This window comes from Barbatula barbatula (genome assembly GCF_947034865.1).
Source record: "Barbatula barbatula genome assembly, chromosome: 19".
Lineage (NCBI taxonomy): Eukaryota > Metazoa > Chordata > Actinopteri > Cypriniformes > Nemacheilidae > Barbatula > Barbatula barbatula.
This window is the reverse complement of record NC_136782.1, coordinates 8,696,823-8,826,290: the sequence shown is the minus strand read 5'-3', so window position 1 is coordinate 8,826,290 and position 129,468 is coordinate 8,696,823. Positions and strand designations below refer to the sequence as shown.

Here is a 129,468-nt window from a genome sequence, read left to right as displayed (position 1 = left end):
CCTAATGAATTGAATACAGTATGTTAAAGGCACAATTTGAGTTTTACTTGAATTTTTTGGACGATCTATTGAAAGACATGCAATATAATTGACATAACTATGTCCTCAGTGGTGTATAAAGACCTTACACAATGAAGGTTATGTTTTTAAATTAGCTTATTTCTATCTACATGCAATGCGGGTCCACTTCACCATGTTGTTTCAACAGTGGCCTTAAATTGACAAACTGCACCATGGAGCTTGTTTCCTAAATGCGTTATCTTCTTCGTCAAAGAAGCGAAAACTTGACGACATCTTAGTTCTGTGTCAGCCACCGTAGTGCTTCAGAAGGGAGGGGTGGTGCAATTTGCAACCCGCTAAAATCTCCACATTGCTCCTTTGAGATATCCACAAACCACAATCCTAAATATTTCCAACAATGCCAATCTATTGTTGTTTCTAGCCAGATACTCTGCTGGCTTACTCGATAACATAACAGCATAACAACTTTATTTCATTTCATTATCCATAGACATAATTTGTAAGTCCCGTCGGATTGATTTCCACCAGCAGTGAAGGTGAAGACAGCAAGTCAAAAGAGCCCATGTGCATGATTTTGTGATATTCTGGTCAGTTGATTTGCCATCATTCTTTTATATCAGCTACGACACAAAAACAACGTAAGATTTATAGAAAAAGTAAAAGCACACCTCACGACAACAGGAAGCACGATTTGAGATATGGATGACTTATGCATTTAACTGTGATACTAGGTGTTTGTTTAAATACCTAACCCTGAGTAAAAGCAATAGTAAGTGATGCTCGCTTGCTAGCAAACACCACTAATCTATGCCACGAGAACGGGCACATCAGAAAAAACAACAATCTGTCAGAAAAGCCGTTAAACACTCTCTCACTTCTCTTTATCCTCTCCTGCTCTCCCTCTCTCTCTCGCTCTGCACACGCACATCAATCACAGGGCCTCAGCATCATCAGAATGAGTACATCTGAAACCATGATGGATGACAACTTCCTACAGATTTCCCCCTCCTGTGCCAAAGCCATTAAACTAAAGGCATCAAAATGCTTGGGCGAATAAGAATCTCCTCACTCTCACGCTCATCCCAGACGCACTTTCGCCGGGCGACTGCGTGTGTTCTCTCTCTGAATCATAATAGCAAAGATCACCCTCAGACTCAAACACACAAGCAGGGCACAACGGAAGCATAGACACGCAAACGGACGGAGGAATTCGGTGAGAATGAATCGCAGCCGCTGATTGCATGGTTTACTGGGTGTGCACGTGCTGTCTGCGTTGTGCAGACACCCAATTCACTAAAGGAATTATGCAAATCATGTACCAGCTGAACAGAATCTGTGCTAAACGCAATTTGCACGACGCAAGTCCTGATCTTGCGGGTCAGTACCAAACCGACAATTTTCTTATTATTTGCTCACCATCACGCCATGCCAGATGACTTCCTTTCTTCATTTGAACTAAATTTTCCATTTAGAAATCTGTCACTATATATACTGTACACCCAAAATGTTGAACCTCCAAAAAAGCACGTAGGCCTACATTCCAAGGTCATTTTAGCTTTCTTAAATTAAAACTTTGAGAAAGTTTCTGTTCATTGAAATCAAATCAAATATTGGCCTAAAGATTATTGGAAAAACTTAAACTAACAAAAAATGTAAATGTTACCTCAGAAATAAACTAAAATAAGTAGTAATAGTAGGACCTATAATTATATTAATAAACAAAAATAAAATGTATTAATCTTATATAGCAACATGAAAAAATAAGCAAATAAATAATAAAATGACAAAAGCATAAACAAAAAAAAAATTAAACTCTACACACATAATAAAATGTATCCAGATGATGCAAAAAATAAGTGTATATGAGAAAACAATAAGTGTTTCAAAATGATGAGACCATTTCAAAATTAATTTCAGTTTTTCTGAATTTACTATTTATGGGTTTGCGTTTAGGTAAAATCATCATTTTATATTCATTCTGTGAGCATTCTAGAAATATGTCTCCCTCATTTGAAATTACAATCTTGAAAACTGGAGAAACAGGTCATAACAGAAAAGATGCTCTGTATTTGGAATGGTCTCTTTCCTGTATTTTGCAAAGCTGAAACCAGATATGGCTAGATATTGATAACTTCAAACAACATTGTTTCTTGTGTGTCTCGTGACAAAATATCAAATGACAAGAAATTAAAAGGCACTTTAGAACCAATGAAATCTGAATTTATCAATGTGCTCCAAATTCTAATTCAACGATTGTTTCGGTTAAAATGATGTTGAGTTAACATCATAAGCGAACACCACTGACTTTGTGAATACAGTGCCATCTATAATAACCGGCCTAGACGTGTTTGTGATAAAAAAGAATGGCAATGCCATAATTTGTCATTCTGCAATGTTATTTCGACGCATTTTGCATTGCATTAAACTATTAAATTTAAAGCAGGTAAATTTACGCATTTAGCAGATGCGAAATCCAAAGCCACTTACAGTACACTGCATTCAATCTATACAACACATGTGATCAGTATGTGTGTTCTGATGTCTTGGTCTTTGTATGGCATATCGCTTATTGCGCCCCGAACTCTTTGTAAGTTGGATAAAAGTGTCTGCTTAATGTTCTCTGTCAAATCCTAAAGCTTTAGCCAACACAATGAATGCTCTACCAGCCGAGCTACACAAAAATGTTTCACATGCTTCACTTAAAGCATACTTCATCTTTCCAGGCTCCTACATTCTTCCTTGAAAACATAGTTTGCACACTATCAGTGCAGACAGCATGGGACATAGGAGCGACTTCCAGTCATTATTAGCACTTACTATTGTGTGGGGAATGGAGCTGTGATTGCCGGTTATGTGTAATATGCTGTGAATTTACATTGACATGGCTGACTGCTCAGCAATATACAAGGCAATTAACTTGATTGTCCTATCTCAGACGAACACTGCCGGCCCGTGCGGGAAAATGAAGACACAAAGAAATACAGCATTAGGCCGTCTGCCGGTTGCTAAAGCTGAAAAGAACAGTTAGCGACAGGCGATACATATGGCTACAGTAAAGCAATGTATGTTGCTTTGTTTAGAATTGTCTACCAAACGCATTCAAAATGGCATCGAAATGCGTATATAGACCATTAAAAGTGAAGTGTTGTTGTTTTAGCATGTTGCTTTGTAATTGTTAGGGTTTTCTGGGGTGGTTGCTTGCCTGTTTGATTGAAATTTGTCCCGGGCTCATGCCATTGGTCGAACCCAAAGTTGACATGTATACTCTCGTAAGGAAAGAATTTTTTGGCTATGCTTTCTCAACGTTAAACCCAGAACAGAGTAATGGTAACAAAGATTGCACTTCAACAAAATTACACCTTAAAATGACACCGCGTAGAGCGTGTTTAGGAAGATGACTGAAATTCATCAGCTCTGCGGTTGCAAGCAAATAAGACATGACCCACCGTTGTTTTGTTGAATGAACGACCGAGAAAATATGCCACTGCGGGAACCGGAAATTACATGCAAAACACATTGCTAGTTAGCGATGGGAAGGGGCCGACAAACAAACGGTGAACAAACAGGAGACGAGAGCACACAAAACATGCGAATCCTCAGGGATGAAACCTGCCTCCTGCTCTCTGACTCATTCATGAAGCCGGTCGAGCTAGACAACATGCCATGAATGAAAAAACAAGGAAGGTATGGAAAAATTCATTTGAAATCTGCCTTTGGAAAATTTGTAAAAATGTTTAGTCAAATAAACAATGAAAAATGAATGCGATTCGCTTAAAAGTGCTGGTTTGATAATACCCACAGGGTTGACAGCTGTTTTTGTGGATGACAGTTTGCTATGTATAAAATAAGAAAATATTTCTTTAAACACTTTTCTTTACATATTTATGGCAATAGCCAACAATACATTGTATGGGTCAATCTTTCTTCATGCCAAAAACATCATTATAGCGGTAAGCCAATAGAGCGCTAAAACAAACCTGTTTCTTCTTAGCAATGCCTCTGATGGACAACTTTAAAGGCTGTTTTCTCAATATTTCGCCCTCAGATTCCAAAGTTTTGAATAGTTGTATCTCGGCCAAATATTGTCATATCCTGATAAACCATACATCAAGCTTATTTATTAGATGTATAAATATCAGGCCCCATTTTGAGTAGATCCCAAATCTTTATGTTCATTTATTCTTACCCACAATGCACGTGAGCATCACTTGTCAATCTTTGAATGGCAGAAGTCAAGCGTTTTCAAATCAGGGATGTCGAGCACATAACATTCAAGGTGGATTGGGGGGTTGGCAGCGCTTGTTGGCGCGTTGGAATGCGTTGTTGTATCTCTTCAGATTTTAATGGACTTAAAAACCAGGTTACAATTATAAAATACCTCCGTTCCTCATGTGCCGAATAAAGGGTGAGAAACTGTTGAAAACCGCCCATGCATTCAACTGTCGCTGTGTTGCTTATAATGAAGAGCAATGAGGAGATAAAATAGCATGGTTAGACTATAGTAAGTATAGAGTTTATTTCAAGTTTATTTTCCGTTTGTTTTTATTATCAGTAATTACATTTTGATATTAAAATGTAACAAGGAACATTATGTTTATTGGTAATAAATTGTTCAGTTTTTGTAGTCAAATAAGACAAATGCCAGTTTCTTACTTTTACTGATTTTCGAAGAGATACTCTGTAGGAAAAAGAGAAAATCATAATATGGTGCATGATACAGTATACTTTATCTATATTTACCTTCACACAATAGTTTAATAAATAGTTTTAAACACTTTTGTACTTCCATACTTGTCATCAGTACTTTCTATCAGTGCAGTCTTCTTTGTCAATAATCAGTTCATTCTATCTCACTTATCCTGTGTGTGTGTTTGTAGGTCTACAGTATGTGTGTATCAGGTTGTAATGTCACTGGTCTCTGGTGGATCTCCGTGGCGACATTGATGGTGTTGTTTGCCCCCGGTTTGCCCTCACAGTGATCAGTCTCTAATCCTCGCTGATGGGGGTCTGCCTGGATCTGCTCTGGGATTAGGGGGGCACAGGACCAAGTCTCTGGGGCGACCGGGCGGCCCCCACAGAGAGAGCAAGCTTACAAATATATGCTGAGATGGGAACTCTGAAGTTGACTGAAAGGACTTATACACACAATAGTGGCGGTAGCTAAGCCAAAAAATGTGTCAATCTGTGTTTTATTTGGCATGTTTTGGCTGCGCTTGATAATATAATAATCAATAATTGAATAATATTTCAATATACGTATAAACATTTCTCTTTGTGTATCATTTATTCTCCACAAACCTTGTAAATACACATAGCATATAATTAGTATTTTCCCCACTGTGCTTGCATCTGCGTGTTTATTACGCGTCGACTGTCAAAACGAAAAGAAACAGGCCGCACAATCAGACCGAACAACCCAACGCGGCTCCTAACACAGAGATTTTAAACGCCCTCCACACCCCCTTTCATGAATTAAAAGAACAGTCTGCAGGGAGCGGCATAGTTAATTCTGATCAGATCTCTCTCCTCCTCCACTTCCCCCGGCGTCTCTCGCGGCCTGACAGACATAGATGGGATCTGACAGTAAACAGCCGAGCGGATGCCTTGCGCGTGATTGACATGCTGGCAGGTCGCCGCGCGTCCGCCCAGCACCTAATCCTGCCCTGTCAGGTCTAATTGGAGAGGTGGAGCTCCGTGTCACCGGGGCAACTGATTGGCAGGACCCCGGCTTTGCATAGATATGAGCAGAAGATGAGGGGTGCGGTACTCCAATGCTTATAGAGATATGAAGGGTGATATAAACACAAGCAAGAACAAACACGTGCGATTTCTACACGCTCCCCTCTTGAGCATTTAATCGTCACACCGTGAGAATTTGAGAAATTGAAGAGCACAAATGTCAATATTAATATCCCAGATGGGACAATTATGTCATTTTTTGTTCCACGTGTCGTTCAAAACCTGTGTATAAGTCATTGCTCTGTCACAGAAAATAGGTTTTTAGAAATGTCTCATAAGAAAGAAAGTCATACAGGTTTAGAATGACATCAGGGTGAGTAAAAGATGGCCGAATTTTCATTATGGGGAGGACCATCTCTTTAAAGAAAGGATATTTTGGATGTTTACTCCATGATGATGTCACGCCTGCGCAAGATTGTGGTACAAGCTAAATATTTTTTAGTACACCAGGAATTTTTTGAAATAACTTAAAACGTATGTACTTGATAAGTCGTATTGACAAGACAACATATGCATTATGTTTCAATTTCAACTTGTTTTTATAAGTTACAGCAACTTATCACTAGACAAAGTGTAAAACAGTAATATTTTACGCACTAAACTAATTAAATGTGACCATTTCACGATGAGTTTGTACGAACTCTATGAGTTAGATTTAGGGGCGGGGCAGACGCTTTTATCCAAATTTACATTTGTTTCCAAGTATGTGCAATCCGTGGGATCGAACCCATGAACCAATCAAAATAAAGATGTCAATGATGTTATGTTATCACTTGAAGTTAAAACAAGTAGTTATATTGTTAAAATGTCTCGGTTTGCCTGAGCATTCGAAACAGCTTCCCACAACAACAGTGGCTTCACCAATGGTGTAAGTTGGCGTGGGACTCTCTGTTTCTTAGGGGGAGTCTGGGAAAATGATCAACCTCTTCTTTAACAAACTTTCGTGTGGTGCCGAAAGCGATTCACTTCACCATAAAGTGTTTATCGTTAACAGTATCTTGTTTGAATCAGATTTTTTTTTATTCACCATGGTGTGTTTCTATCATTCTAATGCAGTTATGTTTCCCCTCCAGAGTTGAAATCGAAGCGTATTTGTTGCGTGACCCCGGCGTTGCTTGTGTGTCGGCTCCGGAATGATTGACAGCTGCCACTGACCTGTAGCAGTCAGAAAGCCATGCTAAAGGTCACAGGGTCAGACTGAGCAGCGTTGCTCCAGAGACGACCTGAGCCCCTCATCTGCATACAAGCCTTCATTAGCAGCACCACGCAGCCTGAATAACAGCACCATAAATTAATAAGGCGGCTATTGGAAAGTTTGCAATACAGATCGCATTTAATTAGGAACAGTTGCATGGCTGCCATACACAAGCGGATAATAAACACTGTAGATCATTTCTGTTACAATTCATTTATACATTTGTTTATTATTCAGCATACAAGAGTATTGACAATGTGTTTTGTGTACCTGGATGCGGCTGTTTGGATAGAAGCCTGTTGTGATGGACTCAGACTGTCATATGATCACCTTTAATGTAAGTATGATTACAGAAAACATACACAAAAACAAGCCAGTTTATGTCAATTCAAACAATACGCGTTGTTGATGTAAGGCAACGTGAAATAGTCCATTCGGCTTTCATAATGTTATATATTTCCAAGTACAAAGTGGAGATATGGAGAACATAATGTGTTATTGTGGTTTATAATGTATTGAAGCATAACAACCTCTTATATTTTAGGAGGCTTTTTGACTAGGACTGTGAGATGAAGGTCAAGGTCACCCTTGGTAATGTTTTGTCTTATGTCATCTTTTGCTATTGTTTCAATAACCTTTAAGTTAATGGTAACTAGCATTTCGGGGGCTGTTCACCCTATAATGACAATTCGTCGTCATTTATTCATCCTCATGTCATTTCACACCTGTATGACTTTCTTTCTTCTGCCAAACACAACAGAAGATATTTTGAAGAATGTTGGTAACCAAACAACACTGGAGCCCATTGACTTCCATTGTATGGAAACAAAACAACTGAGACATTTCTCAAAATATCTTCTTTCGTGTTCCACAGAAGAAAGAGTGGCATGCAGGTTTTGAGTCGAGACCATCTGAGTGGGAAATGAAACTGACTGGGGCACAGCAGGGCTGGAGCGATGGGTTGCCCGCTGTGCTACTGGAGGAAGTTCTCAGGGCAATCGATGGTAGGGATTATAGTTGGGTTTTGGGCTCAAAGACCTGGATCTCGGTGTTATCCTCTAGGGGAACGCTGGGTGCGCGAGTGGAGAGGATCTAACCTGGAACTGTCAAGTGCGCATGAAGGGCTTCTGAGAGCCAGGCAGGAAGATTCGCTGGGCCCGCTTCAATGCACGGGGCTGCTCGCGTCTATTCACAATGCCACGGCAAACTCATTGGATATTCCGTGGAAGACGGAGCTACTCAAAGTTAGAGCTTGAAAAAAAGCAGCTTTTGAGAAGAGCTCACATCTTCCTACTCTGTGTAGAATCATGCCAGGCATCCATATTGATTCTGAATGGTCAATGCAATCATCTTCACTCCGAGCTCCCGGGGGTGAAACCCAACTCGACGCCTGAATTCACGACTCATTTCAAAATGAGAGTGAAAAAAACACACGAGCACAAGAAGGCCGTGGGGAAATTACAGGAGAGCAATGGTGAATCTCAGAATTAAACAGCATAATTAATCATAGTGAAAAAAGACGGGGAGAATGGGAAAAAAACAAACGTAGTGCTAATAAACTTAATAATAATTGCATTTCTTTTCCACATCAGAAAATACAATCAGTTCAACCATGAACTGACTAAGTAATCTGCATCAGCCGTCTGCCTGGCCTTCTGCGCCAAAAACCAGTGACCTGCTAGACATGAGCAACTACCGTGTGTGGGAAAGCTGATTTTGTGAATCTAGCTTAGGCAAAAGTAACTCCATAATTCAGAGAAAGTTAAGAAGATTTTTATTTATTTACTACATTTTACGATTCCCACAACAAGTATTTTGACACTTCAGACAGTCAACTATTTATCAGGAATTTTATGGAATTTTACAGCGTTTTCAAGTATTGTTAAAACACAGTATCAAATGTAGGATTTGGCCAATAGAATGCAAATTTGCAAGCCGGGCGTAAATTAACATTAAAAACGTAAACAAAATGTATATCACAAAATGTTATTTTACTGTTTTTTCTAGCGCTCTAGATGTCATAAAATAACCGTTTTGTGGGATTTCAAAACGCACAGGGAATGCTGGTCATTTTTTTCTCCGAATATTGGTAACAGAAAACCGTTGGTCGGCATTGAAATGCATTGATGTTGTGTGCATATAGTAGAAGTCAAAAACGTTTTTTGACAACCAACAAATATTTTCTTTTGTGTTCTGCAGAAGAAAGAAAATCAAACAGGTTTAAAATGACAAACAGTGTGAGTAAATGATGACAGAATTTCCATTGTGAAGGTGTTCTATCCCGTTTAGATTTTTAAAAAAGATGCATAAAAAGAGACGTGGAAAGAGAAATAAGAAGTCAATTAAAAGGACAAATTCTCACACTAAAGCAAATGATGTGGGTGTTGGCAGCTGCATTTGACTGTTTTTGGCTGATAGGAGTAGCGCCATTTACAGCAGCATTCATCAATTTGACCATAAGACGATCAATAACAGCATCCGTACTCCCGGCCACGCCATCAATCGAGGTATCCGAATCGAAGCACCCACAGTGACCCAGACAATCAATGTCCAGTCTAAGGACAAACATGGACCTCTTGCTTACATATTGTAGGGAAGACTGCTTGTTGTCTCACTTCTAAGGGTGGGGTTATTTGTGAACGTCACTTTTGGTCCAACCTAGCTGCTAAAGCTGTAAAATATCCCCATCATTATTGGTTAAAAACACACAGTCCTTTAAATCCCCAATGGGATTTTCACAAGACATATATATGGAAAATGTGTGTTTAAAAAAGGTGATATCTTGTTTTACATAAATTGAAACACAACCACGCAATACGACACAACTCATCCAACAACAAATAGCCATTTTAAAAGGCTACATTCAAAACATACTTATTTTAGATAAAAAAAATCGAATCTAGCAACATCAAAAATACGGAGGACAACTTATCCCATCTTCTTCCCAAACGCCCTCATCCTGAGTTCAACCTTTCAGCGAAAATCTACATTATAATGTTTGTTCACAGGTTTCAGACAGGGTGAAATAAAACATGTTTAACATGAATTGAAACTGCTTTTGAGCTAGGAATTGAAACAAACACATATACAACTATAACTGAGAAAAACACAGTTCCTGGCTCTGTGACAACTAGCCCCGGTACCCCCGGCGATAGGTTATGTTTGAGTATGTAGTAGGGGTAGTGTTAGGATTAATAGTGAAGCAGTTTTAGGGTGTGGGTGCATTGGCATTGATAAGAGCAGCTCCACCTGTGGCGGTGTGTGTAGTTTGAGTCTGCTGCATCTAAATTCAAAGCTCGGAAAGACACGGATGAGCAGAGATACGTGCCTCGGCTGATCATAAGAGATGCCGGACGAGCAGAATTACCTCCAGACTCTGAAACTTTCAGAAAGTTTCAGGCGAAACTACTGAGTTATCGCCCCAGAAGATTCATGAACGCGCCCATACAAATGAGCTCAAACGAGCGTCGCGCCAGGACGAGGTTCATTAGTACTGGCGTTATAGAATTTAGCGTCGCTTAATTGCTTTTTGTTCATGGCATTCTTAAAACGCAAAATGAATGGCAGCGATGACTTACGCTCGTGTTTTTATAATTCAAGTAACGTTGATTTAGCAACGTTGACAGGCGCGAGTCACGTCTGAATGATTCAACCAGAAAGAGCGAATGTCATATTGTCATTAGGTTCAACACTGAAAGTTCAACAAGCGCGACACCTCGCGGACGGTGTTTGTCATTACATTTGATAGTCCAAGCACACACAAGCAGACTGATAAAAAAGTAGCAAATATACATCGGATGATACAGAAATGTATCAAGCTACAACAGACTGTGTAATCTTTATAATCATTATAACACGGCATAAACACATCTTGGCATAAAACGCTCTTATTCTGCCTCTTAGGAAAGTAACATTTTTATTACCTGTTATTATTAACTAGTAGAATAAATAACAGTTCAAAGAGATTTTTGAGTTGCTGTTTTAGGAGCTTCTATTTAAAGACTGCATTCAATATTTAACTTTCGAAAACTATTAAACTTTTTCTAACTTTCCAAAATGAAGCAGGGAAAATCCTTCAGTGCAGAAGGGGGTTTCTCTGGATGTCTGGAACATGCTAACATCATCTGGCACCAGTTGCAAATGGCAAAAAAGGAGAAGCAAGACCTGCATGTGGTTTTTCTAGATCTTGCCAATGCCTTTGGATCAGTGCCACATGAGCTGCTGTGGACAGCCTTTAACTTCTTCCACGTTTCAGAGCAGATAACAAAGCTGATTAAGGCATATTTTCAGGACCTCTAATTCTGTATTACCACACAGGATAGTAACACCACGTGGCAACAGCTGGCGGTTGACATAAGAGCAGGTTGCACAATTTCACCGCTGGCTTTCACAATGGCAATGGAAATAATAATCCAGGCATCGTGTTGGGTGGTTGGAGGAGAGCGTTTGAAAAATGGGTTGCGCCTACCTCCAATCAGGGCATACATGGATGACAACCATCACAACAACCAAAGCATGTACAAAGTGGCTGCTGGATAAGCTCCAAGAGAACATTAGTGAATGAAGGTCAAATCCAGCAAATCCTGCAGCAATTCAATTGTCAAGGGCCGGCTTACCAACGACAGGTTCTTTATAAAGGGTGAGCCTATACCAAAGGTCACGAAAAAGCCCATCAAAAGCCTTGGACGGTGATACACCGCATTCCTTAAAGACACCGAACAGGTGGACTAACTCAGGCAAGAGAAAATCAATAAGACCTCTCTTCCTGGGAAGCTGAAACTCTGGTGCTTCCAATTTGGCTTGTTGCCAGGCCTGATGTGGCCAATTTCCATGTATGAGCTCACGGTTTCTCACGCCAAGAATCTGCAGAGTTTGGTGAGTACACAAGTGAGGAAATGGCTTGGGCTACCCAGATGCCTTGACTCTCTCTCTCTTCCCACTTCAAGTCTTGTGGAGGAATATAAATGCACAAAAACAAGGTTAGAGATGCCGCTCAAAGAATCCTGTGATCCCTGTGTGAGAGATGCTGCTCCAACAGTGGCGACCAACAACAGTGGTAGGAGATGCAAAGGCAGCCCTCACACATAGGGACAACGTGGGGCAAGTTTAACTTGGCAGAGGGGACGTGGTTTGGCATTAACCACATCCACGTGGCAAAAAGTGACACCAAAGGAACAGCATCACCTGGTAGTGGAGGAGGTTCGGCGTCAAGAGGAAGCAAGTAGATGCGCCAGAGCGGTCTCTCAAGCCCAGCAAGGACATTGGAAGGCATTGACCGGCGAAGAATCGCTTGCAGTGAGCTGTGGAGTATGGAAACAAACAGGCTAAGTTTTATCATAAGAGCTACATATGACGTGCTACCCTCACCAACACATTCCGACACAAACAAGTGCTTAGCTGCAGCAGTAGAGACCAAGAGAGTGGCAAAAATTAATGCTGTCCCCCAAAACGCAGAGGCTAACTCGCTAAAAAGGCAACCCTTTATTTGGGAGGGGCAGAAATCACAGGCCAAGCCCCTATCCCCAGATTCAGGCCTGTTGAGTGTAGCTAGGGATTGAGAAATGCGAGTTGATTTAAACCACAGACTTACTTTCCTCTTGGAAATCGCAGCGACCAGCCTGTGACCGGACAGTGATCCAGCTCCAGAAGGACAGTGCTCATAGTTGAATTGACTTTCCCTTGGGAAGTGGCTATTAATGAAGCATTTGAAAGAAAGAATCTCCGGTATGCCAACTTGGCAGCGGAGGCTGAAGTTCGGGGATGGAACAGAAGTGTTCCTGGTGAAAGTGGGCTGCAGGTGCTTTGTTTCCAATTCCACTACAAGACTGCTTAAGGAAGTGGGAATCAGAGGACAGGCACAACGGAAGGTCATTTAGGTAGGTAGTCAAAGAACTTGTCACTGGCTGTGAAACGGAAGGACATATTATGGGCTGCCAAATGACCACGTAATAAAATGGTGTTGCGTGTTGGAATGTTACGCCATACGGAACCGGGGGCACTGAGCATGTATAAACGGTGCCAGTGGGGCTAGAATAGCCGAAGCCAACAGGGTTGGCCTGAATTGTTGAGTTGATTTTGGAAATGTGTTGTAATGTTATGCCATACGGGAAAGGGAGCACTGAACATGCATAAACGTAGCAAGTGGGGCTATAATGGCCTTATGGTTAGAGAGTTGGACTCATGACCAGAAGGTTGCCCGTTTGATTCTCGGGGCCGGCGGGTACTTATCCCCACCTTACCTGCCCACTGCTCCAGGTGTATGTGTGTTGAGGCGGATGGACACAGCATGGGCTGCCTTGTAACAATGCAATACACACCCAGGTCTGATCCACCTGCGAGGGGTCTCCCTTGGCTGAGGATGTCTCGTGATAAAGGGCCAAAACACCCAATGAGGCTGAGGTGCACAACTGACGATGTGTGGCATTGATGGGAATCATACCACAGGCGTTATGAACAGCACCTCTCCAAAAAGCATCTTTCAACCGGGATAACGGATGTGATGAAAGTGGGATCGGACACACAACCCAGATGTTTTTCTGATAAGTGCCATTAAAGGTAAGTATGTATTTCTATAATCATTTATCCCCCAAGCATTCAACGGTGATTATAACACCTAGTCCTATTAAGACTGCATTCAAATATTTAACTGTATATCATATCTAACCAATTTTTATTTCAGGCAATGACAAACATAGTTTCTATTTTTTTTTAATTATTTAGTTTCAGACCAACACTAAAACCTTTCTGCAAAAGTATTGAGCCGTATACAGAAAACTCAAGCTTTTGTAGATTAATGTATTCTAGGAATCCACTTTAGTTTTGTAATGTACATTATGCAGCTGTGAAATTAAATAAAGACAAAAACACAGATCTTACAAGATTGATTTATTAACTATAATACAGGTCACAGAAGGCCTTGAACTGTTTTTACACCATTCCCAATTAGACTAATAAACAAAGTCTTGACAGTCAATGACATGACATTTTTTGTTGATGCAACTTCATTTATTTTCCACTCAATTTTTTTCTTAGTTTATTTTTTCCTTTTATTAATACTGAGAGTTGCAGACCGCTCTCCCGGACCTGGTCTTGAATCATGCACTACATTGTGGCCTTTACACCATTCACAAAAGAACTGTTAAAAAATGTGTCTTATTTTTTTAATTATTCAAATAAAACATAAAAAAGAAAACTTTTTTTCTATCACCATTGACTATAGGGCAAAGTGTAAGACCCCCTAACATACAAATAAACAACCATTTTGAATATAGTTTTGCTCATTTCTCCTTTAACTTAACAAACTGTCACCGTTGTTGCCAAACGAAAATGGAACAAAACAAAAAGAATAAAGTGATGTAGCCAAAAAGGATTGCCGAACCAATGTCACATTATTTTTAATACGTTTGTGTTGCTGTTCAGTTTCTCCCATCCCCTTTTTTATTTATGTCACTCAGCGCTGAAACAATACACTTGAAAATACACAGAGATTGCAGCATTCATACCAAGTACCAGGCGAATATAGACCACACAGCTCCAGAGTTCCCAAAATATACCATTAAACCTGCTCTCTGAAGAACTAACAGCAAAAGACTATGTATAAGCAAGGATTGATATGATGGGTGAACAGTTGTGGCTCATCAGACAGCCAATCAGAAGTGAGGGTTGATTGACGGGTTCGATTGGGCAGGGCAGTTGCGGTTTAATCCAAATGTTTTAGATGAGAGATATGCACAAATGAAGTCGCTCGGTTCAGCTACTGCAGAAAAAACATTCATAAACTTGAATTAGTGTGATTGTTTCACAGTTGGAACGTCTGCTCTACTCCGAAATCCTGGCTCTCGACAAACTTTATCTCTGTAACAGACTCCTCCGAACAAAATGCTGATGAATTCACAGAAAATGAAATATTCTCTTTCCTGGGTAAAGATAAAGTATAAGTGCTGTGGCACAAAAAGCTCCTTAAAATGTTGCATGGCAATCGAGTTAGTCGTTCTCGCTTTTGTTACACTGTGAATTGATATGATGTTAAGTGCATCCAGCCTTTTCTCATTTTTGAGCATCATTTGCAATGTGCTATACCATCAAAGTCCACTAGGTGGTAGCGTTGAGCTCTCAAAAAACATTTTATTACGACATCTGCGCCACATGCTGAACTCTTCTTTTAACATATTAAAGGTCTAATTTACCTCAGCTTCCAGCAAAGCCATCAAAGCTTTTGGACCACCGATTCAATGCCATGCGAACTGGTACAAACTTTCTTTACCTTCAAACTCTCCATTTAGCGATCACCTCTCCTCATCTAAATGCACGTTGACTGCAACCCAGCCCATCTCTCATCCAATCACCACGCACTATGTTCGTCTGTGCAAAGACTAAGTTAATCTACAAAACCGAACAAGGGGTTACAATAAGACCTTTCTACGGAAGTATAACAGTTCAGAATTGACACCCTTGTAGTGTCTATGTGTGAGAACAAGGGATGTGTGGTAGTGAGGACATTTTGCTAGAAAAGAAGCATTGGTCTTCCAGCATGTTCTGGAGGCTCATGAAGACAACAGAAGCGAGCAATCAGGGAAAAGACTTCAAATCCCATGATGCTGTGCAAAAGCATACCACGTACATACTCCCAAAACCAGATCCAGTTTGTCAAGTTCTAGTTCTGTGTTTTTTTTGTCCATCTTTGAACAGTTGTCACGAGCGACACAGGATAAATAAGGAGGAATGTGGTCGTGTTGCTGCACTTGAAAATAAGCAGATGGCATTTTTTTATCGATTATAACGGTGGTCAAAAGCTATAAAAATTTGATACATATAGGCCAGCCGAGGTCATGTAGGGCGGTCAACTCGGTCATGAGACCCCACCCATTGGTCAAATCCTTGGCCAATCGACGAAGAGAAGGCGTGGCCTGTGGAACCAGCAAACGTGGACCTATAATATAATAGGGGGGTCCCAAAAATGAGTTTGAGGGATGAGTTACCAAACGTAACGTGTTAAAGTCATCTATATGTGATTGAGGGCGGAGAACGTCAAGGTTCTGCAATTCATCGAGTAGTCGATCGAACTTGAAAATGGCGTCTTGACCATCCCAACACCCTCTAATCGTCTCTTCTACGTCTTTTGCTTCTAGTAAGTCAAGGCCGGCCGTGCAATCTTCTTTAAAATCCCTGAAATCTCATCCATTAATCTCTTCCAGTGCTCCCGAACAGGTTCACAGCGTGTGTTGTTCCGTGGGGGCGTGGTGCGGGTGTATCTGAGGCAGCAGGCTCTGGATTGGGGATTGCGGGGTAGGGGGTGGAGACTGAGGTGGGGACTGTTGGATGGGGCTAAAAGGGATTACGGGTTGCGCTGGGCTGTAGGCCGAGTAGGCAGAGACCGTCACGTGGGAAGCGGAAGATAAGGTGGCGGTAGGGGAAGTCGGCTGTCCGGGCAGGCCGCTGGGCGTGTCGGCTGAGGGTTGATTGTAGAAGAAGAAAGCACACTGGTGTATGAAGCTCTCGATGATTGTCTGGTAGGTCCGGGTGGCCGTCAGCGCATCCATGGTGGTGAAATCGGGCCTCATCAAGGTGGGCCAGAAACAGATGGACAGGTTCTCGCTGGTCATCAGGTTCAGGCGGCTGTTTTGACTCACCCTGTGAGAAAGAGGGAGACGTGAAAAACAAGTTAGCAAGTTTGAAAGTATTTGCAGTACATGTTCTAAGAGACTGGTCTGGTTTTCACCTGTTTAGGTGAGAGATGACATATTTGAAGAGATCGTAGTTTTCTCGAGGGAACTTGCGGAGCACGTCCTTCATAGTGTGGAGACGCTGCTCTCGATCATTGATTTCTGCAGGAGTGATGGGAGAAAATAAATTGAGATGCAACTTCAAGCTTCACGTATGTTCACTTGTGCCACAATACACAAAATTGTTAAAGGAACAGTTCACCCAAAAATGCTAAATCTGTCATCATTTACTTGCCCTCGACTTGTTCTAAATCTGTATAAACATCTTTGTTCTTATGAACACAGAGAAAGATATTTGGAAGAATGCTTGTACCAAACAGTTCTTGGACCCAATTGACTACCATAAATAGCTTTATACATTTCTTTGTTCTGTTGAACACAAATGAAAATATTTCAAAGAATGTAGTAAAGCAAACAATTCTGGGGCACTTTTGACAACAATTGTAAATATTTCTACTATGGTAGTCAATGGTGGACAAGAACCGTTTGGTTACAAGCATTCTTTCTCTGTGTTCATCAGAACGAAGACATTTATGGAAATCTGAAACAACCCGAGGGCGTGTAAATGATGACACATTTTTAATTTTTTAAACAACATTTGAAATATTTCTAGCCACGTCTTGTACTGATTCTGTGGAAAGTACCAAACACTCATTGTGACTGTTCGGATTGCTGAACGAACGTTTGCATTTGCATGTGTGTGTGCAGAAACTGGATCACCCCAGATCCACCTAGTTTTTTTCTTAAGACACATCATTTGGCGCGGAGACCTCAGATTGTTTGGAAGCGACGCTTGAGAAAGTAATTTAGAAATAATGAGTTCTGATATGCACAAAGGAAGCAGCACACTCCACCTAAATCAATAAACAGCAGGGGCTAGGGTGAAAAGTGTGTGTAATAGTCTCTTTCGGCATAACAGCATGATTGTTCAATAGGGCACAGATTCATGCATCTACAAAACTGATGGTGTGGTGCGCTCTCTCTCGCAGACACACACACCCAGGGTGTTTGTGGTGAGTCACAATAGCTAACACCAGTCTCAAACGCTGCGAGATGTTAGAACGTGTGACCGCTGCAGCAGATGTGTTCCTCCCTAGCGGTACATACACTGACTTCAGCATTATACATTGTGGCCCCAGATGCTCATCAGCACAATAACCGCAGAAACTTGACTTTGAGATAATCTGAGGAGTGATGCTTGACCCCGCAGGATGCTGTGGTTTGTTGCTATGTGGTTTCTAACATGTTCTGGGGGCTGTCAGCACATTAGTGCACAAGGGTGGTCTCTTATTGGCCCAATAGAACCCACATGACGACAATTTTTAAAATGAAAGTCTATGGGGTTTTAAAATAACCCATCCAGGTGAAAATTGTAGGTTTGATTGGTTAGACAAATAAAAGAACACCTCTCCTCTATAAGTCGCATGATATGTAACATCATCCACGTACGGTGGCACAAACAGTACAGGGCGAACTACTTTCCAAAATCAAACAATTCCCATCTTGAAGTATCTTGTATCTTGTATCTTGTAACACCAGGAGGCAATGCGGTTCCCCACCTGTAGACTTTGTTGATTGAGATTGAATGTGCAATGGCGTCTAATCAATCAGAATAAACAACTGCTGTCTGTACCACTCAGAAAGTGCATTAATCTAAATATGCGATTTGAGACGACAGGCCAAGAAAGCGGAGAATATTAGGAAGGTGCTAAATTGGTGCAGGTGCTTTCTGTGTTTTCAGGGGCTGAAACAAAACAAGCTTGCTGGCATGTGAAGCGAAGCCCCGCCCACCACCTGTGGAGACTGACAATGCAGTCAGGCGACCTGGCGTCTGTCCTTTCTGTAATCTCTCAATGTCATGCGTCTGAAATGTTCTTGCAACAGATAGAACATTCTTAGGTTTATTGGGTATTAAGGAACAGGAAATTGGGTATTAAGGAACAGGAGACTAAAGTTTAAAGTCACCATGAAATCAAAATTTATGATTGTTGTTTTTTTGTAGAATATAGCAGTGCTTATTATCAATGATTTATTTGTGAGGGTCATTATTGTATGTATATTACATGAGACCTCATAATCTTTCATCTAAAGATGAAAATGTACTTCTGCCCTCTAGTGGCGATCCTTGTGATGATGGTTTTTGCAGAACATCGCAGTGGAAAACACAAGGTACACACCTTTGTTGCTCTTATTTGATATTTCGTTTCAAATGGATATTTGTCTGAATACTTAAGATTATCACCACTTTAAGTTCACTGATACTTTAAACACCCAGAACTATAACTATGACGTCAACTATAAAAACTACATTTTCGTCTACATTGATGTATGATAAAATTATGTTAAATCTTAAACCTCTAGACTTATGATTTTGATTGGCTGTTTGTTTTATCGTTCATCCGATGGGTAAAAATGCTCTAATAGTGAACCCAACCATACTGTTTCTATGTATCAACATTGTTATATTTGTAGTGTGGATGCCGCTATTTAGAATTTAGAACGATATTTAAAACTTTATTATTTGGTGTGAATAGGGGCATAGTTCACTCACAATTAAAAAAAATTACACTCACGTCTTCTCAAAAAATCTTTTTGTCATATACAGGTTTTAGAAGTGATTTTGTGTCTATGCAGAGGTAGTCAATGGGTGTCACTGTTGTTTGGTTACCAACATGGCTGTCAAACGATTCATCGAGATTAATCGCATACAGAATACAAATTTGTGTTTATATCGGGCTGGAACGATATATTGTTATTTCTTATGCTCGTTCTCTCAATGACGCATCCGAAAGCCAGAAGGCGCTCTCATGCAGAAACTCTGAATATGGGACAGAGAAGAACGATTTACAAAAGTAGTTCAAGCAAATGCCATTGGTCATATTCTATCCCTGTTCTTATAACCTTTTCAGGGATAATAAAGTATATTTAAAATGATGATGTTTGACAAGTGTTGCTTTTTCAAATGCACGTTATAAACGATTCAAGTTCATAGTGATTTTAGAAAAAGTGGTACTAGATATTAGATGCTGATAAAAGAGCCATATTTCACAGAAGGGCTGCGCATTAAACGCAGAATAGGTATAATTAGTGTGAATCGATATATCGTCACAGCCCTGTGTCTATATAATATATGTCTGTGTACATATATTATGTTTGTGTTTACGTAATGTGTCTGTGCACAGAAATATTATGTAAATACAAACTTTTATTCTGAATGTGATTAATCGCGATTAATAGGTTGACACCCCTAGTTACCAACATTCTTCAAGATATCTACTTTTGTGTTCTGCAGAAGAAAGAAAACATTTAAACACGTAACAACGTGCTTAAAGTCAAACCCTTAGCATTGTTGTAGCAAGTTAATTATCCCTGCATTTAAAGCCTACGAAGGCTGAAATTTCACAGCCCGTTGTCCCCAATTACGTCAGTATTTATTGACTGAATTCACACAAATTCCAACAAGCGATGTGCTGGTTACTCATTAATGCGTTTAACAGCCATGTGTGGTCCGCACTGCGAATGAACGTTTATGGCACATAAAGTTTGAGCACTTTCCATTTCAATGACACGAAACATCGACTGAATCATATTGAATAATTGGACCAATCAAAGCCGCTCTTTTGTGATTGGCTACGGCGCAGGTTTAATAGAGGCGTGCTTCCTTTCTGCTGAATCAGACCTGCTGTTTGTGAAGCTATTTAAAGCATCCCAGTGCCTGACAGGAGCTGTTTATCGGAAAACAGTCTGGAGTGTGCGACTAACACCAATCTTAGGCTTAGACTCATCGACTGTGCTTTGCAAGTTTGGAGCGATGCCCGGATCAGACAATTCTAAACTTCACAGTGAGACAGCGCGAGTGTTTGTTAAAGTACAAGAAAGGAGTCTATAATTCCACAGCAGAAAAACAGCAGAAATCCAATCCATTTCTGCCAGCATGTTTCTAGAAGAGGATCATTTCAGACTCAGTGGCATATGTCTTGTTTTTCGTTCTCTCATTCCTTCTCTATCCACAGGAGGTCCACCAAACCAGATCTCACAGGAACCTCTGCGAACTCTACTCAACTTTCCGCATTAGCCTCTCTCCACAAACCCCACAGTCGACCGTACTGCTATAAACATCTGCCCATCTCTTGCATCTCTGTTATTGATTGTGAAAGTCCATGTATCTCCTCGTAAACTTACTGAAGGCGTCGACCAGCTCCACCTGCATGCTGTAGGGTACCAGAGGATCCGGCAGCTCTGAGAAGAAACTCTTCATGGCTCCAGCCACTGTGTTTACAGACATATCTTTCTCGATCAGGTCAATGTTTGGATCTACAACAAAGTGAAAGAGAGAGTTCAGTTACAGTTTCTAGTAGAAACATTCCAAGAAATAAACCCCAACAAAGGATCGAAAAGATCTTAGTATACTTTTGTGTTCCACAGAAAAAAAGTGTATCTAATTGAAGAATGTGCACAATGGAGATGGTTTGAGGTTACGAGACGAACACACAAGCGCTGATAAAAACCATCAAACCATTTCATTCTCAGTTTCCGCCTATCTGATCTCAAAACAGAGATAAACCTATAAAACATATCCTTTTCATTATCCTATTAAAGTTATCGATATCAGACAAGCATTCCACAAGCCAAGATTAAATATTGGCATTTTATTTTGCTGACCCCAGATGAGTTACTATAATCGTCCTAATTCCAGGTTATCAATACTGGATACGCAGAGAACGGCATATTCTGAATTTCTCATCTGCGCACTGTGTCATTGAGCACATACCTGCGCTGTGATTTCCACGGTAATTGTATTGTCACCTGACCGGGTGGGGTTCTGATCGATCTGACACAGGCTTTCACATTCTATTAGCTCATGGCGATCTGGACCGGACCTGACCGGATCGGTGGAGCGCGCGCTCTCGTGGTTCATTACCCAAAGCAATCTGCTGGTAATTAACTGACCTTCTCTTCCTGCGCAAACAAACCCGCACACGGATCAGCCAGCAGATGCAACCACTCACACGCATCCACTGCACAATCCTTCCTTTAAACAAGTTCCTGGATGATAAGCGAGCAACAACACATTGCTGTGCCTCTAGATTACGGTGCAGACTGTATACCAGGGGCGTTTTCTCTCAAGTGGCAATGGAGGCAATAATTGAGGGTAGTGAAGCGAAACTATACAAATAATATGCAAGTTCAAAGATTGTACAACACCAACGTGTGGATAAAGTCTGAGGTCAACAGGGTAATTGTAGAACGTAGGCAAAAAGTCATTTGACATATTAAATCACACTGCTGTGATAGAATGAACACCACTGCTGTGTCCGAAATCGCATACTATGACAGTACATACTGATGTAAATCAAGTACCAATTCATCGACCGTTAAAAAAATACATTCTATACAGCATATGTGGGGGTAGTATGAATACATTTCTGACATACTCCATCCGTGACATTTATTGTCATGTGACCCGTATGCTCTTTGACCTGGCGTATTAATTAACGTAGAAATGAATTTATTGGTACTTACGTTTGAAAAACTACTTTATTTGATAATTTTTTTTTAAATGTGACCATTCCTCAGCTCCCGTGGCATTATGGGATAGAGAAGTGTCCATCTGATGCACACTCACAAACATTGGCCGAAGCAGTAGACCATCTGGGTATTTCTTGGCCAACTGTTTTGAAGTTTCATAGTAGGGAACAATGCGATTTCGGATGCACGGCTTGTCATTGCAGTACTACCAGCCAATCAATTCACAAAAATTCCCAAATTTGCTAAATGAACAACTCGCAGACTTATGTATTAATATATATATAACTGACTTGCGTAGAAATATAATACAAAACTAATATAAACTTAATCTGTTGTAAAAGTTGTAATTGTAACATTTCGCCTCTCTATCGCCATCTCTGATTGAAACATAGAACTGCAGGTTACTCGTCTTTACACTTAGAGTTGTAAAACAAGTGAACATTTTCCACAAAATCCAAACTGACAGCTGAATTATAAATCATCATTGGAGACTTTAGGCATTTAGTTTTTCAAAATGAAGGCAAATATTAGTGGTATTAATAACTGCATTTGTTTCTAATAATAATAATTATATTATTATTATTTTCATTAATTGCAGTAAATTATAACAAATTATAGAAAAAGAGACCACCATTAGTAGTAACAAATGCATTTGCAATAAATAAAAGATTTGTAGCTATTGCATACCATTTTCACAAAACGACTTGATAAGACTTGAAGTGACTTGGTTTTTAGTAAACATCACATTGATATAAAAGTATAAAAAATCATAGTATCTAACAGAGTGAGGCGTTATTTTTATCCAAGAAACTTGGTAGACAGCAAAGAGAACAAATGACTTTACGCTGGACTAAAAGTGAGACGATCATCCTCAAGTCCACCACCTCTTAAAGCTGCATTCGCTCTGATATTATGCTTCATAGCAGCTCTCTGTGGGCAAGATCGATAGGCATGGATCAGCTCAGGTTAATTGAGCTTATCTGCTCTACAATGTGCTCATTGACGGAAATGTGATTCATACTCTGAAGAATAGGAGCCATTTCTGCGAAGACAGTGAGTGAGGCAGTAGTACCCAACTGACCTCAAACTCCCCACGGCATAAATGAATAACATGTTGTATATGTGCTGCTGTCTTTACATTATACTGCTACAACAGCAGGGTCATTTGAGAAGGTGTCAACTCATGGGGGGCAGGCAAGTGAAGTGAGAGAGGGAAAATAGGGTGGATGCATAAGAATGTTCTCTTGTTATGGTTGGCAACTGTTCCTCATTTTGATGTTTTAGACAGTTTTGGTAACTTTGTTAGTGTACGATGGATAGTCACAACCCAAGACGGACATGATGGAAAACCAACGCTAAATGCAATCAATAATGAATGTAAATAGATTTTTGTGGAATGTGCAGTGACAACCGTGACAGGAAAAAAATGTAAATGACGGACAGAAAAGTGACTCACCCTGGTCAAACTGTCGCTGCATGCTCTCCATCTCCGCCTTATTTCCACTCACCCTGTAGATTCCCTCTGTGCTCAACCCTGTGAGAGAGAGAGAGAGAGAGAGAGAGTAGACATTAATTAATGCGTTTTGCACACTGTTCGTTTTGAGACCGTCTGATAAGAGCAATCCCATGCTGTTATCTCCAGCTCGGTATGTATTTAATTTAAATCAGTTTGCTAAACGTACGACCACATTAAAACTGTCAGATCAATTCGGTTTGACTTATCAGTTGAAGAATGAATGGAGCTACAGGCTGACAGCGAAATGTGTCTCTCAAACCCTGAAGATGTAGACGGGAGCAAAGCAAGAGAATGGCCCAAATACTCGATAAAGACAAAGACAGCTGAAAAAGGCACAGAGACACTCTCGAAAATGAGTCGGCGTGTTGCCGAGGCAGACCGCATTGATTGCCTCACCTCGCCTGATCAATTATCCATAAAAGCTTTTCTGTATGGCTGCAATAAGGGAGAAGTGTTGGGAGGAAGGGTGTGTTTATGGCCATGTATTTTGGGTTTACGATAAAAAGAGAATGAGACACTCGCCTTTATGCAGAACATTTTGAGAAACTGAACTGAATCTAGAAGATTTTAGCATGACAATTAATGTACTGATAATTAATACAAAAGATATTAATAAAAATAATATGTTGATGCATATTACAATTATGAGTATTATTACCACTGCTACTAAATGTAACAATATCAAAATCTCACTTTAAGATAATTCCTCGGAATAAAGTCCACGGTCTGACATATTGCAATACTTAAAATGACAAATGAGGACTTGGAAACGTGCCATAAGCATCCTATTTTCTTTATCCTCTAATCATAACTGTTGCTTATGTAGGTATGAGTTATAGTATGAGATGGGTCAAATGACCTAAAAATACTTTTTATGGAATAAAATAATTGCATCAGATGCACATCTATTATTTTTTCAAACATTCTCTATGTTAGACCCGGAAGAACTATCGGTTAATACAGTCATGTGACCACGATAACATTGAGACAAATTTGTGATATCGATAATATTGTCACATCCCTCATTATAATAAAAATAAACTAATGTTCAAGAAAATGATTTGATTTAAATGATTTGTTTGACAATTAGTGGTTGGGAAACAAGTATTGTAATTATAATTATAATACATTAAATGCATTGTCCTATATTTGGCTCCATCCATCTTCCCATTAATTTTAACCATCTTCCCTGTCCCTGCTGAAGAAAAGCAGGCCCAAACCATGATGCTGCCACCACCATGTTTGACAGTGGGGATGGTGTGTTCAGGGTGATGAGCTGTGTTGCTTTTAAGCCAAACATAACGTTTTGCATTGTTGCCAAAAAGTTTGATTTTGGTTTCATCTGACCAGAGCACCTTCTTCCACATGTTTGGTGTGTCTCCTAGGTGGCTTGTGGCAAACTTTAAACGACACTTTTTATGGATATCTTTAAGAAATGGATTTTAACTTTATTAGTGCTTTTCTTCCATAAAGGCCAGGTTTGTGCAGTATTCGACTGATTGTTGTCCTATGGACAGAGTCTCCCACCTCATCCAGGGTGATCATGGGCCTCTTGGCTGCATCTCTGATCAGTCTTCTCCTTGTATGAGCTGAAAGTTTAGAGGGACGGCCGGGTCTTCGTAGATTTGCAGTGGTCTGATATTCCTTGCATTTCAATATTATCGCTAGTGCTCCTTTGGATGTTTAAAGCTTGGGAAATCTTTTTGTATCCAAATCCGGCTTTAAAGTTCTCCACAACAGTTTCTCGGACCTGCCTGGTGTGTTCCTTGTTCTTCATGATGCTCTCTGTGCTTTAAACGGACATCTAAGACTATCACAGAGCAGGTGCATTTATACGGAGACTTGATTACACACAGGGGGATTCTATTTATCATCATTAGTCATTGAGGTCAACATTGGATCATTCAGAGATCCTCACTGAACTTCTGGAGAGAGTTTGCTGCACTGAAAGTAAAGGGGCTGAATAATTTTGCACGCCCAATTTTTCAGTTTTTTATTTGTTAAAAAAGTTTGAAATATCCAATGAATTTCGTTCCACTTCATAATTGTGACCCACTTGTTGTTTATTCTTCACAAAATTACAGTTTTATATCTTTATGTTTGAAGGCTGAAATGTGGCAAAAGGTCGAAAAGTTAAAGGGGGCCGAATACTTTCACAAAGCACTGTATGTTTTGTAGATAAGTAGATAGGACTGGGTTATGTACAGCAAGACTGGAATATTTGCATAGAGTAGTTGCAAATATAGTAAAAAAGACTGATAGATTAATAGAGTGTATGCTAAGATAGCAGGATAATTGACAAATGCTCACCATAAAAATAGCTAAATAAAACAAACAGAAAGAACCATCATTTTAATTTGACCGCTATGGCGATATACTATAGATTAAGTGTTCCAATAGGGACAAATAATGTAACAAAAAAGGTGTGATACAATCACTTCGGGGGTCCTAACAGGGTTCCCAGCAGTTCTCGACACCAGTTCACAGTCTGTTGTGCAAACCCTTGAGTACTAAAGATCGTCACAGCTTCAACCATATAGTGAGACATCCTGTCAGGAGACAGTCAAGGACAATACAAGGAAGCCCTCTCTCTCTTTTCCCCCAGTGTCCATCAGTTCATTCTATAATTTTCTTATGATATCTTTCTGTGTCCATTATTGTGTGTCTTTTTGGCCTTCAAACTGATCCTTCAGTCCATTAGCGACGTCAAGACAACATGCGGTCATGTCATTTTCGAGAGAGAGTGAGAGCACTGTTTGCCTCACGGGCATCTTTAACCGAAACTCACCATGACCATCTAATGACTGTTCTAATACACAACCTCTCCTGCAACATGTCCGAACAAATCCCTGACATTTCCGGCACTCATCTGAAGAGTATCCTCCAGGGCCGGCTACTTCCAACCCAGCACTTCTCCCTTTTCCAATTACTCGCACGTCACTTTTTTCCTTGTCTTTATTATCGATTTCAGATGTTTAAGAAAAGCTAAGCATCATGCAGATGAGCTACCGTTACATGGGGGTTTCCATCACAGGTGCTGTCCAAACCCATTATATGACATCTTTGGCAAGCACTTTACCATTGTATTTCCTATCACCATGTTGGGAGTTTAGCAAGTTTGTAAAACCGGTCTCGTCACCGATCAGGTGAATGCCATCATGAACAATGGAGAGTGCCATGTGGGGACACAGCAGCTGCCTCGGCCGTTTAACGCCCAGAACTCATTTATCATAGTGTCACAGAAAGAGACACACTGAGAGATACAGTACAAACCGGTTAGTAGATATAAAAAGGGAACTTCATTGTCAGAATAAAAATGAGAGATGGTTTTACAGAGAACTGACAGGAAGTAAGAGGAACAATAGGAGAACAGGAGAGTTTTTGGCACAGACTGCATAACGGAAAGGGAAGGATATGGATCCCTATATAAACTGGAAAAATATAAACTTTCTCCAATGTTCTTAGGGTTAATACTAAACTTTAACTTTTGTGATTCAACCCGAATAAATATGAGAAGAGCTTGTATAAATATGAATACACACAAGTGCCGTTGAAGTGTCAAAAATCAGCTCTGGATTTCAGCGTGGCAATAACTCAACATATAAATATGAAGAACCCTTTATTGCTCAAATGATCAGACTATCACAGACATTAAAGTTATATGATAACTGCTTGAGTGGCTGCAAACTAAAACTTTTGAATATAAGGCCTTTCGCACCAGAGGACTGTTTAACTATAGTACCAGAACTATCAGGTGGAAAAAAGCAACTATAGGGATGTAACAATATCAAAGTCTCCCTGTACGATAATACCTCAGTGTATAGTCCACGGTACAATATTTATTACAGTTTAAAATGTAAAAAGGTTTATTGGAAATGTAATGTCTAATGTTTTCTTATCCTCCAATCATGAGTTACAGTACGAGCCAAAGGTAGCATCTGTTATTTTTTCCAACATTTTATATTTTAAACGCACATATAAGAAACCAATGTTGCCATCGTCATGACAACACCTCTGAAGTTACAGCGTTCTGTCTGCACCAGCATCAAATCTTCTAGAACTGTTAACGTAAATCAATTCCATTTAAAATCCTAATTTATTTCTATAGCACTTTTCACAATTTTGCATTGTACCTCTACAGTAAATAAAAATCAGTAGAGGCAGTTAAAACATACTGTAATTCCAGAAATATCGAAAAAAATCATAAGAGATCAAGAAAATGATTAAATCTGTTATCATTTAGTTTTAAAAACTAGTTTGAAATAAATTAAGTTTATAATAAAGACAATTTAAACATTGTTACTAGAGGACTAGTTCGAAGCTATCCTGACCCAACCCTAATTCAGACAGTTAGCAGTAAAAGCAACATAATATTGCTATATATTAAAAACTGTGAGAAATTTAGGAAGCATGACACGGCACATCTTGAACTAGCTCGACATGTCAAGCTGACATTTTTCTGCAAGAGCCCTTGTAAAAGCAATTCTGTGTAATAGTGATAAGGTTGTAAGGTTGTATTGTTTTTGATGGGTTGAAGTGTGTATTCTCTAGTGTTCGTGCTGCAAGCTCTATCAGCCGATCACGTTGTAGGGCTGTTGTAAGCAGCCTGTTCCACCCAGAGAAGATGGAAAAAAAAAGAGCTAAGCATCAAAGATTGCTCACCATTTCTGCTTTGTGATATCGATCTCAATAAGGGAGTTATCAGGCAGAAAATTACCGCAAGGGGCTTGGCATCCCACAGCTTACACACGCACACATGCACTCGGGAACATGAAAAGGGTGGATGAGGGGTGGGGAAGTAATCGACATCCAAAGGAAGTGGAAACAAGAACAGAATTATGAATTTATTGAGACCGCCTCCAATCTGCCCCCTGGTGAATTACACGCATGATCCAAATGGTGGGTTTGATCTGATACTTGCAGGCTCTAAAAATGTGTTTGCCGTGCCATTTCACCTTGGAAAGTTTCTACTCTTGAGTTTGGGTAATTACGATGTGATGTGATTATGCTCGGAACACATTGGAGACTTCATACTTCTTTCAGAGCCATGAAACTTCTGCAATTCCACGAAATGTTTCCTCAATATGGCTACTCGTTTCTGGCTCTATTCTTCTCTGACACTTCACAAAACACATACAAACTAAATAAAAGACAATTTATACAAACACACCAATTAATGTTTGTTGTAACTGACACGGCCCCAAATCAAGTAGGCTAAAAGAAAGTCCCATTGGTACTGCCAACACATGGTGTCACACAGATTCGATAAAAAAAGAACGTACAAAAAATTCAATTTTATCTTGATTTCATAATCTCAGATATCATGCAAGAACATGTCAACATTATACAGTAGGTTGCACAGTGTTGAACCGCATGCCAGAGGGAACACTGATGCATTCTACAGCATAAACACTTGCTCTCAGCTGATGAACTAAATCCACAAAAAATAAAAGCGTTAAAGCTACTGACCCGAATAAGAGATTAATATCTGTGCACACATGCATACAACAGGGCTTTTCTATACTCTTGTATGAATACAGTAGAGATGCTCCGATCAGGATTTTTGCAGCAGATACCAAGTTTCGACTTCCTGTCATCGTGATCGCAGATACGGATCCCGATCCCAATGCTTCAAGCTATATATAACTGATATGTAATATATATTATGTTGCCTTTGTTTATATATACATTTTTTTAAACCTGAACCAAATACGTAAGTGCCGAATCGTCGTATTAAATTCTTTGGACATTGCTGTGAGATTTCTTTGGAACGCACAGGGCAAATAGTGTAATTTTCACTGTTTCTTGAAACATCATAGTGCTTCCACACTGGCAATGACATGGCTGGGGCGCTGTATCCACGGTTTGTGAGATCGGCCAAGTTTAGTCAGTACCGATTGAGTCATAAAATGTGATAATCCGCCGAAACTGATCAGTGGCCGATCGATCTGTGCATCCCTAGAACCTTACAGCATGAGAGGCTCAATGTCATTTATACAATGAGCTCAAAGGGATGGTGAACGTACAAAAAAATTATATTTTGGTTTTATCATGGAAATTCTGTGTATAATACCATTTAAGGTAAAGGTTTCGATTTAACTTGGAAAGACTATTAATCAATAAAAATGTGTTACAAAAGTCTCTGGAATAATCTGATTCTCAATCACATAATACTGATTCGGTTTAGTTTGCGATAATAATAGACTGAGTGTAGATTATTCTCAACTAAATGTTATTAATTTAACGTGGTTTCCCAGAACCTGTGCAAAAAAGAAAAATAATGTGTAAGCTCAATTCTTGTCAATTCAACAAGTTACCCTAGAAACTTGGCATTGAGGTGAGCCAACTCAAGATAAATTTTTTGTGTTCCTCATCATTCGTAACTTCGCATAATGCATAATATATTGTGTGCATGTGAACACAGTGGACGGAGATAGATGTTTGTATCAGAGCTCATTACTGGCCTCATTGGGACTCTCTTAACAATATAAAGCTCTGTTTTCCTTTCACCCCACACGTATTGGCTTTGTCAATGTGTTGTGCAATGAGATGCTTCCAAGTTGAAAAATAGTGGTAACTTACCGCACTTCTGTATACGCTTTAATTTCTATTAATGTAAAATAAAAACCAGAAAGCACACCAAAGAACGTACACAAACGTCTTACTTTTCACAAAGTGGCTTACGAAATTAAACTAAGTGTTTAGTATATTTGTGCGCTTACCTGTAGCCTCAATGTAACGGATGCACTTTTCAATGAAGAATGGAATAGGCCGTTCGAGTGTGACCACATTGGCCAAGGGAACTCCAAAGTAGCTGCTCTCATGTTTGGATATTGAAGACTGGCGAGCCTTTGGCCGCGTTTTCTGCTAAATGAGAGAAAATCAGGTTATTTGTTGGTGAAATGACAACCTTACAGCTAGGCTAGAGGATACACAAACACACGTAGTTGGGCCATAACCTCAATCACGTTTTCATTAAAAATAAACTAGTCTTAGAGTTAAATATTGAAAGAGATTAAGTGCAATGTTGGCGTCACAGCAGGTTTGTCTTAAGTGAATGGGAAATAAAGGGGATCAATGTAAAAATTGTTAAGTCTTGCCGTGCAAAAGCAGTTTTAATAATATTGACAAAGACAATTGCTTTGCAATGTATTTCTTGCACTTCTACTTCCTTGAAAAGCTGCAATGTCCAATGTTGAGTCAACTGAGAATACCCAACGGCTTCATGCAATTGAATTAATTTTTTATTTATTTAACACAAAAAAATGAAAGAATGTTTTTAATAAATTTTTGCAAAGAACCGAGACTGTTGGACCTTCTTCCTAAAGAAAATACTTTCTGGAATTTTTACCTGCAACTTTTTATTGCTCTATCACTTCTTATCTTCCTTCATAAATCAGAACGCTCTGAACTCAAATGTTTAAAATCACCTCATTTGCATAACATTTTTAAACCGCAGAACACTAAGCCAAACTTTTACATTTGGAGATCTGCAAACTCAACACTAAGACCTTTTCTCATGATGCTGTGCGGCAGTCAGCACATCACCGCTGGTTGGTCAGAGTGTCCGCAAAACTGTCAGACAGCGAAAGAGTTGTGATGCTTATTAGGCCAGGTTCTGTCTGCTCTATATTCAAAAGGCATCTCGGCTTCCCGCAAACCTTGCAGGTCACACCAGTCCAGCCACATTTGCCTCTTTTTCACTCCTTTTTCCAACTCATTCATTTCACCTAAATCTCCACTGGCTCCTCTTGATAGACCTTTACATAATCACCTCTTTCTCTCTAAGCTCTCCGTAAAGAATCTGTGCTCCAATTACAGTTTACAGGGAGTGTTACTGGCATGGCAATCTTACACAAAAGTAATGCATTTACCTCGAAAAGCAGGTCACACGGTCGGGGGAGATCAGATCAGAACGCTGGAAGCAATACGCTTAGATTGAGGGAAACAATAAAACCAGCAACATCTATCTGTGGCTCCACCCGACACCATGGCTTTGCAAAGTCAGGCATGAGTTTGTGTAACTTGGCTGGTAAAATGTAATGTTTGCAATGGCAAAGTCATGGGTTTGATTACCACAAACTGATATGTGAATTGCAAGTCCATTTGTGGGGCGCCAAAATTTTACCAGGATAAGTGAAAATCTCCAGCTATTCTTTCTATAACTAAACAACTTTATAGAGCTGCACAGATGGGATGTACGGAAACAGGAAAGGCTTGTTCCAGAAATGGTCAGTCTTTGTTGAATAGAGCCAATACAATACAGACCCCTGGGCCGCTATGTTTATTTATGGGTCTCTTAACAGATACTTCCCATGAGGCAATTGATGCAAGAAAGGTGATTTAACCCAATGGCCTCATTTTAACCTCACTGATGTAATAAAGATGCTGTTGTATGATGAGCAGGACTGGTGGCGGGGGTGGCCTCTCATATACCCTTCGGCTGTCACATGCTCTGTCAGAGCAGAAGTCACTTCAATTGCTGCATGTGTGAATTCAGCGCATTAATAAAGTGACTGACATAATAGGAAAAAGCAATAACTGGACTTCTGGCATTGAGGAACAAAATGCAATGTACCACCATTAATAGAGTTTGGAAGTTGAGCTACAATCTTGTCTCAGATATTTCTCTTAAATCAAAAATCGACACAAATGCAACATTTTTTGTATATAGAAGGAATTCATATCGATAAAATGAATGTAGAAAAACATGCATTTGTGTTTTGCCAAAGATCAAGTGTTGTTGAGATCTCTTCTGAAACTGTGGAGACCAACATTCTTCCAAATATCTTCTTTTATGTTATTTTCAAAGCAAATCATACAGGTTTGAAATTACATAAGTATCTTAATATTGCTTAAATCTTGCAAAGGCATTTTAACCGTAAAGCGGCATTTCCTTTTCTATATTTGTATATTCAATTTTATATTCACACTTATGCATTTGAAATTCACTACTTCTTCAAAGCCACATAGATTGCATTTAAGCTTACATTCATAAAAACAAATCTAAGATAGATAAAAACACAAACACAATTCAGAGCTGAAAACAGTTCATTATGCATTGCTAGATAATGCTTGAAAGAAAAGGTTGTGTAAACCTTTTTTGAAGTTATGAACTCAACGCATGAATGCACACAGCTCTAGATCTGCTATTGTTAAATACATACAGTCTCTTTAACAGAGCGCTTTTCAAATACAGCGAATACAGCAAAGCTTTAACTTGTCTTCAATAGACAAAAAGTACGAGTTCCTTTCTTCTGCTGAATATTTTCAAGAATACATTCTCAAAAAGAACGTAGCTCAGTGGTAAGAGCATTGCGTTAACAACGCAAGTTTGTGGGTTCGCGTCCAGGGGATTGCAGATACCTATGTAACATGTATAGGATAATGCTATGTAAGTCGCTTTGGATAAAAGCGTCTGCTAAATGCCTAAATGTAAATGATTAAGATATTTAAAATCTAGTGATCTAATTAACCTCACCTTAAAATAAGAAATACATCTTGCATAAATGTGCACGTATATATATATATATATATATGATGTTACAAATCTTAAAAAGTATGAGTATTATTGTTAATAATAATTGTTGTATTATTTAAAATGTTGTAAAAGCTACCTTGGTCGTTCTGCGCAGGCTTTTCAGAATATTTCTCCGTTTTGGATCTTCACCTTCCTCATTTAAAGAACTGTCCCCTTTCTGTGCTGTAATATCGTCCTCTTTTGTCTTGGGGAGGCCACCAAGTTCATCATCGCTGCCGATGAAGCTTGTGCGAAAGCTGCTAAACTTTCCAAGACGCTTTGAGCGATCACGATACAGCCGAGGTTTAACTCCAAGAGCGGACAGTTTTCGTCGACGCTCCAATGAACTGCTATCAGCTTCACTGTCTGACCCATTGCCTGCACCATTAGGATGACTCTTGTTTGCATTGCGAATAGTGATGATCTTGCCTTGTGTGCTATCATGTGGTACAGAATATATGTTTTCCTCCTCTGTGGGACGAGGTTTTACAACGGCATCCATTGGCTCAGCATAGTCAGAAGGATCATAACCACCTTCGCTGGCTGGTGGCCAGGTGACTGATGGTAATGAGCGCCTGTTAACCCCAAGGTCCATGAATGTACTGAAGTTTGAGGTTTTAGGGATGTCAAAGGTGACATTGGGCTTTAGCCGCACCTGAAGTGGGACTTTGTTGTTAAGCTTGTTTTCAAAGGTGGTGATGTCAGAAATAAGTGAAAAGGTATCAGCGTCTTGATCAGGGTGTTTGAAACCACCATGAGTCAAGGTGCCATCATCCCTAAGGGTAGGATAAGGTGGGGAGGCCTCAATGTCGTCTTCCGAGTCCAACAAAGTGGTGCTTGGAGAGCCACATCGAGGTGAGGAAACATTCTCATTGATGACATTCTCAGCAACATTGTCATACATGTGAGTTGCCTCTACAATGGTTCTTTTTTCCACTGCCTCTTTGAGGAATGGCTGGAAGTGGTCTATCCGATGCAAGCCTCCCACCACCCCACCCGGTCCACAGATCACGGAACTGAAACGAGCATCAATTTCACGTGCCAAATCCTCACCTTGGGAAAGCTGCTCCCGGACTGCCTCTGACTCCGCAAGTTCTGACTGAGTCTCTGCAACAGCGAGCAGCTGCACTGGAATAATGTCCTGGACCTCACAAAGGAAGGCACAAAGAGTTTCCATGGAAGCCTTTCGTTTGGCTGAGTATACTGCTATGTAACCATGCACTAATCTGCTTTTACGCAATGAGAACGATGAATGATATGACAGTATAGCAAGATCAATGCTTTGCCTTTGGCCACCAACAGATAACTCCAACAACACTGATGTTCCACTGGATAGATTGGTGGACGGCCTGCAGTGCTGGGGCAGCAGGAATGGTGACAGAAGCTGGTCAACATCATAAGTGTCTCCACACATAAGACACATTACAATTCGTAAGTCAGCCTCTAAGCTCTGCTGAGATTCTCTGAAGCTTCCAAGTAAAGGCAATACGGGCAGAGAGCTACTGAAAAGACTAAGTGAGGGCTTCCGCGTGTCTAAGAGACCTTTTAAAATCTGGTTTAAATGCTTTTCAGTTACATTACGACCATATCCCACACCTGGAGAAGCAGGTTCCAAATAACTGCACTGAAATTTGCCAGCCACTTGTTGACCTTGTTGAATCAGGCTTTGGGCAGTTTCACCCCCAATGTCGGCAATTGAACCAACACCTCTTTTTGTGACCAGTAGAAGAGACAAGGGAAGCTGTAGTAGGTTACTGTCCCTTCGACCTAGAGTTGATTCCCTTAATTTCTCAAAGCAGTCAATGACATAGGATAAGGATTCCTTGGAGTTGTAGAGGCATAGGCAACCATGTGGGGCAAAAGTAGGGGTTTGGAAAGAGTTCACCGGAAGGCGCACATTGCCCTCTATTGGCCGAAGAACCAGTTCATAAGTCCTTCCGTCGAGCATGTACCGGTCGTCATTGGTGCAGAGTGCTCTGATCTCATTAGCTAGCTCTCTTGCAAGTCCATCTTTGCCAATAATTACAAGATTCATTCTTTCTACTTTTCCCTCGCCAAATTGGGATTTTGAGTTGCCGTCAAATGAATATCGAGTGGGAAATCGAAGGGCTAAGAGATGCTCAATTTTGCCATCCACACAATGAGGACTGCTCGGACAAGTTTCCTTCGTGGGGTGATAGATAAAATGGATATGCTTAAGTACCAGGGCATCTCTCTCAGCCTGAAGCTTTTGGAGGGCTTTAAACCGCTGTTCCTCTCCCAGAACCTCTTGTATGGCGCCCATTTTTTCTTTGCTTGGCTTAGCATCAACTTCAAGTTCATAGAACAACTCCGAGTATTCCAGTAAAAGTTCTTGGAAGTCTTCTTTGGCTTGCTCAATAATGACCTTCTGGTGTTTGCTGTAGATGTCAATGTACTCTGTTTCATCTAACCACTGATAAAACTCTTCATTCATGATGAAACTACGGGCTTCTTCCCAGGGTTTTCCAGGTGTAATGAATGGTGAGGAAGCAAGTTTCTCTTTAAACTCCCATCGCATCTCTGCCCGCTTTCGCTTGTTACGCAGATGCTCTAAGTGACTTTCATAGATGACTTCTGCTGCTGGGGTTTCCAAAAGATCCTGAGGAATGCGTTCATCCTCCATGTTATCAATGTGTGGGGTAGTTTCCCAAGGTGTGTCATCCAATATGACGAACCAATTGGAGAATTCACGCTTAGTCTCAAGAACTTTCTGTACTCCTGACCAGCTCAGGTGGTCAACCTCATCCAGCTCTGGGACCAAGGAGTTAAGAGCCTGTGGAAGTGTGCTGAGATAGATTCTACGCCGCTTTTCTATGTGCTCCTGCTTGAGTCTATGTACATGTTGCTGAAAAAGCTTCTTGGCTTTGGAAGTACCCTCAAGGAAGACGTAGTCTTTGTACTCGGGGGAAGTCTGCATTCTGCGATTGGTGTTGGGCCACGTTTCATTGTGGTTCTTTACAATGCGGCTGACCAGCCATTCATAGCGGTCCTTGGCGGACGCGATCTGCTGACTCTGCTGCTTGAGGGCTTCAAAGTACGGAATTATCTTGGGCCTCCCTCGACTCTTGTCTATCAACTGCACCAAGGTATGGAAGGCAAGGTCCACATTAACATTAGAGCGTGCTGAGCTTTCAATAACCTGCAAGTTCTTCTTCGTCAAGGCAAAGCTGTGAGAGTCTTTAATGTACCGCTCAACCCCTTCATCGCACTTGGTCAGAACAAGAACCACTGGCTTCTTGGTTTTAGCTAACTGGTTATACAGATTGGAGATAAACTTCATCTGGTCATCAAAGTTACGGTTCATACCCCTGCTCACATCCACACAGAGTAAAAATCCATCCACTAAAAGCTTGCCTTCGGGCATTTGCTTCTGCTCAAAGTCTTGTTCTAACCCAAGCTGATCTGTACAGAAATACATCAGCTTCTCAGCAGAGGCCAGTTTGGTAGAAGCTGCCCGCTTGATATAGGGCTGTAAGGCAGTACTTCGATGTGGCTGGAACGTCTGGTCATCAATGAACTCCGTTTGCTCAACAACGTGCATTCGACACTCAGCCCCCTCGTCCAACATTCGTACCGCCTCACCCCAAAAGAGGAAGTGGTCATTGTTTACCACTCTTCCACCAAAGTCACTTGTGCTTAAAACAGATGTGTGGTCCAAATAAAAGTCATCAGCACTGGGGCGGACGAAGCGATTACAAAGGCAAGACTTGCCCACCCCGCACTGCCCCTTCTCCTTCTCAGTCCCGGACAAACCTACCACAACAAGATTGTAGGTTGGTGCCCGGGCATCTTGTTTTTTTGCCATTATCAGCGTATGACAGAGCTCATCTTGCCATTCCCAGAAGCTCTAGTTTGAAAGCTGCTGGGCTGATTTTCCATCCGAGTGCTTACAGGCCTGGCAAAAATTGAATTTCTAAAGATCCAGAAAGTTGCTCTTAAGTTTTCTTCATGCAGGGCCAATACATACAATGTCCTCAATGTACAAATTTTAAATCCAGAGACATTGGTCCATCCATGAGTTTGGCAGAGATTTAGAAGTGGAATAAGGGAATGAGGTTTGAGGGTAGGGGAAATGAGGCACTGTAGATTTAGGCAGGTGTGCTGCAGGTGGTAACATTCCAGCCCATCTCCTCTCTTCAGGGGCTCTTTACCGCATTAATACTGTAGGTTTCAGGATTTCCCAGCCTGGAACTGTCCCTGAAAGACCGAGGGAAAAACAATGCATATTAGTATTAAAACAATTACTCAAATGTATATTTTAACAAAAATAACATAATTTGGTTATATAATGATATAATGTGATAAAAATATGGTGTTCATATTATGTTATTAATCCTTATCAAACAACAGAAAACATTGCTCCTGTCTGAATAAAATGAGCAACTAACATTAAAAACACAGAACACTGAATTATAATTACAGGTCTGATTCTTGGTGAAAAGTTGTTTTATTTTTCAGGTATTAATTACTGACAGTTTATTACTAAAATAGACTTTAATGGCTGAGGTCCATTCATTCAATGTGTTAAATCTATTTAAAAACATTTTTAAGCATTATATTCAACAGCACATTCAAATTTGCTTTCCAAAGGCCGTGAATATCTTCAAGAATTGTGATATCTCACTGGTATTGGTTTCCACCACTGAATTGTTATCAGTGACAAGACTACAAATTAGTTTCTGCATCACAGATGAATGTTTGCGTTTGATGTAACAGACCCTTAAGGTTTGTGTGCAAATTGCATAAAAACAATCTTAGATACATATTAATAAGCAACATCAAGTCTGGTGGATGTTTATATGCCACAACCACTCCTACAAGACATCACATTTGAATCCCTAAACACAAACCTGCACACATGAAAGCTGTAATAAGCATTTCAGAGCTACAGTTGTTATTAGGCAACAATGGTAACACGAATGGCCCTTAATACGCAGCACTGCACATTGGCTGATTTCCACATTCTCAAATTTGGTATCAAAACAAAAATGAACAACACGATAGTGTGATGCATTGAATACAATTAGAAAAGTCATTTGAGGACTAAAATGTATAAACTGTGTATACCAGAACTGAGAGTAAAGCATGTGGTTATCTAGAAAAGGAACAGATGACAAGTACACAAAGGAGCCAATGTCCCTGAGCAGTTGTTAAATGTATTTGTGTTGTATAAACTTAACATTTTAATTAAAAAATTAAAACATTTAAATGTTGTTTAAATTTAATCGAACATTTCATATTACAAATATTATAAATATTTTTTACATGTATTGACTTTAATCAAATATGATCTATTTAATATATTAATAAATAGCGTTTGTATTTGATAGCGATGCACCGAATGTTCGGCCATCAAAAATATTCAGCTGAAAATTGATTTAAAAGCATGTTCGGTCACGTGTGATACGATTAACCAACGTATTATTAAATTGACTAGACTAGAAATATATCTATCTATATATCTATCTGTCTCTCTCTCAGCGATGGTTCATGGTTCTACAGATGGTTCCTGTAGCTTAACTGGTAGGGCATGGCACCAGTATCACCAATGTCATGGGATAGATTCTTAGAAAACACATCAATGCGTAATGTATAGTGTGTAAACCCTTAATTATAAGTGATAATAGGTCTCTTTAGATGATTTGTGTTGAATCCAGGTGGCCACATTGGGAATCATCCAAGGAAAGAGAATGGCTTGGATCTTTTGCAAAGACATGAAACAAGCACGCCAGAGATCTTCATCTCCCATATCAACAACAACACCTGTGAGGCAAGACCAGGTAATGTGCTGACAGTGACTCTCCAAGCACCACATCTTGCAATCACAAGTGACACATGATGGCAGCCGCAGATGTCAGTGTCATGGTCTGTGCCAAATGTAATGACACCACTGAGACGAATTTGCTCTGGCAGAATAGCTTCCGTGCACAGGAGTAGCATTCTCGAAATCACTAACTATACCTGAGTTTCAACACTGCACTTCAAACCATAGAGGAAAGAAAACCCTAACATTTGGCCCGTGGCTTGTAGGTCACTGCCAGATTGGCGATAAGACCAGCATTAATGCTTTATTAAAACCACTCTCTCAAAAACCTTTTAAGCACACTTCTGCTGCTCTGTGATTAGCCAGAAATCAATAGGCACTTGCCATTAAGAAAACAAAAAGTTGGCTAAGCTGGCTTACCCAGAAGGGTAAAAGAAGCCTGAAAAGATAATTAAAAAAACAATCAAAACAAGGTGGATTCGCAGCTCGCGTATGTATGGAGAAGACATGAGTTACTTCATACCACACAGCTCAAGCATGTATAGAGACAACAGCAGTGACTTCAGAACTGTGTGCTCTACCCAATGTCATCATCCATCGCAATGTTTCACTGTACAAATCGGCCAACCCTAATTTACATATTTAAGACATATTTTTGGGTTCTTTGCAATGTGTAAACACCATTTAATGTTCAAAACTCTTCCTCTGTGAAACGTGCAGATTTTTACAAAACTCATCGCTCTGAAAAGAGAGGTGTGCTATGATTGGACAGTTCACCAGTGCTTGGTGATTGGTGGAATATTGCAAGCGTGTGACGGAAATGTAACGCTTCTTATCATATTTGGAACATCAGGTTCCAAAGCAATTGCAACGACAGGTACGCACACCAACTTGAATTTCCATTTGGGCGGACTTAGTCAGATGATAGCACGAACTGACGTAGATTTGTGGGGGTGTGGTTACACGAGGCGTTTCAGGCAGGTCTGGGTGAGCATTCACTTTTAGATAGAATGTATCTTTTGTTCTGACACTTTAACTTTTGCAATTTTACTGGTCAAATACATGCATGGGCAACTTATAATACACGGAAGACACAGAAAAACACAAATTCACTCCATATGAACCTTTAAACAAAGCAGATGTTTTCCCGATCTCCAGATCTTTAGCAGACACCTTAGAGACATACATGCGCTAGCTTGGAAGTCTTAAGCAAGACTTGCCTAGTTTATTTGTTGAGTAGCATATCAAAAAAATGTAAAGATGGACATTCTGTGAATAGTGGTCACAAAATGGGAACACTAGTTGGTGAGCTATGAGGAAGTGATCATATCATTCACAGTGGCAGAGGGCAAAAGATTATGTAACTATGCTAAAGAACAGATGGCTGTGGATGCCACCTGTCGTACCGTTTCCACAAAAAATACTCAAGATGTTACAACCAAGAGGACAAGATCTAACTATGTTATGTGGCTTGAATACACACTGCATTGTAGAAACACTTAGCTGCCTGCCCATAAAATGGCAGTGAACCCAATGTCTCTAACAGACATGCACAGCCAGCTGGGATAAAATCAACACTGGGTCACTAAATTGTGCCCTGTTAGCTGGTTTATGACCAAACAGTCATTGGCCCAATGAAGATCCTTGGTGTGAAGGAGCTTTAACCATTGTAACACGTCAGTATAAAAGCATTTCTTCAAAATCTAAACTTGTGGCCTAATGGTTAGAGCGTTGGGCTTGTGATCAGAAGGTCGCTGGTTCTAATCTTAGTGCCAGCAGGTCATGACTGAAGGGCCCTTGAGCAAGGCACCTTACCCCTGATTGCTCTGCAGTAATGCGCCGCTGTATAAAACTACCTGTAAGTCGCTTTGGATAAAAGCGTCTGCCAAATGAATAAATGTAAATGTAAATATAAGTGCATCCCTAATAATAAAGTTTTACATTACAAACATTTCTATCAGTATCCAAGAACCAGGCATGCGTTACAGCCATTTTTCAGTTCGAAATGCTTTTTTTAATTGGTGCAAAAAGATGAATCACTAGCTTTAGATTTGAGCCATGTTCATTAAATGGACAATTTAAGAGCAATTTTTTCATCCATTAATTTGTATGAATGTGATACAAGAACCCATTAATCTTTATCATATTTAGTCATTCATTTTACTATTTCTTATTGAAGTTAAACTATTGGAACTCAGATACAATCATATACATGACCATGTTTGGACAAGGCAACAATTTGTTCCATCAAGCCAAATCCTGCTTTGTATGAAGCTTGATGGATTGAAGACTTCATTTTAACACTGTCCCTGCTGGTTCATGCTCCACTAGATGAGGATATGCCCAGACTTGTCCTCATTTGCAGCCAGCATAACTTGTTAAAAAGTGGACGGGGGTGTCGAGGAACGAACGGAGAGAGAGAACCAGAGTTGCACGTGTGCAACGCATTAACAGCATATGGTGGCCAACAGGGCGTGAGGCTAGTCCATGCTGTTAAATAAAAATAGTAATTGACTCTCGCCAGACCTGTTTGACTTTCTTCTGCAGAACACAAAAGAAGATATTTTGATTAATATTGTCTCCCACTGACTTGAATTGTATGAACACAAAACCACTGCAACATTTTTCAAAATTCTTCTTTTGTGTTTCATCAAAAAAAAAAGAGTCATATACAGGTATTGAGCAACATAAGGGTGAATCAAATTCACTAGACCTATCGTTTTAAATGTGGGTATCGGGACTACCTGCCGGCAAGAGGGGACAACAAGGAGGCATTTGCATCTCACAGCCTCATTTAAGGGCAGTTTATTCTTTAAGAGACTGTCAAGGTTTAAACTCCTACAGTTTCTGAACTTCTGGCAACTGTTAAAAATAGGTCACGTTTCACTGGTTCTCAGTCCCGATGCACATAAGCTATGAGTACTCTTAAGATCACACAGAGGCTGTATGAATGGGAGAAGGAACCTAAGTTGACTTTAGTCCATAAGGTACTACGTTAGGCTTCACAGGAACTAACAGTTTCTTTCTTGATTTTAAAGCGGAGGTATCATGCTATGGCATGCATTCTGACTTCCTTACAATGTTGAACGTGCTGGCTTCTCATGCTTAACATGGTCATCTTGTTAAAAAACGAGTAGGACATAGTATCTCTGTGCTTGATACACTCCACCAGCACTCTAACTTGTTTCGGAAAGTTTTTTTATAAGTCTGTATCCCTGTTACGAAACAATTCCTTTTATTGGACAAATCTCCCTGAAGAGCAAGGCAAGGGGAAAGAAAGAACCTGTCCACTCGCCAACCGATGAGCATTAGGAAGACCCGCCTACCATCAAGATTGTATGGTGAACGCAATGGGCCTGCAGCTTACTCTTGCGATAGGGAGAGAAGTTCGAGGTGATTTTGTTTGTTCACGGCATTTCAGTGATGGGTGTTGTATATAACGGTGGATATAACGCTGGATTTGGAGATCGTTTGAAACTGATAGATGGCACGGTCCAAGGGCTTAAAGATGCCGTAAATGAACTGCACACAGTAAGCAAGAACCAAGCCAAATGAATGAAAATAAGCCAGACATCATGCTGAAAATACTTGCTGATATCAGCATTCTGTAGCTGTGGTATTCATAAGCAAAAATTAGCAGGAGTGGGTGGTCAAACTAGCATATGTACGTTGCTGGACTACAGTAACATTTCAGAGACATGGAAACAAGTTATTTTGGCAGGCCCCTTAAACGTGGTATTTGTAATCAAATATAAAATGCCAACTAAAATGTCAAGTGTTATCGGCGAAATGCCTATTGTTTGCTGAGTGTTTAAGTCGACAGTCGACACAATCAAACAAGAGAACAACAATACAACCTCCTTGAATGGGACAATAAAATGTTGCAGACAAAAGTGATTTCTAGGACTATAATTAATACCAACAAACATGAAAACTGCTATTTGTGTCCTGTCAAGCTACTTTGAAGACACCTGTCCAAATAGACACTCACACACATAATAATCAGGCCGAGAAGCTGCAAACAAGCACTTACACAGATATCGATGGCTCTTTTATATTCCCTTCAAAAGAAGCAAAGATAGAAAACACTGCTGAACAGCTTTAAAACAGTGAGGTGAATTTGGGTATTGTCATTACTGAAGATAGTATTACCATGCAGCTATAATAATGTGTTGTTATTATAGGAAGTGTACTTTAATTCCTAAGCATTTGTGTGTTGAAATTGGTAGAAACATTAGCCCATCCACTGATTTTATATGAAGAAACATTCCAATCCTCTATTGCGTTATCTTTACTGCCACGCGGCATTGAAAACGAGAGGCCATTTATACAGCGTCCCACAGGCCGTCTTTCGAGGCCCGTTCCATTTCCGTCACGTCTTCGCCAATGCTACGTTTTGTAAAAGAATTACAGCCCACCGAGCTGGCCATTATGACAACGCAAGGAGGAGGTCGAGCAAACACGGTTTAGTTTAAATGATGCCCCTTGAAACCCCATTTCTCCAACCGAATCAGCACTAATATGGTCGTAAGAGCAGATAGTCTACCCATCCATTTTCCCCCACCCCTTATTCCTCTCTTGAGACCTGGACTCCATTAGAGCACTGCCTGGGGCACAGAGGAACAGGGTCTTAGCACAGACAACATTTCCTGCTTGGGGAGAGTGTAATACTGCAGTAGAGAGAGCAAGAGAGAAGCGTACAGACATGGGAGGATGAGCAAGGATGTATAAAATATTCATCTGGAACGGCCAGGGAGGGGGAGAGACCGTATTCTCGTTATACAGAACATACAGAGTGAAACATAAATGTGTTTTCTTCTCCCATAAAAAGGCTCTACAATACTGATTCAATAGGCATAATGCATACACAGTCCAGAATGTCAGAAAAGCTTTGTAGTCATACGATACATACACTCTCATGTCTTATAGGGATGCACAGATCGACTGGCCACTGATGGTTTTTCGACCATTATTCATCTTAAACGTGTTAAAATTCAGGGCAGAGATATTCTAACAATGGCTACGCTCACAAACACTCGAGCTATCAAATCAATCTAATCACGGTGGATTTGTTGAACATTGGAAATGAAAATGGGTAATCCAGATGTTCATGTCAGTTTACACCATTGCTATTAAATATGTATTAATTGTACCATGTTCATTTTCAAGAGTAATTATTGTAATTCTGCTGAACTGCTGTACAGAAAGAAAGGGGGAAACTATAAACTCATATGAGAAAAGGAATTCAACAAGGATGCAAATACAAATGCGAGTGTGCTTGTTTGAGAGTTATTGCAGTCCATCAGGTGCGAAGCAGCATAAGATACAGTTTAAGTGCGAGCGAGTCTGTGATAAACCCGACTTAAGAGCTCACCAGAGATGTATGATTGTGATGACAACAGCAATAACAGTTTATCCTGTAATAACGACTATAAAGCTGCTACATCCTTCATAAGCCACAACAGCTTTCATATGCGAGACATTTCAATTACATTGGCCTACACTATATACTGTATGTGCGATAAATTGTAGGGTGAAATTTCTTCTTCGACAATTTATTTCACCATTTTTAGATGAGCACATCATTTCACAAAATTAAAACGTTAGACAAATATTATCACTTATATAAAAATAACAACCTTTTTATAGTTCTGAAATAAAATACAGATATTAGCAATGCTATTGAAAAAACATTATATGACCAGTACTACGGTACACCAGTCACAAATGGCGGTATTGCTGTGAAGAACTTTTTGCAGTACCTGTTTTTACAAGCTTGTACATACAAAAACAGCAGTCAGATTGTAATTTCACAAGGTTTTGAATGCACTGGTCTACTTGTGGATTAATAATGCACTTTCTACATCTTTGTATTTCCAGGATGGCTGGCTTTTCAGGCGTGATGAAATCCAGTTAACCACACACACACACACACTCACAAAAAGCGACCATAAAACCTCATGACCTAGATCCTAGAACTGCTTGGTTTCTGTGTCCAATCCACTGACTCAGAGGATCGTCATCATTCTCACCATGTTCAAATTTAAAATAAATTACCTTTTAGTTTCAGGGGTTATGTTCTTTTTGCTTACTTTGAGAGGAAGGGTGAATAGGGGATTTCTCATAGAAGCAACACTGTAATCCAGTGACCAACCTGAGAAAAGCTTTTTTGTAGCTCAGCTGGTGCTGGCTACAAAACGTCATAGATTTGATTCTTAAAAAGCGCCCAAAACAGACAGAAAAAAACGCTTTGACTAACATCACCTGTCAAATGCACAAAAAGGATGATTGTTACCTTCTTTTAGCCCCGTTAAGATAAGGACTAAACATTTGTCATCGAGGGGCTCTGAATGATGACAGCTATTAATTCCTCACACCACCAGGAATGGTGGTGAATTTGACAGCGATAGGGGCTCTCTCTTAAAGCCACACACCAGCACGGCGGCCCTCGCCAAACTCCACAACCCACACAACCTGCTGTGCAGAACTTGAACACAGAGTTTCTTTTAACTTTAGCTCTTTAAATACCTCAACATTGAAACGCTGACAACAGTCCAAATAAACCCAGGGGGAGGACTGCAGCTGGTGCTTAAGCCAAATCGTGATCTTTGGGGACTGGCTGGCGTTTGTGATGTTTCTCTCACCTGAGTGCCCAAACAAGAATGTGAAACTTTTGTCCAAATCTGCTGACTAAGGACAAATCAGAAAACTGTGATGGAACGTTTGTGAGATCCATTTGGAAGTGATTTACCAGAGAGGGAGAATCAGGCAATTGTGAAATCAAGCGGCGAAAGGGATTCCGTGTCTTTCGCCTTTATCTTTAGTGTAACATTGGCCAAGACAGCAAGATAACCATTAGGAACTTCACATATACATTTTGAGAGTAGCACATTTTGTTATTTTATCTGTGTATCAAAGTATATTCGAGTTACAGTTTTATAATGGATATTGTCTTAAAGTGCACACTGTCAGATTTATTTAGAGTGTATTCACATCCAGATTAGCTGAAGGCTTTAGGAATTACAGCTCTTTAATATAAAGCACCCCCCTTTTTCAAGGGACCAAAAGTAATTGGACAGTTGAATCAAAACCTGTTTTATTCACAGGCATGGGCTTTTTCTTGAATAATTTCTTGATATATGAAGCGTGTAGTTGATTCTACGTGTGGTGTTTGCATTTGGAAGCTGCTGCTGCAAACCCATATCATGGAGATCTCCATGCAAGTGAAACAGACCAGAAAGATGCCAGGAACATTAAGAGCGTTCTAAGGAGAAACAACACACCGCAGAGCTCAGCAACAAAAAACTCTTGGGCGTCCATATGAGATAAAAGTGGTGGCTGATGACATTATACACCTAAAATAACAATAAATGTGCGTCTGTCCAAATATCTATGGACCTAACTGTATATGTAGTCACACACTCAAATGCGGACAGGCACACCCTCATCTCGTGCATAAACAGGCAACAAAGACGGCAACACAAAGACGCTTTTATAATTTCACAAAGCCTTAACCCTTCAGGGCCGAACACTCCCAAGCTGCCAATCTATCGCACCACTAACGGCACAGATTTACAGGTTAATTGGCTGGTAAATTATGTAGGGGCACAGGTGTTTGGAGTACACAGAAAATCCAACCAAGACTAGTCATTAGGTCACACTTAAACCCTAAACCAGACACTTTTGCTTGGGCAACATCAGCCAAATGTTGGCAGATTGTAATGAATTCAACAAAGTTGCTAAAGTGCTGTATTAATGTTTCGTCAGCCTAGTTTATGGGTAATGGTACACATAATGTGCGTTATACAAATATACGTAATACACTATAACCTATGAGACACCAGCAAAGAAGGGTTTTGCTTTCAAACAGATGGTTCTTACACTTATGTAGCCGTACCATATGTTCTTACAATGATATACAATGTCTTTCACACACTTATCCAGTTTGTTTTACTGATTAAATCAATCCAATAATAGTTTTTTTAAAACCAAGCATCTCAGAGAATATTAAGCCCTGTACAGTATAAAGTATATATTTTAGGTTTCAGCAGTGATTATGTCAAAATTATCAGTGACTATCATTGCAAAAGCTTCACCCATTCAAAGCATCGCCGCTTCAGCAACATACGTTCATACGGGCATCACTGGCCGCTGGGTCGTGACCTGCGCTGTTTATTTTAATGTTCTACGTCATGAGCATTTCATTCGAAGTTAAAAATAGTGCAAAGCAATTTGTTTTTCATTTTGTTGAGCTCCATCTAGCAGTTTTTATACACAAGAATGCATCAATTGTGGATGGCACTGAAGAAACACATCCTACTGGGGTCAGGTCAACCTGAAACCCACTAACAAGCAACTAACATTTTTCCAAATTCTTAAATAATATAACTATGGATATGCTAAGACTAATGTGAACAAGCAAAACAGAACATCAAGAAAGCCAAACAGATGCTCAACTGGTATAGTATAGCACTAGCAACGTAATGGGTCAAATCCCCTTTTTATAAACCATACAGCTTGAAAGTGGTCTCTTTGGATAAAACCACGTGCAAATGCATATTTGTAAATGAGAAAGAAACAAAAAAACAGAAAAGAAAGCTAGACAGAACGACAATATCGTGATTTTTAAAGGAAGTCAACAGGGCTTGGTAGCAGCTGCAATGGGGCATGTTCACTCGACGAGTGTCATAAAGTCTCCAGTATGTCCAGACATGCCGCTATCTGTTGAAGCAGGAGATGACAGTGCACTTTCTCATACTGGGTTAATCATACTGTGGAAAACATGGGGCGGAAGTTCTCAATGAGAAAAACACAGAGAAGAAACCATTCAAACTCACCAAACTAACAGATTAAGGCAGGGAATGAAACCTGAAAGTGGGAGGGAGAGAGAAGGAAACAAAATCTCTCAAGCTAAGCGAACCCCAGACATCTGATTCAATCTCTAGAGAGCGAAAGCAAACTATGAAAACACCTGAACCTGGCATGGTGTCAATTAGAGATAATGACTTTTTACCTGTTGCCACAGTAACTCACTCTTGAGGCGCTGACAGATGGCTGTGGACACTTTCGTCTGCTTGTGTTCTTCAGAGAGGGCAACCATAGCTAAATCTTTAATATTGCATCTATTCCAGGGGTCTCCAACTTTTTTCGGGGCAAGGACCCCTTAGATGAGAGATGCATGGAGCAGGGACCCCCTTATACTAAATGTGTAAACAGAGCTAATTAAATGGAAACAACCCTTATTGTCACAGCAATATTATGTTAAGACATTACATTAGCACTATTATGCATGTGATTGTTGAATGAGTTATTTCTGAGAACATGATGATGGCAAATTTTCCACTTAATATGACACAGTAGAACTTTTTTTTATTCTGTGGTCTTCATTTTAAATCACTCATGTCACTCACATCAGCGAGTGTCACTATTCCAGTTAAACCATGTATTATGTCGCAATTCCGTGTACTTGCCAAAGCCATCTGTCACATGGTGAGCATTCATTTCACATCCTATGTAAAGTTTATTTTAAGTGGAAAACATCAAAACAAGACCAGGCCTTTGAGCCTACAAAACACAATAATAATACAAAAAACTTACAAAAAGTACAAGCCGCCAGACTTATTTAATCTCAAATGTTAAATAATGTTCAATATTTCCACCTCTTTTTCAAAAATCCTCATTCTAGTGAATTTTCCACACATTTGATCTAGGGCTGGGCGATATGGCTTAAAAAAAAAATCTCTGATTTTTTCACAACAAACCCGATTTTCGATTTTAATCGATTTATTTTTTCTATTTAAAAACAAACTACAACTGACAAAGAACTTGCTCAAAACAAATGTACTCTTTATTTTGTTCTGATTTTCCTTCATGCAGTTTAATCTAAATTTCCCATTGGGGCATAAGTGTAACAGGAAACAAGCCTTAAAACATGCTTATAAACGAGATGGCAGGCCCTGCCATTGTAAACAGTGAAAATGTAGCTTATCAGTTTTCTAATAACCTCAAACTTACAGTGACACAATGCACCTTCAAAATAACTTAAAATATGAAAAAATAATTTAATTGTGTCCCTTTTTGGTCAAATAAATGTGGCAAAATGACTAAATTAGATTGTACAAAAATACATACAGCAGTGGTATTCATAAAGTGCAAACAAAACTTTAAACGGTTTTCCTGAATCCCTGAAATTGTAAACAAAATGAAACATCTACATCCATTACTTTAGTTTCAACATTCTTCATTTACACATTTTTAGCCAGGAAGACAAGCCTGTCTACTACCCCTGGCTTGAGGCATGCCCGGTTACATGTAACAATGCCCTCTCCCACACTGAAAAGCCTATCTGATGGGGCACTTGTAGCAGGGACAGACAAGTGTTTTTTGGCCGGATTACTGAGCCTTGGGAAGTTTGGTTCGTGACGCTTCCACCACTGCAGTGGATCAGTGTCTGGGTGTGCCGCTACCCTCTTAACAAAATCCATGTCGCAATTAGACGAGAGCCGCTTGCCAGAAGCCCCTCCCATGATGCGTATTTCACTCACGAATGGCGCGAATTACACGCGCAAATGGCGCGAATTACACGCGTGAATGAAGCGAGTAAAATCAAAATGTTCAAGCGTCCAACTACTCGCGAATAGCGCGTTTTATTCGCGCAACTCGCGTTTGGTGTGAACACTCGAGAGCGTCGGTCGTAGAAGTTAAAGAGAAAACCGATTTTCATTAAAAAAAATCGCCCTAAACGTCAAATTCGAGTTAATCGATAAAATCGATTTATCGCCCAGCCCTAATTTGATCCCAAAATCTCAATTCTAACATTAAACTCGATGGACAAATCAAGAATGTTCCAAAATCGTGTAGTGTTTTTCAAAACCAGATAGAAAAGGAAACACTCAATTTGCTAAGACGAGCGGTGGAGATCGAACGCACAAACAAGAGGGAGTATGTGTGTGTTTTTCTTGCTCGGTCAGACTCGCCTCTAGCTTTGGCAGTTGCGAAAACCGCCCTGAGGCGGCCAGAGGTTGGAGGGTTTTGTGCTTGCTCGTTCATTTTAAATGGGCAGTCAGACGGGGAATGCCATTAGTCCCATCCTGCCTGTACTGACTCAACCATGGGCGGCAGTAACCTCGGCCTCCTTCCAGCAGTCATCCACCCCTGCTCTTAATGCATATGACTCTCAGTTACACCTGAAGACCTTCATTCTATTAAACCGACACTTTTAAAGGTCTGGTGTGTAATTTCTCTGCCATTAGCGGCAGATGGAGATAAACTACATACGCTCAGGATGGGACTAGTTCTTTGTTCAAACAAAGGGGGATGGGTTAAGTGTTTGACGCCCATTTCAAAACTTTTTAGTAATTTTGGAACATTTTTGTATTTAACCCTCCAACCTCTGGCCGCCTCAGGGCGGTTTTCAGCCGCTTTTAGATTATTAATGATAATTTTAAATCTAACTTTTGTTATTTTGCCTTGTTGTGTTGTTACTGTCGAGCTTGTGCAGAGGCAGCAGTTTTTGCCAGAGGTTCCATAACCTTTTATGTTTTACTTAGTCAATGTTTTCTTGTACAGCTGCTTTGTAATGAAAATAATAAAAAGCGCTATATAAATAAAGCTGACTTGACTTGACTTTATTTTAAAACGTTTTTACGTATTTAAAAAATGAAAAATATTAGTTGTATAATATTGTATATTAAATAAAATATTATACTTGATCATTTTTTCTTTTAATAAACAATAAGAATAAAATGAAAAAGACAAACGTTATTTATAAAATCAAAAGATTTGTAAATTATTGAAATGATCATTAAAAATATATATATTTTAAATATTAACACATAATATTTGTTTAAATACTGTGCTAAAATTCGTTTTCATTTAAGATTTGTTTTTAAATAAATAAATCAGACAATATTAAAGGACATGTATATATTGCATAAGTATCAATATTTTCAGCTGCTTTTGAATGTAGGAATAAATCCCATAGATTGCAAAAATGTATTATCTTTAGTAAAGGTAGCATTTTTATGTGCATTTGACACTGAAGTTTTATAATTTTGTATTTCTTCTCTAAAAATCTTTACACAAAAACAAATTCTAGGCATCAAAAAGAAAACTGTATTTAAGATGCAGTGCATACAGATATACATGTATCAAACTTCCTTTATGGTTCAATTCGAGATGCTTTACAGAAACTAAAGCACCCTGTGATTCATTTTACACCAACAGAAAGATAACCGCTATCATCAACCGTCTCGCTGCAGGTGTCAGAGACACTGCCACATGTCTCCAACGTTCTGTTCCAACCTCATACAACTGAGAGCAGTTGGAGAAATCAAGCTCTGCGGACGGCAGCCTCACACGTTCATGGTGCAGCGTCACCCTCTGCCAACAGTGCGGCCAAGCAGAAGAGCAAGCAGCAGTTTGAAGGACCATAGAGGCTAAAAGCGTTAGCGCGGATTACGCTGGCCAGATTGTGGAGTGACCCCAGACACTTTTTCTACAAAAAAGATTTTTACACCGCAGACAGAAAGGTCACAACGCTTTTCCAGTGACTTTATGGACGCATATGTCTGTGTAGTGGGGTACCGCAAGTCTTGGCAGAGTACCCCTATGAATAAGCCATGGCGCCGCCCACAAGAGATGATGCAAGCGTATCAGTGATGGAGACTGTGATGCTATATTGGTCAATGTGGCATTTACAGAGGAAACCCAAGCCAAATGTTCAAATATGATCATTTATTTATATAGGGGTGTACGGCATGTCGCCTGTGTTATAGAAATAGGTGAATGAAAACATTTAGCCTGTGCTAACCCGATAGGTCTTTGTGTGAATTTCTTTGCTCAGCTTCTACGTGACCCCGTTTCTCCTCCACATTCAGTGCATTTTCACAACCTCGAATGGCACAGCCTCTCCCTGCCGTCACTTTTCCCAGGCCCTCTCGGTTACACCTCCTACAAGGCACTGCATCTTTTCCGCTCCCGGCATTGTGAAACTCTTCTGCAGTCTCTAGTTTGCAGCAGTGCAGTACAGACGGCCATTAGTGATGGTCTCTTCAAAGCATCCTGAAAGATTTAGGCTAGGAATTTTCTAGAAGTAAAATTATTTTGGTACCAAATCAATACCAAATATGCTGTGATAATATGAATAAAATTAACATGAAATATTTGCTTTAAATTTGTGTAAAAATGGGCAAACAGGCAGTTTTGCCCCAAACTCAAACCCCATTGGCTAAAGCGGTGTTGCTGTAAAGGACTTGTCAGAATGTCAAACTAACAAAGCGATGTTTTGAAAACACCACAGAGCCACAGAATGTTATGTTTTGCAGTCTGAAAAGAACAAAACATAACAGAAATTTTTGAAGTTATTTTATTGTATTAATTTTTTATTATTCATGTAAGTAGTTGTCTTATTTAATTTTGTTTATTTCCATGATTTAATTATTTATTTGTATTTATTGTAAATAAATTATTATTTCTATGTAAACACGTGCATAAAAGTACTAGTAGTGCAAAAGCATATAGAGAAATCAACCACAGCTCTTCTCTAAAAGTAACCAATTAAGAAAAGAAGCATAAATGTCGTGCGATTACTGCATTTTGCAGTGTTTACATATTGTTTATTCCTGCATAATATAATTCCTTAAAATAGAAGTTTAATGCGTTTACAAGTAAAAGTTGATTGTATAATGCCAACATTTTTTGTATTTTGTGTTACGGTGAGCGATTTTCCCCTTTATAATTCATCATTGAGGATTTCATAAAAAAAATGAAATCTTGTCTCGTCTCATTCTCGTGAACCCAGTCTTGTCTCGTCTAGTAAGATAAGTGTCTCCCTAGTATTTATTAATTTGATGCGTTTTATTAAATTGTATTTATTCAAGTAGTTTTTATTGTATTAAATCTATTTATTTTTATCATTTTTTATTATGCTGAAAAGTTAATAATGCTGTCGAGTGCTGATTACTTCATTTTTTTTCTGTTCTAATAACTGAATGGTACTAATAACTTTTAAATTAATAAATAAAATGTTTACATTATGAAGAAAGGCATAAAGGCTACATTTATAATTCTGTTATATCACACAGTACCTCATCGACTACTGAAATTTTGGTATTGTAATAACCAATCATAATACACCGTAATACATCACCTCCTCAGCAACCCATAGAACATCCTTCACTTCTCAACTCCACCAATCAATCTTCATTTGTTAACTGGAGCTGCCCTCTCTAAGCCCACCTTACAGCCATCGATTGATCTGTTGACCGATTCTGCTGATGTTTTTGTCATCGCGCAGATATGTGTGTGTTATATAAGTATTCAACACCAGCTTTGACAACAGAGGCAATCTGGGGATGGGTGTGTGTTTGCAAGGAACTTGACGGGTTCTAGATTTTCCTGCGAGATAACTGAAATGACACACAAGCTCTCTTAAAACTCAGGCAGGCGTGCTGACCAAATGACCTTCAGCGGGGTTAATTCACAGTGCTGGCACACAGGGGAGGAATGGAGTGCGATAAAAATCTACTCTGAGACAAACCAAAGAATAAAGGCAGGGGAGAAAGTAATAAACGTATAAGGCCAGATAAACCAATGCTTTGACCGTACTTTGTGAGCAAACGCTACGGCACAGAGGGTTGGACGACACTAAGTGCACTTCTAGCCCTTACAGCATCCGGATGGTTAAATAAGGAACATTGTAGAAACGGCACAATAATAATGTGAAGGTTAAAGAAAATAGAAAAATATTATAAGTGCCCACAAAGAAGTACTAGAACACAATCCTTCAAAACATACAGTATAAAGGCCTTAATAACATTCAAGGTGGAAACGAGTCTGAACGGTTCTGTCGTTGAGTTTAAAGTGCTTGTTCAGCCTCAAACATAAAAATGATTAACCTTATCTTCAGTAAAACAACACTTTCAGTGATCAAGTTCAATGTTAAATAGGACTTTCATAGAGACCCGCATCAGCAAGCTAAGAATGAATGTAAGAACAATAGAAAAAGACACGCTGAACAGAATGAATCGCCAGAAACGTAAGAAGCGCATGTAATAAGGGCTCAACTTAACAACCATCAATAAGAAAGAGAGATTTATGTACTCCGTTGTGCTTAATAACAGAAAGATAGCTAAAAAATGTTAATCCTATTATCATTAAATAGATTTCAAGTAGGTCGGAGATCAAGGGCACTTCTTTTCTTAACCTGTTAATTCTTCTAGATCATAAAAATGATAATGAACGTACATTCTCACGAGAAGGGTTAGGTCACCTAAAAAAATAAAAAAAAGAATTATTCATTCACCATCCCGTCATTAAAACCTGTATATGACTCTTCTGTTTAAAAAGGAACTAGCTCTGTATACTGTGGTAGGCTTTATGAGACCAGTTTTATTGCACTTAATGCTTTTTGCTATTTACTAATTACTTCCATTGTTTACCTCATTTGTCCCTTTGGATAAAAGCGTCTGCTAAATTACTAAATGTAAATATTGAGAAATGTCTCAAGTGGTTTTGTGTCCATACAATGGAAGTCAAATGGGGTCGGTGTTCTTTGGTTCCCAACATTTTTCTAAATATATTTTTGCGTTTTGCAAAGGAAAAATAGGTTTGAGAATGACAGGGCAAGTAACAGCGATTTATTTTTGGGTGAACTATCCCTTTAAGAGCAATCTTTATGTATCTGTGCTATACACAAACATTATATGAATAGGTGGTCCTCCTCATAGCTTTTACTGTTTGTATTTTAACACAACTGAAATCCTGTAGAGATCCATCAGTATTCTATTTTATAAATTGTAACAATTTTCTTTTCCAATTTGTGGACTTCCATTTTAATTCAGTAATAAGTTGGACAAACAATACATTTTAAATGAGTCGCTCTGGATATCTGAAAAAAATGCTAATGTTCCTTATGAGCTTGTTCAGTTTATCTAGTGAAATGCTCCAAGAATATTAATCAAATTAAGACTTTATATCAACTCATTTATTATAATTATTATCGTATGTGGACGCTGTTCATTGGTGGTCTGCAGGGGCTTTTCAGTTTGTAGTTCTAAGATCATTTTTGCACCATGATTCATTTCTGAATTTCTATTTATAAGAACATTGAGAAGAAACGTTTACCTTTTGGTCTGTAACATATGACAAACTTTACAAGAAATGGCTTAGAAATTAACCTCTGAAAGATGTTACCACAGTGCAAGGAAAAGAGCACACAAACTGTTGAACAATGGTTCAACTGGTCCAGCACTGTATGTCTTCCGCTGACTCAGGTGACCAGCTCTCGCCCTCAGAACACGCCCCATTACTCATCTAATTGTCTGAGACAGACAACAGCATCTTCAGATAGGATCTCTTAAAAATCTGCCAATCATTTACAAATGTTCTGCCGCGTCTGGGGTTCACTGAAGCTAAACTAAAGCTCTCTGTATGTGCAACTAAAGCACAAGTGTAAATCTGTTTCTGGACGGGTAAAGAATACCTCAGGGGCCTCTGCGAATCGTACAGCCGATCCTGTTCCACCGCTCCAACTCAGATGTGCGTGTACATACATGCTCTTATTTCATCATCATGGCAGTTATTGGCACTTATCAATCCTAAACTTCACATGCAAACGACTCTGCCCGATATGGATTTTGGATACAATATCAATGGCAGTATATTTAGGAGTAAACCAATACATCTACCTATTTACATTTATTTAAATAGCATGTGTTTTTTAAATTATGCGTCTATTTAATATTCTAAAACGCAGTTTGTTTTTAAAGAGTAATTTTGATGAAAGTAGTAGCACAAAATGTATTTATTTGATTAGATTGGATTTATTGCCAGCAAGGGCATGTGGAGAAGGGCTGTCACGACATCACACTTTCACTGCAAGTGGACAAATGTGGACATGATAACAATATTATTAGCATTAATTATTAGTGTAATTATACACTTATGTCACATTCGATACAATATACTGCGACATTTACATTTGACAAAGGACAATAACACGAATAATATTAATACTACTACTGCTACTACTACTACTACTACTAATAATAATAATAATAATATATTAGTAATATTAATTATTACTACTGCTATTTTTGTTGATTATTAATTATAAATTAATTAATAATATTGATATTATTAGTATTAGCAGTAGTAGTCGGCCTAGTAGTAGTAAGTAATAATATTATTCCCGATATTGTGACTATACATTTGAAAAATGGTTTCAGAAAAATGCCTTCCCAGCTAATAAAACCCAGCATGCCTTCCTCAAGTACTTGTACACATAAATCTCGCACATCGACCAGACACAGACTAATTACGGACTCACAGCCCTGTTCGGGCGAACAGTATATGGGTCACGCCTTATAAACACACGAGCTCACGCATCTCAGTGTTGTGTGAAGTACTGAAAGAGAGCGTCGCGAAGGAAGGAAAGAATTTCACAGGCAAATGAACATTACTTCTTATCTGATGGAGTGGATACGGCAACAGGCACTAGAGGTGGGAGCGAGTGCTCTATCTAAACTCTCTTGCCCAGGCACAAACAAACAAAGACATGCCCAGGAAAACACACACCCACATGGAATTCTGGGCGTTTGATGGCTGCATTGTGTGAGGTACGGGCGCTACAAGCAGGGCACAAAAGAACTCAAACCTGACGCTATGACAACACAGCCGCGGCATTTATCAGCCCCGGCATGTCTCCTAGACAGCGCCTCCCTCCTCGTGTGTGTGAGAGAGGAAATGAGCGGACACTGAATATTTATTCATTTGCATGCAACCGCATGAACCGAGCATCTCTGGTGAGACAGATAAGGCCTTCTTTCTTTCAACCATGTATGTGTGAGTGACAGAAAGAGAGAGAGAACAAATTAGAAAAGAGGACCGGCAAAGGACGGGCAACTGTAGGCAGTCCTGGGACGGACGCAAACGTGTGTCGAGATGCACAAAGCGACCGTGATGGATGCTTACAAAAGCAAAGACGTAGTTATTATCAGAGCTGTGCTTCAACGGTAACTGACAAAAGCTGACATTACCTATAAAGCATCAGAACAGGTGTTTCTATTGGCCATGTAAAACTGCTTGTACAAGGAGATTTTCTCCCTTTATTGTCATATTGTATTGACATTCACATCATATACATACGCAAGATAAATATAAATTATAATTATCACATTTTATGCTTGTGCAGCACTTAAACTTACGGTGTTTGCATTAACACTGCAGTAAATTAGCATTTTAGCATTGGAAAGCAGCTTTTTAAAGAGTTCAAACAAAAATGAAAATTCATTTATGAAGTCATGAAATTCATGTAAAATCCAAACAACCGAGGTACGCATTGACTTGCATTGGTTTTGTGTCCGTACAATAGAAGTTAATGGGTACCAACATTGTTTGGATACCAATATTCTTTCTTCCTTCAAGTCATAGAGGTTTGAACTGACAAGAGCGTGAGCAAATGATGAGCGAACTATCCCTTTATTAACAATTTCTCTAGTGAACTATTATTCTGAATAGCTTCATCTACAACATCCTACGTTTTCTCAATAAGCTGTGCTTTCGCTCAAGTTACTTATTAATAACTTTTATTGTCTCTAATCAAAATAGAGTCCAATAACAAACTCTGCCACCTGTTCCAATAGTTAAATGCCAGTCGCAGGGACAAACAGCAATTCATTGCAACGTTCTTAAAAAAGTTACATTTGCGTGCATGCGAAAATAGAGAATAGAGGGCACGAAACAAGAATGCAAGCTGATATTGGCACGATTCAGCATATGTTCTGCGGGGCAAAAACTATTTAGACACTGTAAATACACCTTGGTGAGATTTGTAGCGGCCTTTAAGTGAGTCTGGGTGCAGCACAGTAATCCAGGGGATGATGGGATACGTTAAGGGAGGATTGCCGGAGAAGGCGGCGGTTCTTCTGGCTGAGGGAAACTTAGAAAGTCTTTCTCCGGTGTCTGTGTGCGTACATTTCAATTCTAGGCCTAGAAATCCATTCTTCATCTGTTGAATTTTGAGGTCGTTATTCGATTTTGATGATCGAACATTTTCAGTTTAGTTCATTGTTATTTTTGTGTGAACTATCCCTTTAAGCCCAAGTTTCCATTTGCTCTCCATTTCAATTTGATGTCTAGAAGAAACAACTGAAAGATGAGATTTTTCATCTGTGATTTTTCTTTCTTATGGAAACCCACGATCAAGTATGCTAGTTGAGATGAAAGTACACTACCAAGGGAGCGCTGCAGTGTTGCACAAAGTTTGCTCTGAGAATTAGATCATATGGGTCAAGGCTTCACACACACAAAAGTTGGCAGATGTTTGGAAATCCAGCTAATACATATTAACCGGCGAAGGGGCTCGCGAATTGCGAGTAAACATTTATGTTGTAATGCTGTTTGAACAGGGTGGCCAGGGTCACAGCAAAGAGAACAACTCAAAAGTAAGGGATGGATATCAATAATGCAGCAACAGCATGCTTCATCATATACTGCAAATATGGATGCTCATATTGACCGTTTAACAGTTAACCGATAGTACATAGTACTATAGTATATCAGTTAAACGGTTTAAAAGCTAAAAGGAGAGCCACTGTAAGGGAATTTCGGTGCTAGCAATACATTTATTTACATAAACATATCTCATGATACTTAGCATTGGCAGCCTCCTGTGCGATTTGGAAAGGAGGAGAAACCCGTGGTTTCCTGGATTTCTTTTAGATGTAACTTAAAAATACGAATGTGAAATATGACTAAGTAATAAATAATGTTCGGATTTTGTGCGGGTATAGCAGATTTATATCTGTTTAGCTTAGACACATTTATGTGGCAAAGTGCCCTCTTTCTTCACATTAACCGTTACTTTATTAAAGGGGTGGTTCAACAGTGTGTCATGCATTCTGACTTCGTTACAATGTAAAACATGTTGTCTTCTCATGCTTAACATGGTCAACTTGTCAAAAACGAGTTGAACGTTTTACTTAGTATTTCTGAGCTCGATACACTCCCCCAGTCTTCGTACAGGTTTCTGAAAGTTTTTTTCAAATATGAAAAATCGTTACGTCATAACTTTTCTCAGTCCCTTATTGGACAATCAATCATGGAGAGCATGAGAAGGAGCGTCATGGCCGCTTTAAAAAAAAACTTCAAGCTTTGGATTGGGGTGGGCCTGCTATTTTATTTGAAAACTTTCTGAGGGAAATAAACTTTGCCGGTTCTTCTGTTTTCGTTTTGTCATAATTTGTAAATGATTTAAGTTATTTACTTGCCTCTTTATTTTATGCTTTGGATTTATATTATTATAAAATATAAGTTTTTCTCCATTGTCCAGAATGCTGCAGGTTTGTGAAAATGTGATCATATGTGAATGCAGGTGCTGTTGTTTATCTATTCGTTATGCTGATATTTGCATGTTAAAATAAATCTTTGTATTTTTACCATGTCACACACGTCAACGGTAGCCCATTTAGAAGTCTGCGTCCTCCGGATGCCGCACGCGAAGGCGTATGCAGCCAACAAACGCGACCTCCGGAGGACGCAGCCTTCGAAATAAGACGCAGCATGAATTAAATCTTAACAGTTAATGTTCGGATAAGGAGCATCGCTTCTCGGTTAGGGAAATTAACAGAAATGAGCATCCCTGATTGCAAGACTTGTTTGTTGCATTCTTAATGAGAAAACTCAACGCAAAGTAATGCACAGCTCCATGCATGTCCCTGTTTTAAAGCTTGATTAAACATCAACATTTACAAAAACAATCTTGCTATGAGGCAGTTTCTTACAACTACATTTGGCACACACACCTAAGCTACACGGTTATCCGCAGCTCTTTTTTCTCTCAAGACTACAGGTGTTCTGTTTCTGAAAGATACGGAAATGCGTCTCCTTCCTCTGGCTATGCAAGGGGAGAGGTCATTTTCTCTCGGCTCTCTTTGAACCGCGACTATTCCCAAGACCGCAGCCCATTGACGGGCCAAAGAAAACAGCCCTGAGCACTCTGGAGCTTCATCAACAACTTCCACACAGCCATCATACTCCCAGACTCGCTGCAGTTGACACCAAAAACTTTGAGCAGGGAAACTGGCAGACAGGTTGGCAATCAACAGCTTCAGGTGAGAGAGAGACAAAAGGCGAGCAGATGGTCAAAAAGAATGCAGGACGGCAATATGAGGTTTCGGAAAATGAGCATTAAAGAAGCCATTAACATTAAAAGCTCCTTATACTTCAGCGAGACCACGAGGTATCAAGCCAATGATAGAGCTGCACGATTAATCACAAGAAACCGCATGTGATTTGGTGGTTGGCTGCTACGTTTTATGCGCAGCTTGTCAGTGAAGTATGGTTAAATGCAGTTGCATCCGAAAGGCAGAGGGCAATCTCTTGCAGAAACTCCAATGCTCCATACAAGCAGTACTTCTTCACGATTTGAATGAGAATTGCGATTTATCGTGCAGCCCTAGACAATGGACATCTGCTATTAACCAAAGCCACTTGTGTTGTTAATGAAGCCATCGTGTCAACTACAGCAGATGAAAAAGCAGTACAAGACCTACTTCATTAAGATACCAAGGGTTGCAATAACAGGAACTGTTCAGCCTGTGAACCTTATCAGAGATGAACTTGACAATGGCGTTGCAAGATAATTAGACAATGCCATTTGGCGTTAAATTGTGCCACATGTTATTATTTACTACTAATACAAGCGTAGTGAGACAAAGCAGCGTGTAATGAAGTGGTATATGAACTGACAGAACATTCATTGTGGCTCAGTTTTTCAGCTTACATTGATTGGAAGCATTACAGAATAAGACACTTTAAGAAAACAATTGCACCAGGACATCAACAGTATCTACAATTTTTACATTTTCTCCAATGTGATATGTACAACTTTTATTATATTTAATTTATTCACCCTCATGTTATGATATTTTTGTGTCCGTTCAAAGGAAGTCAATGGGGGCAAGTGATGTTTGGTTACCAACATTCCTGTAAATATTTTCTTTTGTGTTCTGCAGAAGAAAGTCATACAAGTTTGAAATTACACGAGGATGGGCTACACTGACATATGGTATTAAAACTATGATGTCAATCTGTTCTGACACGGAATAGTTCTTCTTGACACTGCAAGGAAAACCAAGCCCACTTTCTAGTGATGTAAGCTTTTAAAATTGCAGCAGTATAAAAAGACCCGTACATGAACTAGATGAACAATTATCAATGCATTAAAGTCAATGACAGATCCTGACAGTTATCAAAGCATCATTTTTGTTTGTTTGCTCTGTATGGGGGCAGAAACACAATAACACAAAAGAAGATATTTTGAAGAATGTTGGTAACCAAACAACATGGACACAAAACCACAAAGACATCTTTGGTGTTTCACAGAAGAAAGAGTCACATACAGGTTTTGAGGGTAAATAAATGACAACGCTTTTTATTTTTGGGTGAACAATCACCTTAACTGTAAAAGCCTTTTTTGTTTTTATTTGAAATAATTTACCACCACATTTTTACTACAGTAAAACAACAATGAATAAGGGTGAACCTTAATAAGGCTGTCGGACAGAAAAACAAACTCATACTGGCAACAACATGAGTTCAACAGCAACAGTAAAGCTTGATTTAAAATATTACATCCACGAAAGGCCAGAGCCAATGAAAAACCTTCACACTGTGACACTTTCTAAGTGGCCTGGAGAGTATTTGATAGACCTGGTGAATGTCATTACCATGTGAGCGAGCATTCCACAAGCACAAAAATGATCCTGGGGGTCACAGGGTGGAACATCAACACCCACCCACTCATACACACTCCCTCCATGTGCAGTCAGCGAGCACATAGCCTAGGTTATGCACATACAAGGGCACTGGGATGGCTCCAGGCTGCAGGAACTGAGGAATGTGGGTAAAAATCGGGGGGGGTGGGTCAACTGCAACTGGAGCAATAGTGTGTCAGCAAAAGAGAAAAATAGAGAAAGAGAGCAGAGAAGTGAGAAAGAGAGAGAGTACAAACAGGGAATGCCGGAATGAGAAAAACAATAGGAAACCGAGAAGGGTGTAATAGACACAGCTCAGAGTTCAACCAAAAGTGAAAAGAAAACATCAATTCAATGCGTTTTGAAACGTAAAGGATCCGTAAAATGTTAATATTATGGGTTAAAGTTTGTCGTGGTATATTATATTATTTTAATATAGCAAATGCATCACACTCTTCAATGGATGGGTCCCATTGACATAAAAAATCCTTGACAACTTTCACTCTTCACCTACATAACAGATTCATTTGGTACGTTCTACCCATTCTTCATCACGCCAAAACACTCCCGTCAAGCCATCTCGCCCATAATCCTCATCCAATGCAGTCGAATAGTGGGATGGGATTTCAACGCTTAACTTCATTAGCCACGCTTCAGTCGGAGGCCCGTAGATTATGACTAATTAATCAGCTTACCGTGGCTAACATACCACCACGCAGAATGGAAGAGCCTTATCTGTCAACGCGTTAAAAAGATTTCACTCCGTCGCCTTTTCTTTATGGAGCGCATGCAACACCAATTCTTCCTCTCGCATCTTTTGTTGCTGAAGATTAGCCTGACGCACGCAAGTCGATACAACAGGACCAGCTGGAACGGACGCTGGAACCGCGGAGGTGCATGCGAGGAGGGAAGCGTTGTGTGCGGGAGGATCTCTTGTTGGCTGTGATATGGTGTGTTAGGAAAGAAAGAGAATAAGGAAAGAATCCGAAAGAGTAGGTGTGTGTGTGAACAGCCTGGTGGTTTGATCTCTACAAAACAGCATGTTTTTAAGTCAAGTACTTTTTGTATAGAGCTTTTCACAGGCACAAATCGGATTTACAGAAAATCACATTGTAAACAGACATGTGTCGGTATTCATATCGCGATGGTTTGCCATAAATGAGCCATTTAATTCTTCGAAAAGTTATGTATGGTCAAATGCAGATAGTATAGGATCCATCTGGCATGTTGATGTTAGTTGGGATATGCATGCGTGCGCATGATAGTGTGGATATTACATGAGATTGATAGAAACTATGTTAGTTGAAAATGTTTCGAATCTTTAGAGTTGTCAAATTATGTAAAACTGGCATTTCCACAAAATCGTACCCATCTTAAATTCTATATCATTATACTAAGCTTACCTCAAGCTAAAGTAAGAGACAGGTTCGAACACTTTTTATGTACTTCCTCAAGAACTTATTTTTAATCAAAAGCTTTAAGACAAAAGGACATGGTTAAGTTCAAAGTTTATTTGCAGTGTCACATGCAGATAGAGCATTTTAGCTGCTAATGCTTTTTATCAATGTGTTCCACTTCCACCGAAAATGGGTGATGCACTTCATGCAATGTTAACATACCACACACGTCATCGAGTGGTAATGGTAACTTTAGATAGTATTTACAGACAACAACAGGTGAAATCAAAAGACCCCGGGGCAGAGCAGGTCTGTAATTAGATCAATTAAATGGGAGGCAGTAAAAAGTGCACCTTGCGGAAAGCTGAGGTGGCCGAGTTCGGGGCATCTCTTGTATCTCTCGTTGTGGCTTAAAACAGACACATAACCATGGCAGATGCTCATTGACTGTTCACTGTCATCCGACTGAAGCCTGCTTGCAACACTGGGCGAGATTCCACTGAGTCAAGGTGAAGCATGCAGGGATCGCCCCACCCCCAAATAAAAAAAAAACTATTGCCTTTAAAGCAGGACGATACCAGTTGACATCACCCTCCCCTGCAGAAACCAGGAGCTGCTTCCTGTTAACCGGTCCATCCGGTTTACCCACAAAATAAGTAAAAGGAAGAAAAAAAAAACACTCTTCCTATGCAGCTAGGGATGGTTCACGAGGATCGAAGAATCATTCAACCGACTGGTCATTCAATAATGCTGACTAGTTTGTCCAATTTTTATCTTTGCTGTTTTAGCACCATACAATAAGCATGTGCTAATGTAGCACGTGTTGTTAGCTGCTTTGCGCCAGTAAAGAATTAACTTCACCTTACCCTAACCCTAACTTCAGAAAATTCATTCTGAACAGATGCTACAACCATTTACATGCACATACTATGCATTTTTTCCTAATTTTACCTTGTTGGACCAACTATTTTAAGCCATTCAATCAAACTGCCGCACCCCATCAGATGCGCCAAAGCAGCGGTGGAAGCTTTGACATCACAAGACCTGACTGAAAAGCCTGCTGAAAGAACCAAGGTTAGAAATTAAGTGAGAGTAGGAATAGACCCTAAGCAGGAGAAACAGAAAGCAAATGATACAGCTAATAAATTACATATTTATATAAATTTATGTACGACAAATGCCTAACTGTCAACTTTTTTAAATGTGGATTAATATAAATTCATCAATATATTAAAGCTGCAATCCATAACTTTTTGGGTTTAAAACAAAAATCTTATTTTTATTTAGTAGAACATCTAAAGACATTTGTGTCCAAAACTGTCTTTCCTTACCTCGATTCCCAATTGTAATCTTATAATAATGATTTTCAAATTGAGCTTTCGCATGCGATCTTGCAAGAAATATATTTTCTAAACATAATTTTACTTCAGCTGACATACAGAACAAATTAGCAATTTTATGTTTCAAACAAAAATGTTGTAGAAAGTCACCGATTGCAGCTTTCTACATATCCATATGTGCCAAATAAATATAGCAGAATGTATTTGTTTTTTATTAGCCTGCCATACCGCTACCTACATTTGTCTATGTTATAGCCAAAGCCGCTACATGGAAAGCCTATAACCTTTAGCCAAAAAAACTTAATGGCTAATGCCCTGGCTTCATGCAGGAAGGGAGTCCAGATGCTAGTTTTTAACAGATGCCAATGGGTTTTGTTCGCCGTTATGGTTTCTCTGGTCATAGCTTGTAGCTTGGCTATCTCCAGTTCCAAAGTAGCTGTTTCCAAAACACTGGCGATGACGACACGAGAAAGTGAAGCAGGAAAGAGAGAACATCAGATAACAGAGGATTTGCCCAACACTGCAACAGTAATTTACCAAACTGAATCTCCTCGAGCCCAACAGTCCAGATCTGTATGAGATTAAAAGAGTGGGCCAGGCCCAGCTTTAACACTACCAATCAAAGGCTGCCTCCCTGAACTATGATCTACCTCTTCTTATCAGACTAGAGAGAGAGAGAGAGAGCTGGAAAAAACAGTCAGATTGGATTGCAGCATTTCCCATACAATGCATTTACTTGGGTGATCCGCCCAGGTATATTAATTGCTACCCAGGTGTATATGCCGTTGCATTTTATAAATTTTGCGAGCCCTCTGCCTCTCGTCCGCGTGTGTAGTTAGCAGCATGTAGTGTTTTTCACTGTCACTAGCATTTAAAATCAAAGAAGCGTTCATAATACAGCAACATAAAGTCGAGAAAGGCCAAACAGCATAAAGCCGCTCTATGATGTAGATGTGCTGTATTGTGATTTTGTCCGATAATGTTGCGTTTATAAATCAGTATTTTAGCAGCGGTTAAAGTGACTGCTGCTGGCATTCAGTTGTAAAATATAGCATAATGTGACAGATCAAAGAGTAGAAGAAAAACAGATATCAAGTGCTAACACGACGCAAACATGACGTGATGTCACAAATTTGCAAATTAGTTTGGGATGTCACCAGCGTCACATGAAAGTCTTTCAGACAAAAAGACAAATCTTTCAAAATCCTGTGGGAAACACTGGATTGAACACCGTTATTCTCGTGTTTCCCTTCAGGAAAGTGCCAAACTGTTCTAGATCTAAAGATTTTCCATTTGTAATTGCTTTTAACCTCGCACCTCTCTCTTTTGATCCTTGTTACGTTCTTCGGTTTGTTTTGTTTTTTTGTTCTGCCCCGTAGGTGGTCACAGAACCCACAATGCCTGTCACAACTGCTCCACGCCACCCTTCGCATGCAGGATTTCGGTCTCGCCGTGCTCTGGGGACTCGCTGTGCTTGCATGAGATTACCCCCCTTTTCCCCGTCAATGTCAAATTCTTCCTGAGGCTGAGACGCACGTTGACAAACAGATCTGGACATGTTTTTCAAAACAAAAAAAACAGGCTCACAGATATATTCTTCAATAGTAAAAACTAGACTTCCATATTTTCAACGTGGCATGCGACTGCACATGGAAAATTTGCGACCTGAATGCTAGAGAGTTAAGACGTTAAACACAGAGTCAGCATGTAGCTTACGCATTGTTCGGTTGAGTTAGGTGGTTGCTAACTGGCTTTAAGAAATACTTTCTCCAAATATTAAAACGTGGCAGGTACGTGCACATAGACAATTTGCGACCAGAATGCTAGGGTGTTCAGGCACTAAATGCGTTGTTAGCATGTTGCTAAAACATTGTCAAGTTGTTTTAGGTGGTTACTTATTGGCTCAAAGGAAAATAAATAAAATGAAATTCCTCATTTATTCATCCTTATGTCATTCCAAAGATGTATGACTTTCTTTAGCGGAACACAGAAGAATATACTTTTGAGAATGTTGGTAACCAAACAACATTGTGGTTTTGTGTTCATACAAGGAAAGTCAGAGACATTTCTCAAAATATCTTCTTTGTGATCCACAGAAGAAAGAGTCATATACAGGCTTTGTACAACATGAGGGTGAAAATGATTTTTGTGTTAACTATACTTTTGACTCGCAAAAGCCAGCCATCCAGTCTCTATGATACAGTATTCTGAGACATAGTTACAGCTCGAGTCGAGATTTTTCAACCATTTCATCATCCGCCCAACCACTGAGAAATATGTCACACCTCTTCTCAACAAGCCACATGATTTGAGTCATCATTCATGTCTGTAATACAAAGCAAGTTACACTCTGTAGTTAACCATTTTGATACAAATGCTTGTTGCTAATAATTCACAAAAGTGGGTTTAAACCAGCTGTGTAGCCAGAGAAACCGAAGTATGAGTTGGCACGACAGGCCGCAGTGGACATTCCAAAGGTCAAGGCATTGCAACGAAGCCAAAGGTACATTTTTGTAAATGTTATCCACACCGTAGGCAATGGTTAACAAACACAGGCGCTGCCCCGGGACCCAGACAAGATCCAAAAGCCAAAACGCAACTATCTTTTAGCGCTGATGTGCGAACAAAAAAAACAAACAAAAAATACCAGGATCTGTTTCCTCTTGGCCCGCACTAACCTTGTTTCTCCCAAGAACCCCCACACTCACCGAGGGCCAGATCAGGGTTCCTCTCACCCCTGACCCCTGCAGCAAGACAGCGAGGACTTGATTTGCTTGGGTAGATTCACACAAAGCCTGCACCATGGGACTGTCTGCAGGAAACGTGAGATTACAGTGTGTGTGTGTGTGTGTGTTTGCGTTTGTGCATACACGCATTCTCAAGCATCCTCATTTATGTGGCTTACACGGAGACTGATCACAAATGTAATGAAGAGAAATGCATGTTGACAACACGTTTCCGAATGTTTGCGTCGTGACTCGCCCATTCTAGATCTGTTATGTCAACAGACAAAGCGGGCGTCGCACAGACCCCTCCCTCTTCTGCATGGCCCTCATATTTCAGTTCTTGCAACAAACGTGCGGCATAGAAAACAACAAGAGCCGAAAACTCCAGCAACAAGACATTACCGGATGAACAGCATTCCTCTTCTAAGGGTGGTTTCACATTTTGTACTATTGCCTAGTCCGAAACCTAGTTCGATTGCTCCCCCTGCCCCCGCTGGACTGTGTTCATATTATTTTATTTGGCTCGTGACGTTCCTGTGTGTCGCCTTGGATCCCAACCTTCTTGACACTGTGACTTTTTCTAAAAAAAATGCTACTCTTGGAACAAGGCATCAAAATATCCGTCTCGATCCCAAAATGGGTAATACACACATCGTTTTCGATGTTAGCATAATGATACGACAGCTCAAGCAGATTACATTTCGAGGCAGATTATGCAGATAACCGTTGAGCAACTGGAAGAGGAACTAAATAAACACAAATCTATTTCCTCTTGCAAGATGCCATTTGGAAGCGCTAAAATAAAGTGAAGGCCCTTTTCTGTCAGCCTGAACAGCACTTGACTGGCTCTCTCATATGAATGTCATCCATCTTCCCGGCCACGGCACTGTTGGTTTTATAGCTCCTTTCCCTCTTGCCAGTGATAGCGCAGGCATCATTAGCTAAGTGGAACTGAGATGACAAGCCATCACTGGGGTGCTCGATAAAGCCAGGACCAGCACCTTTAAGCAACGCAGCACTTACTCATCGTGAGCGGCTGGCAATGTCGCCAGATAAAGCAAAGTGTCGAGCGGCTAAAGTATGCGCCCAGATATTCTTATCATAAGATGTAAGGAGATGCGTTTGTCATTACGCTGTAAACCACACGTCATAGGAATGACCAATGTTATAGTAGGACGAAAGTGCACCAAGGGTTCATCTTGAGACAGATTTTCAAAACTATTTAACAATTTTTTTGTAGTGAAAAAATACTGTTACCTGTAACTTAAAGCTGACATGTCTCAACTTACATTTGCAAATATGAAAAGCACAGTATTAAGTCTAAATAGTCTGCAGTTGAAATGTGTAAAGTTGAATGAAATTTGTTAAAGTGCAAGTGGGGATCAATTTGAAGCCAAAACTTTTCAAAGAATATATTCAAAGTGTGCTAAACGGCAAAGAGTCTACAGCTGTTAAAGCGTGTCTACACTGAAAACATGATAAATCCTTTGCAAATTTGTATCTGCAAAAATTCATCCCCTTTACAAGACGTCCACTACAGCCATCAAAGCATCTCTTCCGTAACAAATTCACCAGCGAAATAATGAAGACCATTCAAACTGAACTTCAAATATTGCCTGCTGAGAGCAATGTTCTTGTTCCATGGATTGAACATAAACATTAAACAGAGGAAACATTAGTCCTCAAAAACAAACTCTGCTATTTGCTTATGACGACAACAGCTAATTCTACTCAATAGACTTAAGAATAGAATATTTACTGACAATGCATGTTTCGCAATAAAAACAGATACGTTTAGGAATACTAGCATTTCTGTTATAACCATGAACTATAAAAAACAAGACAAAGACTTCCATGGGGTAATTTGCATGAACTTCTTATGTATCTCTAATGTTATATATTATAAATCTTAACACATTCATCCTCTATATATGTATACATAATATATAAATATAATATGTTATGCCTAAAGGCCTCTAAAATAAATCAAAACTGTTTTGATGAGGTCTCACTCCGGGGAAGCTGTGCCAACTGTGTCCACATCAGACATGATATCGCAACTACATTCGAAAATATATCTGTATCTCCAATGTTATTTTAAGATTTTGTTGACACAGGTCTTGACAGCGACATGAGACAAGCTGCAACATATTCTATATTAAAAACCTGCTTTTCCTTCATTATTTGGACAAAGTCATCCATTTTAAAAAAGAATGGTCTTAAAGGGATAGCTCACACCTTAAAATTTTAATTCTGTCGTCACTTACTTACCCTAACCTTGGTCCAAATCTATATACATTTCGTTGTTCTGCTAAACACAGAGGAAGACATATGGAATAATATCAGTTACCAGATCTCAACCCCCATTTATTGCCATAGTAAGGAAACTAAATAGTATGGGAGTCAGTGGTGGATGCGATCTGTTTGGTTACTGATATTCTTCCAAAAATCTTCCTCTTGTTTAGCAGGACAGAATAAATGTATACAGGTTTGTAACAATTTGTGGCAGCGTAAACTATCCTTTTAGAACAACATTTAACATTTGTAATAATTGTATTTGTATAAAAGTCACATATTTTTCAGTCAAGCATTCAAGATCTTTTAAATGTAGTGTATATAGTCGGTATTCTTCTGAAACCTTTTATGTCCAAATTTACAGTTTGTCAGGAAATGGAAAAAACACAGAAAACACAGTATTTAATAATTTAAAAAGTACAAAGCACTTCTTTTTTTATACTACATTGATTTTATATTTGCAAAACCCAGTGACAAACATAAAATGACTAATAATAATGATTTATGAAAAAACATATATATATATATATATATATATATATATATATATATATATATATATATATATATGGAGATACAAGGTTTCAGAAGGACAGCAGCGATATGTAGTGAATGCAACAATAAATATTAACAAGCTACCCCACTGAAGAACTGTACTTGTGTAGAGTTAGTGTAGAAACCTGGCATAATCGATGTCTGTTAGAGCTCATAAACAAGCCGAACTATACAAGACTTCCTTAAAAGTGACCAGTCATCCATTAAACCTGGTTGGGTTTGATATGTAGTTTTGCATATCCTGGTAAGAAGGCCTAAAGACGTGTGAGACCGATGTGCATATCACTCAGTCTGCTCTGGCTCTTTCCGACCCAACAACACTGTGTCTGCTCCCCAGGTCATTTCGAGACGGCCAATTCTATCACTCCACCCTTGAGGTGACTAAATTTGCTCTGTAAGCACTGGGCAGTGTTTAAGGCTGCCGTAACGAAGTTTCAGCGGTTTGACAAGGTGTTTTCCCCCATCCACACTCCGAGCGCCCCCTGAAGTTTAAGCACAGACGTAAAGAGACACGATTACAAGAACTCATGATAGCATGATGCCTTCACTCATTTGCACATTCAGGCGTTTTGAAAGCCCCTTTTCTCATGACTGCTCATTTTCCTGTGATTAAACCTGCCGTATCTAATTATACATCACGCCGCAGCGGCTCTCTCCCTTTGCCTGGCAGGTGGTAACTTAAAGCTGTAAATGCACTGAGTGTGTCTGAATGGTAAACGATGAGGTCATGATCTAATTCTACAAATACCAGAGGCATCTCACACCGCTAATATCTGCCGAATCTACGCGTGCATTCGTGAAATGGGTGGCAAGCGAAGCGAGCATTTTTAATTTTGACGATCCGTTGACCGGTGGCAAATCGCAGCTTTAGGAATGGAGGTGTGTAATAAGGTTCATACCCCACAGAGATTACATGCAGCTAAGCCCTTTCATATGGCATGCAGTCTATTACATCTTGTTTTTTACTCACCCCTACTGGGGGCATTTTTGGTGGACATCCTGCAGGAAACTCAGCAGCATTGAAGGGAAAGGGGGAATCCCAACAATCGCAACATAGCGACAAAGCCGCAGGGGCAACTAGAGGAAACGGTGTCTGAGAGCTCTAAACAAGAGAAATAGAGAACGAGAGAAAAACACATGCCTGGGTAGTTTCTTTGCTATTACAGTACCAAAGAAACACCCGAACATGTCAGAGTTAAAACCTTGAATGAAGGAAGGAGGCTTTGACGGTCTCCTTGTACTTCTCTTTGGTGAGAAGGAAAAACTACTAAACGCTAACATACCCGAGGCCCACAACAACGATGCATGAGAGAAAAAGAGCTGGAGTTTGGCGGGAGCCAGCTATAAACCGTCTGTGGGAGGGTGAATTCCTGAATGTTACACAAAGTTCTTCCTGTGGGCCATCTTTGCTCCCGGTCTGACTTGCTCGGTTTGTCGGCCTCTCTAGATTCCAGATGCTCTCGTCTGTAGGTAAAACGCTGAGTCATTGAGAACTGCTCTCAAGGCCACAGGAGTGGCTCGAGACCGCAGAGACTGATTATTGACAGAACGTGCGTTGCAGATCCAAAGAGCCGGTGCAGTTTCCGGGAACGTGCGCTGGGGAAATGGTTGGAGAGACGCTTTTTATGATTTTAAAAGGGTACTAGACCATTTGCTGAGGGCATCTGTACATTTTCGAGCAAGTGCATGATGTCTACGAAGAGGAAATTAAAGCAGAACCACAGATAGCAAAGGTCATAATAAAAGGAACATCCTGAAACTTCGTCGCCATGGACACCATTTTTTAAAACAATGCAACTGGGCATTGTTGCGAGCGACTGAAAACACTAACAATGGATAGATTCCCTCTATAGATTCGAGGGGTACCCACCCCCTCGCCATCCAGCAAAGACGACAACAGATGCATTAAAGGAATTGTTTACCCAAAAAATTCAAATCTGTCAAGCCTGTATACATTTCTTTGTTCCGTTGAACACAAAGGAAGATATTTGGAAGAATTGTTGCAGTTTTCAGTTCTGGGATATCATCCACTACCATAGTAAGAAAACAAAATGTATTTTCTGGTAAAACATAAAAATAAATATTTTGAAGAATTTCAGTTCTGGAGCACCTTTGACAACCATTTTACGTTTCCTATGGTAGTCAGTGATATCCCAGAACTGAAAATCACTAATATTCTTCCAAATATCTTTGTGTTCAGCAGAACAAAGTAATGTATACAGGTATGAAATTACATGAGGGTGAGTAAATCACAATTTTCTGTCATTTTTGGGTGAACTATCCCTTACAATTGTATATGACTTCCTTTCTTTAGTTGGACAGAAACTAATTATTTCATATTAAAATGCCTTAGGAATTTTGTACCAAAACACGCATTATATGACAACAATTCACGATTTTAAGTTATCAACATGTCGCCATATTGTATCTTTGCTGATACCATTGTTTACGTGGATATACTGCGTAGCAGTCGCTCAATAAAGTCAAATTAATATTTAGCTTTAGAAGGCTCATATTACATTTACATTTTTACATTGTCATTTAGCAGACGCTTTTATCCAAAGCGATTTACGAAGAGTTCGTTGAGCAATAAGCGATATGTCATACAAAGAGCAATATTACAATAGGTGCTAATACCAAGTTACTAGTTTTAACAAAAGCTAGACCATTGGAGTGTAGCATTAATCCATTGGAGTCGTTTGGACTACTTTAATAATAGATGGATCACTTGTGATGAGCTAAAATAAGGAAGTCATATACATCTGGGATGGTACAAGGATAGGTTAATTATGAGAACGTTTCATATTTAGGTGGAATATTTCTAATAAATGCAAATGCAACATCTAATTTGACTTGAGAATTGTCTATAGAGCCAGTCACATCGATTTGTTCTCATGTCAATAATAGAACAAAGGGTTAACGGGAAACACCATGTAAAAACTTTTAGACATACTACCAGTTGTTGTTTGCTATAAAATGTCTTAAGTCATAAAAAACACTCGAGGGGAGGGCCAGGAGCAGTTTTCCTAATGGAAATTTTGATCCTCATTACAAAATGCCAGTTTCCTTCCCTTGTAATCTAGCCTCAAACAAGGCATCCATTCAGAACATGAGAGGTGTAATCTGGGGAGCGCATGCTAAACCGGCTATAATTAGCTCCTTGCTTAATCAAACGCAACCCAATTCTCAACTGAACTCACTTTTTCTACACATAAAACCACTACACTAAAAGCATTTCAGGTTTCATTCTTGCCAAGCTTTGCAAATTGCCTTAAAACAATGACTGTCAGAGTCTAGGGCATAGATTAAGAACATCATAGTCAATACTCATAGTGCCTACATTTATGAGCCATCTGCTTGTTTTTCCATACAAACAATACACGTACAGCCTGTAAAGGACCACTCGTTTGAATCGAATAGTATTTCTTGCAATAAACAAATCTTTTGACAAGCGTGGGAGAAGCAAATCACTCATATTTTCTTGAGTAAAAGTCACCTCCACAATGCTGGTTGCTAAGGCATTGCTAGGATCTCGCTTGCTAGCCCACCCCAAGTCTGGATATTCCAGCCTCTAGATATGGCCTGGGTTCCTCCTTCAACATAAATCTATGGAATTTCTTTCCAGTTTTATCGTTTTCCAGGGAAAAAGCGTAATTCAAGGGAAAAAATGACACCTAAAATACCCTATCTGAATCTTCTGGCAACCCGTCCTATTGGCCAGACATTTGGCAGATGATCAGTGGCTAGAGTTTGAAACACAAGGGCTTAACAGATCACAGAAGCTTCTGTTCATGCAAATCACACAGATATTAGCAAAGGAGGAAAGCATATAGAGACGTGCTTGTCCAACAAATGCTCCTATTAGTAATAATGTCAACCACAAATGGCTAAATACCATACAAATTATGGCTAGATCTGCAGCTACAGCTGCAAATTAACACATATATTGATGTCATACATGTACAGCCATGGAAAAATATATAAGAGACCATTGCTAATTTTCTAGATGTATTGTGTCCATTCCAGCTTCTTTTGAATTATAACTAAATCAAACTATAGGGGGGACATAAAGTCATCCAACAGCAACGTGAAAGACTGACAGCATGACAAGAAGACACATGAAAACTTTTCCTAAATACATTACAATTATAATTATAAAATACAATTATTTACGTGCCTGTATATACTCATATAACCACAAACATATTATATGCATGTAAAGGTAACACAAACAAGAGGAATGAAAGATGAGCAACCAGACTCACATAAAGTTATGACTCTTATCAAGCATTTCCATCGGCCAGCTTGAAATATTTGTGAATTTCTCAGAAAGCAAAGCCGATTCTGGTACAGATTGCCATCGCTCCGTCTCTGCGAGGTCTGTCTACCTGTTGCGGAGAAACGAGTCACGGCGACAGTTTGATTCGGTCTCTGCACCGAGTACCTAGCCAGCCATAAGGAAAGTTCTTGCAAAATTCTCTCCGCAACCTTAGCTATTAACCTTCACTTAGCTGCGTACCAGTAAGAAGAAACATGACAGTTGTGCTCAAGGCCTGAAGAGTATGATTACATTGAACCCATCTGCATTCTTAACATTACGGCTGGGGGCTCGTAGGGGTCTCTGTTCAGAAACTGAAGATCTTATAGAAAAGTCAAGATACTTGACAGTTTTGAAAGTTTACACTGCGTAACAGGAAGGTCGTATAGCTACCGCGATTGGTGATTTATTCACGGTGTAATACAGGAACAGTGTTCAGATACGTGAGCACTGTTGCTGGGTTTTAGAGGAATGTACTCCCCGCAACCTTACCAAAACAGCCATGATTAAATACCACTTCAAAGGAGCACAGTGTTCAGATGGAGGGCGCTCAGGGGTGATATTTACTTACAAACAACCAGGTGAACGATCACAGGGCGTTTACAGTCACGTCTCGGTTTACTGCCTAACTATTTATGCAATTAATCTGACCATAACATTTTAAAACACCCTGGAAACGTGCCAGTTTGCTTTTCAAGCACGTGGTTTACCCTTTTGGCCCTATTCGATGAAATAGGGGAAATGCCCAGGGATTATGTCGGAACGCACATTCCAGTCCTTCAATCCTGATTTGATGAACTTTCCTCTGCATGACTTTATCGAAGGAGCAACTTCTCGCTCGGTTTTACTCGATCAACAAAATTCCACAGCGTCTGACTCTCTGATATTCCTGAGTATCTTCAAAGCCATGTTGTGTCTTCCCCGAAGAACAAACAGTCCGTTTCGATTGATGTTACGTTGTCAACGGGGCTTAAAAATGATACTACTGAATCAACAGGGCAACACGTCACAAAAACATATTTTCTGTAGCAAACATTTAGCCTATCGGCTAAGGGCCATAGTCTAATCTGTTACACGCCTGACAGCCAGTTCAACAAATATACACCGGCGATCATGCACACACAAACCACCACCCGGAATATATAAAGTAATGGGACTGTGCCAAGTTTAGACAGGACATTTACGATAGTCAGAGAGATAAAGAACAGCCTAATACTATTAGTTAGTACTTGGAAAAACTAACAAGAACAAGAGAGTATTGGTGGTCACGTTTTAAGATAAACAGGACCGGCTGTTTTCAAAACAACCAAATATCAACCACATTATAAAGGCCAGTCCGTATCTTTACTATGTATTATATCCCTGCTCATGAGATGCCGGGAAACATTTGACCAGCAGACAACTTCAAACCAAATACAGGACTTTTATGCAACCCAGTCAGGCCTGTAACTTTGACAAAGTGAGAGAAAAAAACTCAAACATACCAAATGCTGTGTAGTTATTTCTAAACTGGTGATACTGATACGTCATACAACAGGAGTGAATGGATCAGGAATGAAGAGAAACACGCCACGAGTTTCTGTCTGTAGATGAGAGCAGGTCACTAACAGCTGTTTTTGGATCATCACCAACTTATTGCATTATACACACCGAAGTCAAATCTTTCTCAACTAACCAAATCATTCTGTCCAGGACAAAATCAGTGACTTGTCGTCACTTGGATGAATATGTAAACTATTGTTGCATTTTGTCCAGAGCAACGTTACAAACAATCAATGTATCATATTTGAGAAACGTCATACTTTAGTCTGGAGAGTGCAACGTTATGAAAGAAAGACCATTTCTCTCCCATTCCAACAGGATCTACACAAAATCCTACATTTTATAAATATTATTCGCGATTGTTACAAACCAACGTGGATTTTAAATGGACTAAGTGTCGCCACATGACCGCTTTAATTCTGGATACATTCGTTTATCATATAAACTGGTAAACATGTTTCAATGTATCAAGTATCAAACTCTTGATCCGGTTGAGGGAACAATAAACCAAATGATCGCAACATTATGGAAGCCACTCTTTCAGTCAAGTGGGATAATAAACCAGCCCTTATTTATCATATACAAAGTGCAACATCTCAGTAAAATAGTTTTTATAGTCTGAGGTATTTTCATAACAACCCGCGAATTAAAAAACAGTTTGATCCGATGGGATTCGCATTCAGGAAATATACAGGAAAGGGGAATAAAATGACTGATGCATACCACAGCATGCCGCTCTCTTTTACTCCTGAATCTGCAGCAACCGGTTGAGGAAATTGATCAAGATGAGAAATAAAACGAATAGTCCAGCAGGAGTCCCGTAAACATCAACGTCTGCCTTCTGCAGCTGTCCGATCCCGATGCGATCCCTTCTTCCAATGACGGATCGTATTCTCAAAGTTTACAACAATCTGATGTGCGCGTCTCTTCCCGATTCCAGCACAAAAGACAAAAAAACATCGAAGAAATCTGACTGGATTATCGGATCGCCGTGTTTCTTCTCGGAAAGAGCGGGGCGTTGAACGACAGAGAGGAAAACAGCTTTGTATCGTTGTGTCTTCCCTTGGGTTCACCACGTTGTTTTTGAGCACTTAAAATTTCCTTTGTTGTGTCCAAAACGTCTCGAGTTGCTCATGTTTATCGCGCAGTTCAGTCGTAAACGCGCAGTCTGACGAAGCACGGCGCGATTTCCCCGCCGTGGAAAAAAGGACTTCTCCCAACGTAAAAGCGAAATTTAGTGATGGCGCGTGTGCGAACGCGTGTGTTAATGTGTTTTTTCAGCTTCCCGATAATGGCGGCCCTTCTCCCGTCCTCGGTCTCTCCTCCCTCCTTTGCTCAGAGAGAATAGGAAAAGCTGTAGTCTCGCGCATGGACACAATTACAGCGCGCGCGCGCGCACACGAGCACATTTTCAGCTGCGCTGTTGTCCGGAGGTGATGATCATTGATATTATCATTTATATTATATAATAATTATATATATATAATATTATATATATAATAATGTATATTATATAAATTATACACTGTTAAATGTGTATATAGACAAATACCATGTTTTATACGTTTATCTACATATCCGTTCGATATATAAGGAAACCTGGCCGGTTTTGAAAAGGCCAGTCATTTATAAGGCTTTGAGTTAAAACGCCATGCAAATGTGTGTTTTACTTGCAACTCTTATAAATTGGAATTTGATAAGATGTTTACAGTTATTTACTTTTAGGTAGGCACTAAAAACTGATGCAATTAGGCTACTAAATACTGAATGGTTGTAGGAATAAAAAAAAACAGAAGATTCAGATATTTGCAATTAATCATTTTTGTGTTTATCATGACACACAGTTCATTAGTAAAACAGCCAACATCCAAAACAGCAGCCTTTCACAACAAACTACTCTGGCGAAGTGAAGAAACTGCCAGAGGTCTCTACTCCCACCTCTGGACTGCAGCTGAAATATTTCTCAGTCCCAAGGGCCACCACATTCTTCTCTCGGGCAGTTGTGCAATGTCTTTACAATCAGAGACCCCCCCCCCACCCTTCTTAATATGTGCAGAGACCATGGCCAACTTTTTTAGACAATGTAGATCCATATGCTTCTAGCATAATGTAACAACTCATAAAAAAATAAGCGTGGAGATGACAAAACTGATTCATTCTTTATGGCATATATCAATGTTCAAATAAGTAAAAGTGAATGTTTTCAGACTGTTATCACTTCTAATGCCCATGCTGTTCATGAGATCTTAAAGTGATAGTTCACCCCTTGTCACTTCAAAACTGCACGGCTATATTTCTCCCACAGAACACGAAAGAAGATATTTTAAGTAAAGTTGTTACCTGGCCCCCGTTCACTTGCATATGTTTTGTGTCCATACAATAGAAGTGAACGGGGACAGTGTTATTCGGTTACCATCATTCTACAAAATGTCAAAAAGTATTTTGTGTTCTGCTGAAGATACAGGGTTGAAGTGACAGGAGTGTGAGTAAATGACAGAATATGACTTTAAAGTGATATCTGGCTGTGTAGGGTAAATCGAGACGCCAGCTGGTTGGTTGTAGCACTGTATTCCTATATTTAAAAATAAGTGTGGATGTGGAGACTAAATTCATACATTTATTTAAATAAAATTCTTCAGAGCTCATTATTATTCGTTTCAGGCTATTATTGCACCCTGTGGTCTATATGTCATACTGTTATTTCTTTAACAATAGCCTATTACATATATTACATATTTTTTGACGTCTTTCGAGTCATGTGCTATCGTCGTCAACGACTTAACCTGATACAACACGGTACTTGTAGTCTTGGAGTCACATTTTCTTCGTGTTCTTCTAGAAGAACGTTTGCCATTCAAAACTACAATATCCACAATCTCTAGCGCCAACGGCCTCTCGCTCGCATCCTGTCCTATGGGTGAAGCTATTGAACGGCTACGGCACATAGCTCAAGCTGCGATTGTTTCATTTCCTAAAAGAGATCAATTAAAATAAACATCAAGTAAATAACGCAGACGTCCTGGAGATATAAACGCAGAACATAATGGTAAGTCTTGATACTTGGTCGTAGCTTGATTCAATATTTTGAGTGTCAATTTTCGCCTCAGCTAACAGGCTAACGTTTATGTTAGTGTGATAAACGTCGATAACACAAACATAAAGCAAGATCATAACATAACATAACGATGTGGACTTAAAATTTATTTTTGTAATTTCATATAGAAATAGTTGTGAATGAGTAAAAAATGCCATTCCTAGCTATGTGGTGCAGGTTTCTGCAAAGCACGAGTATTATTCATTCTCATTTAACGTGATACATGAAAGCATTTAAAATGGCACCGATTAATTAGTGATGCTAAAACTACAAGGTCCTGCATCGGTTGGCTTGATTGGATGAAATGAAAGATTTTTAAGAATAAAGCCTTAACTTTTCTTTTTTCCCCACTTTTGTGCAGATCCGCTTTATCCTCATCCAGAATCGGGCAGGGAAGACCAGACTGGCCAAGTGGTACATGCAGTTTGATGATGATGAGAAACAGAAGCTTATTGAAGAAGTCCATGCTGTAGTGACAGTCCGTGATGCCAAACACACCAATTTTGTAGAGGTACACAACACTTCATACACATTGACAGCTGGATATGTTCTTCATAAAGTCTATTCTATCATGTGTTAAAGTGATAGTTCGCCCAACAGTGAAAATGATGTCATCACTTACCCGCTATATTGTCATTTCAAACCTTTAAGACTTTCTTTCTTCTGAAGAAAACAAAAGAAGATATTTTGAAGAAAGCCGAACAGCGCTGGCCCCCGTTCACTTCTATTGTTTGGACACAAAACCAATGCAGGTGAATGAGGGCCAGTTAACAACATTCTTCAAAGTATCTTCTTTTGTGTTCTTCAGAAGAAAGAAAGTCTTAAAGGTTTGAAATGACAAGAGGGTGAGTAAATAGTGACAGATGACATCTTTATTTCACTTAAACTCATGATACAGTATGTTGCATCAAACATTTAGACCATGCATATCAAGTCAAAATGAACTGTAATGCAACGACGAGTCATTAAAACATAAAACACAGTAATGTATCACAGTTTTAAATAACTAGATTCTCAATATTATTGTATCGCTACACTCAGATATCAATATAATATTGTCTGGCTTTGTCCCTGCAGATACCCACTCTAAATTTATGTTCTGTTGTTTATCGTTGCAGTTCAGAAACTTCAAAATCATTTACAGGCGGTATGCCGGCTTATACTTCTGTATTTGTGTGGATGTGACGGACAATAACCTGGCTTACCTGGAGGCCATTCACAACTTTGTCGAGGTAAACCATATCCAAATCAAGCCATCGAAATTCTTAAATAAACAAAATCTAAATGTCATTAGCTGTGATTCCTGCATTCGGTTCAGCAGCTAAAAAGCGTAATAATCAGAATTCTTAAATACTAAATTGATTACGAAGCACAGAATTCACAATTATAAATCTTTCTTATGCATTAGTAATAAAGGCTAAATGCAGATAAGATATGCAGTCTCTTACGTGACGTTTAGGATGCTTAGTTAGAAACGTAAATAGACTTTAATGAGCGTCTCTAATGGGCAGCATGATAAGTGGCCTCTGAACAGGTTGCATTGATGTGCTCTGAAAGTGTGTGCCTGTTTGTTCTTAAATACCAGACATATCAATATAAGCACACTTGTGGTCATTAGAAGAAACACTGTTAACTCTATGTTTATATTTATGTGTATGCTATTTGATTTTTAAATAGATTTTTTGCAACAAGATGAAAACAATCTTCAGTTAAATTAAGGGATCCCAGAGCTGCGGTGAGCTCTCTTGCTGGCGTTATTTTCCGTGTCTCAGAGACAGATGGAATGTGGCCGTGAGGGAAACCAGCGGCCAGTAGTTCAAGAACATTGTGAGATGGAATGCTAGGACTTCCTCTGACCCTGACTGTAAACAACCCCCCCCGTCATATCCCAACGTCACTTGGGCTCAAAGCAGCCCATAAGCTAAATGTCACCGGATTAAAAGCAACATCACAGCCACCCAGACACCCGTCACTGCTTCTACTAACCTAAAAGCAGCGTCAGTGATTGAAAATTATACATTTATTTAAATTAGAATCTGTATTCTTTGTAGAGTTCAAACTAATATAATTTTTGTGCAACCCGTATTTCTTGATTTCAGGGTTTAGACAGTAGATACTACTTACAATGAAGGTGTTTGTAACCAAAATGTTTTCCTCATACTCAACAGGTTTTGAATGAATATTTCCACAATGTGTGTGAATTAGATCTGGTCTTCAATTTCTACAAGGTAAGTGTAAAACTTCCTTTACATTAAAAAAACAAAAGAACAGCGTACAAGTGCCATTTGGGTTGTGTGGAACTTCAATTTCCTTTATTTTTAAAGATGCAATTACCTCTATACCACCATCTTAGTTTGAAATTGCAGGTTGGTTTTATAAATTGTCTTTGCTTGGGTTCACTTGCCGACCATCTTTGCAACCCCTTCTAGGCAGCTATTTCAGTCATAGCAAGACCTCTATCTTATCTCTTTGAATGAGGGAAGACAGATTTTTCTCAAATCTATGGCAAATAAATAGCATATACTGTATCCAGCCAACAGCAACTCATCTATAACTTTTGTTTTTAGATCTTAGATTGCGCAAAATGAATATTTTTCAAGGTCGCTTCAGCCACACGCAAGACTGTGTAGAGCTCCGGCCCATAGAATCATCAGTTTTTATTGATTGAACATTGGCCCTTTTTATTGGCAGGCGGTACCAGAGCGGCCATGTTTTCCCTTCCTATTCATAGTAAAGCAGTTCCAATTTAGAATTACTATCAAAAGGTTAGGCGGATAGGAATTGAAAGGAATAGGAATTGGATACTAGATACATCGTTTCAATTCTTGTGTGCAGGTTTTCAGAAATGTGCATTTGTTAACTTGTGATCGCCTCAAATCTCAACAAAGGACCTTATGAAAATCAAGCATATATGTTTTTAAATATAGCATTTGCAGTTAAGCACAGAAACCTCAAATGAACCAAAGTTTTATGATAGTAACTATAGTTTGGCCATGATGTAGTTAAACTATGGTAATAGAAACTTTAATAAATCAGACGAAACCTGGTTGCTATGTGTATAGGAGAGGTTTTCATTTTTTATAAAACAAAGTTATGGGTTGCAGATTAAAATCTTGACAAACTAGTTTACTCTTGTTAAATGAACCGTCACTTATTTTTGATAACTTGTCCATCACATCTGTTTAGAGATTACAGCCCATCTTAAAATGTGTTTGGCACGAGCAAAATGCTTCAGTTTATCATATCCACAAAGCATTTCAGTGAAAGGGACATTAGAGATTCACCGGCAGACAAACAGCCCAACCAGCCAAAACTAGAGAGAGATAAAGATGTAATTAGCTCTGTGTTTCAGCAGTAATGCAGCACCATGGCAACAGATAGCGGCTGCATAATTTCAACAGTCATACAATTAAGATGCATTTTCTGCGAGAGAGAGGCTGCCTTTTAAAGGGAATATTATAGAAAAAAAAGAGATGCTCTGGGTAATTACATTTGATTTCTGCCGCACTCATTACACAATGTATTTTTGAATCCACCCACTGCGTGAACAGAGTTTTGCCCAAAGCTGGTGAGCAAACAGGAAGTTGATTTAGGTTCGCTAAAATATTTCTCAATGCCTGATCTTTGGATACATTTTGTTACACTGGTTGAAAGTCTCTACATATCCTAAAAGTAAATCATAACGGAATGTTCGTTTATTGGGTGAACTGTGTCTTTAAGAGCAAACTTAAATTGATGTGTCTTATTGTTGTAGGTATACACGGTGGTGGACGAGATGTTTCTTGCGGGAGAGATCAGAGAGACTAGCCAGACCAAGGTCCTCAAGCAGCTCCTTATGCTGCAGTCTCTGGAGTAGAGAGCTCATTGTCAACCCATCAGTTATTCATCATTGCAATCGAGCCATAACATGTGTTTGTGTGTGTATGGGTGTAGTCGTGCTAAAAACGCAACAGTAAACATTTCACCTTTTCTTTACTTCTTTAAATATCATCCACAATTGAAGACTCTGCATTTTTGCATTTGGTTGATTATAAATCTTCATTCCCCTGTTATTTAGTATTGACCTAATTACTTCTCTGCATGCTTTGGCAGTGCCAGAATCGAATACTTCAGCAATTTTATAGCACAGTAGATTTCAAAAGATCTGACTGGCAACCTCGCCAAGCACATCATTAACACTAAAACCAGAGAACGGCCAGCAACTGCCGTAGCATTGAAGTGTATCGCTTTTGCAGGATCCACACTCTACACTACTATCCCTAAAAACATTATCTGGGTGATGTTTAATATGTTGAATAATTCCTCCACAAACACATCAAGACAATATTGTCTTATGGTGAAACGTCCAAATTAAATGCTCTATTACCACAACTAAATAAACTGTTTAGTCTAATATTTTCGTGATACTTGCATAAAGCAGTACTGTTAAGTTTCTGTTTACATACACATAGATCATGTGTATATTTTAAGTATAATTTTGATGTAATAACCACAGTCATTCCAGTCATCTAAACAAGTCTCTGTTGCCACTTGTTGCAATTGTATTGAAGTCTGTGGGTTGTGTGGAGAACCGGAGCCAGCGATTAGGGAGTGGTTTACAAACAAGGTTGCGTGGAAGAATGACGCCCGGGGAAATGACAAAAGATGGTCTAGTTTTAATTTCCCCTTTTGTGGCGCTGGTTCCCTCGGTCCAAAATCTTTATATCCACTGCTCAACCTTGAAACTTCGATTCAGAAGAACTGTCTTTATTTTGTACGCGTGTGTTTTCTATGGTTTTAGTCAAATTAGTCATCCCTACAAGATTGCAGAGTTAAAGTTGGTATAAGTGTTTTACTCTTGTATGTGTTTCTAAAAGTGTGTGTGTATATATATATATATATCCATGAAGGCGAAATAAAGAAATAAACCTGAAATAAGTATTCTTTATGTAATAATCTTGCGTTTTAATCACTCACAGTATGTTCTGGAAGAGCTGGATTCTTTAGATGTATTATGCTGCCATCTATCTGTGATAACATCAATTACACAAACATTTCAGTAGGTTTAAAATTTGTGGTTAAGATGCTTGTATTTGACAAAAAAATTCTACTCTACGGGATTGCCCAGTTTGGGTTAGTGTAACGTCATGACCACTTTTTATTTAAGCAAGGCTTTTAATCTAATACTATGCATTTACTTCATTTCACACCGTGTGCGATTTCTATGATAAAGACTTAAAACTATCCCTTTTTCATCATTTACTCACCCTCAGATTGTTCCAAACCTGTAGAAATTTCTTTGTTCTGCTGAGGAAAAGGAAGATATTTGTAAGAATGTCAGTAACCCAACAATTCTCATCCCCCATTGACTCCCATATTATTTACTGACATTCTAACAAATAATTTCTTTTCCGTTTATCCGAATAAATTTATACAAATTTGTAAATCATGATAGAATTTCTATTTGTGGGTGAACTATCACTTTAAACAATTTAGATCATTTGGTTCTGTACCTTTCAACTTTGAATAGCTAAGAAACAAGTTCTCAACTGCCCAAGTGATTTGTTGTTCGAGATTGTCACCAGTCAACATCACATCTATGCAGGTTTGCCTGCATTAATGTGGAGATCAGATTCCGGACACAGCAGCAACTTGGTTATTGTCAGACTCTTCCGCCACACAAAACACAATACACGTTCAAATAACATAAACAGACAAGCAAACTTTAATTCGTCATCTTTAAAATTACAAGCACTCACCCCCCAACAACTCCAATAAACAAATTCAATCTTATTTACAGCATAATGATTCAGATTTACAGTATTTATGAATAAACAAATCACACCGGTTACTAAGCAACAACTGATTTTACGCAGTATTTTGAGCTACCCTTCAAATGCACTGCAGTGTTTCAAAATTATTTTGGTCATGAAATGCTACCAAATATCACTACAGTAAGTCATCAAATTAGGGATGCACCGATACCACTTTTTAAGGATCGAGCATTTTTTATTGGTACTCGCCGATACCGATGCCTGTTGTACAGTTGTGGTTTTTTTTCATGTGGCAATTTTTTTAAGAACAACACAATGAGACTAATGAACATATCAACATTTTTAACAATTTCGACTCATATTTAGAAAAAATATATCAATCTTATGTGCTTATCACAAATTTTCAAAGCCCAAATTTCACAGTGTCCAATAACCTCCAAAGGGCAAAACCAAGGACGTAAGCGTGCAGATTGCCATGCCTGGGTCATCATCATTGATTTACACTGCTAAAGGCTGACGTTGTGTCTGCTGCGTCTGGTGTCTCTGTGTGCACTGGAACGTTCTGTCAATTACATCACGTGAGGTATCGATCTTTGGTATCAGGGAATTTTTACGAGTACATGAGCTTGGTATCCGGCCCGATACCGATATCGGTGCATCCCTACATCAAATGTCAGATGACCTGGGAAGTCGAGTTCTTCTAACATCATGTACCACATACGGTATCTATAAGAGCACATCATGCAAATGTAAACGGGGAACAATTGGAAATTGACTAAACAGTGCATCATCAACATTAGAGGAATGTTCCGGATTAAAAACAAGTTAAACTGTGACAACTCATCTGTCAGGTGCTGTCGATTACTACGGAAAATACCTGAAACGCATTCTTGGAGAGAATATTTTCTTTGGAAATCGAAAGCTGCAGATTTGTTGATAAAGCTTAACCTGTACACCCATTTGTTCACTATTTTGGATCTAACACATTTGTTTAATTACGATTAAGGTTAGGAACAGAAAACTGAAGTGACGGTGGTTAAAGCAACGAATAAAAACCTCAGCAACGAGCAGTTCACAGTAAAGGATCATTTTAAAAGAGCTCACACACTACTGAAAGCATATTACAGCGATGATCCAATGTGAACAATCGTGTGGTTAGTCTGTTAAGGCTTTGCTTTGTGCTCGAGGAGATGTGGACGTCTCCACCCTCCTCACATTTACAACTAACAGAACGTCCACAGCTGTCGTGATGAGAAAACAGCACTTCACACCACTGAAATGATGTCGGAATAGTCTTCAAGTAAGGAATGATCACACCTCAAATAATATACTCTCATTTAATATCATTAAATTATTATAAATTTTACAATTCTATAGGTACAGTTTATAAACAGTCAAAAAGTGCACTTGCAGAGAAAAATCAAGAGAAATAAAAAGCATGTATCACACAGACTGAGGCGGCTCTGTCTGTGGTGCATAATGATTATGTCATTGAGCGGAGAGCTGTGCTGGCCATCACCTCTAGATCTCTCTGTCATGGGTAACCAGAGCAAACGACAAACAAAGAAAAAACTCAAATAGTGACGGTAATGGAAAGTAATGTCAAGGTCTTTTAAAAGAGAAAATCCACTTTACAGTGATAGTTAACCCAAAATTATCTGTCCATTTCAAACCTGTATGACTTTTTCCTTTTGCGGAACACAAAAAAAGATATTTTGGAGATGGTCGCTAACCAACACCATTGACTTTGCATTGGATTTGTGTTCATACGACCAACGTTGTACATTCTTTAAAGTATCTTCGTTTGTGTTTTGCAGAAGAAAGCAAGTCATAAATGACAAGATGGCAAGAAAACGATGACATCATTTTAATTTCTCTGTTAACTACTCATTTAAATCTTTTCAATGTACCTTGTGGTGTCTAAATAAGGGTTTTGAAACTTTTGTGAATGTTATGAAATGGGTCAAATTTCACCCCAAAATACAAACAATAAATAATAATTAGCCAATCTTAAAGGACAATTATTATTTTGCATTGTAACATTCTTACTACTGTAATTGTCATTATAACCAAAAACAATTATCAGCAACATAATAAAATCTACTATGATGTACATTTTACAGTTACAGCTTCAACATTTTAATATTAAACAATATATTGTTTTCGCATTCCAGAAATGAGCTCCTGGGACTTGAGAAAAGGGGGTTTACAAACGCAAAAAGAAAAAGAAATATTTCACATTCTTTAAACAATATATAAATGTATATTTTGGGATAAAATATGACCCTGATACCTTGACTGTTTTAGAGCAACTTAAGTTTTAAGCAGTCAAACGTATGACCTAATAGAGAAATAAATTCTTAAAACGCGCATATCTTTGTAAAACGATGATGCATTTAAAATCGGGATATTCCTTATGAATGGAACTCAAACGTCAATAAATATATTTAACCAACATGTGTGATCCCAAGGTCCACGTGGAGTGTGACTGATGTTAAAATGGATGATAACCCCCAAGCCAGGGCAGCGGTGAAAATCTGATATGCTCCTTATAGCAGCAACCAAATCCTAACAGATGTTCCTTTTTTCCCATCAGCTCTTTTGTGCTTTCAAGAGCTCTGACTGCAGATGTGTTAAAGATGCAAATGCAAGAGCAGTTTCAACCCAAAAAGTAGATATTAGCATCTAAACACTGCTAATTTGGTTTTATCATCTTGCATTTGGGAACATGGCAATGAAATGAAATGAAACAACAGGGGGATCATTCAAATAAACACAAAAAAGTCAGATGTGTTGATGTATGAAATGCTGCAACAATGGTTTTTAAGACCTGTGAAATGTATCTACTGGTTTGTTGAATGATTTAACCCAGTCCATTGAAGTCTAGTTGATGGCCGTTTACCTTTTATGAATGAACTGTTAGGATCACAGGACAAGTAAAATACACGCAGTCTGTCAGTCAGATCAGTATTCACCTCTACTGCCCGTGTTCCTGCCCGGCTTAAAGAGTCCGGGGAGATCTGTCCTAGGCCGAGGGCTTTAATTCTGAGGTCAGAGGTTAAGTTCTGAGTTGGACTTCTGAGAAAACGATCAAGATGTGTCTGGGTGTGGTATGATCTGTGCATACCCAGAAACACCTGGAGCTGAAAAAGAAAGTTCATTAATGTTTAACAACCTTCAAGTCGCACAATGACGATTTGTCGCCTATACAAACAGTCCCACCACGAACTTAGGCATTTGGTTGCTTGAACAAAGCAATATTTAAAACTATATAAGGTACAATAGATTTGTCCCTCGGGTAAAGAAATGTCAAATGAATATCATTGTGTTTTGAACGTCACTCACCTGAGTGAGGGGAGGTTGGGTGTAGAAGGATGGAGTCAGGAACCGGTCAGGGCGTCCGGACCCCTAGCAGTTACACTGCTGCTTGGTCTGTGCAGCAGACCCCCGGGGCTGTCTGAGCTGCCTCAGGGATGCGTCTCCGTACTGGATCCCAGAACCCATCCGCTCCGGGTCTAACTCACCTTTAATTGAACAGCAAGAAACATTAAATAAACCTTCATTACCTAAACAATAGTTGCGCTTAAAGGGACAGTTCACCCAACAATTAAAATTCTGTCATCATTGACTCACCCTCGAGTTGTTCCAAATCTGTATAAATGTCTTTGTTTTGGTGAACACAGAGAAATATATTTGAAAGAATGCTTGTAACCAGTTCTCGGCCACTATTGACTACCATAGTAGGAAAAATTACTTTGTTATTTTCTTTATTATGTTGAACACAAAAGAAGATATTGTGAAGAATGTAGGACAGCAAACAATTCTGGGGCACTTTTGACAACCATTGTCATTTGGTGGCAAAGTACTGTTTGCATTCAATTTTACAAGCATTCTTCCAAATATCTTTCTCTGTGTTCATCAGAACAAAAACATTTCATTAGATTTGGAACAATTCGAGGGAGGGTAAAAAATGACCCTGTCCCTTTAATGTGAAAGGTTAGAGATAAATTATACCAAGAAAATGAAGTCATAAAAACGACCCGCAAACAGTTTTCTGTTACCTGACTCGATCTTGCTGAGGATGATGCGTGCACATTTGAGAAAGGCTTCCTCTACGTTCTCCCCCGTTAAAGCACTCGTCTCCAAAAACATCAGCTCTGGGTGGAGGACACACCCAAATATTCATGTCAAACATCTTTTTTTCATAAATGTCCTTGTGGACACTAATAATCATCATTGTCTATCATCATTGTCACAGTTTTGTTTCAAAAGCAGCATCAGCTGCTAGGTATGTAGAATTGGTCTTTATTTAAGTACTATAGAACATGTGACGTATAGAACATATAGAACAAAGACAACACTTTCTCCCATTGAGGACATCCAGAAGAAATTTCTCAATGACTCCTCTCACCCCACACATAGACTGTTTACTCTCCTGCCTTCCGGTAGGCGCTTCCGGTGCCTCCAAACAAGAACCAGCAGACTAAGAAACAGCTTTTTTCCCAGAGCTGTTTCATTATTGAGCTCTGCCCCCCACTGATTCAACTACCTCTCTTACCTTGAACTCCAAGCTGCTATAACATCTTTTACATTACACTACAGGGCTGCATGCATGACTGAACTGTACACACCAGTACTTCATGTTATCTGCTCTACTGGACTGTTTACACACGCACAGCATCATTTGCACTCTATACTGCTCACTTGCACATCTGAAATATTTAACTGAATGCTCATTTGCACTAATGGACCACTTTCATAACTGCACTAATTTATCTACTGCACTGTAACTTCAATAACTGCATTAACTAATCTACTGCACTGTAACTCTATTAACTGCATCTAGTCATCTATTGCACTGTAACTTCAATAACTGATTTAACTAATCTACTGCACTGTAACTTCGATAACTGCATTAACTAATCTACTGCACTGTAACTTCGATAACTGCATTAACTAATCTACTGCACTGTAACCTTATTAACTGCATTAACTAATCTACTGCACTGGTACCTCAATAACTGCATTAACTAATCTACTGCACTGTAACCTCAATAACTGCATTAACTAATCTACTGCACTGTAACCTTATTAACTGCATTAACTAATCTACTGCACTGTAACCTTATTAACTGCATTAACTAATCTACTGCACTGTAACCTTATTAACTGCATTAACTAATCTACTGCACTGTAACCTTATTAACTGCATCTACTCATCTACTGCACTATAACCTCAATAACTGCATTAACTAATCTACTGCACTGTAACCTTATTAACTGCATTAACTAATCTACTGCACTGTAACTTCAATAACTGCATTAACTAATCTACTGCACTGTAACCTTATTAACTGCATTAACTAATCTACTGCACTGTAATTTCAATAACTGCATTAACTAATCTACTGCACTGTAACCTTATTAACTGCATTAACTAATCTACTGCACTGTAACCTTATTAACTGCATTAACTAATCTACTGCACTGTAACCTTATTAACTGCATCTACTCATCTACTGCACTATAACCTCAATAACTGCATTAACTAATCTACTGCACTGTAACCTTATTAACTGCATTAACTAATCTACTGCACTGTAATTTCAATAACTGCATTAACTAATCTACTGCACTGTAACCTTATTAACTGCATTAACTAATCTACTGCACTGTAACTTCAATAACTGCATTAACTAATCTACTGCACTGTAACCTTATTAACTGCATTAACTAATCTACTGCACTGTAACTTCAATAACTGCATTAACTAATCTACTGCACTGTAACTCTATTAACTGCATCTACTCATCTATCGCACTGTAACCTCAATAACTGCATTAACTAATCTACTGCACTGTAACCTTATTAACTGCATTAACTAATCTACTGCACTGTAACTTCAATAACTGCATTAACTAATCTACTGCACTGTAACCTTATTAACTGCATTAACTCATCTTCTGGACTGTAACTTCAATAACTGCATTAACTAATCTACTGCACTGTAACCTTATTAACTGCATCTACTCATCTATCGCACTGTAACCTCAATAACTGCATTAACTAATCTACTGCACTGTAACCTTATTAACTGCATTAACTAATCTACTGCACTGTAACTTCAATAACTGCATTAACTAATCTACTGCACTGTAACCTTATTAACTGCATTAACTAATCTACTGCACTGTAACTTCAATAACTGCATTAACTAATCTACTGCACTGTAACCTTATTAACTGCATTAACTAATCTACTGCACTGTAACTTCAATAACTGCATTAACTAATCTACTGCACTGTAACCTTATTAACTGCATTAACTAATCTACTGCACTGTAACTTCAATAACTGCATTAACTAATCTACTGCACTGTAACCTTATTAACTGCATTAACTAATCTACTGCACTGTAACTTCAATAACTGCATTAACTAATCTACTGCACTGTAACTCTATTAACTGCATCTACTCATCTATCGCACTGTAACCTCAATAACTGCATTAACTAATCTACTGCACTGTAACCTTATTAACTGCATTAACTAATCTACTGCACTGTAACCTTATTAACTGCATTAACTAATCTACTGCACTGTAACTTCAATAACTGCATTAACTAATCTACTGCACTGTAACCTTATTAACTGCATTAAATAATCTACTGCACTGTAACCTTATTAACTGCATTAACTAATCTACTGCACTGTAACCTTATTAACTGCATTAAATAATCTACTGCACTGTAACCTTATTAACTGCATTAACTAATCTACTGCACTGTAACTTCAATAACTGCATTAACTAATCTACTGCACTGTAACCTTATTAACTGCATTAACTCATCTTCTGGACTGCAACCTATTATTAACTTGTATATTGCACTGTAACTTCAATAACTGCATTAACTCATCCACTGCACTGTAACCTTATTAACTGCATTAACTAATCTACTGCACTGTAACTTCAATAACTGCATTAACTAATCTACTGCACTGTAACCTCAATAACTGCATTAACTCATCTACTGCACTGTAACCTCAATAACTGCATTAACTCATCTACTGCACTGTAACCTTATTAACTGCATTAACTCATCTTCTGGACTGCAACCTATTATTAACTTGTATACTGCACTGTAACTTCAATAACTGCATTAACTCATCCACTGCATTGTTACTTCAACAACAGCATTAACTCACATATTGCATTGCAACTTTAACAGCTAATGTCAATAATTTATGCACACTTAATCACTTGCACTATTGTTTAGTCTAAATTATTATCTGTTCATATCCACCTTTCATAGAACATACCTACTGTAAAAAAAAATCATAACTGTATAATATTTTCCTAATATTGTATTCTGTATTTATTCTAACTGTATATCCTGCACTTGCTAACTGCACTTCTGGTTAGACCTAAACTACATTTCGTTACACTGTACTTGTATATGTGTAATGACAATAAAGTTCAATCTAATCTAATGTGGGTTTTCTATTTCCGCCTCTAAGCTTCATGTCAAGTAAAGCTTTGTTATATAATTCTGTGAATTATTGTAGTGATGGTATTATAGTAGTTTCAGGTATTACAGCTCATGTCCCTTCACAGCCTGTTTATTTGAATTCTAGAATGAGTGTTTCTGCTGAAGATCATCTCTAACCGTTCTCCTGGGCAAAGCGAGAGGCTTCCAGAAAGGTGACCTCACGATCAGCATCCAGATCTTTCTTATTTCCGCACAGAATGATGACGATGTTGGGACTGGCCAGCGTCCGTGCATCCGTCAGCCAGTTAGTCAGAGCATTGTAGGTCTCACGACTAGAAAACACACAGACATCAGTTATCACCCATTCAAATCACACCGATTTCAAAGCAGTGTTATTTATCTGCAGACAGTTTTCACCTACAGGCCGTTGCTTTGGACGCGTGAAACCATAGGTCCTGTAGTTTTTTTTAAGAAACCGTATGGTACATTGACATCTAGCAGTTGAGCTTGGTATCGCAGTCAGGCAAGTTTAGCCAAGTAACAGTTCGTCTCAGTTTTAGCTTGTTATCAAAAATAATCTACAGGCACTCTATTATGTGTGAATGTGTACCGGAAGTTAAGGGCAGTCCACGAACATGTGCATGCACAGTAACGTTTGTTTATGTTGTTGCTTTGAAGCGGTCTATAAACTGCACGATACGTCAAGGCCTGACCTTGAAACTACTTCTCGCAACTGAAAATAAAACTGGATTACCTGCTAAACAAGCGTAGATATGATACACAAATCTAAAGCAAGACAAATTGGGATATGTGTTGACTGCTAAAATTATTGTTACATTTACACTCCATGAACTTTGCAGGGCTGAAACCTAACATTTCTTTTACAAACCTATTGTTTGGATGGGGGATTACAAAGGCAAACGTTTGTTCTTTGCAAAAATGTGACCAATGAAGCAATACATACTATATATTAACAGAGAATTCAGTCACTTGGAAAACAGGCTTAGCATAAACGTATCTTCACTTTTAATAATACAGTTTCTAAGAAATCATTTCTTTAGACTGCACGCATCACGCTTTCTTGAAACTTGTCAGTCTCCATGGCAAACATTACCCCATGGCCAAAATATTAGGCGAAAGGGTGACACGTCAACATAAAGCGATGAATGAGGGTCTGACAGTTTCTAAAGGATGACCCCTATATTCTATCCATCAACCACACACACATGCAGCCGAGCAAATGCACACGCTCCATCAATCTGTTCATTTTTGTTCAGTGTGTCTGTGCCATGTACAGCTGACACCCTGTTTAATGGAAAATATGATATTTTATTACCCAGCTGTCACTGTTTATTATTCCGTTCACTCTCTCTCCATTACTATGACAGCAGCGTGGCAACCGGAAGCTTATCTGACTGAACGCCGCTTTCATTCGCTCTTTGAGCTGGTTATACAAGCATTTGTTTTAAACGCTTCTTTAAGACTAGATAAAAAATGTGGCCTTACCTTGTGATGTCGTACACTAGAAGAGCCCCGGCTGCTCCACGATAGTAACTGCGGGTGACTGACCTATAAGACACAAGCGGTGACTGATCACGAACAATCAGAACCAGCGCACAGCAATGAGGACATTCTACTGGACCAATCACAGAAAAGTACCTAAAACGCTCCTGTCCAGCCGTGTCCCAGATCTGCAGTTTGACCGTCTTGCCGCCAACATTGACAACCCTGGAGCCGAATTCGACACCGATGGTGTGGTTGGAGTCCTGTTTGACTGTAAAATAAGTTGTTTGGTTCGCAAGTCGTACAGAATAGTGAATTAAAATCAAATGTGTCTTTTTCAGCGATGGACTTTTTTAACACAAAGAGTTGATCGATTTGGTTCATATGACTTATATATTGTCAGGAGGTGCAGATATTTTGTGCTGCCTGTATCTGCTTTAAGACTCTTAAGTGCTGTATTATATACATAACTATGTGTTCAGAGGTGTATAAAGACGTTATATAATGAAGTGTTATGTTTCTATTATCTTAGAATGAGTTATTTCTATCCACATACACTGTGGGTCCCCTTACATGGAGTTCACCATGTTGTTTCTACAAGAGCCCTAAATGGACAAACTGCTCTTTAGAGCGCGCTTCGTAAATCTCCTTCAGCAAAAAAGTGAAAAGTAACAACATGTTTGTCCTGTGCAGCCACCGTAGTGCTTCAAAAGGGAGGGTTGGAGTGAGCCGTTGGTTGCAATTAACAAATCTCACCGCTAGATGCCGCTACACTTCATACACTGGACTTTTAAATAGGCATCTGTGAACTTACTGCTTAACCTCGTGAATGAAATGTTTTAACAGTCTTATTTACATTTCAAATGCATGTCAAGCTACTCTCCTTTTCCCAAATCACTTAACATTCAACGTCCTTCTCTTTGTCTCTGCTGAATGCCGCAAGGATGAAAGGAAATTTTTACATTAAAGTCTTTGTGAGATTGAGACATTAATAAGCACTTACACTTGTTCTCTATGAACTGGTGCAGTAGGCATGATTTCCCAGTCCCAGCGCTGCCAATCACCAGGAACTTAAACAGGAAATCTGAAACCGAGAGAGAGAAAGATAATCAATATGAAAGTCGAGGTCCTCAGACAAGCCAACCTGGTTTAAGCCTTCTCTCATTCATTTTCATGTCAGAGAGGTCATTTTCTTGAGGTGTGTATTCTGTGGCGGAACACAAGAGAAGATATTTTGAGAAATGTCTGGGGTTTTTGTGTCCATGCCTTGGAAGTCAATGGGGTCAATGTTGTTTGGTTACCAACATTCTTTAAAATATCTTCTTTTGTGTTCTAAAGTAGAAATAAAGTCTTATAGGTTTGAATGAAATGAATGCTTTTCATTCTTTGGGTGAACTACCCTTTTAAATATTCTTTCAACAACAAGTAAAGCATAAAGAAACTACCTTAACAATGTCTTAACATTTCAATATTGAAAGAATAGAGTCGAGAATAATCCCAAAACAAATTGTAAAAAAATATATAAAGTATATATAGTTAATATGCAGTTTGTGGCTTTTATATTTATTAACACGATTAAATAACAAAGTACAACAGCCTTATGGGTTTGAGCCATCATTCAAGACATAATGACATCCTAACCGGGTGTCTTATTGAGCATGTGTGCTGTGCAGATGTTCAGTCGAAGTGCAACGGGTCCTGACCCGGCCCACACAGCAGACCGCAGGGTTAAGCTGCTGACCTCTATGAGGCTAGCCAACCCAAAAGCTCTTTGTGTCGTAAGAGAGCGCTGATAAAGTGCTATTCGTATATGTGGAAATGAGATCCACTCAAACAGAACAGACGTCACAGAGAAGAGATTCAGCATTGCAGCATGATCTTTGGAGATGATGGGTCCATCTCAGTCTGCATGGAACATTTGCAGTATGACGACAAGTGCGTATGGATCATTACAGACCATTATATACATTCTCAGTAAACTTCCCAGAAACATCAGCTCTATCCACAACCTGGTGAGCTGCCATTATGTTTACTGCCAAAATCATCCTCTGAAATGGAACATTACAAGTGACTGTTCTGGAACATTCTACATAGGGAGTGACTCCACTCGGAAGGTACATCACCAAAAGTGTGCTATTCATGTAAAGCTATATTGCTCTACTAATGATGCGATTATTCCAATACGCCAGTATTTCTCCACTTTGGAGGAAGGGTTCCGAGCTCCACCTGTCCCCAATCGCCCCAACAGAATGGTAATAAACTTTCTGTCTTGGTTTTGTCTGCTGGTGTTGTCTTCTATTCATTACATGTAACAAACTTATCCATTGTTGGGTTGGGCTGATAGACGTGACGATGTTGAGCTGGCAGCGTGATTCCAACAAATGGTTCACTTTTATCACGTCACTCGCGCTGCACGTTTTAAACAAATTTGAACAAGGCTAAGCACCATAAAACCTCGCACTAGACTAGTCTGAATTCAATCAGGCCTCACTTCATAACTGTGAAGCTTGCGCTGTACAGATGACTGAATTCAGGGGTTGGTCTGGGAGTTAAAAGTGGCCCTGGATTTCTTCAGAAGGAGCGGCCCACAAAACCCACCTCGTACCATACCATAACACAACAATGCACTGATGCACAAACCATTCTATAGCACTATGTTCATCAATGTAAACTTTCATGCCACCTTGCAAAGTCAATAAAATGTTAAACAGTAAAGGCCAGTTCAGTCTAAGCAACAAACAGAAATCAAAATGACATAAAAGCCTACTTAAACATTTAAATTTATTAAGTTAAATTTAAGTACTTATTGTAATATAAAGTAATGTCATTAAACTGACCAGGACATGGTGTGACTACACTTTGCTAACAAATATTGTTTTAAATCAGCTATAAAGTCTAAAATCAACATTATACAAGTCTTAAAAAGTTAAGTGTTTAGGATTTATAAATCGAGGAAAGAGGAGAGAAAAGAGTCTCTCTTTGGGCTTAATAAATAAGTAGCTAACTTATAAGCTTATTAAAACTATACATTGAAGACAAATTTGATAGTTCTGCAGTCTATTTAATTCATGCTAATAAAATGAAATATACACACAGTCATATCGTGTGCCTCATATGCTATAATCTTATCTGTTTCACTGTGTTTTAGACATGTTAACTTGAACACACGTCGTAAAAACACATCAAAGTTTTCCACAGCAAAACTCACATAAGTTAAGTAGTCTCTGTATCTTACAATTTAACATTTTTATTGTAAAACTGCTTGCTTTGTTTTGCTTGCCTTCTTACATCTCACTACACGGTCATCATTAAAACTGAAAACATGTTAAGCACCCGCCTGGCTTCTTTAGTCTGATTGGCTGTATTCCGCATGGTCTCTGTAATTTGATTGGCTGGAATTCTGTGAACGCGGTCTTTATTTAATTTGATTGGTCCATCTTTTGACATCGATGCACACTTGTTACTGCTCCTGCATTAAACCACTGGGACGCAGAAATCAGTGGATGGACTTTTTCATCTCCATAAAAAAGAGATAATATTATATGAAGATAAATCAGTGGCAAAAATGAAAATCTACATGCTCTCAAGTTTGGAACTTGTAAAGAAAGTATTTGTACATGTACACTAAAATGTACACTCACAGCCCAAATGTGAAAACAAAATACATTGGCAGGTACAAATGCATAGCACATATTTACACGTTCCCAGATTCAGATTTGAATTGCAACCACAAACAGGCATCTACAACCTCTCAAAACTGTCACTGCAGTTTCAAATCTACCCGCCTTGACTTTTGCTACTATTTTCGCAATAAACCTGTTGCAAAACTAACTTGTGCACTTGAAAGCTAAGAGGCGAGAGAAAGAGACGCATTTGATGACGTCATGCACGTCAATGTATATTTGGTGAATGTATACATGTATTCATAATGAGGTCATTATAATTTAAGAAATTAATAAGTTAGCTTTGACAAACTTTTAAAATAGGTTTTTGCATGTCAAATTTGTTATAGGCTTATTACGACAAAGTGCGACAAATTGTATTACAGTCCATTTTAACATCCCTGCCTTCATTGTGTTGTTTTAAAGAAGCAAAATGCAAAAGAATTGTCTTTTTTTGTTAACAACACCAGTGGAACTGGAAACTTGGTCAAACTTTAATTGAAAATCGAAACCAAAAAAGGAACAAAGCCGCTGTGGGTTTTCACATTTTTGTGACAGATGTAGTTCAACAGAGAGATGGAGAATGGCTGATCTCATATGCTTCGAATGACACAGTCACACTAACGTGCACATACAAACCTAGCCTTTAAGGAAAGAAGTATCTCAAACAGAACGACAGACACTTCGAATTTTCAGTTTTCATTTTCAGTTGCTATTCACAGCTGAATTACAGTAAATCTGGATGTCACTCACCCATTGACAGATGTTACAGTGAGGTCATGTTATACACAAGTTCAAGCGACTGTCTGTCTCTTATTAACTTTGGCCTTGGAGATTAGATTAAATTGGCTAAAGATATCAATTCGCTATTGAAGGGCTGTTACAGTGAGAGGGCAAGATGGTCATTCATTTTCTATTGGCATGGAACAGTGATTTGTAAGCCAAGAATACTGAAACAGACAGTGTTTCATGGCGGACTGGTGGGGGATTGAAGGAGTAAGACTCTGCAACACGAAACTCGTATTCACATGAACCACATTCATATTTTATCATCTGCAGCGCATCATTCAATAATACAGACCCGAGACATACAGCGTAACTAAATAGAGAATGAAATCATAAACCATGCCATCTGTAATATGTATTGTTTAATAAAACTGAAAACCAGTGCACTGCTTAAAAACATGACAAACACGGCAGTGGTGACACACGGAAAGCATCTGCAAACAACACAATTTCCATAACTGTTCTGTCTTTGACGGTTTCATGGAAAGATTCCCTCATTCACTGGAAACAGGTCAAGCGCAGTGCATTGTGGGATTTCCATCCTTTAAACTCTGAAATGTGTATTAAGAAAGTAAACAGATACAGGATATTGCACAATAGCCTACTGCAGCTGTGTTGCCAAATGTAAATAACGAAATCCACTTTATGGGACACGTTTAACTCAACATTATCGATGTGAATGACAGCAGGAATAAGTGGTGCTGGTGAAGAAGACGGTGTGTAAAAGTGTAAACAGCGCTCGTGATGTTGCTGCAGGTTTTGCGACACTCCTGTTAACGGAAGTGTCATGCACAGTGGCAACCACTGATGCCAAGTTAAAACATTTATTTAAGAGAAGAACCGACAGAGATGATCAAACTAGCGATTTTTGTTAATGATAACACACCGTTTATCCCAGCACACAAGTACACATTTAAGCACAAATGCTATTAAACCTCAAACAAGTACTGCAAATAGTTGACAGGCCTACTTAAAGCGCTTATAAACACGTATTTGTGAACAGTCTGACCGCACCGCGGTGGCAAAAAGGTGATATGATGATGTAAGATGTGTTTAAAGAAGTATGTTAACGCTTAAGATGTGAAATTGAGGATGATGTAGATTCGCGCAAGGACTCGCTAGCTTTAGCGCTAATAACAACTCAATGGAATTTTCTTTACCGTATGTCTCTGACATGTCGGTCCCACCGATGAAACCACTTTAACCGGTTCTGTTCTCTTCCTCAGATCGCCTTTGCTGTGATTTTGTTTCAGTGTGGGATGCTGGTGGTAGCCAACAGGCTAACTACTGCTGCTGCTGCTGCTGCTGCTAACGCCTCTCACCGTTTCCTGTTTTACAACAAGCAGTGCTCGTGCGCGGCGTGCGCGCAACAGGGGCTGATGTCTTGACGTAAACGAAACCAGTGTGGTAAATCTGTCAAGAACATTTAATAATCATTCTGAAACCCTAAACTTACCAAAGACACAGTACAACGTATTCAAATCTATGCTTGATTAAATAAAGCATATTTGTATTACTCATTTCTCCTTTATTACTTTCTAGAAAAAACAAATAGAAACGGTTTATTTTGAAAAATGTATAAACTACTAATAAAAATGGTCACAAAAAATGTACAACGTGACAATAAAAACTATGCATAAGATAAACGACCATAAATCACTATGCTGCTGTGTTCACGTGACCACACGGTGGCACTCCAACACCGGTCTGTGTGACGTCCTTTCCGAAAAAACTGCTGTATGCATCAGGATGAGTTTTATTCATCAAGTGTGCATACTCACAAGGAATTTGTTTTGGTTTCCAGGTTTCCTCTGATTGGTTGCATTATATACATAAGAAATAAAAAAAACATTAAAATACATATGTGCATGAACTACTGTACGAAGCTCTGTGAATACAATATGTATTTATAATGCATAATCTATGCATAAACATGATGTACCATATTTGCACTACAGTGGATACTTGACATGACAATTCAACAGCTCAGGTAGTAACATGAAACTTTAATGAAAGACTGAATTGTAATTTTGACTATTAGGTAGTGTAAACATTATGAAATGAATGAATTAAACCTTCAGAAATCAGTGAATGGTGATAAATCAGCCAGTAATATGGTCTGTATCTTTGCTGCGTAAGAAGTTAAACTTCTAAACTTCGGAATCAGTTCTCTCCTATCCACAAATGACTATTTCATGCACACTCTAAAGGGGCCCTGTGCACACATCTTCAAAGCCCTTGTCGCCCTGGACCGCCCAAAGGCAACAGGTGATAAATTACAGAACCCTCTGTCACTATCTCCATGATTTCCTCCCTGCCTTTGTTCTCCCTTGACAGATTGTCCAGCACATTTTTCTTTCTTTTTAAAGGGAGGAGGGAGCGCTTGCCCTATGGAGGACGGATGTTTTCTTAAGGTTGTCTAAACTTTAAATAAAACAGGCAGAAAATGAGGTTATATGCTTCGTGGCCTACAGGTCCTGCAATAGGTTTTAACATTGTAAGGTTTTTCAGTGAGAGATTGCGGGTGCCATGGTTGTGACCTTGGACAAACTGGTTAGAACAAAGATTAGAGCCAGGTCAAGGTAGTTTGTTCTGTTTGGTGTGTAAGTTAATAAAGAGGCATGTCAGGACATGCACTGGAACGGTTATGGAATAAGACGGTGAAAACTATGGACTTTAAATAGAACTATAATTAAACAGATAATAAGCAGGACTGAAAAAAAGAACAGTTATGTTTAAAGTAGCTTTTGAAAGCTACTTTTAAAGGTGCTTTATGAATAATAATAACAATAATAATAATAATACATATATATATATATATATGATTATTATTGTTATTATTATTATTAATGAGTTGATATAGAAATTTCCAAGAAACTTGGTTTTATAGCTGCGGCTATGTAATAATTCCCTCTATATGGAACAGCATCCTTACAAAGACATTTTAGACCAGCATTGAAAAAAACCCTTAGGCTAGCAACTCACAAAAGGCCATGGCCTGGTTAGTAGGTAATCTGGGATGCCTTTTATCCCTATATTTTCTATTCTTTGATATTCATCCTCACTCATGGACAGCAAAAAGAGAAGCGTTAAAATAGACCTAACATGCAAACACAACATAACATATATATATAAGTCAACACCTCAGGGTCCCGAGTGTTTTTAACCCTGTTGTGGTCTGTTTATACGAGGCAGGAGAAACCTTAGAGACTAGAATCCTTTTGAAAGGAGGCTTTCAATACCATTTAGAGTGACGTAAGCAATTCATTCAATTAAAAATAGCTCAAGTGCATTGAGAGCTATTGTATTTCATGGACAATGGTGCAGAAAGTGCAACATTTACAAGAAATCTATTTAAGGCATTAATCTTTGCAAGGTCTTTCCGGCCTTAGGGCTAAAAAAAGAGAAAAAGTCATAAGCAATATCGCTTGCTGGGCACTGAAAGATCAGCAGATTCAGCGATTGTGTTCACTGTTTGAATGAGAGGTCTGCAGACTCTCTACAGAGAAAGCAGGAAAACACACCACTCTTTAGAGAAAGATGTGACTTGCAGACAGGATTGAAATCAGAACAGAGGAAGTCTTGGTGAACATATGGCTTTATCAGTGGTATTAGTTTCTCTTAAAAGATGGGCGGAACGACACAGCTGCACATGGTCATGGTCTGTATGTGAACTTCTGAAATGTGTCTCTTGGTTCTAGTTTCTCCAAAAATAAAAAAGACATTAAGTTTATGTTTGTACCTTGTACACCTTCTGTAATAACAAGCATTTCGTGTAACTTTACATTGTTACAACCATACATCCATATCAGACACTTTTATCCAAAGTGATTTAGAAATAAGGTAATAGAGAAATCCATACTGAAAATACAGGAAGGACTGCTTCCCTCGAATTATACTAGGTTAAATCTTCAAATAAATTGTCTATTTAAGCTCAATCCTGGAGTGTTATCCGTTCACATCTCAACAATTTACTGAAACAAGAAACCAATTTGCTTTAAATGCACAATGACATTGCTGCAAATGTTTAAACCCCCATGGCCAGGCTTCAGGGGTCCAAACAAAACCAGGCTGATCAAACATCACACTTCTGTGTACTATTTATGCGAGGAAAAGCCAACATGGGTGAACTGAGCCCTGGAGGATCCGAGTTGATCGGTCAGGACCGTGGAACAAGCCAAGTCATGTCCACTGGAAAGAGCAATTCGACCCCCTGCCAGTTTCTGATCTTTATCTGACCTTCTGTGAGTATTTTTGAGCAGCATTGAGCTAATGCCTAGAAGCTGTGTAACCCCCGCGCACCCCAAACACACACACACATGCTCCCCTTTGCTATTTTTCTTAAATGGGACATGCTCCACTGCCCAGGGAAGCAAGAGTGAGTGTCCGGACATAGAAGATACATCCTGGTAGATGTTTTGGCTATTGCTTGTTACTGCTTCTTAAGTGCTTTGGCAACACAGTGCTAAGTCACACTAAGTTAGCGTACACGGATTTTCTGATTTAGTAAACGAGGAGAAAGAAGCCGAGGGTGAAGATATGTAGACAATTCATAATAATAAGAAGATAAGACTGTAATAGGAGAGACTAGTTGTTGCGCTATTTCTTTTAGTGAATATTTGTCAGGTTTTAACAGTCAATTTCTATATGGGCAGAGAGAACTACAATTACACTAATAAACTTTTCAACATAATCTAACTGCAATACGTAACTATTTCTGGCTAATTCGAATGATTACAATTCGTACATTTTAGTGTTTTCATGAAATAAATGCTGAAGATTTTCTAAATTTCCTGTGACTCAGTGATTCAAGCATGGCGCTGGCAACGACAAGGTCATGGGTTCGATCCCAGGGAAATGCACATAGGCAGAAACAAATGTGCAATGCAATGTAAGTCGCTAAGCTTCTGCCAAATGCATAAAAAAAGGTTTAGGGATGGGGTCAGGTGAGGGGCACTGGTATGGTATTTCTGTAATAATTGTAAATTTATGTATGATACACATTTATACAGATTAGCCACCTCGTAAAATTGTTATGAATTGCTGTGAGGTCAGGCTGAACTTTTCACAGGATCCCTATTATTGCCCAAAGTAACTATGGAACCTGCCATATGCTGTTGTAGACTTTCAGCAAAAATCAAACAGCAACACTTTTAGACCTACAGCAATTGTAGTGCAAATATATACTTTACATAACGCAGTTGTCATGATTCTGCATCATCATGTCATGTCTTTCTTGGTCTAGGAGTAGAATCGTGACAGAGCCTCATGTTTTGTGTGGAGAGAGACATATTAAATTAGTAAATTATGGATTGCCTCAGGGATTGGTTTTAGGACCCTTGCTATTCTCCATATACATGCTGCCCCCCTCGGAAACATTATTAGAAAAAATTGAATTAGCTTCCACTGTTATGCAGATGATACTCAGCTATATATCTAATCAAGACCAGATGATTCCTCCCAGCTATCGAAATTGGCAGAGTGCAGCTAAGATATAAAACATTGAATGACTTGTAATTTCCTTTTAAATTCTAATAAAACAGAAATATTTCTTAACAGACCAAAGACACGTAAAGCGAATATTTCGGATTATAAACTGCAAATTGAAGGCTGTACCCAAACAAATACAGTAAAAGATCTAGGCGTTATATTAAACAGCAACCTGTAATTTTTTACAACATCTCAAATGTCACAAAAACAGCCTTTTTCCACCTAAGAAATATTCTGTGTGTTGCTGACGCGGAGAAGCTTATTCATGCATTTGTGACCTCAAGACTTGACTACTGTAATGCGCTACTTAGTGGTTGTCCTGCATCATCAATAAACAAACTACAGTTAGTTCAGAAACCAGGTCCAGAAAATACCATCACATAACCCCAATGTTATCAACCCTTCACTGGCTACCCATTAAGTATCGTATTGACTTTAAAGTTCTTTTAATCACTTATAAAGCCTTAAATGGTTTAGCCCCTACCTATATAACAGAGCTTCGATCACACTACAACCCATCACGCTCTCTAAGATCTCAAAACTTAGGACTTTCGATAACACCTAGAATAACTAAATCCACCAAAGGGGGGGGTCGAGCTTTCTCATACGTAGCACCTAAACTCTGGAATAACCTTCCTGATACTATTAGAGGATCAGACACACTCGCCCAATTTAAATCTAGTTTACAGACATCTCTTCAGCAAAGCATTCACTTAATGCAAAATAGGCTAAATAAACCACCAGGAGACTGCATTTATTCGATATTATTTACTAGAATAATCTTACTTGTTCTATAAACACCATTTACTGTGTTGTTTTACCTTTTTGTGTTTTTCAGTTGTTCTTAATTTCTCATGTAAAGCTGCTTTGGAACAATGCAAATTGAATTGAATATTACTGTTTGTCTTGACATAATATGCGCTCTCTCCTGTCTCGCCTTTGTGGCCGCCCTCTCGTTTCCTCATTATTGATTGTTAATTATTTTATGCCCGCACCGGTTCATCTCTTGATTTGATTTACGTTCCTGTTCAGTCCAAGTTTATTATTTCCCACTGTTCTTGTTGTTATACCCCCTCGTGGGTCTTTGTTTTGTGAGGTTTTGTAAATAAATTGTTGATTCTTGTACAACGGCTGCCTGCACATAGAAATATCTGACCAATAAAAAGTATTAGATCAACAATCATTTAAAAAGTAAAAATTTTCATTTCCTGAAAACAGTGAATTGAATTTGGACATACAAGGTTTTGTAAGGACACTGATGATAAACATAAATAAATGTATAGACTTCAGATACAAAAACCTGTGAAAAAATATTCTAAAATTAGCACATCCTCTTTGTAATCCAAGTGAAATAACTTTTAATATAAACATTAAAAAGAATAATTTTGAAAGAATTATGTCAGACAGAACTCTTCAAATGTACAAAAAATACTATGTAAACATATAACATTTCTATATTTCTATATAATACATTATAGCATTTATATATAATATAAAATTACAACATGAGAAACAAGTTCAATAAAAACTACGCTTGAGCGTATCCATTCAGTCTTACCCCCGCCTAAAGTATTTACTTTATTTTATGTTAACCCAACAGCTTCTCAAACCAATGATATTTAAAAATAAATGTTCGAAACTTCTATATAAGGTATACAAAAAGGCTAAAAATATTGTCCATATGACTGTTTGCTATATTCTGAATCTTTTAAAGCTGTGTGTGATGCTTTTGTTTGGAACAAAGTGAGCGTGATGACAAGAAACATAATTTTTATGTGAAGTTTTGCTTCCCAAACATGCTCTACCAAGATAAGCAAATGAAAGCAATGCCTTAACTTCCATTTTAGTTTGTGCCAAAAAAGCTTTCAATACAAACTACATGATAGAATACAAAAGAAGAGGAAGAGAGTGACTAAAGGAAGGGGCTGGAATACTGATGACAGTGCATTTATGTTATCAGCCCCGTCCTCTCCTGCAATGTCAACAGCTCCACACGCCAACAATACTGAGAGGAACACGAGCGGACCATAAAACAACTGCCACTTATCAAACTGCTGAACGATTTATTTCTTAGACTTGTTATTATTTCCACATCTTCATGTTTTCCAATACACATAAGAAAGGTTTAAGGATGCCATTGTCAATTTTCTGTCATTGTGTACTAACCCTCATTGTATGAAATTCTGAAGATGGTTCTAGTCCCTCTTAAATGCTCTTGAATGGCAACTAATGCTTTCATACTTTATAAAAACACGAATTGGACTTATTGAGTCAGTACCGGCCAGTCATATTTACTTGTTTTCATATACAAACTCATTGAAAGGATCTGAAACATAATAATATTTTATTTATATGCATTTATTTAATATTTTATTTTTATTTATCCTCTCAAAAACTCCAGTGGATGTGCCAAGGAATGCTATTGGGAGAATGTCTTAGTTAATTCCTTTAGTATAAGTAAGTATTGGCCCTACTTCAAGTTGATTTGAGTAAGTAAACTTAAGTAAGGCTAAAATATATCTTAAGTGTAATTTATAAACACAGTAATGTCAATGTACGAGCATACTTGTTAGTGCTATTTCATAATGTGGGACCAAATTGGCACACTTTTTAGTTGCATTTCATAAAAGCATACTTTTAAGGGAACTTTAAGTGTAACCTTTAAGGACACAACTAATTAAAAACTATGTTTTTTTTACGTGTAAACTTTTGGGCATAATTATATTTTACTTGTTCAGTCTTTGTAGCACATTTTCTATTTTATGTTAAGTATACTGCCATTCAACTAGTAGTTTTTATTGCCAGTATACTTGTATACTTGTTAACTTATAGTTTACTATTTATGTGTTATTGTTGCACTTGAAGTATACTACTTTGTAAGAACATACAAATAAGTATACTAATAGCACACTTCCCTTAAGTAAGGGAATATTTATTAGAATTTTGTTGCACAAGGCGAAAGGCTTCGAAGGCTTGGTAAAAAGAGACTCATTTGTCAAATTTGTGACACTTTTGGGTCAGTTTTGCCTTAGTCTCTGTTCATTGTAAAAGAAACTCTAGAAAGGATACACAAAGAGGTTGGATGGTGAGTAAATGATTTGATTGCAGTCATTTTACAATAAATTTAATATTTTTCATCTTTTACAACAGAAGACAGCTGAAGTTCCAAGCAAAGTTGTTTGAACAATCCCAGCATTCAAGATTATCAGTCAGGTGGTTCTGCAACATAAAGTTTTGGCAGTGAAAAGTTGACTGGAAGCAACATGTTGAGGAATCTGTGAATGATCTCATTTGAAAATGTTTGGAATTCATGCACCAGTAAAGTAGATCATGTTGCATTCAAAATGTGAAGGTGTTTCATGAAGATGAGGTCATGTACTGTATCGCAATGACCAGTACTGAGTGTGTATTTAACATTTACGTGCTCTTCTCTCATATTGAACCTTGATTAACTGCAACAGACCTTCAAATGGACAGTCACATACAATTTAATGTTAGATTGTCAACATACCCTTCAACAGCTCTGACAGATGCGTGCACAACATGATGGGCTGAAACCCAACCAACCGCAAGTATCCTAAAGGTTCATGGGGGTAGTGGAGGTCTGATGGAATATACAGGAAGGCTACAATGCGGTCAGGACCACCGTTGCTTGTTTATGCTAAAGCTTGCTGGAATGATGCTTACGTGTCATTCGTGTAATCCAGTTTTTTATTTATTGGTATGCACCTGGGTCACCTCTGCCTGGGATTAAACGTACGACGTTTGTGTTAGCAGCACGTTCAGCCATTCAGCATTCTCCAGCCGAGCCTGTCCCGGCATGAAGAACTACAAATGAAAACTCTATAGCCTTCAGTGATGTCAGGATGATGTCATTGACTGTGAGTAATGATACTGTATCCGTAGACATCACACACCTGGACCTACACACACACACACCGGACACACGCATTTTTTACACTTTTACATTTGTACATACTGTAGGTTGGTCCCCATGTAGGTGGTAAAGACTAACCATCCTTGTGGGGACATTTGGACACCACAAAGCAGAAACCACATACACAATCTTCCGAAACTAGGTTAAAATCAAGAATATAAATCAAAATATCCTAATAAAAAAACTTAATAAAACAACTGCTATTAAAAATAATCTGTCATATTGAATTTCCTGTGACCACATAACTCACTATATAAACATGTTAAAGTTGACACATAACGCACATTTTACAGATCTTAATTTTGATACATGGTGAAAATTTCATTGCTTCTCATTGCAGATGTGATGATTTCAAGAAGGATCATTTTGATTATCACAGAAATTATCATAATTAAGTCAAGCAAACTGTATTAACTTAACTTCAGATTTACGTGCACTGCATAATACTGTATGTTGTGTATATTGATTCTTTTCAATATACGAAGTTTTCCATTTTCTTTCAAATATGTCCTGTACATGACTGGCAAACATCACAACCCTTACTGTAGACTATTAATTGACAGGTGAGTTGGCAGCATTTCACTGTTGTCTGGAACACATCAGCATTAGAGTTTGTTGGACAACTTTTGAAGCTGCTCTCACAGAAGAGTTTTGGAAACGTTCACAGCTGTGTTTAGCACCTGTCCACTTGTGACTGAATAGCTCATAAGGATGTTAATACAACACGTAAACAGGATAACACACTGCACATAAATTTGCCAAGATATTTGCAAAATCTATGAACTAACATTGTTCATGAAGATTATTTTGCTGAGCTGTGTGATCTTTTTTAGCCTCAAACATACGGCAACAATTGAATCATTGTTGGATATTTTTATTTCCCCTAAAACAAATCAAAATTAAAGACAAAGTCTGAACAAAGAATCTCTGGGGTTTGTCTTATCCTTTATACACACCTGTAGAGTCAAGCTTTTATGACACAGCAACAGTAGCTCTGACCTCATTCTCAAAGTCCCTTTAGTTTCTGTCTGATGAAAGAAAGTTTTGTGTCACACATAGGTCTCACACAGGTCCTGAGGCCCAGCTCCACACAATACGGATGACATAATACCAGGTGCAGGACACCTGTACTACAGTCACTCTTGTAGTTCATAGTTCGCTGTCTGTTTCTAAACCACTCTTATTGTTCTCTCATCCTCTCAAACCTTCAAAGAGGCATGAACATTGTTTAAATGACTTTAGTGTTTATTTTGTTTGAGTGTTGTTGATGTTAGTAGACATAATAGAGACTGCAGATGTGTCATAGCAGTTGCGCTAATCATTCCAGTAACACAGCTCGTTTGTTTGTGTGTTCATACTATGTATCATGTGTTTAAACCATTGCAGACTCCTTCACAAACACCCTTAAAAAACATTTAATCATTTAATACTTTATACCATGCTTCTTTTCAACTAATAATTAAGTACACTTTCAGACAACAAATAAATGATTCTAAGTTTACTTGGCTTGTAGTTGTGTTTACTCTCTCGAGTAGCCGATTTTACTGAGAGTCAAAGTGCACTTTCATAAATAAAAACATGCTACAAGTATTAAACAACCATTAGTATAGCTAGCTATGAGAAAACTTTTAATATCGTTGGAGTAAAAAAAGTGCACTAAAATACACTTGTATTTAAAGTATTCTGTTCACACTATTTTGCACTTGAGTGTACTCAACCGTGCTATTTTGAGACATCATCAATCGAAGTACTTAAGACTGTATTTTTAGTATACTAATTACAAAATTAATTTGAAAATAGAGCCCATGATGTGCACTTAAAGACGTGTACTAAGTGTAATTAAATAAATAGTATTTCAGTGCACATAGAAACATAGATTTGAACTAGCGTTCTTAAAGTTTACTACTATTACACTAAGTCATTTTAAAAGCATACTTTTATAAACTTGGGTCGATTATTAAGTATTATTGATGTAGACGGTAACAACAAACATAAACATTATGTGGCCAAAACTTTACTTCAGGTTGACCTTTGCAAAGAAACTTTTGAGTAATTTTAATTCAATTTAATAAAATTCATTTACAATAAAATATGAATATAAATTAATATGAATATAAATTTAATTTAAAATTAATTACAACCAACCGCAGATCAGAAGTTAACTTTGCGTCAGGCGCGTGCATCTGATGAATCAATCTATTGTACACAAACAAGCTTACTACATTGATATTACTTTTACATTACATCTACATTAAGTTATTAAGCAGACAATTTTATCCAAACCGACTTACCAATGAGGTAAACAATTGAAGCAATTGGAACAACATAAGGACAAAAAAAGTGCAGTAAAAGCTGGTCTCATACAGCCTACCACAGTATACAAAGCAAAGGATTTTCATCCAGAGGGAAATGTCACTCAGGCATGCTTAAATGGGTGCAGAAACAGTTGAAATATTAGTAAACTTCCTTCATAATGCTTACATACTTCATAAATTCAACATGAAGAATACAGCGCTTGTTTTTTGTAACTAACTGATGGACCCATAATGCTTTGCAACAAGCATAAAAACCTAAAATATGTTCCACCCTGCTATCTTTCACATTGTTAGCTTAGCAACATGCAACAATCAGCCTTAAAGCCTCCATTTAATAAAGCTTAATGCTACGGGTCTTATAAACTCAAGATTAGATTAGCTTCAGGGACACAATAGAAAGCGCAGGCCTATAATTAGGAACGCGAGCTGGACTGACTTCTCCATGGCTAAGCTAGGTGTGTATGACCACACCCTCTAAACTACAAACTCTGCCCACTGCAACTGTAACATTTGTGTCTATTGACATGAAAGGAACTGCATCAGTCACCTATTTAGCGGTGCTGTAATTACACAACTTCAATCAACTCAGCTTGTAAGCTAATGGTGGAGGACAGCGTGATGTTTCACGAACAGACTATGCATCCCTCAAACACACGTGCTTACTCAATGTCTTCCTTCTTATGTCTGCAGTTGTTCACGTGCTATAGTACCTCTTATTGTCTGTAGCACATTCCCAGCAGACACAATACTGGGACAAAATGACCCCATGCAGTGCATGACAGAACCTATGGTGACCCTTGAGGCACATCATGCCGTGTGAGGCTAGGAAATGTGTAATGAATTGCTCACTATCTAACCTAAAGTGCTCCATCCATAGTGTCAACAGATGGCTCGATGCCCATCACCATTAAATATGTATATTGTAGAATAAGTTGAAATCATCTTATTTGTAACACTTACTTCACTATTGTCTCTAGTTTGCTACCATCACTCTTTATCTCAAGTATTTACTTTACTGAGCCAAACCTATTAATATCGGCTTAATAAAGGGATGGTATTGGTTTGAAGAATGTTGGTAACCAAACAATATTGGTCCACATTAACTTACATGGACACAAAACCACAAAGACATTTCTCAAAATATCTTATTTTGTGTTTCCCAGAAGTCATGTACATGTTTTGAATAACATGAGAGTAAACAAATGATGACAGATATGGTCATCTACAGTATATGGTCATCATTTCTTTTTTGGTGAACTGTCTCTTTAAGTCTGAAAGTCTTAAATATTCTTATTATGTAACATGTTGTAATTGTATTTTTCTTAGTTAGCTGTATTTATTTATTTGTTTGTTTTTTAGTTATTATTACTAAATCAAAACAACCTAACTGCAGATTAATTTATATGAATTATATTGAATATATTAATTGGAATGCACAATAAATACATGATTTTTAACTCATTTAAAAACAGTCATCTGTTTTTCCAAATGAACCCTTTGGTGTAAATAGATGTGTTCAATACATACTTTGATACACCCTTAATGTAAACATTACTTATATACATGAAAATCTGTCAACACAGAACAATAAAACCTGACTCTGTAAGCAACATGTTCTTTATCTTGTCAAACATCAGCTTACTTTTGTCTGGCTAAAAATCAGCCCTAGTTTGCACCTTACCCAAACTAGCACGTTCGGTGTTCAGCACATCGTGTTCTGTGTTGTTTATCATGCGTATCCTCCCCACTTAGAAGGCTTCTCCATTCATTTTGACATTATGTGATATATGTCACCTCTCCAGCATGTCTCAACCACGGCAGTTTGAGAGGAACCAGTGGAATGTCTCAATGCAAACATCTCAGATGGTACTTAGCCTTCAAGGCATAAAGGCTCTTTAAAAGGTAATAAATCAGATCCCATCTTTGATTTTGGAAAGTAAAGCGCACATGTTTTTTTTATTTCTTTACTTTTCTGTTTGGAACATGAGGAAAGGTGGACCACCAAAGATGCCATAGAAACAAATGTATGAGGTGAACAAGAGTCTGGTCTCTGAACTAGTGGCAGTTGAAATGACTAAAACTAGCATGTGCTGGATTCTGCATTCAGTTCACCTCTTCGAAGTCTGGGCTTTTGTCAGCAAACAAGGTTTTACGTATTGACTGGTATGTACTTTAATGACGTATATTTGCACAGAAAGAGAGAATATAAATTGAAATGGAAAATTGTTAGAGTAACTCTGCTTTGTCATTGTTTATGTAAGCTACGAACAAACATGAACAAGCTCTCAGTCGTGAAGCTGACAAGCTGTCGCATGTAAAGCCATGTTTTTTCTGTGTTCTGGTTGCGGGGAACATGAATGGCTCATTAGCTTTCTCCACCTGACCTACGCTGATTCGGGCTCATCGATTCATGAAAACACACAACACCTAGAGGTCATACAGGAGAACTAAGCCAAGAAATCATCCTTCACTTCAAAACAATCCTTCTGTACCAATCCATCTTACACAAACCAACGTTGTCACCATGATGTCACTTCTTCTCCCTAGTACCTCTTCAAGAAATGGAAAACTCATCCCTATGCAGGAAGTTTTTTTTTTACTGTTGAGATCAGAGTTGGCGGTTGTGGACGTGTACAAGGAGTCATAAATTTATCTTGAAAACAACACAATAAAAGCATGTTTCCTTGTCTTCACATGCCACGTATTTATTCGGTTTTGTTCTCGTTCTGTGTATGTTTTGGAATAAACTGTTTGTTTTAGGTCTTAAGCGATTTGGAACCAAAGCAAGTCCTTTCAGATTCACATTAAGGTCTTTGTTTTACCCTCGACTCAAACTGTGCCATGTGTGCTCAAGTTATGAGTTCGCTTTGTTTAATTGTTTCGAGATGAAAAAGTTTTCCCCAAAGCGACAATGTGGCGTTCAGAACATATGGTGGATGACAACTTTGATAAAAATGTAGCGGTGAATTGCATTTTGTTTTTGATTGCTTTAGTATCTTTTGAAATTATATAAGACCATAGGCAAGCTGCCAGCTTCATTACAATTGAGTTTCTCTTACAAAACCTTACAAAACATCATTGTTAAGAAAAGCACTTTCGAAGCTGACACAGGACAACGATGTAGTCGTATTTTCGCTTGTATGTATTTTCGAAATGCGCTCTGTAGAGCAGTTTGTCCATTTAGGGCTCCTGTAGAAACAACATGGTGAACTCCATGTAAGGGGACCGCGATGTATGTAGATAGAAAAAGCTCATTCTAAGATAATAAAAACATAATGCTTTATTACGTAAGGCACACATAGTTATGTACATTACACTGCATTTCTGTCAATCCTCCAAAAATTACACACAGCACCTTTAACAAAATTAATTTGAAGTACACTTTTTTGTAAGGCTTTTGACCAAAAATAACTCACTACTTTGTCTCTGTTGGTCAGTGGCCCACATCTCCGCAGAGATTTTTAGTGACATAGTCCTATTCAATGTACCTGTACGATGTAAATAAATCAAGCTGATGGAGAGCAAGGGAGGCTGCGAACATCTGTTATGCCTTCATTTGTAGTTCATAAACCTTCTCGCCCAAGGCATAAGCAGAGAACGACAACATGTGTTGACATTTTTAACAGCCTAAGAACAAAGAGCTTACTCACCTGTTCTTTTGACTGCTCAAGCCCAAAACAAAACAACATGAGTTGGTGCCAACATGACAAACACAGATACATTGTGTTCTAACTTTTTCCACATCGTCAGCTTATGGAAAATGTTTTGCTCAGCGCTCTTAAGTGTGGTAGCATCTCATGGAGAAGACTGGACTGATACTGGAGCATTAGAAGGACCTCTTTCCACAAGATTTGGCCAAGAGTGACCTGGGCCCTGTTGGTATAGATGAAAGTGCATGTTGAACAAGCTACAACCTACCAGCATCACAGGAGCGGCCTAAAGCTGTTGATATCTCCAAGTGTCTGAGGTATTGTAGCATAGTGGATGAAAATCTAGGCTAATAATCAAAAGACTGTATGTGTTCAAACAGAGCAGAGGATGATGAATAAATTATAGATATTCTGCCCATGAGCAAGCTGTTCCATACTCATGATTTTCATTTCTAGGTTTCATAAGTCATACGTTAGCGACCTATTAACATTTATTTTGTGCTTTCTCAATCAGGACTAAAGTCGTATCTACTTGAATAGGGTGAAGACAGATCTCTAACAGATCACTGGTGATAAATTACAAACATACTACATATATCTGACCAACAGTGAACCTCACTGTTCTGTAAGTTTTCTTTTTTAACTCAAATGGGTAAAAAAACAATATTAAAGGGACACTCCACCCAAAAATACAAATTATGATATTCTGTTGTTCAAAATATGTATGAATTGAATTGGAAGAATGTTCACAACTTCTGTGACATCATTGACTACCATATAGAAGGGAACAAAGGTAGTTAAATGCGTCCCAGAACGGTTTGCTGCCCTAAATTCCCTAAATCAATAGAACAGAAAAAGATACAAAATATTTTTTTAACTTACAATATACCTCTATGTCCATTATTTATACTGTATCTACAGAAGAATGTTAAACACTTTATCTATCTAACCCCAAAAGACCTACAAAACTATCCTATACTAACATACTGATGTATGAATGCATGAAACTCCAGCAATCATCCAATCACACAAACTGCAGGGGGGGGAAGCCAAGCGGACGGCACCCCTCCCACAACCACCGTCACTGCACGTTTCCCACACAGCACTGCTGTGACCTTTCACCTTTGAGCCCCAAAGAGGTTAGGCTAAACAGGACCACCCTGCCTAGCTAAGGGGGTGCCCCTGGGGGACTTCACCCCTCCTCCAGTCTCAGAGAGAGACCTCAGTTCAGTTTATTAGGCTGAATAGACCTATTTCAGGAGGTAGATGGTGTTGGGGGCGGTGGATGTGAGCAGGGGTTGGGATTGACACAATGTCTGCTTGCTTTCACCGAGTACTTGATCTCATCGGGTGCTGTTGGAGGAGCAGTCAGACTCTAAATGCTGACATCTGTCCCTACTTCCCTTACACAGGGGCTAGCTTACATGGCTGTGGGCAGATCAGGTTCAACAACCAGCAGATGAAATTCATCCAGTGGACAGTAAACAGTGGAAACAGAAGGCATAAAGAACCATTGAATTATATTTCGAACCTGAAACAAAGTGAAATTCTGCAATCAAAAACCGAATATTTGAATATAACTTTGTTTTGTGTTTTCGTCATCCATATGCCATGCGGTGTGTGGTGCAGCATGTTGTGCTGTGAGAAATTAAATGGATTGAGACGTAAATATCAGGCCTCTAAATCTCTCTTTATCACCTGTCATATGAAGCTCTCGGGGGCTTCTCACAACTGCCCTAATAAAGCTGCCGGATTTCACCCTGTGCTGTCTGCAAGTTAACCTCCATTACCTGAGACTTCCACTTCAGCTGAAACTGTGTAGTTACAGGTGCACAAATCGGTTCCCATGGTGGAGTCTTACTGTTTGTAAAAGCAAACTGACACACTCTTTACGACTTTAACAGAACAGTTAGTTCATTCATTAAATCTAAAATAAGCTGCTGTTCATTTAACTGGACAATTATGTTTAGAAAAGATTTATAATAGTCTGTTTATATTTGCATAACAAACATAAGTTTAAGTATTAAAGCAAAGTTTATGTAGGCTCCACTTTTAGTAAATACTGGTGAACTTCTTTTATACGGCTTGAGACTGAACTGGCAAGCTGAAGTATTCCAAAAGTATACCCAACAGTGTGTAGCAGTAGTGAAATTTACAACTACATTTTTCTGAGAGGTACATAAAAAATAGTCGTATTGTTTGTCAGTTTTAAATTTGTGTCTTTTATTCAGACGTATAATGATACACTTGACTAGTCTTCTTGTTTGTAAATGAAATTGTAATTTAGAAAAACTGAGCCAATTAAAAGACGTTCTTATCGTGTAAAATGCATTTAAGTTATGCTGTAGCAATAAATGATGATGGCGCTGTTACAATGTGAGTTTTAATGTGACCTTAAAATTAAGTTTTATTTAAAACCATAAAGTTTATTTCCCATAAAGAAACCTGTGAAAATGACACAAACTCCCATGTATAAATAGACCTGGCAACCCCGGTGCCATGGCATATGGTTGTCTGTGTTTTTTCAGTGCTATTCGGCTCATTTTAAATAGTTGATGTGAGTTATTTTTTAGCTGTGCATATTTTGCTCTCATGCTTAAGGTAAGGTGATATTATTTATAAAAATAATGTATTTATGAGTACAACCATGATTTTCAAGGAGGAATTGTGTGCATAACAGTAACAGTACCGATAAAATATGTATGGGACTGACATATTTGGAGATTTTCTATTTGGGTTGGGGTCATTGGGCTAGTTTAGAACAACATATGGCTGGTTTTGTTACAGATCTTTTGTCCCTACACGGCACTGTCATATTACCATATTCATATACTATGATATTTTAAAATGATGATGAAAAAAACATGCAAACAGTCATGTTTAGATATAAGTTTACACACGAACAATGGCGGTCGTCCCGTGTTTATGGTCACAGCAGATGCCTGGGAAAGCTGACGGCAGGATGCAGGAATGTGCCGGCAGGTAGCGGAGGGGCCCAGGAAACACTGGGATGTGGAAATATCCGTGCTTTCGAACAATGGAAGCCGTGTGTGGGTGAGGTAAAGAAATCCCCTGGGAGACAGGAGAGGAGTTCAGGTTACACACAGCCACTTACCTGCTCGATTCAACACATACTTCAAAGAGAAAGACACAGACAGAGGATCAATGTACCATTCACCCAAACATAAAAATGATTGTGTGTGTATGTGTTTTGTGTTTGTGAGTCTGTGTGCTTACAGCCGAAAGCTGTTGATTAATTGACATGTGAGAGGTGGACGGTTTCTAGACTGTTCTAGACATAGCTGTCTGTCTTATCCGAGATAATATTTACTAGTTCAAGGCTGAAAAGGCGTGTTTTCCTTTGCTGAAAATAGATTTGTAAATTTTTCTGGGTTCAGGGGTATTGTGGGTGGTTGCCATGAGTTTGCTATGTGGTTGCTAAGGTGCTCTGGATTGTTGCTAGGTGGTTGCTTACCGGGCCAAGTCAAAACAACCTGTCTTTCTGGTGTCTGGACAACTCCTTAAACGTTTGTGAGGGGTTTATCGCCACTACGTGGAACTCAGAATCTGATAACTTTAGCACGCTAGACACTTTCATGTCTATTATTTGCATCGCATCCCAGTTTATCTGTGACAAGAACTATTCTGCTTTGTAAAAAAAGGCCATCCGTGCCTCCCAGCGCTGACAACAGAGAGAGGAAAAACGAAAAGGAATCCACAACCAGCGCTCCGGTCTGCTTAACCTCCAGACGTAATCTCTGCTGTTATTTCCGAAAACTCCAAACACTTTCATGTTTACAGGCGTATTATCTGTGGTAGTCAGAGATTATATCCAGGATTTATATCTGGTGCCATCGAAAATATACGTTAAAAGTGTAAAACGTGTCATGCCAGCAGCTTCTGCTCGATCTCAGAGGTTTGGATGGATGAGGAGGGTACAGGAGGCCAGCAGATCTGTAATGTTGTGTATGTGTGGCAGCAGATGTCTCTCTGAAATCTGAGAATCTCAGTAATCGACCAAAACAACACTGACCTCAGATCAGAAAAGCTCCTTCTATAGCTGTTGTTGGGAGAATCTGTTGTTGAATGAATCAAGTATTATTCTTTTTTCTCTCCAAATAAACAGAACATTAAGGATATTGACATTAATCGATATCTTACCGTAGTGTCGACCAACGTAGTGCTTCGAATGGAGGGCGAGAGGTGGAGTGAGTTGTTGGTTGCAGTTTGCAACCTCACCAATAAATGCTGCTACATTTCCCACACAGGTCCTATAACATAGAACAAAGTAAATTTTGTTATGTTCAAGTATATTTTAAGTATACTGTAGTATAATGATATCAGTGTACTTGTGAGTGTAACATTTCAGTTTTATAATATCTAAAAAGCAAATATAAATCAGATTGTATTGTACAGTACAAGGTGATTACAAACCAAAATTGACTTCGCTTTACGACATTGCTAAAATCTAAAATAAAAAAGAAGTGATCTCTGCCTTAGCAACACCACTAATGACTGTTACAACCGTCCACTGTGAAGAGAGCAAAGATCTCTGCCTCCCACAGACCGAACAAGTGTTGAAGTGTGATGTTTATGTTCACACCGGCTTTGCGGCACCTTACACCTCTTCTACTACCATCAAACCTTCACACGACTGGGTCAAACATTTATATTTTTCCTTACTGTATGTCCCTGAGGTGTGCATGTGGTGGTCAGAGGTCAAACCTCAGCTCATTCACTTCAGCGTGTGTATATTTGTGTTGGAGTACATAAAGTACAGTTTGTGACTTACACAAACTGTAAGTCACGTGTTAGTTTCCACTGGAACATTGTTCCTTGAAGTCGTCATGAAATAAGTCTCAACAACACAATATAAATGTCAATGAAGAGACTGTGTGCATTACGTAAGACCTCCAGCTCCCTCTTATCGCTGAAACCCAAACAGTTCAATCGAAACCGCTCTGTGCTGTGAAAATCCTCCTCCGCCTATGGTGATGAAGTCCAAGGCCTCCACTTTCACAGCAACCATAAAGAATGACGTCATTGTACTTTAAAATCTTGACGTCGGTCTGCTGATGGAGAGCACAGAATCAATCTAATTGAATCTTTGACTTTGTTTACAGCTAGGGCTTCGGAATTGAGTCGACTGATGTTGATGAGACCTGATTTTATGGCATGTATCGTTTTCAGATTTATGTAGTTACCGTCCAGATCTCAAGCTTTACGGTGTAAGGAAAAGGGGGCTTTCCATCTACAGGGCCGAGGTCTCTGAATGATGTCAGTCCTCAGCTGGCAGCTGATGGGGCCCTTGAGTCATTGGGTCATAAAGAAACATCTGCTCTGTTTTGTACAGCCAGCCTGGTCTGAAACGGTTTCGGCTATTAGGGGCGGAAAAGTTGAGACAAGAGTAAGACATCAGGTCAATGATGAGAGAAAAATGTTAGTAATCTTAAATTCACCCAAACATGAACATTTTCTCACAATTTACACCCTTTCTTAAGACAAACACAAACAAAAACATATTAGATTAAAGGGATACTTCCCATTTCTTTGTTCTGATGAACACAGAGGAATATATTTGGAAGAATGCCTATAGCCAAACAGGTCTTGCCCCCCATTGACTCCCATAGTACCAAACATTTCAACTTCAACATGTTGAAGAATGCAGGAAAGCCTACAAGCCTACTGACTATTGTAGCTTGTACCAGTTTCACAAGCACAGCTATTATTTATTACATGTTTTAGAGCTGGATTATCACATGATTAGGATGGGGTTACCGTATGTGTTTCTATGAGTGGAGACATTTAAAGACACAGAGAAAAGGTGTGTTGGTAATGGAGAAGGGTTATTTGCACGGATGTCTGGGTGTCTAAATTTGGAATGTAGCGTGGGATGAATTATGATATTTGTAGGTGAGCTTTCAATCTTTAGAGCCTTGTTTGTTTGTTCAAATGTCTATATTTGCGTGTGCCCACCAAATTTCTGTCTCGCCTAATAGGGTTAAATGTAGGGCATAGTTCACCCCAAAATGACAGTTCTTACATCATTTATTCACCCTCTTGTCATTCCAAACCTCTAGGACTTTCTTTCTTCTGCAGAACACAAAAGAAGATATTTTGAAGAATGTTTGAAATCAAAAAACACTGACCCCCTCTGACAAAGCCACTGAGACATTTCTCAAAATACCTTCATATACAGGAATTGAACAATGTGAGCAAAAATAATGACTATGAGTCTCACAAGTGTTTCTATGGTTATGTACGTTATTTATGAACATAGACGCAGCTATGTCCAAAGAAAAACAAGAGGTTTAAATATAGGCTGTTCTATGTATACGTACAGTTACTGGGTGAAAACGTATCATTGCATCTTTCGCAACAACAAAAAACCCTCAAGGGCGAATAAAGGTATAAAATGATCTGGTTACACATTTGCGCAATGTTTGACACACATAAACTTGAGTGTATCATAACGCAATGAAGGGGCTCATGATGTGTTATGCAACGTTCATTTTGTTTGACACAATGTTTTCGTTTGGTGTAAAAGCTATTCGGGCTGTGGCATGCACAGAGTTATGAAATAATTTGCTTGACAGATTCAATCGTCAGTCACGTACATGTTAATTGACTTAACTTTGATTTTGTGATGAAATGATCTGTAAATAATGGTGGACCAAGATCAAAACGGTAAAATGCTATTAAAAACCAAAATGTTGACTCATTCCTCTGTTTGTTTTTATTAGCTGTATTTGTGTTTTTAGTAATGTTTTATTATTTATTTGTGTATATATATGTAGTGAGGTAGGTGGGACGCGAGCCGGGAGTCCGGTGCGTATCACAGAGGAGATCGGGAGCATAAGAGGACGAGCGACCGGACCGTCAGTGAGAGAGGACCAGGCCTGGAGTTTATGGTCTGTTTTATTATGTTTGTGTGGCCGGCTGTCGATCGTATAGGAGCTGCCGGACATATACTTTAGGTTTGTTTGTTGGTTTATTTAATTAAATGTTGTTTTACAATTGCCGGTTCCCGTCTCCTTCGTTCCTTTTATGGATCTTTGATACAATATAATATAAATTAAAAAACATTTTTAATGAATGAATTTAGTTTGTTTAAACTCATTTCAATTTATTGCTAAAGGCAACATTTCAAATTTTAAGTTTAAGTCAAAATTTCATTTTAAAGGCGCAGTTTGTAAAATCTGCCATTAGAGGGCGAACATTCAAACAGATATGTTCAAAACAACAACAATGGCGTAGCTTGACATCGATGTGAAGGAGCATTCAAACAAAAAGACTAACCTTGTTGTTCGGTATAATATTCATACGTTTTCTGGATAAAATGACTATTTTCTCACGATTTACAATTAGTTGGTAAAAATTTAAATATTGTAAAACCAACTTAGTTTTTGGATATTTTACTGCAAAAAAGTTACTGCACCTTTAACGTTTTAATGAACAGAAATGTTTTAATAGCTAAACTAGATAATAGCATTGTTCTATTGTAGGTCCACAAACAGAATTTTAGAGAAAGGGAGAGAAATATTGCAAAAATGACATGCCTATAATCAATAGAAAAACAATCAGACAGTCACAGACAGCTGGTATCTCAGCAGCACCAGGACAAGGAGAACAAAACGCCACCCTAAAACTTTTTAACAACAGCTGCTGTCAGAACACTGCCATTTAATGCCCCGTGTACTGGAACTTCAAAAAGTTCACATCTTATAGCAAGCTGCATGTCAGATCGTCCGAGACCTGAGATTTTACGCTTTTAGGAGGGTGATGAGATGGACACTTTGTAATTGTTTCGTTTGACGTCAAACAGAGTAATCGGTGAACCAGCTTGCACGCATCTACACAGGAGCAGAGAGGACGACAGAGGGGCCAGTTGTTCATATTTCAGCTCTGTTTTACATTTCGGAGGCCAAGGTCACCAGACGTGGTCGTAAGAAGAACTTCCTCATTAATGAGTGCAATTATCATGCTGAATGGGGGGAGAAATGTCCCCCTTCTGTTCACGTCTTCATCTTCTTCTCGGCAGCAGACGTTCAATACCGCCTGCTGGAAGTCATTACCAACTTTAAAGACAAAGAGTATTTTTCTCATGATCAAATGTGTCTTTGATGTACAAGCTATATTTTGAAACGCTTGTACAGTATCACTGCTGTTAAATAGTTCACCCCCAAATAAACTTCTGTCGTCATTTCATGTTCACGTTTCATTGACGTTGATAAAAACCTGTATGATTCTTTCTTCTGCGGAACACAAGAGAAGATATTTTGAGAAATATCTCAGTGGTCAAAGGGGGACCAATGTTGTTTGGTAACCTACATTCTTCGAAATATCTTCTTTTGAGTTCTGCAGAAAAAAGTCATACGGTGACGTGAATAAATCATGAAGGAATTTTCATTTCATTTGAGGCAGTTTATCATATATCCATTATAAAGAAATGTATGGATCTTATTAAACTTATTAGATCATTTTCTTCCAAAAAACGCTTGAACATCTTGTCCTTAGGTGTTGTTAAAGTCATAGGAGTGTAATGACATTGACATTCAATGACATACAGGATACATTTTTGTTTTCTTTTTGGTGGACTATTATACAGTTCAGGAAAGATACTTCAGTGTAAAATCTCCCTCCCCCTCTACCTCTACGTAGTGCTTATCCTCCTCTGACCCCACACATGACCTGTTTGACCCCCAGACCTCAATACCCTAAAAAAAGAGAGCGAAAGACAAACATCGTTATGTTTAAGATAATGATGAGAGAGAAAACAGCTCAGTGGCATCATTCCCCATAATGTTTAGTGATTTTTGTTCACTATAATCTTTCACAATGCAAGTTTTGCAATCAGGTTGTTATTGAAAAATGGGGCAGTTCAAAGTATGTAAGGCCCAACAGCGAACCCACATCCAAGCTCATTTCACATGCAAATGCACAGTAAGTAATAGTCTGTTTAAAGTGAAACCATTAAGAAACAGAGAGGGTGGTAAATAATACATAATAAATCAGGGAAATTGTGATATTTTTGCTGAAGAAACTTACGTTAACTAAAGTATTACTTAATACTTTTTGTGTAATGTAACTGAACATTCAATATCAAGGACAATAAGAACAGAGCACAGAGCAGTTTAAGAGTCTTTGATGTGAATACACACACCCACTCCTGGCATGGAAAAGCTTTTTCTCTGTGCTAATGTCTCTGTCAACAGTCAGACAAGAGAGAGGTTAAAAGCAAATGAATTACATGGATTCACATCGACCAGTTGCATAATGGACCAACACAAGAGAACAAGGGATTGTGTTCATATGTTCTGTACTGGCAATGACTTGCAGCATTCAGAGGCCGAAACTGAACGTGGGAGGGTCGAGGAGAGCGGGGGATTGAGAGAGAAAGAGAGAAAGTGTGTGTGTGCGTGTGTGTGTGTGTGTGTGTGTATAGATTCAACAGCACAATAATACAAACATTGTTTATCTACTTTGCTCTCACTTACCAGAAACAGTGTGACAGTACAGTAGAAGACATCCAATAATTCTTTATTTCATTCCTATTTTAAAATAATAATTTATCATAATAAAAATAAATTGAGTATCCAAATCCAATTTAGTAAATAGGTATTTTTATGATTTACATTTGTTTTTAGAGAGCATAGCCAGCTTTTGTCTACAGTCACAGCTTAGCACTTTGGCATTCTCTCAGCTGTTGTATATATATGTATATATATATTTTAACAAATATCGCTATTTTTTGACTTCATAAGACTTGGGTTATGGTATAATATACTATAAGCAACAACTGTTATGGTATCTTTATGGTGCTTTCTGTTATTCCAGTGCTTGACAATTCCAGTTCTTAATCGCATTTCATGGAAAACAGTTGCCGGTATAGTTTTGATAAATTTCCAAAGAGAAAACAACGCCATCAAACCAAAATTAAACCAACTTTCGGAAAAAATCACGGAGGTAACCGCGTGACAGCTAGCCCCAATGTCATCTGTGTGTTTGTGTGGTTTAAACAGATACAATAATGGTATCGTTATAAAAAACGTCCAAAAGGTTGTAAAAAAACGCCATTGGCATGATAAAATAAACCCAACAGCACTAGGCTCATACTGACTGTTGTTAAAGATCAGTGTGGTCTACATTGATGATATGAGCACTGGGCATGTGACTGTGTGAGTCATTTTGCCTCGAGACCTGTTAATCTGAAACATTTGCTTTCTTTAACATTGTTCATCGCTCAAATGTAGCTTGTCACTAATACAGCTATAGGCTACTGTACACAGACGCAGGCAACATAGAGTTCTCCTGGGTCAAAAAGAAAGATCAAGAAACAAAATTGCTTAATAGACATAAATTGAGTCATTCGCTCAAAATAATCAACAGATTACAAATACAAACTGTCAAAGTGAGACCTAGTACTAATATACTATATTTAGGAAATATAAAATTAACCATGAGCACTGTTCTAAACATCTCCAGACCACTCCTGTTCCCTAACAGGGTCTTTGTACCTAAAGCAGACACGAAGTCTGGATACCGTGTCTGTCTATGGACCTTAAACCATTCTACCGGTGTGGTCACATCCTGCCTGGGAGCAAGAGGGGAGCTCTGGATGTGGGAGGTGAGGAAGGCAGGTCAAAGGTCGGTACCCCTCTCTCTTAAGTTCTAAAAGACAAGGACACAAGTTATAGAGCTGGGTCACTTACGGCCGTCAGGGCTGCTGAACTTCAAGCAGACAGGGCTAATGGCTTCCGTAGTTCTAAATAATTAGCTTGTTTATTTGCGAAGGCAACGTGTGCTGTGCAAGCAATGACATTTCATGGCATCATCGCGCAGGCCGATCGAGAAGATCTGAGACTTTATAAATACACCCACACGCTAGAAACGCAATTTGAGTTGAGGGCCATTCGTAGTGTTCCTCATCAATCACAGCCATAGTTCACTTACCATTTGACCTATATGAGCAAACAAGACCTCTGTGAGTTCACTTCATACCTGAGCTTCTGGCTACGGTCAGCGAGTCTTTACGGAGTGACACATCTGATAACACCCAAAAGAAGGGATGGGACTAGAAAGAGGCTTTGTTATTGAGGTATTATGTTGAGGGAAAAGGAATCAAATTGACTCCATTTTGAATTAGGGTGTGTTCACATTCTATTCGCTCAGTTTGGTCCGGACCAACAAAATTAACATTAGTCTTTCTCGCATTGAAAAACATTGCATCTTTTTTTTGTCTTTTCCCCTGTTTTTCCCATCATCGTTTTTAAAAGCATCTGTTTTCTTCTTCCACACTGCAACGCGACAATGCCGTTTTTTTAAATGTATCCGCATTGGAGAGTGTTTTCAAAAAGCTCAGATTTCGTTCACGGGTAAAACATTTTTTTAAATCTTAAGTTAAACAGCTTCATTAAATGTTAAAGTTAAGTCAAATTAGCTTTATGAGTCAATTCAACTTAAATGATATTGAACTGACTTAAACATATTGTATTTACAACTCGTTTTTAAGTCAGTTCAATATAATTAAGTTAAATTGACTCCTAAATATAATTTTATTTACCTTAAAAATGTAATGCAGCTGAAATGGGTGATTTTTACATGTTGACAAAAAAGAGAAAAAGATGCATTATCAAATGAAATGTGAACAGGGTCTCAAACCAAACCTGCCAAATGTGAACGCTGCCTTAGATTCATATAGAACGCAAGGATTGAGACCCCCAGACTGACTATTATTTGTACTGTACTATATATATTTATAATTAGTTATAAGACGGAGTAAGGGTGGAGGATGTAGACGGAAGGAATGTCTCAAGAGTGAAGTAAACAGCAACGTCTCAGGAGTGCTCACCCAAGCGTTGATCGATTGGATTAACTGAACATCTTCCTCCCAAACTTTAGGATCTTCATGTGTTGTATATGAAGCTCACTACAAAACGATGTCATAAGGTTACCAGTTTGTACATGTTGTCTATACCAAAATGTTGTGTATTTGAGTCTTGTTGCGATGGGAAAAGTGAAGTCAAGCAGCCCTGCAGACGTTATCTCAGTCACAGATAAACCTCAAAACAACACGAAGAGCAATGCACGGGAAGAGATCTTGCACTACTTAACAAAAAGTGTGAAGGAGCTACTCCAGTCTAAACTTGTAGTAAACCACTGCGCTGGGTCTTGATCCAAAACGGCTGATCCTGGGTTTAAGTGGATTATTCTGTGACAAGAACACCGAGTTCTAGACCCTCTCACAAAGACGGTTTTCATCTCACAGTAAAGCTTCGGACAGATTTGACCAAAAGGTCAGACTATGGCATTTGGTTTAGTATGTGGAAAACTTCAGCGTTGAGAAATTCCTGTTTCACATTGCAAAAGCGAGCAGTGTGTATTGGTGTTTTATTGAAATTGACGTTTAAACGCATATTTATTGGCATATTATTTCACAGGCCTATTTATTGAATTCACCTCGTGTATGTAAACAGTGTGTGTCTGCTAGTAAACCTTTGTCGCCAAGCCATGTAGCATGCTAAACTTTAATCTTTACTAATGCAGTATAAATCTATTTATCAACCCAATCATATAAACTGGCTTTTACGAAACAACATCAAATGTGGAACAAACAACCTGTCACTGTTTGAGAAAATACACACAGCTCGTTCCTTTTAGTAAAACACATTGAATCCAGAAGATTAAGTTGTCTACAGCTATATTTCTGGGGTTTTGTTTGCTTATATTTGGGGTGCACTGAATGTGGTCCCTCACAGGAATGATATTTTTTGAAGTTTAATGTGCAAAACAGGTTTAAGATACTGTACATTATAAGCATACAAGCAGGAATAATATTGTAAATTTGACCTTTAAATTGAGTAATTATGTCAAACAACATTTTAATTGTCAACATGCTTCTTAGAGCTGTCAACATTCTTCCATTCAAAATCAAAAGCTTCCAATGATTCAACAGACTCTATCTGAAAGGTTTTTTTACTCATATCTTCAGGGTTTTTTGTTAATGAGCCAACAAGTGACGGCACACTTGAGGTGAAATGTCCACGATAAGCGATGGACTACCGGCGGGCCAAAGTTTACAATACACAACACATAATCAATGCTTTGGGTTGTGCAACAAAGTCTGTGCTGTTGCCTGACTATCTCATTTACAAACAAGAGAACGTCTGGAGGGCATCAGCAATGTTGGAGGGGCTGAGGTGATGTCACTCATCATGAGGTGATCAAAGAACAGTCCAGTGACTGTTTAACAATTGAGATAGAGAAGATGGGAGGGAGGGAGAGACACTTGGAAAATGAGAGTAAAGAACGAACAGTACTCAGCTTAGAGATACTTCAAATGTTCACACCCTCAAGTTGTCCCAAACTCGTATAAAAAATTATCATGAGATGTTTGGAAGAACGTTAACATCTTATAATTCTGGGACATCATTGACTACCATTATGAGAAAAAAAGAATGTATCATTTATTTTGTTCTGTTGATAGTCGATGATGTAGTCAATGATTTCCCAGAGATAGTTTCTAACTTTTTTCCAATATTCCACAGAACAAAGAAATGACGGATTAGTATATATATAAGATATATACAGATAAGTATGTGGAGAATCCCGTTAACTAAATTGTGTGTCTCGGTTAGGAATTGGAATAAAGGAAATGTAAAATGGGTTATTTTCAACCGAGCATTGCGTCAAAAAAGGACAAATTGAGTTAATTTAACCCAGAAAATATTTGACCCAACAATGGGTTTAAATAGGTCAGAATTTTGGGTTGAAACAACCTAGTTTAGGTTACATTCTACTTAATTCAATTTCTATAACAAAAGAATGAACAAATATTTAATTATTTTAAGGGCAGCTCTTCCTTTACACACGCAAATGATGATGCTAAAGATTTTACATGTATATTTTACACACATTATGTTTTAATATTAAAGGCGCATTCCCTAACTTTAGCCTTTCTATCATCATTTCTGTTTGAAACATAAATTGCAGGTTATATTATGTAATTTTATGTGGATTGAACTCATGACGTCAAACTGACCTTCCACAAACACAAACCAACAGCTGATCATTCTGATGATGAGTATCAACTATAAGCTTTTTTTTATTGTACTTGCTCAATAAAACGTTCATGATTGCAGCTTCAACACAACATTTATTTGGTGACCTTTTAATGCTGGTGTGAGGTCCTTTAATTTTAAAAAGCGTGTGATTTCCACAGCACACAATATATACAAATGTAGTCCTGCCCCAAACTCCATTACGTCATCGGTTGAGCCAATAATCCTCAACAAACAAAACAATGTTTTGAAAGTCAACCTCTGGGTGGTTTACTCACAGTACTGTATATCTAAGCAGAGATAGAAGATACATAAAACATGCCTACACATAATTCTCAAGTTTGTTGATTCATTAAAAAGAGTTCAGATTACACAGAGAGAATGTTGGAAAAATACCCATAGAGGAGAAACGTGATTGAGGTCACTTCAGCACTGTGTCCATCATTTGAATATGCAAGTTAAACGTGGCCCTCCCTCCAGCCACATCGATAGATCCACACCACAACAGACACTGCGACGGCGATGTGTTAGTACAATATATGTGCCAAGCCCTGATGAGTTTTTAAGACTTCTTGCATGGCAGCTGGTCAAAAGCTTCATCCAAGCTTAATAAAACTATTGAGCAATATTTCACTGGTTATCAAACAATCAACATTTAAAGTCAACGTCAAGCCTAACTCAGACTCGCAAAGTTTCTCAAAATGACACAACTTGTTGAATTTGCTATGTAAAGTTTAAGCAAGGCTTGCACAGTGGAAAAATTACCACCCGTGGGGTGTTGTGGGTGGTTGATGGGGTATTTCTGTGTCATAGGTGCTCTGTGTGCTTTTTAGGGATTGTGATGTATTCGTTGTATTGATGTACATAGTTGTTAAAGGTTTCTGGGTAATTTCCAGAGCGTTGCTAGGTGTCTGCATACAGGCCTACGCCAAAAGAGCACATGCCCATGTCTCCAGGATCACTTAGTCAACAGGGATTTTCTAGCCATACCTTTCCTCAACAAGTCACATGATTTGAGACATATTTCTGTGATAAAACTTATATAAAAGCCATTTTTATGTTTTAAAATTATTAAATGTTTTTATAGTTTTGTTTTTAGTTTTATGTAGCTTTTATCCGATTTCAAAACACAAAACGTTTTAACTTAAAGTCCGATTTGCTTGTTTAGACAAAGTCAGTCCGAGTACCAAAACGACCGGTCATTAGTCGAACCGAGCGCTGACGAAAGAGAAAGATGGGGTAGAGGTGTGTTTGTTTTGGTGATTTGAACATTGAAAAACGTTATAGTGATACATTCTTGTGATACAAGTCACAGTGTTGATTTTCAAAGCAAACTCTTAAAAATAAAGGTTCCTCATGATGCCATAGAAGGTCTAAATGTCTAAATGGTTCCATTAGTAATGGATGATTAAAATAAAAATAAAATTTCACGATAATAGCCGGCTGCTTGTACATTATCCTGCTTATTACACGGCTACTTGCCACGTGAGAAAAAAACGGGACATGAAATGTGAATTTGAAATATTTTGTAACAAATTTTTACCCAACGCAGACCTTCCGCAAGGAAATGCCGTTTGCCTACGGTTTTAAGGTAAGAAATTACTTTCAAATGTCACCGACAGGCAAATTGGTTAAATAATTTGTAAATATAATGTCATATATTTCTTTCTTACTTTTTATAATCTGAAAAATCATTGTTGCCACAACGAACCTTTTGTGAAACTGAAAGGTTCATCGGATGCTAAAGGTTCTTCTATTGCTTTGAAGCACCTT

At 38.7% G+C, this 129,468-nt stretch overlaps 3 protein-coding genes across 4 annotated transcripts; 1 reads left to right on the top strand and 2 right to left on the bottom strand.

The window, feature by feature from the left end:
• Nucleotides 1–13,825: 13,825 nt before the first annotated feature.
• arhgap35a (Rho GTPase activating protein 35a) lies at nucleotides 13,826–77,303 on the bottom strand. Of its 2 annotated transcripts, none has more exons than XM_079481728.1 (7): nucleotides 76,681–77,303; nucleotides 33,340–37,460; nucleotides 30,445–30,589; nucleotides 23,663–23,740; nucleotides 20,860–20,991; nucleotides 16,674–16,779; nucleotides 13,826–16,585 (listed from the first exon to the last, which is right to left on the bottom strand). In XM_079481728.1, the coding sequence occupies exons 2-7, from the start codon at nucleotides 37,066–37,068 to the stop codon at nucleotides 16,165–16,167; spliced, it is 4,611 nt and encodes a 1,536-aa protein (XP_079337854.1). In that variant the 5' UTR covers nucleotides 37,069–37,460; nucleotides 76,681–77,303; the 3' UTR covers nucleotides 13,826–16,164. The 2 variants fall into 2 exon arrangements, with proteins under 2 accessions (XP_079337854.1, XP_079337855.1); XM_079481729.1 differs by having other exon boundaries at nucleotides 30,445–30,586.
• A 1,516-nt stretch (nucleotides 77,304–78,819) lies between these two features.
• ap2s1 (adaptor related protein complex 2 subunit sigma 1) lies at nucleotides 78,820–83,981 on the top strand. The gene is made up of 5 exons (XM_079481689.1): nucleotides 78,820–79,003; nucleotides 79,413–79,562; nucleotides 80,170–80,283; nucleotides 81,220–81,279; nucleotides 82,806–83,981. Exons 1-5 carry the CDS (start codon nucleotides 79,001–79,003, stop codon nucleotides 82,905–82,907), a joined length of 429 nt encoding a protein of 142 aa, XP_079337815.1. The 5' UTR covers nucleotides 78,820–79,000; the 3' UTR covers nucleotides 82,908–83,981.
• Nucleotides 83,982–84,733: 752 nt separating this feature from the next.
• Nucleotides 84,734–99,600, bottom strand: rab4b (RAB4B, member RAS oncogene family). Its single transcript, XM_079481897.1, has 8 exons — nucleotides 99,404–99,600; nucleotides 94,799–94,879; nucleotides 93,952–94,066; nucleotides 93,799–93,861; nucleotides 92,470–92,624; nucleotides 88,866–88,961; nucleotides 88,150–88,328; nucleotides 84,734–87,947 (listed from the first exon to the last, which is right to left on the bottom strand). Exons 1-7 carry the CDS (start codon nucleotides 99,417–99,419, stop codon nucleotides 88,213–88,215), a joined length of 642 nt encoding a protein of 213 aa, XP_079338023.1. The 5' UTR covers nucleotides 99,420–99,600; the 3' UTR covers nucleotides 84,734–87,947; nucleotides 88,150–88,212.
• Nucleotides 99,601–129,468: the final 29,868 nt, after the last annotated feature.

Coding starts and splice junctions, on each gene's coding strand:
- rab4b (XM_079481897.1), bottom strand. Junction 94,067..94,798: donor CCAGTTCATAGAGAACAAGT/GTAAGTGCTTAT, acceptor CTTATTTTACAG/TCAAACAGGACTCCAACCAC. Junction 92,625..93,798: donor CTAGTGTACGACATCACAAG/GTAAGGCCACAT, acceptor TGTGTTTTCTAG/TCGTGAGACCTACAATGCTC.
- arhgap35a (XM_079481728.1), bottom strand. CDS start 37,068: ATGGCAAAAAAACAAGATGCCCGGGCACCAACCTACAATCTTGTTGTG. Junction 20,992..23,662: donor GCAGCGACAGTTTGACCAGG/GTGAGTCACTTT, acceptor ACTTTGTTGTAG/ATCCAAACATTGACCTGATC. Junction 16,586..16,673: donor GTCATCTCTCACCTAAACAG/GTGAAAACCAGA, acceptor TCTTTCTCACAG/GGTGAGTCAAAACAGCCGCC.
- ap2s1 (XM_079481689.1), top strand. Junction 79,563..80,169: donor AACACACCAATTTTGTAGAG/GTACACAACACT, acceptor TTATCGTTGCAG/TTCAGAAACTTCAAAATCAT. Junction 81,280..82,805: donor TGGTCTTCAATTTCTACAAG/GTAAGTGTAAAA, acceptor TTATTGTTGTAG/GTATACACGGTGGTGGACGA.